Source organism: Hyperolius riggenbachi, chromosome 7 (assembly GCF_040937935.1).
Source record: "Hyperolius riggenbachi isolate aHypRig1 chromosome 7, aHypRig1.pri, whole genome shotgun sequence".
Lineage (NCBI taxonomy): Eukaryota > Metazoa > Chordata > Amphibia > Anura > Hyperoliidae > Hyperolius > Hyperolius riggenbachi.
This window is the reverse complement of record NC_090652.1, coordinates 36,947,673-37,082,995: the sequence shown is the minus strand read 5'-3', so window position 1 is coordinate 37,082,995 and position 135,323 is coordinate 36,947,673. Positions and strand designations below refer to the sequence as shown.

General features: G+C 47.5%; 2 protein-coding genes across 4 annotated transcripts in view; both read right to left on the bottom strand.

The window, feature by feature from the left end:
• Nucleotides 1–6,966, bottom strand: part of LOC137525477 (polyserase-2-like) — a 50,114-nt gene extending 43,148 nt beyond the window's left edge. Inside the window, exon 1 of the mRNA XM_068246588.1 lies at nt 6,915–6,966. Coding sequence (XP_068102689.1) covers nt 6,915–6,948 — 34 coding nt within the window. The 5' untranslated portion in view covers nt 6,949–6,966. The remainder of the gene's footprint in view (nt 1–6,914) is intronic.
• Nucleotides 6,967–70,273: 63,307 nt separating this feature from the next.
• BCKDK (branched chain keto acid dehydrogenase kinase) lies at nt 70,274–127,131 on the bottom strand. 3 transcript variants are annotated; one of them, XM_068243918.1, is made up of 15 exons: nt 126,935–127,131; nt 111,871–111,911; nt 105,348–105,398; nt 103,170–103,217; nt 102,720–102,933; nt 100,282–100,350; nt 94,384–94,494; nt 89,430–89,477; nt 83,398–83,517; nt 82,711–82,809; nt 81,868–81,941; nt 80,133–80,261; nt 79,966–80,055; nt 76,625–76,777; nt 70,274–72,900 (listed from the first exon to the last, which is right to left on the bottom strand). In XM_068243918.1, exons 5-15 carry the CDS (start codon nt 102,909–102,911, stop codon nt 72,756–72,758), a joined length of 1,230 nt encoding a protein of 409 aa, XP_068100019.1. In that variant the 5' UTR covers nt 102,912–102,933; nt 103,170–103,217; nt 105,348–105,398; nt 111,871–111,911; nt 126,935–127,131; the 3' UTR covers nt 70,274–72,755. The 3 variants fall into 3 exon arrangements, with proteins under 3 accessions (XP_068100019.1, XP_068100020.1, XP_068100021.1); XM_068243919.1 differs by lacking the exon at nt 126,935–127,131 and adding an exon at nt 112,001–112,025; XM_068243920.1 differs by lacking the exon at nt 111,871–111,911.
• Between the last annotated feature and the right edge of the window lie 8,192 nt (nt 127,132–135,323).

Below are 135,323 nucleotides of genomic sequence, written 5' to 3'. Positions count from 1 at the left end.
ATTGTGTGTTAACAAGAAGCAGTCGTTTATTCAAATTAGCTATTGACTCCTGCATAAGCCCTTGACTAGTGTTAATCTGGCACATTTTGTCTGCTGCTTTAGCTGAGCTGCTTTTGTTATATAACTTTTGTTTGGTTTTTATGTGTATGAAACAAACGTACAGGTACGGTAATTGGTAATAATTATCTGGCATTTGAGGCAGGATATTCTCACATACGTAATCCGGGCTACTCACGCTAAACTTAACGATGTTTACAGTAATACGCTGCACAATCATCCGGTAATAACAGTGACTGATGCCCTAATGTGTGTGTAAAACACAGTGTAAACAGGGAGTAATTAGGAGGATTACCGAGATCGTGCGTGCGCACAGTGTGCAGGCGGAACAAATTAACTTCACCCACAGCGCTGCATGTGGAAGGCTGTCCAGCACAAGCCGACTGGTGGGTGTGCATTGAACCAGGGGCGTAACTAGAAATCACTGGGCCCCCCTGTGAAACTTTGGATGCCCCCCCCCCCCCCCTCACCCACTAGAATGTGTTTTCCTCATGCAGATAAAAAGACAACAGGGAAGCACTGCAGGCATTTTCTATATCAATTACATTAGCTCCTATGATAAGCATACATGTTTTAACACATACAGACACACTTGGTGTGCAGAAAACACATTCAGAAAACCGCGCTCCCAGTCACAGCTTCTTATTATACTCACTCTGTCCAACTCTCATGGAGCAGAACTGGCTCTGTAGACTCCTCCAGCATAATTACAGTTCAGAGAACTTGGGGAGGGATAGAAAGGTTGGGGCAAGGTGCTGTACACAAGAGCCTGCTGCACACTGGATAGGGACAGTCTACAAATTATCTGCAAAACTTTGTATGATTCTTTATCAGCAGCTGAGCAGATGCAGTCATTAGAACAATTGTGCAGAAAGCTTTTTCTCTCCGTGCCCTTAGCTGTCAGTCTCTCAGGACAGGGGGAAAAAAACGTCTCCTCCCACGGGGCCCCCTGCAACTTCTGACCCGCTACAGCTGCATCCCTTGTAGGGTCTATTGTTACACCCCTGCATTGAACGCTATCAGTCAGCAACATTACATAATTACATATGGCCATATAGGAGATGACAGTTGCCTGAATTCCCAATCTGTTGTCCTCCAGTCAAAAAACAACAACAATCCGTTATTTAGCTACTTCAGCACCAGCAGTCTCTGGCCCTTTAAGGACCAGAGACTGCTGGTACAAAAATGGGGCTCACCGACATCACGCCGAATTGACCCATCACTCTTGCCGTTCACGTCGGTCACCCATTGCTGAAGCCAACTTGCTATGCTGACGCTATGACAGCAGCAGGGGCGTAGCAATAGGGGTTGCAGAGGTTGCAACCGCATCGGGGCCCTTGGGCCAGAGGGGCCCAAAAGGGCCTTCCCTCAACTGCAGTATTAGCTCTCTATTGGTCCTGTGCTCATAATAATCACTTCTATAGATACTTTGAATAGTGGTAATCATTAACTAGCTGTTCTCCATCCCCTTCTTGCACCTCTGACACTGTAGTTACCATTGGCAGGTTTTGGTGCGTCGTATCAATTGTTATTTATAGAATGCTTGGGGGGGGGGCCCATTGTAAAACTTGCATCGGGGCCCACAGCTCCTTATCTACGCCACTGGACAGCAGAATTCCGTGAGGCGGTCAGGAGTTAATTTCATTGGCTTCTGACCCTGTGATCATTGTGAGCCAATCACAGCAGAGCTCCGTGAGCTGGTCAGGAGGAGCCTCACTGTAAGCAAATGTGATTGGCTCACAGTGATCACAGGGTCAGGGCCTGCAGTGACCGGAGAGTGGCGTGAACAGTGGTAGAATGTGGGAGCGTCTGGCACGGAAATTTGAATTTACACCCTGGCAGGGATAACAGGTCCCAAACAGGGCGTATATTTCAATTTCAATGAATGTGGTCCACGAGTCCACTGTTTCCCAACAACAAACTTTGGTTCAATAACAAGCTATGCCTGCTACGTAGAGCATAGGAGGCATCCAAGAACGCTACAAAAGCCCAAAATACCCCCAACAGGCAACTGAGAGCTGAAAAAAGGAAGTTATCTGATAAACTGCAGCAGATCCTCATCTCAAACAACTTGTGCGAAGACTGGAAAGGACTCAAAACAGGCACACATTTTAAGAGCTCTCTCTCCCCCCCCCCCCCCCCCCCCCCCTCCAATGTTCAACTCTGAGCAATGTTCAACTCCGAGCATCGAGCTAGCTGAAGATTGGAATGGGTTCTACTGTAGGTTTGAGGACAACCAAGCAAAGTCACCCGAAGACAGTGCACACCACACCACCAGCCCATTGGCCTGCCTGTCCTATCCAGGCCAGACTCCCCAGTCAGGCCTCTTTTCCATGGGCAGATGATAGGCAGTGAAATGACTCTCACAACTGCTTGCTGCAGCCTGGTAACTGCTCACTGCTGCCTGGTAACGGATCACAGCTGCCTGGTAACTGCTTGCTGAGCAGACAGTTCAACTGCCCATGGAAAAGAGGCCTCACACTGACAGCTGAAGAAGCAGAGGTACTTCATCACCTAAGAACACTCAACCCCAGGAAAGCTTCAGGCCCGGATGGTGTGTCAAACCTCTGCCTGAAAACCTGTGCAGCCCAGTCGGCCCTAGACAGTCCTCGCCACCCTTTTCATACACTCTCTAAAAGTACACAGGCTTCCTTCATGCCTTTCGATTATGATTGGACCGTCACAGACCAATTTTACCACCGCCACGTAGTATGAGGGCTTACCTTCACAATCTGCATCTGCTGACCCACATACTAGATAGATGGAGGTGGTAAAATTGGTCAGGGATTGGCCAATTATAATTGAAAATTTGTACCAGGCTTAAACAGCTTAAACAGGAACTGTAAGGAAAAAAGTAATGACAGTGATTAATATAAAAACAGTGTAATTTGGTGTCTAGCAAGACCCGGAAGCTGAATTACGTATTTCCCCAGAATCCACAGTGGCCTGGAGAGGGAATAGTAATTAACGCAGCTGGGACTTTTTCAGGAGCAGGGTGAGCCATTTTTTGAATTTGCCCTGCGCCCAAATTTCCTGATGCCTTAATTACATGAATGCGTTAGGGGAATCTTGGCTTCCGTTTGAATAGGAACATACCTCAATCAGTTCAGTGTGTGGGTGGGACAGAGACCCAGCTCACTGTGCTGACACTGCTCAGGTGACACCCGGGGTCACCCGCACAGGAAGTGCAGATAGAGGGGCCTCACCACCAGAGACGCTTATAATACCGGTGCCTTGCCTGCAGATATAATGAAAATCGTCCGCGGCTTGCAATTAGGCCAGTTGCAGTCGTCAGGACGTGTATCTGATTGGCCTAGTTCCACGATGCCTATAATTTGCATGGAGTATGCACGCAAGCCTATTTAAAACTGATGCCTGGAGATCTGCTGTCATTTCCCCGCCCAGTTCAGGAATGCGTCCAGTCGCTCAGAGCAGCTGTCGTAGCAAACGCTTGTTGTGATAGCGGATCAGCAGCTCAGCAGGAAAGCTGCATATCGTGAGCCTAATGGGGAGATACTGACAGGGACAATGAGGCCACCCCCTCCCCGTGAGTATGGATATGGCAGGTGCACTTACCTGTAAGGTACAACACAGGGCACAGGGATGTATACAGGTATCCCCTGATCAGAAGGATTAGGATAAAATGGGGTCCTAGCTGAGCAGGGTCATTCACCAGGCAACCTAGGCAAGTGCCTGGGGCCTAGTGGGTGTCAAGGGGCCCACATTTTACCTTCCCTGACCACACTCCACTTCAGCTTACCAAGAGCACACAAGGGGGCGTCAAAAGTACGACCATGCCTAGGACCCAGTTACATCTTAATCCATCTCAGGGCCACAGGCAAGATAGCAGTTTGTGCCTACCACTGATGAGCACCGGGCTTTTTTTTTCGGTAAGATTTGGTGGGGGCTAGCATCCACCGGGCCCCTTGTCTCTCCCCAGGCCCTAGGCAATCGCCTAGGTTTGCCTTGGGGACAATAGGCTCTGCCTCTGATTCTGGATTTGAGTATATCCTGATATTTTCCCATCCCCCATACAGTGCATGCATATTATATCCCACCCCCCTATCCCCACTCCATGGTTATTGACATACAAGTCCCCTTCCCCCCCCCCCCCCCCCCCCCCCCCCCCCCAGAAATCGCTATGGCTATAGATGTGCCTCTGTACTGGAGGTTATTACCATCAGCACCGATAACAAGTACATTTTTGGGGGTTTTGTACTCCGCTCATCGCTTTTTGGCTTCCTGCTGCGGAGGTAAATTGACAAGGACCAAACCATGTGCAAGAGGTGAGTGTTCCTTTATTTGTACTCCTAGAAGGGTGCTGAGCTGCTGTGTACTCCCTCTGTGGTACCTGATCTCAGAGCATCTCAGCAACTAGGGCTTCTTCACACTAAGAGCCTTTTCCCTTTTTTTTAAAAGCGCTGGCGATTTCAAAAGTCGCCTTTAAAGTGCTTCTGCAATGTTGCTGTATGTGAGTGTTCTCACATGAGTGATGAGCTTTCTATCCAATCACAAACACGGCTCCTGCACCACGTCCAGAGTGTTTGCGATTCAGTAGAATTGATAGGAAAATCACTAAGCGACTGAAAAAGCGCTTTGAAAATCGATTTCCCGAGCACTTTTGATGAGTAAATACATTGTATTTATTCATTTCCGGGGCAAAGAGTTCACTTCCTGACTGACATCAGGAAGTGAAAAAAACATTGCTACACAAAAGCGCTTTTCTAAGCGGAAATCGCTCTGAAAACACTTACAAAAGCGCTTTCAAAATTGCTCAATAAATCCCTCAGCGCTTGCGATAGCGCTTGCGATTTATAATGGGAACAAGGCCTTAGAGAGCAAAATCTAAAGCCTGGTACAGACTTATGATTGGCCAATCAATGACCAATTTTCCCTGTGTGCTACCGCTGTGGTGGGACTATACAGTGAGGCATACTGTACAATAAAAATATGCTTCACTGCCACTGTAAATGCAGGCATTACCCCAACAATGCTGTGCATTGTAGTGTCGGAACCCTGCCACTCTCTCGCATTCGATATGTAAAGCCCCATAGGAATATCATTGCATCGTGTTGCAATATAGTGGTATTGTCTGATGCGATGCAACACAATCAACTTAGTGTGGAAGGGCCCTTTAAGGGAACCTGAAGCGAGAAGTATTTGGAAGCTGCCATATTTATTTCCTTTTAAACAATACCAGTTGTCAATACCAGTATTCAATATCAGTTGGCCCTTATTTACATGGAGGTGATAAAATTGTTCAGTGATTGGCCAATCAGAATTGTATGTGTGTAGCCGGCTTAAGAACCTCAGCACACTGTGACCAGAACTCCTCTTTCGGACATGGTGTACTCCCAGTCACTTTCCCTCTACTACAGGAGGCATGCAAATGCAGTTTCATAGAAAGATCAGGAGTTTCTGGGCAGTATGTACTGGAAGGAGAATGCCATTGCCATGGTTTCAGAGAAGAGCAGTTTGAGATTATTGTCAGTTTTGGAAAAGCTTAGCAGGAATGCAATCCAAGTAATCAAAACACTTATGATAATCGCACTGGAGAGACCTAATTTTGACCACAAATACATATATATATAGTACAGATGTTTATGCAATCTTCTTAAAATATCGATTTTAAAACAAGTACAGAAGAACATTTGTTTAAAAATTTTAAAAACTATCAATTCATTTTGATCATTTTTTTTTTCATAACACAGTAACATACGATTAATAATTTATTTTTTCTTAAAGCCCAATTCAAGGAATATTTAAGGTTTGATGGCATGGCAAGAAGTTAGAATTTTTTTTTGAGATTTTATTGCTGTCACGTGCCCCCATTTATGAGAATTTATGTCAGGTGAATTTATGTCCTAACCAGACACAGTGCGGCAATCTCTCCAAAACAGACAGCAATAAGGCCCCTCCCCCACATTCGCAGGGCGTGCAACATAGGTGGCTGTCCCCACGCACGCCACTTGCGATGCTACGTGACTCTCTTTGATGCTGTTGTGATTCCATTCATTACAATAAAAGGAAATCGCAATGCGTTTGTGTGAATTTGGCGGCAAGCATGTGTTGCGATTGTGTGGCGAACTGCAACTCACGGACGGAAAAATCGGACAGCGCAGTTTATGCACTTCTGATGTCCTAGTGGATCGCAGGCATAACTATGCATTTCTGCAGATGAGATCAGCAATACACAAGTCCGCCAGGAGAAACGCGCGTTATAAGTGTTCTGTGTTTGTTTGTTGTTTGTTTTTTGTTTGTTAGTTTTTTAAATATCTGTCACTTCCTCTCTGTGGGACCTCCACTTAATATATTAAAACCAGAAAGCCCCATGGAGGTCTCACAGACAGGAAGGGATGTCAATTCTTTCCAATAAGGAGAAATTTATTTTATTTTTTTAAATTGGGCTTTAGGACACTTTTCCACTATGAATCTCGCTCCTAATTGTGATTGTTTTTCTTTCTAATTACCACTATCGTGATTCCGCCGCAATTCATCAGGGGTATGGGGCAATCGCAGTGCAATGGCGATTTGCGACAGGTGGGGGAAAAACATTCAGGAAAGAAATTTCTAATTGCCAAATTACGAGAAAAAAAAATCACATAACTTTGAGGCAAAACGCACAAAAAATGCAGCAGGACGACGATTGCGATTGGGGGAAAATCGACCTTGCAAGTGCAGCGCACGAATTAAAAAATTCCCAGCTGTATCCACGAGTTTACTTAGTACCTATCGTTTTGGTCTGCAATTGTGTAGATGCAATCGTTTTGTCAAATAGAATGCGCGTCGGTTGTACGCAGTTGCACCGTGTTTGTGAATCAGGCGATATATGAGCCCTTTCGGGATCTGTCACTTACCTGCAGCGCAGAAGGTGAGTATTAGCAGGAGCATGGTGGCGTCGTGTGGCTGCATCTCTGTACCTGTATGTATATATATATATTGATGTGTGTGTGACAAATATATAGATGCCGCCAGCTAGCGCACACCTATACAGGCACACCCACCACTCCCCCTCCTGACACATCTCCTCTCTGCCATGACATGTGCCTCCCCCTCCCGTACTTTCCCTGCAATCCCTGCTATCCCAGTCCCAGCACAGCCTGGCAGCCTGTCGCTGCTGCCACACGTGAAATGTCAGCCTGATGCCATGTGTGTGTCATCTGTCAGCTATGTCTTCCTGTCACTCACAGGCCTATCATTGTCATTTTACAAGATGTCTTTTGTCGGTTTCCTATCATGGCTTCAGTCGTTACGGGCAGCTAATCGGCTCAGAATGCGGCTAATCTGTATTTCTGGCGCATATCGTCTCGTCTCGCCAGATTCGTGCGCCTTGCCTGGGCATTCCTATTACATCTGTTTACATTCTGTTTATTCCTTACATTTCCCAGCTATAGAAAGCTTGTGTTCAGCTTCAGGCCGCTGCCATTCATTTAATTGTACTGGGCAAGATGAAACATTCAGCCTGGTACACATTTTCAATTATGATTGGCCAATCACTGACCGATTTTACCACCGCCATGTAGTTATGAGGGTTTACCTTCACAATCTGCTCATAGTATTCATTTTCTGTTGACCCTATTTCTACATGGATTACAATTGGTCAGTGATTGGCCAATCATAATAGAGAGTGTGTACTTGGGCTAATGATGTGTACACACATCCAATTTTGAATTGTCAATCAATGGCCAAGTTTACCACTTCATATTATGTAGGTAACCCTCAATAATACATAGAATGGGCAAGATTGGCCAATTACTGTCCAATCCATTGGCCACTAACAGTGCAATTCTCAGCGAACAATCACTCAATTAATGTGATTGGAAATATAATCTCACAATACATGGGTTCTTTCACCTTCAATGAACCAATCTGTTCTTACTATACATCGCAACAGATTATAAAAACGTTCTGACCGACTTAATTTTAGTCAATTATTAACTTTAGAATCGTTTGCAGTCAATTTGGGACACCAACAAGGTTTATTTTCTACCACTCCAATTGCATTTATCTGATCGATTGTGATCATTTAAAGAGGAACTTCAGTGAAAATCTACATATATAAAATCGGAGTGTGTGTGTGTGTGTGTGTGTGTGTGTGTGTGTGTGTGTGTGTGTGTGTGTGTGTGTGTGTGTGTGTGTGTGTGTGTGTGTGTGTGTGTGTGTGTGTGTGTGTGTGTGTGTGTGTGTGTGTGTGTGTGTGTGTGTGTGTGTGTGTGTGTGTGTGTGTGTGTGTGTGTGTGTGTGTGTGTGTGTGTGTGTGTGTGTGTGTGTGTGTGTGTGTGTGTGTGTGAGCGTGTGTGTGTATGTGTGTGCGTGCGTGCGTGCGTGCGTGGCGATCACTCAAAACCGCCTTGACCGATTTGAACGAAACTTGGTACACAGATCCTTTACTACCTGGGATGATATGTTCTGGGGGTCTCGCGCCCCCCCTGCACACCTGGGCGGAGCTACAAACAGCCAATCAATTCCACCCATTCATGTCAATGGAAAAAATGTAAAAGGCTGCCATTCTCATAGTAATCAAGCCAGAGTCCCCACACTTGGCACAGGTGGTCACTTGGTGACCGAGGTTACAAATGCAAGAAAAGTGGGCGGAGCTTAAAACAGCCAATCAAATTTCAGCCATTCATTTTAAATGGGGAAATGTACACTGCAGCCATTCTAAAACTGTTAATTGCAGGGTTCTTAAACTTTGCACACTTGGTCACTGGGTGACTGGGATTAATATTCAGGAAAGTAGGTGGAGCTTACAACAGTCAATCAAAATTCACCTATTAATTTTCAAGGGGAATAGTTAAACTGCTGCCATTCTTACACTGTTAAAGGCAGAGACTTCAAACTTGCTACAGTCGGTCATTCGGTGACTGGGGTTCCAATTCACTAAAGGGGCGGGGCTACAAACAGCCAATGAGATTTCCTTGGCGGAAAAACTGCTTCCATTTACACATTTTTGATGCCAGGAACCTGAAAGCTTACAAACTTGGTCATTTAGGCTGCTATCACATCAGGATGTTAAGTCGCACGTTACAGCAGCCCCTAACGCAGGACAACTCACAGTGATGAAAAATCAATGGGCTGTTCACAGTGCCCACGTTGCGTTGGAGTATAACACTGCACGTTAAATGAAAGTGCAGCATGCTGTGCGTTATACTCGTATTTAGCTGCGTTACAATGTTTGCACATGCTCAGTTGTGTTTTCGTTTTTTTTTTAATGTGACGCGTACGCCATTTTCATTCTATCAGTATGCGTCAAAAGTACGCATCAAGAGACGCATAACGCAGTTCAATATAACGTCTAACCAAAACTAACATGCGTTGCGTTAGGGGCACGTTATGCGACCTTAACATCGCATCAAACGCAACGTCTTAGTGTGAAAGAGCCTTTAGTGAATGTGTGTCAAGGTTATAAAAAGTGGGTGGAGCCTAACACAAATTTCCCTGGGAAAATATAAACTGCAGCCATTCTTACACTGTTAAAGAGAAACTCAGACCAAGAATTGAACTTTATCCCAATCAGTAGCTGATACCCCCTTTTACATGAGAAATCTGTTCCTTTTCACAAACAGACCATCAGGGGGCGCTGTATGGCTGATATTGTGGTGAAACCCCTCCCACAAGAAACAAGAAAAGTATGTACCCTTGGCAGTTTCCTGTCTGTGAACCTTGCTGCATAGCTGTTTACAGCTGTTTCCAACTGCCAAAAAAGCATGCAGCAGCTACATCACCTGCCAACAGTAAAAATGTCACAATGTAATAAATGTCAGAATGTAAATCAGGGATTTAAAAGATTTTACAATGGGCAAACACTTAACAAATCATTTATACATAATTTTTGTAAAAATGTAGCACTTTTTTTATTACATTATTTTTACTGGAGTTCCTCTTTTATGGCAGGGTTCTCAAACTTGACACAGTTGGTCACTGGGTGACTGGGATTAATATTCAGAAAATTAGGTGGAGCCTACAACAGTCAATCAAAATTCACCTATTGATTTTCAAGGGGAATATTGAAACTACTGCCATTCTTAGGGCCCGTTCTCACCTGAGCGGGAATCGCTAGCGGTTCTGCAAGAAGCGCTACGCAATGTAGTGAGTGGCAGTGTTCTCACTGCTGCGGTTGCGGTTAGCGATAACCGCAACCGCGCTGCATGCAGTGGTTTGCCGGCGACGAGCGTTCCGCGATTTGCGATCGTGATTAGCGTGCATAGCACGCTAATCGCGATTGCTCCAAAACCACCGCAGTGTCCAGTGATTTTTCCGCGCTAATCGCGGGAAAATCACTGCCACAAAACTACCGCCGGCTTTCTGCGATTTTAAGTGTGAACGGGCCCTAACACTGTTAATGGCTGAGGCCTCAAACCTGCTACAGTCTGTCATTAAGTGACTGGGGATTTAAATTTACTAAAGGGCGGAGCCAATCAGATTTCTTTGCTGGATAAACTGCTTCCATTCACACAATTTTGATGCCAGGAGCCCGAAAGCTCAAACCGTAGTCATTGAGTGATTGTGTGTCAAGGTTACAAAAAGTAGGTGGAGTCAAAAACAGATTTTCCTGGAAAAATGTAAACTGCAGCCATTCTTCACTGTTAGGGCCGTTTCACACGAGCAGTTGGTAGGCAGTGAAAGCCTGTCGAACTCTCATAACTGCTTGCTGCTGCCTGGTAACTGCTTGCTGAACACAGAGTTCAACTGCCCCTGTGAAAGGGCCCTTAATGGTTAATCAAAATTCACCTGTTGATTTTCAAGGGGAATATTAACATTGCTGCCATTCTTGCACTGTTAATGGTACAAGCTTCAAACCTGGTACAGTTGGTCATGGGGTTCAAATTCAGAAAAGGGGTGGAGCCACAAACAGCCAATCAGATTTGTTTAATTTCACTGGGAAAATTATTTATGCCAAGGACCCCAAAGTTCATAAACTTGGTCATTAAATGACTGTATGGCAAGGTTACAAAAAAGTGGGCGGAGCCCAAAACACATTTCACTGGGAAAATATAAACTGCAGCCATTCTTACATTGTTAATGGTAGGGTTCTCAAACTTTGCCCAGATGGTCACTGGGTGACTGAGATTAATATTCAAGGAAGTGGATGGAGCCTATATTAGCAAATCAAAATTAACCTATTGATTTTCAAGGGGAAAGTGCTGCCATTTTTACACTGTTAATAGCAGATGCCTTAAACCTGCTACAGTTGGTCACTGGATGACAGGGGCTCAAATGCTGGAGAGGGGCGGAGCCACAAACAGCCAATCTGATGTGTTTAATTTCTATGGGAATATACAAATTATTGATGCCAAAGACCCCAAAGCTCACAAACTTGGTCATTGAGTGTTTGTGTGTTAGGATTAGCAAAAGTGGGTGGAGTCAACACCAGCCAAATACATACCCGGTCAACACCGGGTTATCAGCTAGTAATGTAATAAAAAAGTGCTTCATTTTTACAATAATTATGTATAATTGATTTAGTCAGTGTTTCCCCATTGTAAAATCTTACCTCTCCCCGATCTACATTCTGACATTTATCACAAGGTGGCATTTTTACTGCTGGCAGGTGATGTCACTGGAAGTAGCTGCTGCTTGCTTTTTTGGCAGTTGGACCCAACTGTAAACTGCTGTTATTCACCACAACGCAATGAGGTTCACAGACGGGAAACAGTCAGAACCATAGTCCTGTCATCACACTGTTGGAGGGGTTTCACCACAATATCTGTCATACAGACCCCCTAATGATCCGTTTGAGAAAAGGAAAAGATTTCTCATAGGAAAGGGGGTATCAGCCACTGATGGGGATGAAGTTCAATTCTTGGTTACGGTTTCTATTTAAGCCTGGTACACAGGAAGGGAAGGGATGGGGAGAGGGGGGGGGGGGGGACCCACCTGCCGAATTTTGCTGGTGGGTCCGGGCTGTGCAAGTTACGCCCCTGTGTCCTTGGCAGGTTTTGTTGCCCCATATGAATTATGTTTAGAATGTTTTGGGGGGCTTGCACCAGGGCCCAAAGCTCCTTAAGAGGAACTACAGTGAAAATAGAAATACAGTGAAATAGAAAAAAATGATTTAGTCAGAGTTTTCCCGTTGTAAAAACTTTCCTCTCTCTGATTTACATTCTGACATTTACCACATGGTGACATTTTTACTGCTGGCAGGTGAGTCTGTGGAAGGAGATGCTGCTTTTTTGGGCAGTTGAAAACACCTGTTATTTCCCACAATGCAACAAGGCTCCCACAGTGTGATGTCAGTACCTAGGTGTTGACATCACACTGTGGGAGGGGTTTCACCACAATATCAGCCATACAGAGCCCCCTGATGATCTATTTGAGAAAAGGAATAGATTTCTCATGGGAAAGGGGGTATCAGCTACTGATTGGGATGAAGTTCAGAGCCGGGACAAGTTCCTCCAGCACCCAAGGCTGAGACACCAAAGTGCGCCCCTCCATCCCTCCACCCCAGCCATCACACACTGATTGCTATTAGACTAAGAGGCCCCTCCCCATCCCTCCCACCCCAGCTGTCACACACTGATTGCTATTAGACTAAGAGGCACCCCAGGGCCCACAACCTCCCCAACACCTTAATCTCTAGTTATCTGGCTTGCAGTCACTGCCATGTATCTCCTTTCTTATTTCTTTCTGCTTCAAACACAATTAGGAATGACAGCTGAATGAATTGTGCGCCCCCTCCTACACTGCGCCCTGAGGCTGGAGCCTCTCCAGCCTATGCCTCGGCCCGGCCCTGAGTTCAACCCTTGGTTACAGTTCCTCCTTAGCTACACTACTGCACATTGCCAAATGCCCTCCCGGGATAGTAGGGAGCCTGCTGCCTTTTTTTTTTCCTTCTTTTTCTCTTCTAATTACAATTTACTTTTTTTCACCTCTGCTGAATCCAGTGGACCCGGGTTCATTACGGTTGTATTTCATTAGCACGATAAATAGTTTTAATATGACATAATAATACTCCTTCCTCACTAGCGTAGTGCCGGTCTGCTCCAGATTTGGTGCACCACGCCCGGCATAGTCATTTGTAGGTTGCTCTGTCACCAATGCCAGGAAATCATGCTCTTTATGCTGTAGACACCGGACAAGCAGACAGGCCTGGTGTGTTCCTCACATGGATCTCACATATACTACCTGGTGGCTTAGTAATCCGAGAGCCCACCATATTTTTATACTGAAGTCCTCGTCTGCAGCTAAAAATCCTGGGTTCAATAACCTAAAGAGTGGATAGAAGGGGGAGCCTGTACCCGTGACCTGACAGCAAGTACGTGGTCATGTAACGCACGTGCCAATGCGTCATCAGGGTCAGTGCTTCTATGCGGCAAACTGGACAATTGCCCCAGGCCCCCCGAGCATTGCCACTGCTGACCCCTAGGTCTCCCCTGCCTTGACTTTAGTCCATGGGGACCCAATTGAGTTTTCGTCAGCGTAGCTACTAGTGATGTAACTACAGTTCATAAGGGCCCCGCAGTGAAAGTTTGATGGCAGGCCCAGATTTACCTCACAGGAACCTATCGGCATTCGGCACAGATGTCCTGACAACTTAGACTTCGCCCTCCATGAACCTCTAAATCCCTGACCTACATCTCTGACCTGGTCAGCAGATACACACCTGACCGCCCACTTCGCTCCTCCAACAACCTCCTCCTTTCCACCCCACGCATCTCGCACTCCCATGCATGACTAGAGGACTTTACTAGAGCTGCCCCCATCCTGTAGAATTCTCTCTCACTGCTCATCAGGCTTGTCCCCTCCTTCCACACCTTCAAACAAGCCCTCAAAACTCACCTCCCCAAGGTTAATTTTCCCCAGAGGTCACATTGTAACTAGATGCGGGCCTGTGCATCACAGGATTCAAGCGCCTGACGGTAATGGAGTGAAGACACAGGAGGAGGTGCACCAGCGGAGAGGTGAGCTTACGCTTCACTGCAACACTCATCACCACCTATATAGATGGGGGAGACTTGGAGGTCTGGCAGGTGGAGACAACGGCCACAGATTTCAATTTTATTAGTCCAATTCCAAGCTGCGTACAAAGTGTCTCTAATGGAGACAGAGGTGTTGAGCCAGCATAGGTGTTTGAAGTGAACCCGAGGTGAAAATAAATGAATGAGATAAACAATTATATTTATCCTCCTACTCCTAAAAATGACTTTTTTAAGTATCCCAGGGTTTTCTTTTACATTTAAACAAGAGTTAGAAAAAGGTCAATAGCTCATGTATTTTATCTCTGCCTGCCCTCAGAAGTTGTGTTCTGCCAGGAAACCTTTTATGGCTGTAATTTGCTTATCAACAGCAACACAACAGAAGCTGTCACTTCCATGCCTATAAATTAACTCTTTCAGGCAGCAAAATAAAGCTAGAAAAACATAATGGTTATTAATATGTTTGGTACTGTACATACACATGTTTATCTCATCATGTAATACGTCACCTCGGGTACACTTCATAAGAAAAAAAAACATAAGAGCGTTGCAAGAAAAAAAAAAAGAAAAAGTTTTATCAATAAAAATATTTGACAATGTTTTGTGGTTTAACACCACTTCCTCGGGTTGGAGCCAGCTAGTAGAATTTTCAGATAATAGTCAGCGCTCCACTCCAACAGTGATAAATATAGGAATCTGGATGCCCCCTAAGGGACCGCACTCACCCGTCCACAATGACCACTATGAGACTGGTCAAAGTATGCTCTGCTGTGGTCCTAATTCGAACTGCTGCCGGGTGCCAGATGTCCCTTGCTCCAGATGGAAAATCCTTTTTCACACTTTGTTCTCTGCAGGCTGTGGCTTCTCGATACACCTCATGCAGGCCGTGGCTTCTCAAACACCTCATGAATAAAAAGATCCCATAGCATAATTCCGTAAAAGGTAACAAGTTTATTGTATAAAAGCTACTCACAAGCGTACAAGTTCATATGGCGTTTAGAGTTATTAACGGGCTCTCCCCCGTGCCTCCCGGGTAGGCCTGAAGATTGCACCGTTCCTCCGCCGTCTATCAGTCCGTCCTAGCGTGCTTCCTGGTTGTCCTCCGGCTCCACCCTACGCGTTTCGTCACTACGCGTGACTCGTCAGGGGCGTGGCTAGCCATTGGACACCAGGGTTATTTGAGAGGTTGCGTCTAGCGTAAATTACGTCGCATACGCCCCACTAAGGGAACCGCATGCACCTACGTCGTATCCGCCCTTCCAAGTCTGGATATGCGGGGGGTTATGTCCCATCGCAGCTTTTGCGGTATGATGCCCTTATTTATATATATATTTATTTATATATTTAGTTAATGTAGTGACATCCCACCATGTAGCTTGTTCTTTCAATAATGTGTGTTCTAAATTTCTAAATTTATCCTCAATATCTTTCTTAATGTCATCATGGCTTTCATCCTCAACTTTAAAAATGACCTCTAGATCGACATTATGTTTAGAACGATACTCAAATACATCTAAAATGCTTGCTGCCATTTGTTTGCTATGGTTTACACGTATGTCTGTTTAAAACGGCGCTGCTGATAAACTGTCACTATAGTCCAGTTCCCTTCAATGGGAAACGTTAAAACAAGATGACTCTAAAGTTCTTATGTGTCTGCGCTTCTAAATGGGTATAGCCAATCCCTTCTTCAAAACAGTTTTCAGATAATAGTCAGCGCTCCACTCCAACAGTGATAAATATAGGAATCTGGATGCCCCCTAAGGGACCGCACTCACCCGTCCACAATGACCACTATGAGACTGGTCAAAGTATGCTCTGCTGTGGTCCTAATTCGAACTGCTGCCGGGTGCCAGATGTCCCTTGCTCCAGATGGAAAATCCTTTTTCACACTTTGTTCTCTGCAGGCTGTGGCTTCTCGATACACCTCATGCAGGCCGTGGCTTCTCAATACACCTCATGAATAAAAAGATCCCATAGCATAATTCCGTAAAAGGTAACAAGTGGAAATAGGGAGAATAGAAAGAAGGGCTTTATTAGAACAAGGCCCAAGGAATGTGAAGGAATCTCAACAGATGGAGTGTATACCATTTATCACGGATTATTCTACTCAATATAGACAGGTAGAACATATAATTAGAAAACACTGGCCGATATTAAAGGAAGACACAGCACTCAAAAGAATCCTGCCAAAGGATCCAAGATTTATCTACAGAAGGGCAAAGAACCTGAAGAGTTATGTGGCCCCAAGTTGTGTGAATCCGCCAAAGGTGGTACACCCCTTCTGGCAAAAAGAGGGTTTCTTTCCATGCAGGGATTGTGTGGGATGCAGGGAAGCAACGCCAATAAAAAACAAAGAAGTGGTCTCGACATCTAGAGGAGTGACATATAAAATAAGACAAAACATAACCTGTAATACAAAGGGAGTCGTGTACATGGTATGGTGCCCCTGCAATGTACAATACATCGGAAGAACAACCAGACAACTGAAAACAAGGATTGGAGAACACATAGGAAATATAAGAAGGGAATTCACTGGGCATAGCGTCTCTGATCATTACAGAACACATCACAACTCTGATCCTAAAACCCTAAAATTTTGTGGACTGGAAAAAGCAAACTATTCATGGAGGGGATGCAACAAAACAAGGGACATCTCCAAACGTGAAACAAAATGGATATACAATATGGGAACCCTTAAGCCAAATGGACACAATATTGAGCTGGATCTCAATTGCTTTATAGCAAACAGTTAGGAGAAGTAATATACTATACTGAGATGGTCTCATAGTGGAACCACCTCCCCCATCATTAAAAATTATTGGATTATACTATATATAACTATGCACCTGATGCCATTGCTGCTGGGTAGGAGCTGCATTTTATATTCAATAGAACTAATGAAGTATATTATACACAAAGGTCTATATTATGCAGCAGACGCTGATTCCGCTGGGCAGGAAGTGTGTTCTATTTTATTTTTACTTTTATTCCATTTTTATATTCTTTTATTTTTAAACCTGTATCTGTATTAGGAACTTTTAGTGAATGTGCAATATTTATTATAACCACAAGATGGCACAATATATAGGATTAGTGATATATGATAAAGAACTATGAAATCTACTAACTTCTAAAGTTACTATATGCTGGTACATTCTTTTAGTAATTGTCTCATGTTATTTTATGGATGTAAATGTATTTTATGTGAAACGGGCTCTCAACTAAAACTCCAGGGCTGCAGCAGTACGCTGCACATAGCGGAGTGACATCAGTGAGGCGGAACCTCTCCGCTCACTTTATGACGCTCACGCATATCCAGACTTGGAAGGGCGGATACGACGTAGGTGCATGCGGTTCCCTTAGTGGGGCGTATGCGACGTAATTTACGCTAGACGCAACCTCTCAAATAACCCTGGTGTCCAATGGCTAGCCACGCCCCTGACGAGTCACGCGTAGTGACGAAACGCGTAGGGTGGAGCCGGAGGACAACCAGGAAGCACGCTAGGACGCGAGGACGGACTGATAGACGGCGGAGGAACGGTGCAATCTTCAGGCCTACCCGGGAGGCACGGGGGAGAGCCCGTTAATAACTCTAAACGCCATATGAACTTGTACGCTTGTGAGTAGCTTTTATACAATAAACTTGTTACCTTTTACGGAATTATGCTATGGGATCTTTTTATTCATGAGGTGTATTGAGAAGCCACGGCCTGCATGAGGTGTATCGAGAAGCCACAGCCTGCAGAGAACAAAGTGTGAAAAAGGATTTTCCATCTGGAGCAAGGGACATCTGGCACCCGGCAGCAGTTCGAATTAGGACCACAGCAGAGCATACTTTGACCAGTCTCATAGTGGTCATTGTGGACGGGTGAGTGCGGTCCCTTAGGGGGCATCCAGATTCCTATATTTATCACTGTTGGAGTGGAGCGCTGACTATTATCTGAAAACTGTTTTGAAGAAGGGATTGGCTATACCCATTTAGAAGCGCAGACACATAAGAACTTTAGAGTCATCTTGTTTTAACGTTTCCCATTGAAGGGAACTGGACTATAGTGACAGTTTATCAGCAGCGCCGTTTTAAACAGACATACAAGCTAGTAGAATTTGCAGACTAAATTAAATGGGCCTGGTGGGGCAAAGAGCAGGGGCGTCGCTAGCCCCAAAGATCAGTGGCACGTGCCCCCGATCTAATCTGAGATGCCCCAAATCTCCACCAGGCAGAGTCAGCTGTGGTGCCTCAAAGACTGCATTATTGTTTTTTTTTTTTATTAATGGAGAGGGGGTTTCCTCCAACATTTTGCTGGGCAGGCTTATTTAGATTTGTCTCCACCCATGACCACACCCACATCCTGGTGCATGAACACACCCATTTTCCAGCTGGAGTGCCCAAAAGCACCACGAATCTCTTAGGATCCTAGCGACGCCCCCTGGCAAAGAGAAATCACAGCCTGATGCTCTGGATTGCCCTATAGCTGGTAAAGGGGGTCCTGGCCAAGTACATTACAAGCGATCTGACCTCTGCTGATCGAGGAGCTCCTACTACAGGGTTCGGAATCTTAAAGAGGAACTTTAACCAAGGTCATACCAGTCAGTAACGGATACCCGGGTAGCATGGTGGCGTAGTGGTTAGTGCTCTTGCCTCGCACCGCTGGGTCCCAGCCAGGTCAACATCTGCCAAGGAGATTGTATGTTCTCCCTATATCTGAGTGGGTTTCCTCTGAGTACTCTATTTTCCTCCCACGTCCCAAAAACCTACAGATAAGTTAATTGACTTCCAACTAATTTGACCCTAGACCACGATACATACACTACATGGTATATAACATAGACATGTAACTGTGGTAGGGATTGGATTGTGAGCTCCTCTGAGGGACAGCTAGTGACTAGACTATATTATTATTATTATTTAATATTATTTATTGTGTTTATAAAGTGCCAACATATTACGCAGCGCTGGACATTAGTTTAGGTTACAGACAATATTTAGGGGTGACATACAGCAATATGACAATACAGGAATACAAGAAAACCAGATCACACACCACAGTATGAGTACCAGGTAATGTTTAGTCAGTCACTGGATGGAGCATGGAGATTGGGCAAGTTAGGTTCACTCAGATGCATAGCATGGGTTCACAGTAATGGAGGTGCATGATCAGGTAGGACGCAAAAGGAGGAGGACCCTGCCCAAAGGCTTACAATCTAGAGGGAGAGGTAGGGGACCAGAGTTAAGCTGTGGGTTTAGAGCACTTGTGAGGGGTGGTTGGCCAGAGTGAAAAGGTGAGTTTTGAAGGCCTTCTTGAAGGTGTTGAAGGAGGGGGCTGCCCTAATGGGTGGAGGTAGGGAGTTTCATAGTGTTGGAGCGGCTCTTGAGAAGTCTTGGAGGCGTGCATGGGACTGGGTGATGCGGGGGACGGTCAGGCGAAGTTCATTGGAGGAGCGGAGTGAGCGGCTTGGTGTGTATCTCTGAGTAAGATCAGAAATGTAGGTTGGACAGGTTTTGTGGACGCATTTGTAGGTCAGACACAATGGCCTCAATTCACTAAGCTTTATCGAACACTTTATCGAACGTTTGATAATTTACCTCATGAGTAAAATCTAATTTTAAATTCACTAAAGTATTATACATTTATCGAATGTTTTATCGATAAAACGTTCAGTAAATCTATAACACCTTAGTGGATTCAAAATTAGATTTTATCCCTGAGGTAAATTATCAAACGTTCAATGAACTGTTTGATAAAGGTTAGTGAATTGAGGCCAATATCTTGAATCTGATTCTGGACGGGATTTGAAGCTAGTGGAGGGATTCATGGAGGGTAGCCGCCCTGGTGGAGCGATGGGAGGAGTGGATAATTCTGGCTGCCGCATTCATGATGGACTGCAGTGGGGCTATTTAGGTCATAGGGAGACCAGACACAAGGGCATTGCAGTAGTCAAGGCGGGAAATTATGAGGGCATGGATGAGGAGTTTGGTGGTGGCAGAGGTCAGGAAAGGGCGAATCTTACAGATGTTACGAAGGTGGAAGTTGCAGGACTTTGTGAGGTTTTGGATGTGGGGAGTGAAGGAGAGTGTGGAGTCCAGGGTGACACCCAGACAGCGGGCTTGAGAGGTAGGGTGAATGGTAGTGTGGTTAACAGTGATCTGCACATCTGGGAGGTCCTGGGATGACCGGGGTGGGAAGATCATAAATTCCGTTTTGTCTAGATTTAGTTTCAGGAACCTAGCGGACATCCAGGAGGAGATGGCAGATAGGCAGGATGAGACCTTGTCCATGGTAGTGGTGGATATGTCAGGAGTGTGGAGGTAGAGCTGAGTGTCATCTGCATACAGATGATAGTTAAAACCCATGGAGGAGATAACCTTGCCAATGGAGAATGTGTATAGGGAGAACAGTAGGGGGCCAAGGATCGAGCCTTGGGGGACTCCCACTGAGAGGTGGTTGGGGGTGGACGAGGACTCATTGAAGGAGGTCGTGAAGGAGCGGTTGGAGAGGTAGGATGAAAGCCAGGTCAGGGCGAGATCGTGAATGCCCATGGACTGGAGGGACTGGAGGAGTAGGGGATGATCTACTGTGTCAAAAGCTGCTGAAAGGTCAAGGAGGAGGAGAATGGAGTATTTACCTTCAACTTTAGCTAAGGCAAGGTCATTGACCACTTTGGTGAGAGCAGTTTCGGTTGAGTGGGCAGGCCGAAATCCAGATTGCAGTGGGTCTAGTAGTGAGTTGGCATTGAGGTACAGGGTCAGGTGTTTGTGAACCAGACGCTCAAGGAGTTTTGAGGCGAAGGGGAGGAGGGAGATCGGGCGGTAGTTGGAGGGTAGCGAGGGGTCGAGGGAGGGTTTCTTGAGCAGGGGCAGTACTGTGGCCTGCTTGAAGTCTGAGGGGAAGGTGCCTGTGGATAGGGAGAGGTTAAACAGGGTAGTGAGGACTGGGGCCAGATCCGTGAAGTGAGGCTGAAGTAGATCAGAAGGGACGGGGTCAAGGGGGGGAGGTAGTGGTATGGGAAGTCTGCACTCTGCAGTAGGTGGAGGACTTCCTCAGTGGTCGTAGGAGTGAAGGAGGTGAGGGGAGGATAGGGTGGAGGAGAAGTAGGTTGTGAGCGGGTGTACGATGTTGGCACTATATAAATACTAAATAATAAATACTAAATAATAATAATATCCCCTTCCCCACAAGAAACCTTTACCTTTTCTCAAATAGCTCATCAGGGGGCTCTGTATGTCTGATATTGTGGTGAAACCCCTCCCACAGTGTGATGTCATGACTATGGTCCTGACAGTTTGCTGTTTGTGAACCTTGTTGCATTGTGGAAAATAAAATAATGCCAAGCAAGCAGCGTCTCCCTCTGTGCATAGAACACTCAGTAACGAACATTCCGTACAGATCACCTGGCAGAACTAGGAGTTTGAGGTTGGGCTTACAGGAATGCGGGGCTAATGTCCCTTTTCTGGGCTCTCCAGACACCCTGGACTGTTGAGCTCAGCTGGTTACACTAGGAGGGTTGGACCTCCCTAGCTGAATCTACCCAGTAGTCCGTCATGACTTCAGTAACTGCATTGTGCTGTGGTTTCCACGTGAAGCTAATCAATTTTATTATGTTTTTTTCACTGCAGTTCCTCTTTAATACAATTCGACATCAAGTACCAATAAAGCATTGTACAGAAGCTAGAGAAAAAAGTGAGGTAGAGCCAATCGTTCTGCAGTGTGCCGGCTGAGAAAGTAGCGTGTGTAGGCATCCCACGACTTGGTTTGGTGATCTGACAGCGAACAAGTGCATTACTTTGCGTTTTCAGCATCATAGCTCGCCATTTGATCATGTGCCACCCACAGTACCTCCTCCACCCTCTATAAAACAGCATACACTGCTCGTCTGCAGCCATACATCATGTCTGTACAACACTCGTACCCCGGAAATGTCACCCTATAGGCCCATACACACGTCGGATTTCCGTGAACGACGGGTCGTTTGAACATCCCGTCGTTTAGTCATTCAGACTGAACGACGGGACGTTCAAACGACCCGTCGTTCACGGAAATCCGACGTGTGTATGAGCCTATATGGTCACTTTATGCTTTTTTAGACCATTTTACCTCCTCTGCATCCCTCTGTCTGACGTCTGCTATGAGAATGAGTCATAGATAAGTAATGAAATATGCGACCTTCTGTACAGTAGTTGGAGCTGTATCTTCTGTCTTTGGGAGGAGGGACCCCCACGCAGCGATGGCTGGGGGGGCGCAGGGAGTTCTGGTGACGCCCCGCCTGGCTGGGAATGTATCTATCATTGATAAGAGCTCCCAGGATGCGGATGAGAACATTGCTGACATTCCTGGCATTCTCCCTTTTATAGCAGCATGTCCTTCCTCCTACGTCGCGTTTCCCATAAATCTGTCATATCGCAGATGATGCAAGGAGTTTTGAATGATGTAACCGCGCAGCATGTGGCCTTGTTACAGCCAAGCAACAGCGCATACGCCACTGCGGCAATGAGTGACACGGCTGCAGAGTCCGAAGAAGGCTTATTAGCCCAACGCCTACTCCTATCATCCTACACGCAATCTCCGCTCTACTACTGTATTTCCCCTAAAGTAAGACATCCCCTGAGAATAAGCATGCTTGAAATATAAGACATCCCCTGAATGTAAGCCCTACCTGGCTGCAGCCTACATGACACCAGCAAGTCACACTCAATACAAAGCCTGGATACAGAAGAGCAGCAGTATAATGTGAGTTCTACAGTCCTGTATATGTGTCAGGCAATTTGTGTTTTTGTTGGAGCCAGCCCTCCTGATCTGTCCTGATAAGCATCAGCAGCACTTCACCTCTTCCCAGGACACACAGCTTATCCTGTCATAGCTCTGGGGAGCCTGACAGAGTTCTCTACCTGCAAGAAATAGACTCTTTCCCACATGATCAGCAGAATCAATTTCTTGTAGGTGAAAGCCAATATCTGCAAACCACAAGCTCTGTGCATGCTGTTTATGTTTCAGCATGGCATGCAGTCAGGGGCATAGCAATAGGGGGTGCAGAGGTTGCGACCGCATCGGGGCCCTTGGGCCAGAGGGGCCCCGAAGGGCCCCCTCTCAACTTTAGTATTAGCTCTCTATTGGTCATAATAATCACTTCTATACATACTTTGAATAGTGGTAATCATTAACAAACTGCTCCCCATTCCCTTCTTGCCCCTCAAACACTTTATTTGCTATTGGCAGGTTTTGGTGTGCTGTATAAATTGTTATGTATAGAGTGCTTGGGGAGCCCCAATGTAAAACTTGCATCGGGGCCCACAACTCCTTAGCTACGCCACTGCATGCAGTATATACATTTTGTATAGGAAAACTACCAGTGTTTCCTCCAAAAATAGGACATCCTCTGAAAATAAGCCCTAGCACATCTTTTGGAGCAAAAATTATTATAAGACAGTGTCTTATTTTCAGGGAAACACGGTAACAATATCCTTCTGTCTTTTTCCCTGATCACCTCTTCCCACTCCCGCCTACAAGACTTCTCTGGATCCTCTCCCCTCCTCTGGAACACTCTCCCTCAACACATCCGCCACTCACCCACACTTACTATTTTCAGGCGCAATTAAAGACTCACCTCTTCAGGCAAGCATACTCCCCTACCTCGGACACTGCCCACTAACCACCATTTCTACCACCCCACACACAGCTTCCTTTACCTACTGTCCTATACCTTAAACCTTTATGCTGGAAATACACGGCTCGATTCTGAACCATTTAGATGGCTCCATAGATAATTTCCGACATGTCCGATCTCCAGCCCGATCGTTTCCACGCTCGATTCCGCATTGAAGTGAATGGAAAAAGATATATAAAACGAGCTGATAAGAGAATCGCCTGTGGAATCAAGCGGGAAATCGAATACACGAGTCGATTCTGGCGCTCGATTCTGCGCCCGATCGTTTTGCCTGCTTGAGTCTCTTATCTTCCTCTCGTTTTTCTTATGTTTTTTCAATTCACTTCAATGACTAATCGACAGCGGCAGAGTGATCGAACGGTGATCGGATATGTCGGAAATTATCTATCTAACCATCTAATCAGCTCAGAATCCAGCCATGTATTCCCAGCATTAGATTTTCTGTTAACCTGCCTGGCGTTCTGATTCCCACGTTTTTTGCACATATTTTTTTTTTCTTTTTCATGTAGCTAGCCTAGCGCTAGCTACATGATTCCCCCCTCCCTGCGGCGTCCCTCCCACCCCTCCGATCGCCGCCCGCGCAATGGCCCATCCGGAAATCCCGTTCTGAACGGGATTTCCTGGAGGGCTTCCCCCGTCGCCATGGCGACGCACGTCGTGACGTCATCGACGTCGTGACATCACAGGGAGACCCGATCCACCCCTCAGCGCTGCCTAGCACTGATTGGCCAGGCAGCGCACGGGGTCTCGGCTGGGGGGGTGCTCTTTCGCGGCGGCGATCGGGTAAGGCACGCAGCAAGAAACGTGCTTGCTGCGTGTTTTAAAAAAAAATTATTCAAATCGGCCCAGCAGGGCCTGAGCGGTGACCTCCGGCGTCTCTGGACGAGCCTAGCTTGTCCAGAACGCTAGGGAGGTTAAGTTAGCCATACACTTATAGATTTGCAGCAGATTACACCATCAGATAGATTTCTGGCAGGTGCCTGTCAAGTCGAATCTGACAGGAATCTATCTGATGTGTGCCACACACTAGGAACAGATTTCCAATAGATTTCAGAATGAAATCTGTTGGAAATCGATCTAAATGCATTATTGGACCATTAGATCCACTGCAACTCAATGGGCCATCAGTCTGCTGCCAGCAGCCAAGCAACCTAGATTTTCTATCCTGTCAGATAGATCTACTCAATGAAAATCGATCAAAATCGGCCAGAAATCGATCGAATGGATAGAATTGATAGATTGATTGATGGCTGAAATCAACCAGTGTATGGGTCCCTTTAGATTTACCTGTCAGATAGATAATTTACAACATGTTGGAAATTATCTATCTAACCATCTATCTGCCAAGCAATTAGGCATTGTGCTGCTCAGCAGGAGATAACCAGAAGACAATGAACCAGAGATAATAACCAGTCTCTACCAGTACTTGGTGTGTACTAGGCATAACGGGGCCCATACACTCAGCCGATTTTTGGCAAAATCGATCGATCAATTGGTCGATTTCAAACGATTTAGATCTATTTCAATCGATCTGGCAGGATGGAAAATCTAGGTCGATCTGATGAGATTGCTTATCATTTTGCATTGGCCCTAATGGAAATCTGATGGCAAAAAAATGCCATCAGATCGATTTTCAATAGATTTCAAACTGAAATCTATTGGATATCTGTTCCTAGTAAAAAATGTTCTTAAACACATCAGATAGATCAGAAATCTATCTAATGATCTATCTGCTGATAATCTAACAAGTGTATGGCCACCTTAAAGTGAACCTCCGGACTAAAAATCTACTCAGCAGAACTGAAAAGGCTTGGTTTTTCTTTAAGGCCCGGTTCACACTTGCGGTTGTCTGCCAAACGGACCGGATGACCTGACCGGATCCGGACCGGATCCGGATTGGAACCGTACGGTTCTGATCCGGATCCGATCCGGATCCGGTCAGGTTGCATCAGGTGTTCATCAGGATGCGATCCGGATCCGTTTGGCAAAAGTAACGTAAAAAACAAAAAAAATGTTGGGGTCTGGGAGGTCAGCAGAAGGGGGACCTGTGGAATCAGGCCCTCTGCTGTTTAGCACTCACCTCCACCTGCGACATGCTGCCAACATCTCCGGATCCGGATCCAGCTGTGCTGCTCCACTCCAAAATGCTTGCCCATGTGTCCCCATCCAATATCGCCGCAACAATCCGCATAGGAAGTGGGGTAGAACATCCGGATTTCTCAGCCAGTGTGTTGTGCGCTCTCCGGTTCCCATTGGTTTGTATTGGCCGGATGGTGCAGTCCGGCTCCGCCCCGGATACGGCTGCCGGAGGAGCCGGATCAAAAAATAGCGCATGTTGGAACGGAGGCCGGAGTCCGGATCCGGCCCGGATCCGGTCCGGCTCCGGTCCGGCAGAACGGACGCATGTGAACGGATGCATAGGCTTTCATTGCTATGCCGTGCGTCCGTTCCGTCCGTTCTGCAAGCGGTGCGGCTCCGGCACGGCGATTCCGGACGGCCACCGCTAATGTGAACCGGGCCTAACAGTTTCACAGCATCAGAACTTTGTTTTTCTTACCAAAGCATCATTTTTAGCTGCATTTTTAGCTAAGCTCCACCCATCAAAGAAAAAAGCCCAGGCTTTTTTTCCCTGATGCTGTGCAGAGCATGATGGGATTTCCTATGTTGTTATTTACGTTGCCTAGCAACTGAGAGAGGTGCTCAGGACACAGGACAGTTGGAACTGTGTCTCATGCTCCCTGTCACCTCCTTTCAACCAAAAAGATGGCTGCCCTTATGAAATCACAAACATTTGCCTGTTCAGTTCTTTTCAAACAGTGTGGGTAAGAGATTATATTACCTATCTATTTTAATTAACATAGCTAATGTAACTTAGTGACAGTATGTTTGTTTAGGCTGGAGTTCCTCTTTAAGACTGTAAATGGGCTCATACACTGGTCGATTTCAGCCATCGATCAGAAATTGATTCTATCAAATTCCCCACTCGATGGATTTGGGACCGATTTCGATGGACTTGATCTATCTGACGGGATGGAAAAACTAGGTCGATCTGCTGCTGGCAGCAGAACGATGGCCCATAGAATTGCATTGGATCTAGTGGTCCAATAATGCATTTAGATCGATTTCCAATAAATTTCATTCTGAAATCTATTGGAAATCTGTTCCTAGTGTGTGGCACACATCAGATTCGACTTGTCAGGCATCTGCCAGAAATCTATCTGATGGTCGAATCTACTGCAAATCTATAAGTGTATGGCCACCTAAGGCCTTTTGGCCAGGGCTCTTTTCCCCTTTTGTCTCACAATGCTGTGTAATGGGTGTACATACCTCCCACCCTTGTGAATAAATATGTAGTTAACCATTTCAGCCCGCAGGGATTTTTCACCTTATGCATCAGAGCAATTTTCACCTCCCATTCATTCGCTAATAACTTTATCACTACTTATCACAATTTATTTATCTATATCTTGTTTTTTCCACCACTAATTAGGCTTTCTTTGGGTGGTATATTTTGCTAAGAATTATTTTTTATAAATGCATTTTAACAGGATTATTAAGAAAAAAATTGAAAAAATTCATTATTTCTCAGTTTTCGTCCATTATAGCTTAAAAATAATCCGCGATACCATAATTAAAACCTATGTAATTTATTTGCCCGTTTGTCTCGGTTATGACACCATTTAAATTTTGTCCCTATCACAATGTATGGCGCCAATATTTTATTTGGAAATAAAGGTGCATTTTTTCTGTTTTGCGTCCATCACTATTTACAAGCTTATAATTTAAAAAATGTTCGTAGTATACCCCCTTTACATGCATATTTACAAAGTTCAGACCCTTAGGTAACTATTTATGTTTTTTTTTTTTTATTGTAACCGCAGCAGAGCAGCCGCCTGGACGTGAGGAACACGTCCGGGCGGCAGAAATGGTTCATTTGTTCACTGCATCAGCTGTTATCCACTCTTGTATTGTATTAACTGCTGTATTGTTTATTTTGTATTGTTATACACTGTATGCTGTTGTTACAGCGCCACAGAAGATGCTAGCGCTTTATAAATCAATAATAGTAATAATACTCTTTTTCTTTTAAAGGACACCTGACGCGAGAGAGCTATGGAGGCTGCCATATTGATTTTCCTGTTAAACACTACCAGTTGCCTGGCTATCCTGCTGATCCTCTCTAATACTTTCAGTCTTAGGGCTTGATTCACGGAACCGTGCCAACCCACAGCACGGGTGCGCTAGCGTTTTTCGCATTAGCATTTGCGCGCAGAAATTTGCGATTGTGTGCGGAAACGCGAAACCACGCACCAAATCGCTAGCGTGGCCGTGCTATGAGTTATCAAGCCCATAGATCCTGAACAAACATGCAGATTATTATTATTGATTTATAAACCGCCAACATATTCCGTGGCGTTGTACAAATTAAGAATCAAACATGGGGTACATACTACAGACAATGATCTCCACCAATATACATAATACAGAATTGGTCATTACAGTGACAAAAGTAACATGATGAATAAAATGTATTACACATTCCAAGACACAAAAGGGGGAGAGAGCCTTGCCCTTGTGAGCTTACAATCTAAAGGAATAGAAGGTGGAAGAGGTGGGGTAGTATACAATGTTCATCCCTAGAGACAAATATGGTTTTAGGTTATCTAGTGAGGAGGACAACTTGGCCAGAGGTCAAAGGAGGAATGGCCAAAGGTAGAGTGTATGCTTGTCGGAAAAAGTGAGTTTTGAGGGAGTGTTTCAAGATCTCAAAGGTTAGAAAATGACAGATGTGTTGTGGAAGGGCATTCCAGAGGAGGGGTGAAGCACGTGAGAAATCTTGTATACGTGAATGCGAGGAGGTGATTCTAGAGGAGGACAATAGAAGGTCATGTGCAGATCTGAGATTACAGTTGGGTTGGTATCTGGAAGCTAGTGAGGAGATGTACAGGGAAGAGAGATTGTGGAGAGCTTTGTAGGTTAGGGTGAAGAGTTTGCACTGGATCCTCTGGTTGATTGGCAGCCAGTGAAGAGCTTGACAGAGAGGAGCAGGAGAGGAGGAATGAGAAGAAAGATGAATGAGACGAGCAGCTGAGTTCAGTACAGATCGGAGCGGTGATCAGAAAGACTGAAAGGCAACTGGCATTGTTTAAGAGCTGGTCCACACTAGGTCCGGAAACGTATCCGTGGCTGCGTTTTTCAAACCTGATGAAAAACGGAGTCCCGGATACTAATGTTTAAAATAGCAGCCAGCCTCACCTAAGTAAAAAACGGATCCGTCTGCGTTTGCGGGGACCCGTTTTCAAAACCTGAACGGAAGGTCCGGACCTGCTGCATTTTCACGCAACGGATCAGGACCACGGATACACGCAGGGGTAGTGAAAAGCAATGAGAAAACGCATCTCCAGCTCCACAGGCAAAAAACGGATGTGAAAACGGATAGCCTGAGCTTTCTGATTGGCCCAAAAAAATCCTCCCACTCCTTCCTAATGATAGAGACGTTTTCTGTCAGGGAAAAACTGAACGGAAACTGATGCAAAACTGATGCACTTTCATCAGTTTGCAGTACGGTGGGTACTTCCCCTAATCTTCCCCGGATCCGGACTGCAGTGTCCGTCCTGCAACTGTGTCTAGTGTGGACAGGAAATAAATATGTCCCTCTTAGTTCAGGTGTGCTTTAAGTTAGCCAAAATAGTATCATCCTGATTCAGAACCCCATGGGTTACCTTCTTCGGGAAGCCTGGACTGCCCATATCATTCCACCCAAACAACGCTGCTATCCACAGACCTTGCAATCTGATTGTACAACCACTACATCTGGGTAGTATGAGAGTCTACCTAAACCTCTGGGCAGTCTTACCCCATCTATGGTATATGGGAGATTATGGGCTCGATTCACAAAGCGGTGATAACCCAGTTAAAGACTTTAGGCGTGATAACCATTTTTATCATGCCTAAACTCAGTTTAGGCATGATAAGTTTAGGCATGATAAGTTTAGGCAAGTTTAGATAAGTTTATATCGCGCGCAAAGTCCCGCACGCCAAGCAGCGCCATTAAACTCTATGCGAAGTGCACCAGACTTTGCTAGCGCAAAACTTTTGATCAGCTGTGCACTGCGGTGCTAACCCAGTTGGTGCTTAAACTTATCACGCCTAAAAACTTATCATGCCTAAACTTATCATGCCTAAACTTATCACACCTAAACTTATCACACCTAAACTTATCACACCTAAATGTATCATGCCTAAACAGAGTTAAGGCGTGATAAAGGGCTTTTCACTAGCGTGCTAACTGTTAGCACCGCTTTGTGAATCAGGCCCTATGACTTGATTCACTAAGACAAATAGCATGCCTTATCAAAGTTAACACTCCTTATCAGAGCAGCATAGCGAGCGATACGAACCCGCAGGGGCTCAGGGCAGGATTCTCGTCATTGCCAATTAGCGGGCATAAGTTTGTAGCGCTCGCTATGCTACTCTGATAAGGCGTGCTAACTTTGATAAGGCGTGCTAACTTTGATAAGGCGTGCTAACTTTGATAAGGAATGTTAACTTTAATAAGGCATGCTATTTGTCTTAAGGCTCGTACACACGCCTGACTGCAGCCAACGACGGGTCCGTCGGCACCTCCCGCTGGGCGGGTTTTCAGCAGACAGTACAGAGTGTGTACAGTCTGTCGGCGGACTGATAAGGCTGCTTCTGAACGATCCGCCCAGAAAATGGAGATGGGGTCCCCTTCACTGAGGACACTCCCACACAGAAGCTGGCAGAGCTCTGATGAGATTGGGTAACAGTGATTCTAGCCTGCAGAAAGTGGTATCCAGACCTGTGTATTCTCAGATAATGCCTGTAACGTATTCAAGAAGGTGAGTATGGAATAACTGGTTCACGATTGGCAAAGAAGTGCAGCCAACGACTTTGCATACTGTCTCGTTATTTATAAAACGTATATGCCAAATATGTAATGCGGAAAGCTGGTTTGGATGATTCACATGCTGGAATTAAAATAGCTGGCACTGGCAGGAATATTAACAATCTGAGATATGCCGATGATACCACTCTGATGGCTGAAACCGAAGAAGAGCTGAAGAGCCTAGACACAAATGTCAAACAGGAAAGTGCCAAAGCTGGTCTACTGCGTAAAGGACCACTACAGCGAAAAAGTAAGCAGTTAAAATCTGACAGGCAGGTTTTGGACTAGTCCATCTCCTCGAGGGGGATTCTTAGGGTTTTCTTTGTTTTCAAAAGCATTTCCTGAACGGCACTGTAGTTGTCCTTGGCAGGATTTGGTGCGCCGTTATCAATTGTTATGTATAGAGTGCTTTGGGATGCAAACATAAAACTTGCACTGGGGCCCAAAGCTCCTTAGCTACGCCACTGGACAGAACCACCGGGTTTTGGACTAGTCCATCTCCACATGGGGGATTCTCAGGGTTTTCTTTGTTTTCGAAAGCATTTCCTGAACGACAGTTGCTAGGTCTAACTGCCAAAATAGTAAGATACTGGCCAGCTTCCCTATTCACTTGCACACTATTTTGGCAGTTAGACTTAGCAACTGTCATTCAGAAAATGCTTTTGAAAACCTTGAGAATCCCCCATGTGGAGATGGACTAGTCCAAAACCCGGTGGTTCTGTATGCCCTGGTAGGGATAAAGGGCATAGATTTCAATCATTGCAGTCCAGATCCGGTTAACCACTTCATTCTATCTGGACGATTATAGTCGTCCAGATAGAGCATGCTCAGGTCTAATTGGACGTGTATACGTGTCCAGTGTTGCCACAGAGGGTGAGCACGCCCACTGCTCGTTCCTGGTGGTGATTGGTGAAGGGGAACTAGTGTTCCCTGAGCCAATCCCAGTGCCTGGAATGAATGGACATGACCCCTATCAGGGGCCATGTCAATTCATAATAGTGAAAGTAAAATTAAGTAAAAAAAAATATTGAACACTCACTTCCTGGTAACCCAGGATAGTGTTTGTAGCGCCATCTAGTGGCAAAAAGTAAAAATATGGTCAGGGTACAGATTAACTAAAAATTTATAAAGTTAATCCCCTCTAAATCTCTCCCATCCCTCCCCCATATATCAACCAGTTACCAAACACTGTAAAAAACATATATATTATAATATATTGTCACCATACATTTTATTAGCAACATAATTTAAATGTTATGATAACCAGGACTAATGGGCAAACAAAATGGGTGGGTTTTATTTATAATAGCATTGCTTATTTTAAAACTATGGGGGGTGGAATTGGAGAAATTGTGTATTTAAAAAAAAAAAATCCTGTATTTCCCTGTAAAATGCATAGAAAACAAAGTAAATGAAAACCAGTATCAACCCCCAAAAGCCTAATTAGTGACCAAAAAAACAAAATATAGATCAGTGATGGCTAACCTTGGCACTTCAGCTGCCTGTGACAAAACTACAAATCCCATCATGCCTCTGTCTCCCCGAGTTATGCTTGGAGCTGTCAGAGTATTGCAATGCCTCATGGGACTTGTAGTTCCCTCACAGCTGGAGTGCCAAGGTTAGCCATCACTGATATAGATCATTCAGGTGTGCTAAGTAGTGATAACGTTATTGGCGAATGAATGGGAGGAGCGATGACAGGGGAAAATTGCTTCCGTCCTTGAAGTGAAAACACCCGAGGGCTGAAGTGGTTAAATAAAACAAAACAAACAAAATATACTAGTCTACGGCCTGTTTTGTGCCAATACCTGTGAGGTCTCATCTAATTTAGTTATAAGTAATTTAGAGTGTATTATTACATGCAATCCTATGACCACCCAGGCCCGCCATCAGGGGGGGACATCCGTGACTCCCGTCACGGGCCCGGCCCTGCAGGGGGGCCCCATCCCCGCCGCGGCCCTGGCGGGTGCCGCCCGGCCGCCGCTCAACCCCCAATGACCGCTGCTCCCTCCCTCCCTCCATCCCTCTAACCGCCGCCGCCTCCACCTAGTCAGACCCCGATCAGACGGCGACAATAGTGCGGGCGCTAGGACCCAGCGCCCGCACTGATATGCGGAAGTGACGTCACTTCCGCATATAGAGCGGGTGCGTCCAGCGCCCGCTCTGGTCGGGTCGCCGCTGATCTTGAGGTCTGACGCTGGGCAGCACTCACTGGCAAGGTAGGGGAGGCAGCGGAGGCGGCTGGGGGGGGCGGCTCCCTGTCACTCGCTCACTAGCTAAAGGGCCTCCCTGTCATTCACTCACTACTTAAAGGGCCTCCCTGTCACTCACTCACTGCCTAAAGGGCCTCCCTGTCACTCACTCACTACTTAAAGGGCCTCCCTGTCACTCACTCACTACTTAAAGGGCCTCCCTGTCACTCACTAGCTAAAGGGCCTCCCTGTCACTCACTCACTACTTAAAGGGCCTCCCTGTCACTCACTCACTAGCTAAAGGGCCTCCCTGCCACTCACTCACTACTTAAAGGGCCTCCCTGTCACTCACTCACTACTTAAAGGGCCTCCCTGTCACTCACTAGCTAAAGGGCCTCCCTGTCACTCACTCACTACTTAAAGGGCCTCCCTGTCACTCACTAGCTAAAGGGCCTCCCTGTCACTCACTCACTACTTAAAGGGCCTCCCTGTCACTCACTAGCTAAAGGGCCTCCCTGTCACTCACTCACTACTTAAAGGGCCTCCCTGTCACTCACTCACTACTTAAAGGGCCTCCCTGTCACTCACTCACTACCTAAAGGGCCTCCCTGTCACTCACTCACTACTTAAAGGGCCTCCCTGTCACTCACTCCCTACTTAAAGGGCCTCCCTGTCACTCACTCCCTAAAGGGCCTCCCTGTCACTCACTCACTACCTAAAGGGCCTCCCTGTCACTCACTCACTATTAAAAGGGCCTCCCTGTCACTCACTCCCTAAAGGGCCTCCCTGTCACTCACTCACTAGCTAAAGGGCCTCCCTGTCACTCACTCACTACTTAAAGGGCCTCCCTGTCACTCACTCACTACTTAAAGGGCCTCCCTGTCACTCACTCACTACTTAAAGGGACTCCCTGTCACTCACTCCCTAAAGGGCCTCCCTGTCACTCACTCACTAGCTAAAGGGCCTCCCTGTCACTCACTCACTACTTAAAGGGCCTCCCTGTCACTCACTCACTACCTAAAGGGCCTCCCTGTCACTCACTCACTACCTAAAGGGCCTCCCTGTCACTCACTCACTACCTAAAGGGCCTCCCTGTCACTCACTCACTAGCTAAAGGGCCTCCCTGTCACTCACTCACTAGCTAAAGGGCCTCCCTGTCACTCACTCATTAGCTAAAGGGCCTCCCTGTCACTTACTCACTAGCTAAAGGGGCTCCCTGTCACTCACTCACTTGCTAAAGGGGCTCCCTGTCACTCACTCACTACCTAAAGGGGCTCCCTGTCACTCACTCACTACCTAAAGGGGCTCCCTGTCACTCACTCACTACCTAAAAGGGCTCCCTGTCACTCACTGCCTAAAGGGCTCCATGTCACTCACTGCCTAACCTCACGGTCCCTGTCAGAATCCAGGTGAGAGGTGTCTACCATAATAAGGGGGCATTCTGCCTATTTATGTGAAATGCTGTCTATTTATGTGCCTCATGACTGCTGAATTTGTCTTGTTGGGGGCCTAATGATTGAATTTTTACTTGTTGGGGGCCTCATGATTTGTTGGGAGCCTCAAGATTGCTGAATTTGTCTTGTTGGGGGCCTCATGATTTGTTGGGGGTCTCACGATTGCTGAATTTGTCTTGTTGGGGGCCTCATGATTGCTGAATTTGTCTTGTTGGGGGCTTCATGATTGCTGAATTTGTCTTGTTGGGGGCCTCATGATTGCTGAATTTGTCTTGTTGGGGGCCTCATGGTTTGTTGGGGGCCTCATGATTGCTAACTGCGAGACTATGGGAAAAGCTGAATCATTACCATATGAGACAATAGCATTAAACCTACTTTTTTAGCTTTTTTAAACAGAAAATAAAACTGGGAGGTTCTAAAAAAATGATGGAGCACTTCCTCCTTCCGGCTTGAAGGAGGAAGTGCTCGATATCGAGGCTTGCAACGCGTCCATTCGGACACTTGCACCTCGTTGAAACGCTGGGTGGAGAACGGCGTTCTGGGTAATTAACCCCGCCGCATCTAGCCACTCAGCTGTGGCAATTAGAGCTAACTTGAATCACGAGTATCCACCGTGGTTATTCGTGATTAATTTGTGGACAGCAAGCCTCCAACTAGCTCTGCCAACATGTAATGGCTACGCACATTTCTCAGTTTGTGTGGGGGGGGGGGGGGGGGCCCGGACTGATGATTTGTGAGGGGCCCCAAAATTTCTGATGGCGGCCCTGTGACCACCACAATGGTTGCTACTATGGATGAACTTGGTGCGGCAGGCTCTGCGGGCTGACAGGGATCTGTGAATGGACTGACAGGAAGGTGACAGTGACATGCCAGTAAGAGAACGTGAGTCAGCAGTAACACACAGGACTGCTTCTCCAGTCTGTATATGTGAGCTGCCCTGAAGTCTCCCTGTCACCTCCGCTCCTCATACACAGACATTGAGTAATCGCTGGCCACACAACACACAGCCCTCTGGAAATAGAACGCTGTGTCGCTACTATAAATAGCCAATTACATAATGGGGAATCCATTACACTGTGACACACAGCACACCCACTCACATACACACGCTTCCCCCTTCCCTGGGTCATGTGACTCATCCACCGCGCTACCACAGTCACAGGACCATCATTGCTGTCATTGTGTCCGAGAGAACTACTGAGCTGTCTCATGTCTATCGGATACAGATGTGTAAGAGATCACTTTCAGCGCCAATCCTTTCATCTGTGTTAGCGTAGCTGTACCGGCTGGATTGCACCACATGTGCATCTCGGCTGCTCGTGTCTACTTGCAGGAAAACTGAAGTGAGAAGACTATGGAGGCTGCCATATTTATTTCTTTTTAAACAATACCAGTTGCCTGGCAGCCCTGCTGATCTATTTAGCTGCAGCAGTGTCTAAATCACACCAGAAACAAGCATGCAGCTAATCTTATCAGATCTGACAATAATGTCAGAAACATCTGATCTGCTGCATGCTTGTTCAGGGGCTAATGGCTAAAAGTATTAGAGGCAGAGGGGTCAGCAGGATAGCCAGGCAATTGGTATTGCTTGAGGAAGGGAACACACTTGACTATTTTCGTGCACGTTTTCTGCACAGAAAAACTGAGAACTCAGGTCAATCAATGTGCTAGTTCACACTTGCTATGTTTTTCGTGCGCAGAATAAAAACTGACATTCTGCATGATGACTCTGCACATTCTGTCAGTTTTCTCTATCAATTACATCAGCTGCTGTGAAAAAAACACGTGCGTTTTCCTGCATAGAAACACACTTGGTGTGCAGGAAAAGTATGCAGAAAAACGCACACAGGAAACTGAAAGACAAGTGTGTTCCCTGCCTGAAAGGAAATAAGTATGGCAGCCTCCATATCCTTCTCGCTTCATTTGTCCCTGAGGGATCACCCCCATACCCCTGCCATAGACTCACTTGCGGGCTGATAGAGCTGAGCCAATCAGGAAAGAGCTGCGCACACCTGTGTGTTTACACTCGTAAGAGCGTCTGTGTGTGACCACGTTACATAATACTGGAATTACACTGAGCAGGAAGCTCAGCTGGAGAGATGGGACGCAGCCCGCTACCCCCCAGCTGCTGGCGGACTATAAGTGCTAGCATGCCACCCCATAGCTCTCATAGATTACTCCCAGGAGTGTACAAGGGTGCAGGATACCTTAGGGAATATGGCGACCAACCTGCAGCAAATTGGGAGTTTGAAAAAAAGACCTCTTCCTTATTCCGTTTTTCTCAACGGTGCGCTCCCGTATCAAAGTGGCAAACGCTGTTTGGTCATCTATAACCTGTTGATCAGGTAGATATTGCTTTATAAATAGGATTTCATGCCCATTAAATTAAGTTGTAACTTTATTATTATTGATTGATAAAGCACCAACATATTCAATGGTGCTGTACAAAGTAAGAAACAAATATGGTGTACATAATGATACAGACAATGGTGTACATCAAATATGGACACTGGTAGAAAATACAGAACTGGTGGTCACAATGACAAATGTAACATGATGAATAAAATGTATAACAGAGTGGATCCATCTGAAAACGGCGCCTGCAAAAAATGGCGCACGGTGTTGCCGCTAATCCGTTTGCCGCTTATCGCTATTTAACGTTAAAGCCTTATTGTTATTTAACGTTAAAGCCTTATTGTTATTTACCGTTAACACACAGAACCCTCTCTGTACCTATCCCTAACCCCTAACCCCCCCTGGTGGGGCCTAACCCTAAGACCCCCCTGGTGGGGCCTAACCCTAAGACCACCCTGGTGGTGCCTAACCCTAAGACCCCCCTGGTGGTGCCTAACCCTAAGACCCCCCTGGTGGTGCCTAACCCTAAGACCCCCCTGGTGGTGCCCAACCCTAAGAACCCGCTGGTGGTGCCTAATCCTAAGACCCCCCTGGTGGTGCCTAATCCTAACCACCCCCCTGGTGGTGCCTAACCCTAACCACCCCCCTGGTGGTGCCTAACCCTAACCACCCCCTGGTGGTGTATATTGTACTGTATACCTAACCCTACTCTCACACAGAACCCTCCCTGTACCTATCCCTAACCCTAAGACCCCCCTGGTGGTGCCTAACCCTAACCACCCCTGGTGGTGCCTAACCCTAACCACCCCCCTGGTGGTGCCTAACCCTAAGACCCCCCCTGGTGGTGCCTAACCCTAAGACCCCCCCTGGTGGTGCCTAACCCTAAGACCCCCCCTGGTGGTGCCTAACCCTAAGACCCCCCAGTGCCTAACCCTAACCTTGACAGTGTTACATTAAATCCATTCACCGTTTTGCAGTTAAATAACGTCTGCAGTTTGGCTTATGTAGGGCGCTATTGATAAATAACGTTAGTGTGTGCCACTATTGATAAATAATGTTAGTGTGTGCCACTATTGATAAATAACGTTAGTGTGTGCTGTTTTTCTTCTTTTTTCCCTGTGCGCCATTATTATGCAGTACTAACGATAAATAGCGATAAGCGTATCTTTTTAATGCGGCGCCATTTTTATGCATAGGCGCTGTGCGCCATTATTCACTGATCCCAACAGGGTACAAGCTATGAAATGAATACCGAATTCCAAGACACAAAAGGGTGGGAGAGCCCTGCCCTTGCAAGCTTACAACCTAAAGGAATGGGGGGAACAAGAGGTGGGGAAGTATGTGGTATACATACAGGCAGTGCATGTTTAGGTTATCTAGTAAGGAGTACAACTTGGCGAGAGGTCGAAGGAGGAATGGCATAAGGTAGAGCTTATGCTTGTTGGAAAAAGTGAGTTTTGAAGGAGCGTTTACAGATAACAAAGGTTGGAGAGTGACAGAGGAGGGGCATTCCAGAGGAGGGGTGAAGCGCGTGAGAAATCTTGTAAACGTGAATGCGATGATGGGATTCTCCTTGCAAACTTTATAAACATGGTTCCATTGTTTCTGCAGTGTGGATGACGCCGATGGCCATATTTGTAGACAGCTACGTAATTGTAATTTTATGGCAATTTTCGCGCTTCTTATAGCGGTCATGGCACAGTAACCCAGAGCTGTGGCCTGATGTCACTGTCCTAACGGCAGGCGTGTCCAGCATACCACACAGCTTTTTATAGACAAAAAATGCCACTGAGCACTTACAGCTGTAACGACAGGCAATAAAGGGAAAGCTTAGCATAATATCGATCATTATATGTGCAGTGAAGTAATCTGACACACATACCTGTAATCCGGACGTAGAGGCAACCAGAGAGGTCAGGTCAGGAACATTAGCCTTATGTAATCACAAGGTACAGCATATATCAGTATCAATAATTAATTTAATTGGGATTGAGATTGGAAGATTAGCAGGTGGAGCCGTGAACGCTGCATTCTGCATACCGGCTGGGTGTTGGAATTCGTAGCCCAATTCCAGAACAATAAAGAAAAAAACCTATATAGAAAACATGGAGGTAAAGAATAGGGCACTGGGTCACCTTACAGTTGATCTTTACGGGGCATCTAGCATGACAAACAACCTAGTGTAAGATACAGTAGACAGTGGAGGATTAGGAGAAGCCTGCTCTATTTCATACATAGACTGCACTTTCCTTAGGCAAGCATTTCTCCCAAATAACATAATTAGGCAGCATGTCCTACAGTCCTAGCGAGTCCTAGTGAGTCAAGTCCCAGTAACAGACAGCACCTCAGTGACAGGGCATCTGCAGTGTCCTCATGGTGGAGATACAGAATGTACAGCACTGTAAAAAACTGCGCTGGAGATTTCGGTGCCACAATATGCCGTAATAAGAAGTACGGCTATAGCGGCGCTCAGACAGTAATTTCCCAAATTACTTTAAAAACAGCGTAATTCGTCCACCAGCAACAGCTGGCAGGCAAATTACATCCACGGTGACCTGGAGGGGGAATAGTAATTACCGCCGCCGGGACTTGTGCAGGCGCAGGGTAAGCCGGTTTTCCATTAAAAACCAAAATGACGTCAGTGCTATATAAATACATAATAATAATATGGTAGGACATTAGACTATGACTATGGCAGGATTAGATTGTGAGCTCCTCTGACTAAAGTCAGTGACATGACTATGTTCTCTGTAAAGTGCTGCAGAAGATGTCAGTGCTATTATTATTATTTATTATTTATATAGCACCAACATCTTACGCAGCGCTGTACAGTATATATATATATATATATATATTGTCTTGTCATTAAAGCTGGCCATACACTGGCCCGATTTGCGCCCGTTTCGACAGCAGATTCGATCACTGGGATCGAATCTGCTGCCAATCGTTCACGCTACACGCCAAATTTCGATCCATTTCGTCCGATCCCGTCGATCGCTCTGTGCGGAAAATTACCGTCGATCGCCCGCGGGTAGGGAGCGCGTCGCTAGCGCGTTCGATTGCCCGATACATTACCTGCTCCGCCGGCGCGACTACCCCCGGTCACCGCTGCTCCGTGTCCGCGCTGGTCTCCGGCATGCTTCAGTTCCTCCTGCCCGGCAGGAAGTTTAAACAGTAGAGGGCGCTCTACTGTTTAAACTTCCTGCCGGGCAGGAAGAAGCAAAGCATGCTGGACCTGGAGACCAGCGCGGACACGGAGCAGCGGAGACCTGGGGACTGGAGTCGCGCCGGCGGAGCAGGTAATGTATGCGGGCGGGCGGAGCGGCGGCAGCACCACCACCACAACAGATTGTGATCGGTTTCAGGCTGAAATCGGTTCACAATCTGTTTGCAGTAAAGGCAGCCATACGATCCCTCTCTGATCAGATTCTGTTGGTCGATCTGATGGCAAATCGACCAGTGTATGGCCACCTTAAGGAGTTCGAGGCAAGAATCCCTAAGGGCCTGTTTCCACTACACACAGATTGGACGCAGGAAAAACTGACTCCAATGAATGCCTATGGGCCTGTTTCCACTAAACGCGATTTTACTGATGCAGATTTTACCATAGGCATTCATTGGAGTCAGTTTTTCTGCACCCAATCTGTGTGTAGTGAAAATAGGCCCTAAGGCCCAGTGCACACCAAAAACCTCTAGCAGATCCGCAAAACGCTAGAGGTTTTTGAAGCAGATTTCAGAGCGGTTCTAGGCATGTTTTCTAAACATGCCTAGTGTTTTTTGGAGTGTTTTTGTGTAGCAGATTACAAATATTGTTACAGTAAACAGCTTCTGTAACAAAAACTCCTGGAAAAGCGCTCTGATCTAGTGTTTTTCAGGCATCCATCTGAAAATGGCGCCTGTGAATAATGGCGTGAATAATGGCGCACAGTGTTGCCGCTAATCCGTTTGCCGCTTATCGCTATTTAATGTTAAAGCCTTATTGTTATTTAGCGTTAAAGCCTTATCGTTATTTAGCGTTAACACACAGAACCCTCTCTGCACCTATCCCTAACCCCTAAACCCCCCCCCCCCCCCCCCCGGTGGTGCCTAACCCTAACCACCCCCCTGGTGGTGCCTAACCCTAACCACCCCCTGGTGGTGTATATTGTACTGTAACTATACCTAACCCTACTCTCCCACAGAACCCTCCCTGTACCTAACCCTAACCACCCCCTTGGTGGTGCCTAACCCTAACCTTGACAGTGTTACATTAAATCCATTCACCATTTTGCAGTTAAATAACGTCTGCAGTTTGGCTTATGTAGGGCGCTATTGATAAATAACGTTAGTGTGTGCCGTTTTTCTTCTTTTTTCCCTGTGCGCCATTATTATGTAGTACTAACGATAAATAGCGATAAGCGTATCTTTTTAATGCAGCGCCATTTTTATGCATAGGCGCTGTGCTCCATTATTCACTGATCCGGTTTTTCAGAGCTGGTTTCCACTTTCCTATACTTTAACATTGAGGCAGAAACGCCTTTAGAAATCTCAAAAATGCTGCAGCCCCCGAGTTTGCGTTTGTGGAAAAAGCGAGCCGCTCTGGTGTGCACCATCCCATTCACTTTCATTAGCCAAGCGGTTTCCCCCCTGCAAGCATTATAAAAAACGCTTCAGAAGCGCTCTGGTGTGCACCAGCCCTATCACTGCAGGGTGGTCTCTTGAGCATGTCCCAGTGGCTGCAGCTCTTGAGCGCTTTGAGTCCGACAGGAGAACAAATGTTTTGAATTATTATATTATTAGAGACTGGGGCCCAAATGCAATGAACTTTTTCTCCTGAGTTATCTTCTATGAGATAATTTTAATGTTTTAAAAATAACTTTTCAGTATTTTACAATTGAAAAAGAGGCAAATATTATAGGTAGTGAGCGATGCAGATTAGGTACAAGCAAGCAGGATTCTGTATTCGCTAGTATTTGCTGCTGTCAGAGTGCATCTCGGCATACGTGTGTAGAAGCTCTGTACTGCTCTGTAATCTGACCTGTTACTCAGCTCTTAGAAAAACAATTACCACCATAGCTTATAACCAAAACAAAATCTTCCTTTTGTTTACCTATGCAAACAGTATGGCCGGGTCTGGATAGCAAGTGAATTAATGAGCTGATAACAGAGGAATTCAGTTCTGTGACTGCATAAGAAAAGCTCATCATTTGAGTACCTCAGTGTGGAATTCCTGAACTCCTTAGCTGCTTTTCCTGTTCAGTGCACACTGCCTGGAAACAGTTAAATGTATGTTACTCAGCAGGAGAGCGGGAAGGGGACCCCCAATCACTGCAAGCCCCTCACAGAGCTACTGGTTGTGATGCCCTGATGGTGGGGCTCTGTCTCCGATGCCCAAAAGCACCAATTGCATTGTTCTTACTACACCCCACCATTCATGGGAAGCTGCTGCACCCCCCATTCATGGGAAGTGAACCGTTCACATGCCACTGCCAGGCTCCACCCACCAAAAGTGACATAATGTAAAGAAGGTCCCCACCATCAAGACACTGCAGATGCTCTTTTACTGGGTCAATTCTTAGGACATGCTGCCTAATTATGTTATGTGGGAGAAATTCTTGTCTAATATTGTTACTGTGAGGACATGCTGCCTAGATGTTATCTGGAAGATATGATGTTGCCTTTTTTTTTGTAGGGGACATGCCGACTCTGACCTATTTACAGATTACTCTGACATATCGCCTCAATTTATTCTTACAGCCAGGGCATGTTTCACATCAAGTTGGACTCACCCACTTCAAAGGCTCTCCGGATGTGCAGTATCAAGGTGCTATGCTCCCTAGCTACACCACTGCTGTCTCATGCTGTTTGGGGAGACGTGCTGCCTCATTATGTTATTTGGGGAGACCTCTGCCTAATTACACGGTTTGTTGTAGATAATCACTAGGTACAGAATATATCAGTAATTGGGATTAAGATAGGAAGATTAGCAGATGGAGCTGCCAACCTTTGCTCTGCATACCAGCTGGGCGTAGGAATTTGAAGCCCAATTCTAGGACACAGAAATCATACAATAAAATATGGAGGTAAATATCAGGGCAGTGGGTCAGCTAGCATTGCAGTCAATGTATGTTGAGTATCCATTGTGACAAACAAGCTAATGCAAAATGCAACAGGCAGAGGAGGAGCCCAGTCTAAAGCTAAGTACACACATACAAAATTTGTCCCCCGATGGAAATCGGGAAATGTTCCCTCAGGTAACAATTCGGGGGCCGATGCTATACATACACGTCGCCAGTCTTCAGGCTAAAGATGTGTTCTGTTGTTATGGAGGGGTGGAGGGAAGACTATCTGCACGCAACCCTGAATTACAACATGAATTTCTTGCAGTATTTTTCAAAGTATAAGACGCTCCGGAATATAAGATGCACCCAGGTTTAAAGAACATCCGAGGTGAAAATAAACTGATGAGAAAAACAATTGTATCTGTCCTCCTCCTACAAATGACTTTTTGAGATATCCCACAGTTTTATTTTATATTTAAATCTAGTTTTTTAAGTTTTTACTGTTTCATTGTCTCTGCTCAATGTCACCTTCATTGAAGGATGTCGGAGCTCAAATCTATGAATTATTGACCCTTTTTATCTCTTCCCTGCTCTCAGAAGCCATTTACTGACAGTAACGTGTTTTATGGCTGTAATTACTTATCAGTGAGGGTTATGCTGTAGTCTGACCCAGTCCTGACCCGGACAGAAACTGTCACTTACATACCTGATGTTTAACTCTTTCAGGCAGAGAAAGAAAGAAAGGAACACAGCCTAGTTATTTGTGTGCTTGGCACTGTACATACCCATGTCTATCTCATCATGTCACATGTCACTTCAGTTGTCCTTTAACCACTTGAGGACCAGAGGTTTATACCCCTCTAGTGACCAGGCCATTTTTTACAGTTTGGCACTTCACAACAACGCACCAAACAAGGCACCCAAATTAATTTTACCTCCTTTTCTTCTCACAAATAGAGCTGTCTTTTGGTGGTATTTGATTGCTGCTATATTTTTTTTTAATGAATCAAAAAAGCATTTTTTTATGACCTTCTGTCCCCAGTGTGCCCCCTTTTGTCCCCATGTGTTCCCTTCTTTCCTGTGTGCCCCCCTCTGCCCCCAGTGTGTCCCCCTCCCTCCACAGTGTCCCCCTCCCTCTATCCCCAGTGTGTCCCCTTTTGTCCCCAGTGTGTCCCCCTCTGTCCCCAGTGTGTCATCACCTGTCCCCATGTGTCCTGCATCCCTCCCCCCCCCCATGTCCTGGAGGGGGGAAGGGGAGTGCAGGCCAACCAGGGGGAGGAAGTGGGAAACACAGGCGGGGAGTGCAGGAAAAATTGGGGACAATACAGGGAGTCCCTGTTGTTGCAGAGGGTCGGCGGTTCGTATCGACGGGCGTTCGTAAGTTGGGGACACCTTGTATTCGGTGTATAAGACTCAGGGACTTTTTTCCGCATTTTTGGGGGGAGAATCTTATATGTTGAAAAATACAGTATTTCATTTTGAAATCTTTCTGGGGGAGGGGTCTTTTTTGAGTGAGATTCTTTTGGGGGTGTTTTCTTTCATCGGTGAATGGGTCTATGTTTCCTGTTGCATATTACTTTGTTGCCAATTGATTGTAATGTACAGGCAAACAGAGGCGCCAAAAGGATAAAAGTTGATAAAAAGTTCAAGATTCAGGGGAGGCCGAGGTGGATTTCCCTCCTCCAAGTAGACACAACAAACTGTTGATAGAGTTTAACCAAATATTTATTCACATTCTCCATAAAGTGCAACGCGTTTCGCAGGCATATCACACTTCCTCAGGCTACGAACGGAGCATAAAACACATGTAGGTCTAGTACAAAGCAAGTCTAGTACATAGCAAAGCGCCTCTGTCACAGAGGCTATGCTCCGTTCACAGCCTGAGGAAGCATGATATGCCTGCGAAACGCGTTGCACTTTATGGAGAATGTGAATAAATATTTGGTTAAACTCTATCAACAGTTTGTTGTGTCTATTTGGAGGAGGGGAGTCCATCTCGGCCTCCCCCGAATTTTAAACGTTTTATCGACTTTTATCCTTTTGGCGCCTCTGTTTGCCTGTAAATGTTCTAAGTCCCGCCCTTGGGGAGGGGTGTTGCCCCCTTTTCTCCGATCTACAGAGAGCGACTTCTTAATCCTGAGTGGGGACAGGTCTAATCTCCCCACCTGCCTGTACAGTGGTTGCTTGGAAGGAAACCCTGGTTTGTGAGTATTAATATCATATACTTACTTCGTCACACCCATATTACCAATACATACTACACTATATTGGGCTCTCGGTGTCTCTTTCTGTATTCCAATTGACTGTAATGCTTTACTGCTTATTACGTGTATTTGTTGTCGGTCACCCTTACTATCATCAACTGTAATCGTATTTATTGTACAGCGCTGCGTTATATGTTGGCGGTAAATAAATCCAATAAATGATAATAATACATGTCCACCATAGCTGCCTGGACACCATTTTCATTGACTTTATGAACTGTCACTAGGGCTTTATTATCTGAGTAGGGCTTATATTTTGAGCATCCGCAAAGAATCCTAAAACAATCATGCCAGTGCTGATTGCAGGGAGAAAGAAAGAGAGAATATAGATTTATTTTACTTATTGTGCCAGAAGTGACTAAAGTGTGAGATGGAATAGATCATACATGTCAAACTCCGGCCCGCGGGGTAAATCTGGCCCTCAGAGCCATTACATTTGGCCATCAAGGGGTTTCCCCCCTTTGCATTATGTTTGGCCCACTCTGGATCACCAGGGAAGCTATATTGTAGGTGAAGCCCTAGAACACCAGGGAAGCCATATGGGGGAGGGAGGGGAAAGCACTAACCACTAGGGAACTGTAAAAGGGGAGGGGTCTCTAGACACCAGGGAACTGTATAGGGGTTGGAGGGGGGGGGGCATTGGACATCAGGGAACTGTATAGGGGAGGGAGGTGGCCACTGGACATTGAGGTTGGCCTTTGACTTGGTCCCAGTGTACAATTTCGGCCCACTTTGTATTTGGGTTGGTCCCCCCTGGAATAGATTGAGGCTGGGTTCACACCGGGACGTTGCAGTGCTGCGTTATAAAATTTTATAATGCAGCTTACCACATTGCAATTAAGTCTATGCGACGTTAGCATTGCATGGTAACATGTAGTGTTATGGTAACACTGCTGCAGTGCGTTACCTTTAAACGCACACGTTACCAGGTACAGGGAAGCATACTTTTCATGGACTGTATGCTTTACTGTACTGTACCTACTTTATGCGATAGTAACACAGCGTTTATCTGTGTTACCACTTCCTTGCCACGTAGCAATTTCACAATGCAACGTCCTACTGTGAACCTAGCCTTAGGGTCCTTTCACACTGGGGATGGGCGTAACTAGAAATCACTGGGCCCCCCTGCGAAACTTTGGATGGGCCCCCTCAGCTGTCTTTGCTGGAGGGGAGCACTGATAGTAGCCCGAGGTAAGAGAGGGGGGAGTCGGGCCCCCCTCCCCGCTGCTCCCCCCTTCCTGTGCTGTGCCCCCTCCTGCCCTTAAATATGGCCCTGGAGGGCCCCAGAGCCAGGGTCCCTCCCTCAGGCTTCTCCCCCAAGGGCCCCCCTGCAGCTGCATCCCTCGTTGCCACATCATGGCTTCTGCGGCGACTTGCAGTGATCTACGTCGGCCCAGAAGCCATGTTAGTCTGTGGGGACGCGGGGACTTATAAAAACTTTCCACTGCGGCGCGCATGCGCGAAAGCATATCTTTACACTACGCTTTTGCACACCCCGAAGCAGGAAGTGACCGCAAGCGCGCGTCACTTCCTGCTGGTCACTTCCTGCTGGTCACTTCCTGCTTGTCCAGAAGTCAGATGAGGAATACCACATAGTAACGCGGTATTCCCCGAAGGCCCGTTTTTGGCAGTGCGGTGGGTGCTCCGCACCGCCGGTTTGCAGTTTGAAACCGGCCTTAGACTCAAGGCGTGATACAGTTCCTACATTTGAAGGGAAATAGAACCCCACCGAAAACCCCCTCTGTTTGTGGCGACATGACGCACCACTGTGAACGTGGCCTCAGGGGCTGCGATCCTGACATGAGGGTGATACTGTACTGGTCACATGTGGTATTTCACATTTGTATTTATACATGCACGCTGTAATCAGGCTTCGCGATGATTAAAGAACTTTAATGAAGGTGAATTTTGCTTCTGTTACTGCATAAGTGAGTGGAGATAAGGATTGCCGGCAGTGCTTGCATTGTGCAGAGCTGTACAGAATGGACAGCACAGGCGGAGTCGCTCTTTACCAGGAAAGCTGCTATAGATAGTACAATAGTGTAAATCACCAGACTTCCTATAAAGTCATATAAATCCACGCAGTGCTATCTATATCCAGCGTGGCATAATTATATCATATTACAGCTCTCCCATTATCTAGTGACATGTGGGGCAGACAGGCTGGGAGAAAGCTGCCGCCACATTATAAACCACATTCACACCTGTCTGTGTATAACAAGGCCTGAGTCACACCGATCCATGTTCCCAAACACATCTGCACACAAACTCCCAGCCACTATCTGCACAGAGTTTGTATGTTCTCCGTGTGTCTGTGTGGGTTTCCCCCGGGCTATCCAGTTTCCCCCCACATCCCAAAAACATACAGATAGGTTAATTGGCATCCCCTTAAATTGGCCCTAGACTACAATACATACACTACACGATACATACATAGACATATGACTATGATAGTGATTAGATTGTGAGCTCCTCTGAGGGACGGACAATATACTCTGTACAGCGCTGCAGAAGATGTTGGTGCTATATAAATACTAAATAATAATAATTATATAGCACCAACATCTTCCGCAGCGCTGTACAGAGTATATATGGTCGTGTCACTTAAAGGAGAAATGTAGTGAGAGGTATACGGTGGCTGCCATATTGATTTTCTTTTAAGCAATACCAGTTACCTGGCTATCCTGCTGTTCCCCTGCCTCTAATACTTTTAGACATAGCCCCTGAACAAGCATGCAGCAGATCAAGTGTTTCTGACATTTTTGTCAGATCTGACAAGATTAGCTGCATGCCTGTTTCTGGTGCGATTCTGCAGGCAGATAGCTCAGCAGGGCTGCCAGGTAACTGGTATTGCTTAAAAGGAAACCAGTATGGCAACCCCCATATACCTCTCACTACAGTTCTCCTTTAAAGAGGAACTGTAGTGAAAATATGGATGGAGCTAACTGTTATGAAACTCTGTACTCTATACAGTACTGCAGAAGATGTCAGTGCTATATACTGTAAATGCACAATTATAATATGGCAGGACATTAGACTATGACTATGGTGTGATTAGATTGTGAGCTCCTCTGAGGACAGTTAGAAAAGGGGGACGTACGAAAGAGGGGGATGCATAGGAAGGGGGGAGGGGGGGAGAGAAATGACAGGAAGACCTCTCACCAGGACTGCAGACATACACATCCTGCCACCTCTCCCTGCTATTGTCCTAGCTGCAGCACAGCAATCATTCTCTCTACTCACCCTGCTGCTCTGCACATTCACTCACTGCAGGCCGTGTGTAGAGAGCAAGGAGACACATTGGCCACAAGACAGGAAGTGGGAGGGGTGCTACATCTAGTGCAGGAAGTAGTACAGTCCCATGCACTGCCTGCTGCTATTTTCCAGAACGTTGCCCAAACTATGAAAAAGTCCCAGGTGAAAGAACACAGTGACTGAGCACCACAGCGGCACCACTAGCCATGGCTACACCCGGTGCTGTGACCACCTGTAGCCTTATGGTAGGTACGCCACTGATCAGGATGATACCATTTATTGGCTAATTTAAAAGAAGAAGAGTAAGCTTTCGGCTATTCCGCCTTCATCAGACTCAAATCCTGAATGTTGACAAGCTGTTAAAGCTCAGCTCACAGCTATACTGTATACCTGCAACATCAAAATGGGGTACATGGATCTATTTGGATGTTTTGTTTCAATTAAGGCAGCAAAATAACATGTATTTGTGTTTCCCCCCCAAAAAATTTTAAACAGGCTTCTGCTCTGTGCAAGTAATTACTTATGCAGCAGGGTGGGACATTCTGGGTGGGCGTGACTATAGAGTACAGTTACCATGGTTGCACACAAGGGGAAAAAAGAAACAGCTGTCATATGAACTGTCTTTGATGCACTTGTTAAAGGGAACCTGAAGTGAGAGGGATATGGGGGCTGACATGTTTATTTCCTTTTAAATAATACACATTGCCTGGCTGTCCTGCTGATCCTATGCCTCTAATACTTTAAGCCATAGCCCCTGAACAAGCATGCAGATCAGATGTCTATGACAAATCTGACAAGATTAGATGCATGCCTGTTTCAGGTGTATAATTAAAGGTACCCCATACACTATGTTTATTTCCCGTCGAAATACAGCAGATTCGATTACTGTGATCGAATCAGCTGTAAAATCGTTAACGCAGATGTTGAGCGATCGACCGATTTCCATCAGAAATCGATCAATTCAGTCGATCTGTCCAGGCGGAAAATTTTGCTCGATCCCCAGCAGGTCGGGAGCACATCGTTAGCAGCGCTCGATACAGCGATGACTGACGCAGCAGTAATATCACCTGTCCACCGGCGCAAGTCCTCGGGTCCCCACAGTCTCTCTCTTCTTCCTGCGTCTTCTCCATCTTCTCTTCACTTCCTGTCCTCTCCTGTGAGAAACCGAAGTTCATACAGTAGAGCACCCTCTACTGTTTTAACTTACACTTCACAGGACAGGAAGTGATGGGGAAAACGGAAGAGGACGCTGGAAGAAGTGAGAGACTTCAGGGACCTGGGGACTTGCGTCGGCGGACAGGTAATATCATTGGGGAGGCGAGGCAGGTGGCAGCGGCAGCTCCACAGGTTATGAGTCAATTTCATGCTGAAATCCATTTAAAATCTGTGTGCAGTGTATGGGCAGCCAATAGATCCGTTTCTGATCAGATTTAATCAGTGAGGGATCTATCTGTTGGTCGATCTGGTGGCAATCGACCAGTGTGTGGCTGCCTTTAGACCGGCGGTAGGGAACCTATGGCTCGGGAGCCAGATGTGGCTTTTTTGATGGCTGCATCTGGCTCACATGCAAATCAGTAGGGGTTGATTCACTAAGCTACACTGCTCAAGCAGCGCAGCTTAGTGTGGCAGCGCAAGTAACATTACTGCTGTAGCATGCACTAATAACTTACTTGCGCTACACCAAAATTAACATCTGCTCCAATTGTCTCACCCAGGACACTGTCAGGTCTCGTGACTTGGTAGGACGAGATCAAGTGACAGGCAGCCTATTGGGCCGATCAAAGTGCGGGATCTCGTCCTACAAAGTGAATCAACCCTCAAGTCAGCTAATTGTACAAGCTGTTAGTCGGTATCTCTCCTGTCTGGCTCTCTGGGAAATTGCTGATGTTGCTGTAACCCAAGAAAAGCTGAAGAGGTGTATGATGACACTTCCGCTGCCTGGCGGATCAAGGGTATACACATCACCATGGCAACAGGAACGTGAGCCCTACTGTCCCAGTTTGAAACATATTTCATGGCTCTCACGGAATTTTAAAATATGTGGCGTTTATGGCTCTCTCAGACAAAAAGGTTCCTGACCCCTGCTTTAAACACTACTGACCAGAAAGGTCAGCAGGACTGCCAGGCAACTGGTATTGTTTAAAAGGAAATAAAGATAGCAGCTTCCATAGGTCTCAGGGATCCTTGTAAAACACCCTGGAGAAAGTTGCCATGTTCCCTGTGCCCTTGGACACTCCTGGGAGTAATCTATGAGAGCTATGGGGTGGCATGCTGGCACTTGTAGTCCGCCAGCAGCTGGGGGTAGCGGGCTGCGTCCCATCTCTCCAGCTGAGCTTCCTGCTCAGTGTAATTCCAGTATTATGTAACGTGGTCACACACAGACGCTCTTACGAGTGTAAACACACAGGTGTGCGCAGCTCTCTTTCCTGATTGGCTCAGCTCCATCAGACCGCAACTAAAAATACCAAAACCGCATCTAAAAATAGAAACTGTACGCAAGGCGTGCGCCGCTGCGGGAGTCAATGAGACGGATAACTAGGAATTGGGATTAGTTCACGGCTCACACCCGTGAGTCACATGACCCCTGGCAGGGGGCGCTGGCAGCGTTTCCCCACAAGTAGCGGTTAGCAATCACATCTTGCATTGCTAGAGTCCCAGGTTCAGATCCCAGCCAAGACACGTGCATAGACATTGTATGTGTGGCTTGTGTGCATTGCCTCTGGAAGCTCTCGTTTCCACCCCATTCCAAGAACATGCCGGTACACTATCCCCAGAACATGCCGGTACACTATCCCCAGAATATGCCGGTACACTATCCCCAGAATATGCCGGTACACGGCGCAGTCAGGTCACTCGTCTGTGTTCCAGGACGGGCTTGTGTCAATCACACTTCAGATACATTAACCCCCTTAGGGACCAGAGCATTTTACATGCTGGGGGGGCGCATTTAGATAGCCAGGCAGCGGTATCCCCAGTATAGATAGCCAGGCATGGGTGTCCCCAGTATAGCTAGCAGCCATCACTCACCTCCCAGGGTCCAGTGATGAGTTGCTCTACCCCCCTCCGCTCTGTCCGGAATCCCCGCTTGCATTGATGCTAAGTTCCGGGTCTCGGCTTGATGACGTCATCAAGCTAGGACCTGACGTTTGAGGCAGAGTGAGCAGGGATGCTACGCAGAGCAGAGGGGAGCGACGATCGCCGAGGGAACGTCAGGAAGGAGAGTACCACCCTCTTCTTCCCCTCCTACCACCGCTGTTTTCAGTAATCACTATGAACGGCCACCGATCATAGTGATCACGTGACCAGGAGCTGATCACTGAGGGGAGATGTCAGCTGTCACATGACAGCTTAATCTCCCCTCTCGAGTGCGCATGATCGTGGTGAGAGCGGAAAGAGCAGGTGGTGTAAATCCTATGCCGCATCAGGCAGGCTTAGACAGATCCCCTGTAAAGCCCGGGCCCCACAGGAGTGATGTCAGCTGTGCTTCCGGATTGCCGACAATTTCAGAAAGAGCTACACTAATGAAAGTGCACGGAGGTGAAAGAGGCACCCAATGGTAGATAAAACGGTTTTAAAAACAGCTAAAATAATAAAGGGAGAGGTGGCTTACCTCAATAACTACACATATGAAGTTTAAATATGTACAGGCAACGCGTTTTTGTTGGTCTACACCCACTTCCTCAGGCCAAATACAGTGCCAGAGATGTATCTATAGCCAACAATGGATAAATTGGGCGTAGACCCACCAAATGCATTGCCTGTGCATAATTAAAGAGAACCTGAGCTGAAGCTCGGGTTCAAAACAAGTTCTTACCCTGAAGAGAAGGAAGCCTCAGGATCCTATTGAGGCTTCCCTCTCATGTCCACAGCCCCACCCAAACCATTGATGAGCGTGGCCCCCCTCTGAATCAGAGCCGCACAGCTCCACGTATTTTGTAGCTGCATGAACCCACTCGCTCATGCGCAGTAGCACGGAGCCCACGGCTCCTCCAGCTTACTGCGCATGCATGGGCGGGCTCAGTCGGCTATTGCGCGTCCATGAATAAGGAAGAGGAGCTGTGCGACCCCGATCTGATTAGTGTCAATCAATGCATTGGAATTTAAAAAAAAAAAAATTGCTGGACACTTAGCTAAGGAGAGGGAAGGCTCTGGGTTCTATAGAGCCTTCTCGCTCCTCTCACAGTCCCCTTATTGCAGCGGCAGCAGCTGCCACGTTTGAACCACCTGTGGCGGGGGACTTTGGAAGTCTTCGGGAGCCGAGTTCTCCTGAAGACGGGCAGCTCTGTACTGCCCCTGCGTGAGCGTACGACAGAGCGTGCTAACGCAGGCGCAGAACAAAGCCGCCAGTCTTTGGGAGCACTCAGGCTCCTGAAGACTTCCGAAACCTCCTTTGGTGGCAGATAGATCAGTATTTGACCAAACTGGTCAATGACTGCTACCGAAAGCCAGTGCTGGAACCGTGAGAAAGCACTATAGGATCCAGGAGGGTCTCTCTCCTTTGGTAAGTATCTGGCTGATTATATTTTTTATGTTCCCATTCATTTTAACAGTTAAATCCAAAGGCCAATAACCCTCCTTCTTGACCTGTCCTCTACATTTGATTTATCAAATCGCTTGACCACCCTTTACGCCTCCAAATACTTTTATTGGGGGCCTTGCTCTTTCATGTATATCTTGGTAACTCTCTAGGTCTTTCGCTGTCCCTTATTCAAATCATTTCTTCACTCCATACCCATTGTCTGTGGGAGTACCTTAGGGCTCTGTCTTTGGTCCCCTGCTTCTTGCTGAACATAAAATGTAAACACACAACCCCTCTGGATCCACATTTCACATATCACACCACCTCTTGCTTCTTCTCTATCCCTAGGGCAGAGTTTTCTACCTTTTCTTTCTTGAAAGTTTCTAGATGTTTAATTACAGTATATTTATCACTGTAACAACTGTGTTTTATGTACCCATATTTGTTTCTTCCTCTCTACAGCACCACAAAGTGATGTTATATAAATCAAGAATAATAATAATAATTTATAACTGTGGCATTTAGGCTTTTACAAGTGTAAAAGTAAGTAGGTCCATAAGACTCTAATTACAGTAAATCCACCACACAATATTTTGCATCCAGAACACCAACACAACATTTGTAAAGCGCTTTTCTCCTGTAGGACTCAAAGCGCATATGCATGGCTCAGACAAGTTGGTAAATTTTGGTACAGCAGAAGAATTCTATAAGTCCGGAAATGCCAGGCTTAGGGTTGGTTCACATTAGCGTTCCAGGTCCGGCTACCCCGGAACCGGAACGCTCCGTACAGAGCGGATGGTGAACGGATACATTGCTAATCAATGTATCCATTCACACTCGTGCGCCGTCCGGATCCGATCCGGGAACGCAGCTCCAGGACGGTCCGGCTTTTTTTTCCAACATGCGCTATTTTTCAGTCCGTCCCGGTGCGGCTGCGGACCCGGGCCGGATCCTGACCCGAACATGCGGCCATGCTGTGCAATGGGAAACGGATGTTTCTCATCACACTGGCAATAGGACAGGATGCTTCCAGCACCGGTTCTATGCCACTTGGGGGGCCCAGACTACACGCCGGTATCCCCCATGCTTGCGGTGCCTTTCCGGCACTGCAATGTATCTAGTTCCGGCTACTTTATTGTAGCTGGAACTGATACATTCCGGATCCGCAACTTGTGCCACCTTGTGGCCACCGCAGAGACCCGTACGGTCTCTTTGTGGCCCCCGGACCCGGACACTTGCGGACTCGAACCGCAAGTGTGAATGGGGCCTAAACAGGTGGTTTTTCAGTCTAGATTTGAATAACTCCAGGGATAGGGCTGTTTTTTTTCTGGGTATGGAAGGGAATTCAAAAGAGTAGGGGCAGCATTACAGAAAGCTCTGGCTCCAAAGGTTTTGAGGTTCTGGGAGTGACTAATTTTATGGATCCTGCTGATCTGAGGTTGTGATAGGTGTGTTGCAGTTTAAGCAAATCCTTCATGTCCAGGGCCCAAATTGTGCTGGGATTTGAATGTCAGCATTCCAATCTTGAAAATTATTCTCCATTTTACTGGTAGGCAGTGCAGTGAGCGAAGAATCGGTGTAATGTGACAGTGGCAAGGCTGGTTTCTTAGCAATCTGGCAGCAGCATTCTGTACTAGTTGCAGGCGGTACAGGCCCTTGTTTGGTAGGCCTGCATAGAGGGCATTGCAGTAGTACAGCCATGATGTGAAGGGTGATGAAGGGAACAGATAAAGAAAACTGTACTATACTGACAGCTTGCACTGGGGAATAGGTTTAGCTCACCAATATGAACAATCACTACAGCCCTAACAACCTCCATACACACACAGCATGCTGCTGCCCTCTTGTGGTCACTGGGGGTATTTCATCTCCTCCAGGATAGAGGCCGGATCTCAAGCTCTGGTTACACCTCGGATCTGGCAATGATATTTTTAGTGATAGGTAATGATGAGCAATGATATGTAAAGAATTCCAATTTGCATGAATATTTCATGCAAGCTGTACGCAGTTTGCAACTGAGCCAGTTAAAATCAGCAGGAAATGCTGGCCCAATTTCATACTGCACACAATTCGCAGGGCAAGCCAGAATGATTAAAAAGTGGCAATTTAAACTCAAAAATTGTACAATATGTTTTTAATTGATTGGCTTGAAACTTCTTTACAAAAAGACAGATGCACTGGCAAATTCTGTGACACATGGGAAAGTTATTGAGTCCTTCAAATTTACCTGGAAAGGATGGTGGTTAAAGTGAGTGTTTACCAATTTAAAAATAAAAAAGTCGGATACTCACCTAAGGAGAGGGAAGGCTCGGTCCTAATGAGCCTTCCCTCTCCTCTCCCGGCCCCGCACAGGATCCCTCTTTGCAGTATTCGACCAGTTCGGTCAAATACTGCCACTTCCGCATGCCGAAGGGAGCTTTCGGAAGCCTTCGGGAGCACTCGGGCTCCCGAAGACGGGCCGCTCCTTACTACGCATGCGCGAGCGCCCTCTATGACGCACTCACGCGTGCGTAGTATGGAGCGGCCCATCTTCGGAAGCCCGAGTGCTCCCGAAGACCTCCGAAGTCCCTGCGGCGGCGGACGCGAATGGAGGAGCCAGCGCAGCACCAAGGGCACCGGGAGAGGAGAGGGAAGGCTCATTAGGACCGAGCCTTCCCTCTCCTTAGGTGAGTATCCGACTTTTTTATTTTTAAACTAGTACCCATTGGCTTTAATGATGCACCTATAATTGTACATTAACTACTTAAAGAGAAACTCCGACCAAGAATTGAACTTTATCCCAATCAGTAGCTGATATCCCCCTTTTACATGAGAAATCTATTCCTTTTCACAAACAGACCATCAGGGGGCGCTGTATGACTGCTATTGTGGTGGAACCCCTCTCACAGGAAACTCTGAGGACTGTGGTACTCCTGGCAGTTTCCTGTCTGTGAACCTCGTTGCATTGTGGGAAATAGCTGTTTACGGACGACTCTCGGGGACACGCGTGTCCCCCGGCTGCCAGTGTTCTATTGGAGAGACGCAGGGGGAGGAGAGGAGGCAGAGCCGAAGCCGGCGGCTTCATCTGTTACTTTGCCCTATTAAAGTTGCAGGCAGCTAATGGGCTCACAGAACACATTACTTTGCCCTGTTCAACTTGCACCCGCCTAATGGAAAAGTACCGTTTATTGTTGTTCTGATTGCTTGCCGTGGACACCTTGGATTCCGTCTTATCGCCTATATTCTGACTTTGTCTGTCTCCCTGTCTGCATACCTGACAATCCGTACATTGACTATACAGTTCTTCGTTGTTTCACTAGTTGACCTAAGCCCGTTTAAAAACAGGCTCTAGGTCTCTGTGACACCTCCGCCACATGTTAGTGCGCATGTTCACACACCTGTCCACCGCGCACGCATACATCTGCCACGCCCACCCGTCTCCATACAGCTGTCCCAACGCTATGCGTGCTGCACATGTGCAGTAGTGCAAACGCACGGACACAGTGACAGGATGACGCAGGGACAGTTAGGCTTTATTATATCGGATTGTGTGATTGTATTTGTCTTTATTGTATCTCTTCTTTTTCCACAAAAAAAAAAAAAGTTTAAAAAAAAGTGGCTGCTCATGTGGAGTAATCAGCAAACTGCCACACCTGCTAGGCAAGGTGCAGTAACTGCTCCTGAGGCAGAGCTGTGGTTGTCTGTGCAGATACCATCAAACTATCAATGTAAGACATGTTTAAATGTATGCAAAATCCTTTGCAATCTCCAAATGTATCTGAAGGTACAAAAAATAATAATAATTTAGTATTTATATAGTGATGACATCTTCTGCAACACTGCACAGACGATTGTCTTGTCCCACAGAGGAGCTTACAATCTAATCCCTTATCATAGTCATGCATCCACAGGCGTACATTTGAAATCAGCGCCGGTAGACTTGGGCGCAGGATACAGCGGTATAACACTACTTTCAAATCCTAATTATGGGTGCGCAGGTGCTGAATAATATGGATGGAGAATTAATCGATAATAAATGGATCAATATTTTATTATAAAAGTCAAAATTACATGCATAATGCACATGCATTACCCTCAATCACACTGTATCCACACATGCATGGGAGTCATATGGTGTCCATTAAAAAATGTGTAAATTACATATATACTCTTAAAGACTCCGCAGGGTTTTTCTTTAAAAATACTAAAAGACTGAAAGAGTATCTCTAATCAATCCCACAGTTCCGTGGCTGTTATCAGCTTTCCCTGTATATGTTTATGTCCCAAACAAATTGTTGTCCACAAATATGCACTATATATACTGTTTGGTGGGTTTTGAAAAAAAAGGTTGATGTCACCTGACACTGTGGTATTCCTGATGCTTAGTTCGTTTTGAACTCCCGACCTGGGTAGCGGCGAGCTACGCTTTGATCTCCGTGGCTCCACGTAGGTACTGGACGGTGTCACCGGCCGAGTTCTCCTATAGTCTCGCGGGAACTCGCCGGACTCTCCAGTCATACAACTCAGAGCGCTCCTGCGCGGTGACGTCACGTCTTTTCCCAGTGGTATGGAGCTGCGTATTGGTCCGCTCTATTTTGTGTTAAGCTCCGGGTTTTCACCTTGCTGTTTTGCGTTCCACGGCGCTTCCTGGATTGGATGCGTTCCACAGCGCTTCCTGGATTGCAAGAGTTGAAATAAACAGCAGATTTTTGATTGACTTTGATTGACATGTTTCGACAATAACTATTGTCTTCCTCAGAATCAGTGTGGTACTGATTCTGAGGAAGACAATAGTTATTGTCGAAACATGTCAATCAAAGTCAGTCTGTAGGGGCGCCCCATTGACTGCTGAAGTACCGAGCACTAGGAGGTTTGACTGACATCTGAAGTTGATGCTAAAAAATCTGCTGTTTATTTCAACTCTTGCAATCCAGGAAGCGCTGTGGAACGCATCCAATCCAGGAAGCGCCGTGGAACGCAAAACAGCAAGGTGAAAACCCGGAGCTTAACACAAAATAGAGCGGACCAATACGCAGCTCCATACCACTGGGAAAAGACGTGACGTCACCGCGCAGGAGCGCTCTGAGTTGTATGACTGGAGAGTCCGGCGAGTTCCCGCGAGACTATAGGAGAACTCGGCCGGTGACACCGTCCAGTACCTACGTGGAGCCACGGAGATCAAAGCGTAGCTCGCCGCTACCCAGGTCGGGAGTTCAAAACGAACTAAGCATCAGGAATACCACAGTGTCAGGTGACATCAACCTTTTTTTTCAAAACCCACCAAACAGTATATATAGTGCATATTTGTGGACAACAATTTGTTTGGGACATAAACATATACAGGGAAAGCTGATAACAGCCACGGAACTGTGGGATTGATTAGAGATACTCTTTCAGTCTTTTAGTATTTTTAAAGAAAAACCCTGCGGAGTCTTTAAGAGTATATATGTAATTTACACATTTTTTAATGGACACCATATGACTCCCATGCATGTGTGGATACAGTGTGATTGAGGGTAATGCATGTGCATTATGCATGTAATTTTGACTTTTATAATAAAATATTGATCCATTTATTATCGATTAATTCTCCATCCATATTATTCAGCACCTGCGCACCCATAATTAGGATTTGAAAGTAGTGTTTTTTAAGGTGGGAGGAGGGGGATACCCACCTCATCTGGGAAGCAGCAGGTGGGCAGTATCAGGATCTTTTTAGCTTTATTCAGGCAGCGCCATCTAACTTTTGTTGTGTGTACAGCGGTATAAGGCTGATCCTGCTTCTGCACAACTCCGGGCCGATTTAATTACTATTCCCCCTCCAGGCCGCCATGGATAGTGGGGGAATGAAATAATTCGGCTTCCAACGATTGCTGGAGGCCGAATTATTATGTTTTTAAGCAACTTCAGCTCCGTCTTCTGAATTAGCCGACGTTACTCACTGAGCGCCGCTATAGACTGATATAGACAGTCTATGGTGGTGCTGGCTGCACCCAAATCTAGCAGCACTGAAAAGCACTGCTCCGATCCACAGGGCCCTTTTCAAGCAGACGTTCCAGGCCATTGCGTGGAGTGCCATAGTTCTTGGAGGGGACGCCATGCTCCTGATTAAGCCCTGCTCCTGAACTAAGCCTCGTACTCTGCATAAAGCCACACCCCACAGGTGTTTATGCCTCCTCCTGTCCCCCCTTTGCGCTTCCTTCTACCCCCATTGTGCCTCCTCTTCCCCCTAAGCATTCCTCTGTGACTCCTTCAGTCCCTCCTTGTGTACCCTGTGTGCGGCTCCTGTTGCCCCCCTTTCATAGGCAGCACTACGCTGGGGCTTGTTGGTGCTACCTTTTGCCCCCCTGTAGACCATTCTGTCCCCCTGTGCCTCCATCTGTCCCCGCCCCCCTAGCACAGTGTGTAATTGCAGATTATAGTTTAGCAGAAGCTGTGCTCTCACCTCCCCACCAGAGTCCAGCACTGTGCAATCATCCTGTCTCTGGCGCCCTCTTGTGCTGGCACCTCATGCTACACGTGTATTCACATTCCATGCAGTAGGATATGCTGGGCGCAAGGGTGAGTGGTGAGCAGACGGGCAGAAGCACAGCACTGGACTCCAGCAGAGAGGTGAGAGCAGAGCTTCTGTTGTGCTATATTCTGCAATTACACACTAAGCTGGGAAAGTGTAGAATAGGGGTGTACAAAGAAATGCGACAGGATCGGCAGTTCGTTTATATCTCAGGGACTCCCTGTATTTTGCATACACTCTATACAGCACATGGTTTATATTCTCTCTAGGGGGGGGGGGGGGGGGGGGGTGTGTGTGTGTGTGTGTGTGTGTGTGTGTGTGTGTGTGTGTGTGTGTGTGTGTGTGTGTGTGTGTGTGTGTGTGTGTGTGTGTGTGTGTGTGTGTGTGTGTGTGTGTGTGTGTGTGTGTGTGTGTGTGTGTGTGTGTGTGTGTGTGTGTGTGTGTGTGTGTGTGTGTGTGTGTGTGTGTGTGTGTGTGTTTTTTGTCATTTTGTTTATTGTTATTTTCACTACAGACCTTATTTAATTCTACTCATCCAAGAATGCCTTTACACAAAAGGGCAAAAGGGGCACAGCAAAGTCTAGCAGACAATTAGCACTGTCCACATTCACAGCTTTTCAGTAGAAAAAGCGCATTATCTCTTGAAAACAGCTGGAGAAGTATGCAAAAAGTTATGCGTGGAATTGGCCTTGTGAGGAACTTTGGCCACGTCGTTACCAAGAAATCTGTTCCTGTGTTCAGGTACATTTCATTCCAAGTAACTGGGGCTGGGTTCAAATAGTTGTCTGAGATTAGCGCAGTGTGTGTACGCACCCTAAGGGTGGCACACAATATGCAATGAACAGCCGACCCAGGAAACAGATAACATACTCACCACTGATTCAGTGATTATTGAATTAAAGGTTTTGAAGTAAAATTGAACGTTATAACAAAATGGCCACCTGTAAGCCACTTTGCCACAATCCCTCTGTAGTATTCATTTCTATAGATTTACTCTTATAAGACTGGTTCTCTTCTTTTATGTTTTCATGGCTTTTGGAAAGTGCTGATGGGAATGATTTGTGCCGTCTTATATACTGAGTGGCCCAAAAAATTAGAGACACCCTCTAATAACGAGTTGGTCCACCTTTAGGTCTGATCACAGCCGATATTCTTCTTGGCATGGACCCCACAAGATGCGGATACCGTTGCGGAGGAATGTTGGCCCATGCTGATATAATGGCAGCTCCAAGTTGGGTCAGATTGGATGGTGGCGTTTATAAGCTTTAAAGTGGCCTTTGGACTTTGTCCCACAATTGTCCAATAGGATAGAGGTCAGGGGGCTGAGGTGGCCATGGAAGCAGGTTAAACGCTGATGTTCCTCAAACCAATATGAGACTGATTGAGCACGGTGGCAAAACCACAACAGGCAGGCCTAGATTAACCTCACAGGAGCCTATAGGCACAGATGTCCTGGCACCTTAGACTTCACCCTCCATGAACCTACAAAGCCCCACCTAACCGCACCGCAACTGTCAATTCTCTTACTTCCTTTGCCGGCCATAGGTAGCTACAATGGCCCCATAGTATTAAGTAGCCAGAGGAACCCTCAGTATTAAGTTGCCACTGACTGAAGGGAGATCTTGTCAGTGGAATGTCTAGAGCTGGGTAAGTAACCTCTCATTTACACTCTGCTCAGCACTCTGCATTGGGAAGGAGGGAGGGAGGCGCTCAAGGAGCAAAGTAAGCCGTCTTTCCACCACCAGGCGCCTGTAGACACATGCCTACAGTGCCTTATGGTAAACCTGGCCCTATCAATAGGTTGCTTTTTCTATTTTTTTGGTGATACCAAAAGCACTCTTGATGGGGGCCAGTCTACGCAGAAGTAGCGCGCCCTCTACATATCTCTCTGACAGTTGCTGGAGAGATACGTAAATAGCGCACTTCACTTGCGTCAGACTGGCAGCGACTGGAGGAAGTAATGGGATCTGGTACAGAAGACGGATGGCGGCGTGAGAGCGATCAGAGCGGATTGGGCTGGAGGAACCCCCAGGTATGTATAAAACCTTTACTTTATTACATCTCTGGTACACTTTAAAGAGACTCAGAGAGGTCTTCCTACCTTTTTTTTATTTTTACTTACCCAGGTCTGCCTCCAGCCCCATAAGCATGGATGTGTCCCTCACCATCCTGCGATCTCCTGTTCAGACGCAATCTTCCCGACTCAGTGACATCAGTGGCAGACCTTCCTCCCCCCCCCCCCCCCCCCGGCTGACGTCACTCAGACACACTGAGTCTGACTGAGCCGCGTACCGGGAAAGGACATCGTCTGAATGGGAGATCGCAGAAGGACGGTGAGGGACACATCCATGCTTATGGGGCTGGAGGAAGCCCCGGGTAAGTAAAAAAAAAAAGTAGGAAGACTCATTACTGAGTCTCTTTAAACAAGTATCTCTGATAATAGTTAACAACTAACTGACCTCATCTACTCATAGGCATTTATCCAATAGTTAGCTTAGATATCTGTGAGCAGTGCCGGCGCTACCATAGAGGCAAAGAGGGAAATTGCCCTAGGGCCCCCCAAGATGTCTCCCCCAACTATTGTCCCGCGGTGCCCCTGCAGGCTTCGGCTGAGCCAGGTGGCGTCAGTCCCTGCCTCAGGGTCCTTGGGTGAATATTCGGTTACAACAGAGGGTCCCTACTACAGTTTTTTGATTGGAGGGGTGTCTATTGGGGGGCCCTGGGGGTAATTTTGCCCGGGAGCCACATTGTTACTAGAATCGGACCTGTCTGTAAGGATCCTATTAGGGTCAAAGTAGTAGAAATAATATGTAATTTGGAATATATAGCTACTATTCTGAGCCTTCGTCAGCAGACATATCCTATTATCTCCTGTACAGTGAATAAACCTTCCAGAAAACTGAGTTGTAAAATTTCACAACAGTTTGATCAATTTAAAATAAAAAAATCCACATTTATGGTTTGTTTAAAGGAGTTATCAACAAATATTGCATCCTCCCTTTACCCAGGTCACTTCCTCCAGCTCCTTGCAGCCAACATGTCCCACGCAGCATCTCCGCTCGTAGCCACCGACCCGGAGTCCCCACCGGTACAGAGGTTGACCTCGGGGTCGTCCTCTACTGCGCCTGCGCCCCTGTCAACTGATTGACAGCGGTGCTCATGCAGGCACAGTAGAGGAGGTCACTCAATGTACCGGCCAAAACCCCAGGCATCTGGTAATTTTGGTGTCTGAGGAAGCCGATAAGAAAACGTTCTGATCTCACCTTTGGGATAAATAGGAATAGATTGAACACATCCTCTACTATCTATCCTGCATTCAAATTCTGCCATCTAGTGGGGGAAAACAGTATTACACCGCTCCTACAACTAGGGGTTTTTATTTTTGCGTAACATTTTTAACAACAACTAATACCTTTTGTAAAGCGCACATAAGCCTGTCTCAGACCAATAATTGTTGATTGGTAAATCGTGGTACAGAGGAAGAATTCTATAAGTCTGGAAATGCCAGGCTAAACAGGTGGCTTCTTAGTCTGGACTTGAATAACTCCAGGGATGGTGCTGTCTTTACTGGGTGTGGTAGGAAGTTTCTAAAGAGTAGGGGCAGCATGACAGAAAGCTCTGGCTCCAAAGGTTTTGAGGTGCACTCTGGGGGTGACCAGGTTTATGGATCCTGCTGATTTCAGGTGTGGTGCAGCTTCAGCAAGTCCTTTATGTATCCAGGGCCCAAATTGTGCAGGGATTTAAATGTCAACAGTCCAATATTAAAGTATATTCTCCATTTTACTGGTAGCCAGTGCAGTAAGCGAAGAATTGGTGTAATGTGACAGTAGCGAGGCTGATTTGTTAGCAGTCTGGCATAAGCATTATGTACTAATTGCAGGCAAATTTGGTTTCTAAACTAATTTTTCCGTGCAGTTTTTTTTTTAATTCTGCTAAGCTGCAGTAGAAGTAGCAAGTGTGTTGGATGCCAAGGGTGGAGGTGAAGCAGAAAGTTGTTGCGAAGTAGATCCCAAAAGCAATTAGTAGATGAACAGGCTTGTATCGTAGCTGAAACAACCTGTCAACCCAGGAGAACACTATCAGTTCGCAGAGCTTCAGTTTGGTGCCAGTGTGGGTTGCTTAGTAACAGCTCCATTCGATAACATTAGTGGTAACTGTGTTCTGCTTGGTACGCACAATGCAATTTCCCATCTGACTGAAAGTCAAAATCAATTATTTACAACACGTCCAATCTGATACCCGATTGTTTTTTCTGATCAATTTTATAATAACTTCTAAAAAAAAAAAGTCTGAAAAACAATCGGGAATCAGATTGGACCTTCCAGAATTAATTGATTCAACCGTCTATCTGATGGAAAATTGCATCGTGCGTACTAAGTATTAAGGATTTATCGGTGAGGTGTCCCAGCCAGGGATGGGCTCAAATTCGGGTGAATCCGGATTTCACCCAGTTACCTGGGCGGGGAGGTCAAGCTTACCTATCTAACATCTTCTTCAGTCCGTTCCTCGGCACCTCCCACGATGCGGGCCACACGGCGGTCATGTGATTACAAACACTTCCTCCTTCCGGGTTGAAGGAGGAAGTGTTGGTAATTACATGACCGCCGCTTGGACCGCATTGTGGGAGGTGCCGTGGGACAGACCGAAGAAGACCCCACCCACCCCGCACAGGTAACTGGGTGAAATCCGGATTCACCCGAATTCGAGCCCATCCCTTGTGCCAGCTACTAACCTCTCTCTATAGCCCATATATAGTTCACTTTATCTCCTGAGCCATCTCATAGCAGATCATTTTTATCTTCTGTTTAAAATATAATTTTTAACCTCCCTAGCGTTCAATTTCTCCAGGATTTCTGTGCAAAAAGTGATCTAATTTATTTTCATAACTTTTTTTCCCCTGTATCTTACCAATATGTGTCAAGCAAGGGTCTAGTACAGAGGTCCCCAAACTTTTTCCATCAAGGGCCGGGTCAAAATACTTCAGACTGCCGGGGGGACGGAGTATACATAAAATGATGTAGAAAAACATTACATTGAACCTAAGTATTCCACACAGCGCCTACTAACAAGTGCAGCGTCATGTCTCATGTCAGCATGTTCAGATAGTATGCCCCCCCAACTCAGCAAGTGCAGCGTCATGTCTCATGTCAGCATGTTCAGATAGTATGCCTCCCCAACTCAGCAAGTGCAGCGTCATGTCTCATGTCAGCATGTTCAGATAGTATGCCCCCCCAACTCAGCAAGTGCAGCGTCATGTCTCATGTCAGCATGTTCAGATAGTATGCCCCCCCAACTCAGCAAGTGCAGCGTCATGTCTCATGTCAGCATGTTCAGATAGTATGCCCCCCCAACTCAGCAAGTGCAGCGTCATGTCTCATGTCAGCATGTTCAGATAGTATGCCCCCCCAACTCAGCAAGTGCAGCGTCATGTCTCATGTCAGCATGTTCAGATAGTATGCCCCCCCAACTCAGCAAGTGCAGCGTCATGTCTCATGTCAGCATGTTCAGATAGTATGCCCCCCCAACTCAGCAAGTGCAGCGTCATGTCTCATGTCAGCATGTTCAGATAGTATGCCCCCCCCCCCCCCCCCCCCAACTCAGCAAGTGCAGCGTCATGTCTCATGTCAGCATGTTCAGATAGTATGCCCCCCCCCCCCCAACTCAGCAAGTGCAGCGTCATGTCTCATGTCAGCATGTTCAGATAGTATGCCCCCCCAACTCAGCAAGTGCAGCGTCATGTCTCATGTCAGCATGTTCAGATAGTATGCCTCCCCAACTCAGCAAGTGCAGCGTCATGTCTCATGTCAGCATGTTCAGATAGTATGCCCCCCCAACTCAGCAAGTGCAGCGTCATGTCTCATGTCAGCATGTTCAGATAGTATGCCCCCCCAACTCAGCAAGTGCAGCGTCATGTCTCATGTCAGCATGTTCAGATAGTATGCCCCCCCAACTCAGCAAGTGCAGCGTCATGTCTCATGTCAGCATGTTCAGATAGTATGCCCCCCCCCCAACTCAGCAAGTGCAGCGTCATGTCTCATGTCAGCATGTTCAGATAGTATGCCCCCCCCAACTCAGCAAGTGCAGCGTCATGTCTCATGTCAGCATGTTCAGATAGTATGCCCCCCCCAACTCAGCAAGTGCAGCGTCATGTCTCATGTCAGCATGTTCAGATAGTATGCCCCCCCCCCCCCCCCAACTCAGCAAGTGCAGCGTCATGTCTCATGTCAGCATGTTCAGATAGTATGCCCCCCCAACTCAGCAAGTGCAGCGTCATGTCTCATGTCAGCATGTTCAGATAGTATGCCCCCCCAACTCAGCAAGTGCAGCGTCATGTCTCATGTCAGCATGTTCAGATAGTATGCCCCCCCAACTCAGCAAGTGCAGCGTCATGTCTCATGTCAGCATGTTCAGATAGTATGCCCCCCCAACTCAGCAAGTGCAGCGTCATGTCTCATGTCAGCATGTTCAGATAGTATGCCCCCCCCCCCCCAACTCAGCAAGTGCAGCGTCATGTCTCATGTCAGCATGTTCAGATAGTATGCCTCCGCCCCCAACTCAGCAAGTGCAGCGTCATGTCTCATGTCAGCATGTTCAGATAGTATGCCCCCCCAACTCAGCAAGTGCAGCGTCATGTCTCATGTCAGCATGTTCAGATAGTATGCCCCCCCAACTCAGCAAGTGCAGCGTCATGTCTCATGTCAGCATGTTCAGATAGTATGCCTCCCCAACTCAGCAAGTGCAGCGTCATGTCTCATGTCAGCATGTTCAGATAGTATGCCCCCCCAACTCAGCAAGTGCAGCGTCATGTCTCATGTCAGCATGTTCAGATAGTATGCCCCCCCAACTCAGCAAGTGCAGCGTCATGTCTCATGTCAGCATGTTCAGATAGTATGCCCCCCCCCCCCCCCCAACTCAGCAAGTGCAGCGTCATGTCTCATGTCAGCATGTTCAGATAGTATGCCCCCCCAACTCAGCAAGTGCAGCGTCATGTCTCATGTCAGCATGTTCAGATAGTATGCCCCCCCAACTCAGCAAGTGCAGCGTCATGTCTCATGTCAGCATGTTCAGATAGTATGCCCCCCCAACTCAGCAAGTGCAGCGTCATGTCTCATGTCAGCATGTTCAGATAGTATGCCCCCCCCCCCCCCCAACTCAGCAAGTGCAGCGTCATGTCTCATGTCAGCATGTTCAGATAGTATGCCTCCGCCCCCAACTCAGCAAGTGCAGCGTCATGTCTCATGTCAGCATGTTCAGATAGTATGCCCCCCCCCCCCCAACTCAGCAAGTGCAGCGTCATGTCTCATGTCAGCATGTTCAGATAGTATGCCCCCCCCCCCCAACTCAGCAAGTGCAGCGTCATGTCTCATGTCAGCATGTTCAGATAGTATGCCTCCGCCCCCAACTCAGCAAGTGCAGCGTCATGTCTCATGTCAGCATGTTCAGATAGTATGCCTCCGCCCCCAACTCAGCAAGTGCAGCGTCATGTCTCATGTCAGCATGTTCAGATAGTATGCCCCCCCAACTCAGCAAGTGCAGCGTCATGTCTCATGTCAGCATGTTCAGATAGTATGCCTCCCCAACTCAGCAAGTGCAGCGTCATGTCTCATGTCAGCATGTTCAGATAGTATGCCTCCGCCCCCAACTCAGCAAGTGCAGCGTCATGTCTCATGTCAGCATGTTCAGATAGTATGCCTCCGCCCCCAACTCAGCAAGTGCAGCGTCATGTCTCATGTCAGCATGTTCAGATAGTATGCCTCCGCCCCCAACTCAGCAAGTGCAGCGTCATGTCTCATGTCAGCATGTTCAGATAGTATGCCCCCCCCAACTCAGCAAGTGCAGCGTCATGTCTCATGTCAGCATGTTCAGATAGTATGCCCCCCCAACTCAGCAAGTGCAGCGTCATGTCTCATGTCAGCATGTTCAGATAGTATGCCTCCCCAACTCAGCAAGTGCAGCGTCATGTCTCATGTCAGCATGTTCAGATAGTATGCCCCCCCAACTCAGCAAGTGCAGCGTCATGTCTCATGTCAGCATGTTCAGATAGTATGCCCCCCCCCCCCCAACTCAGCAAGTGCAGCGTCATGTCTCATGTCAGCATGTTCAGATAGTATGCCTCCGCCCCCAACTCAGCAAGTGCAGCGTCATGTCTCATGTCAGCATGTTCAGATAGTATGCCCCCCCAACTCAGCAAGTGCAGCGTCATGTCTCATGTCAGCATGTTCAGATAGTATGCCCCCCCAACTCAGCAAGTGCAGCGTCATGTCTCATGTCAGCATGTTCAGATAGTATGCCTCCCCAACTCAGCAAGTGCAGCGTCATGTCTCATGTCAGCATGTTCAGATAGTATGCCCCCCCAACTCAGCAAGTGCAGCGTCATGTCTCATGTCAGCATGTTCAGATAGTATGCCCCCCCAACTCAGCAAGTGCAGCGTCATGTCTCATGTCAGCATGTTCAGATAGTATGCCCCCCCCCCCCAACTCAGCAAGTGCAGCGTCATGTCTCATGTCAGCATGTTCAGATAGTATGCCCCCCCAACTCAGCAAGTGCAGCGTCATGTCTCATGTCAGCATGTTCAGATAGTATGCCCCCCCAACTCAGCAAGTGCAGCGTCATGTCTCATGTCAGCATGTTCAGATAGTATGCCCCCCCAACTCAGCAAGTGCAGCGTCATGTCTCATGTCAGCATGTTCAGATAGTATGCCCCCCCAACTCAGCAAGTGCAGCGTCATGTCTCATGTCAGCATGTTCAGATAGTATGCCCCCCCCCCCCCCTGAACTCAGCAAGTGCAGTTATGTCACCAAAACAGCAAGAGCAGATATTGTGATCCTAACATAGCAAATCATATGTAAGCCATAAAGTCACCCCTCCTCCCAAAACTTCCCCGTCTACGGTAATTGTATAAACTGCAAATTATCCGCCCCTACACATTGGCACACACATTCATGCGGTACCCCAAAGAAGTTTTTGTGCACTAGACAGTGAAGCATACCTAGAATTGGAAGCCAGCGAATGACTGCTTTCTGGCTTCCATGTGGAAGGGTAGTGCCAGCTCTATTATTCTGTATGCAGCCACCAATATTTCAAGATGCAACGAGCCACGTCTATATGTAATACATTTTGTGTGTGGAGGGCCAGTAAAGAAGCCTCAGGGGGCCGCATTTGGCCCGCAAGCCTAAGTTTGAGGGCCACTGATCTAGTATACAGGAGAGTATGGACATGTATGCACATCAATACCGGTCACAGCATATTTTGTATTGACGTGTATATCCATCAATGTCGCCAGGGAGGTTGAGTACCCAAAAGTTAGTGAAAAAGTACCAACAAACAACGCTTGCTGGTGGTCTAAAGGGCATTTTATGACCAGATGCAAAAAATATCACCTAGGAGAAGACTCAGGAGGAAAAGTGAATTGTATATCAGCCATATGTGTGAAATAAATCATATAAAACCACTGGCCTGTGTGTAAGCCCACTTTTGTTAAGAGAAACTCTCGCATTTTCAGTCTGGAACTCAATACTGCGAAGATTGAAGTCCTAGTTTTTTTTCCTACTGCAGGTCTGTACAATTTGCAATAACTTTACTTAAAATCCCTGATGGCTGGCTCCTGTAGTTCCCTCTCGCCAGAAGGAGTGGGGGAGCCACTCTGCGGCTGCCGACCTGCATTAGGCGGTCGCAGAGTAGTTACATTAAATTTTTGAGCGAAAATGACATCGTAAAGTTGTTTTTTGCATTTATCACAGTAAAAATATTGATTATTCATGGTAATATGTCAGTTTCACGCTATTTGCAGTAAAATATAGATTTTTTTTTTTGTTGCAAAAAAAACCTTGAAAATACAAGCAATTTTTGTGAATTTTTTCTCAAAATCTAAAAGTGTATGGGGCCTAGTACACTAACCACATCATGTTGGAAGTATCTGATTCGCTGCTGTTCTGCCGTAAATAGAGTGTTACCGGACTTCCGCTGTGACCGAATAAACGCAAGTCAATGGGCAACGCAGAAACTTGAAATATTACAAAAGCAGAGGGGATGTCAAGTGCCTGACAGCTGTTTCGCTGGTTACACCAGCTTCATCAGAGGCAGGATGTAGGTAAATTCTGCCTCTGAAGAAGCTGGTATAACCAGCGAAACAGCTGTCAGGCACTTGACATCCCCACTGTTTTTGCACCTGCTTATGCCCAACTGGAAAACAAATGGATTTTATGAGGCAGTGGTGCCCCGCTTTTCTCCTTTCTGCCGAATGTGACAAGTGTTGTGGATGAGCACGCTCCGTGCGGCGGACTGTTGGCGGCAGCGGTGTGGCGCACATGCACGGAACAATGCTAATACAACAGGTTAGCCATCGCCCAGTGACATACTCACTTCTGGACAGGATGTATGCCATTAGGTGAGGGGTGGCCACTGGCAACGCTATTCATATGACTGTCAGCACACTCATAAATCGTTTTTTAGGTGTTACTCCACAACGCTTGCCACAAGTATAAAACCATCCTGAAATTAAACCACAGATTTGCTGCACTGAATATCTCTTCATTGATTGTAATAAACAGAGTATTAAAGAGCCAGCCATACTACCTCAGAAAAAATAAACCACATACATAAGTAGATAAATACTTGCTCTACTTACATAAAATATGTATTGCACTGTCCACGTTTTGATTAGTGATTTTTCTACAGTAAAAAGAAAAAGAAAATCCTTCTTAGCATTTCCCATTTTAACTATTTTGAAGCCAATCCTGAAGTCATTTCCTCCCTTAATCTCCTCTGCCTGATTGTGTATACATTGCCCTCCCTCCACTATAGAAAGTGCATTGTCTCAGCATGAGAAATATTGGCCAATCAGAAAGGAACAGAGGTGTGGGAGGGAAAACAGGAGGGAAAGAGGCTTTAGCCAATCAGGCTGCATTAGTTAAGCCTGAGGGGAAAGTAGAGAAGCAAAAACGGACAACCCAGCATTCCTTGTAACTTCGTGTGTACCAAATAAGAGTCCAGTAAACTGGGGAATGATAATTTATCAACAAGAAAAGTGATAATGATTTTAACTTTTGGATTGCCTGGTTAGCATCCTTATTACTTGTTTACCAGATAAAAATAAAGAATTGATTGTTGATTTTTTTTACAGTTACACTTTAAAAAAGAAAAGCAACAAGAAGTGTTCACAAATATCCACTTTATAAAATCCATCATCACCTCATCAAGGCGGCTCCTATAATGCTCATCATGAGTACAGCATACATTGTTTCAGCTTATCCGATGCTATAAACATAGGGCGGGAACCAGTTCATGCTGCCACACGCGGGAGCTAACTGCCGTGCTGCACGTTACATCACAGGAAACAGGACACGCCCGCCCCCTACAGCCTAGCAGGGGGAAACATGCTGCAACTTCCTGTGAAGAATGTCTGCCGTATATCATTCATCTGGTCTAATGCTGGCCATACACAGGTACGCTATAGTATGATCACATTATTAACATTGAATCAAAAACAGTTATTGACCAACTTCAGGCTTAACAGGTTCAGAATTTCCCACGTGATAAGCTTAAAACATGATCAGTCATCAATCGTTCCCCAGATTGGGTTTTGATTTTGTATTTGTGGTCATTCCTATCGAATCAAATAGGTCATCAAAAGATTACATCTCAAATCGCATGGCCAGCATTATTCTTAACACAGAACAACAGTCCCCACATTTCAAAAACGTGTGTCCTGCACTCCCCCTGTGGCATAAAAAAACACCACATTGCAAAGAGATTTTTTTGTTTTTACTTTAAAGCCTGCCTGTATTTTTCCCTGGGTGGTGGTCACATGATTATGCCTACAGGAAGCTGCTGCCCTTCTTGCATGCTGGGAAAGACATTCAGTACTTCTAGATGGTAAAGTTCTCTCTCAGCATGCGCCCGCTTCCTGTAGGCCTCCTCCTTGGGATGAGGTATTTGATGCTACAGGGAGTGCAGGGTGTTCAATTCATCTTTAGTGTGTCATTCTACATTATAATACAAGTCTAGGAAGGCAAAAAAACAAGCAGTTTCAGCCAGTGAACTGGTTGCTTACGTTTTAGCATAGACTCTGTATCGAAAAAAACCAAAATGGTACATAGACAATAATGCGACAAGTGAAGGCCAGAACAACATTTATGGGTGACAGGAAGGTCCTGAGACAACTGCAAGTAACTTTGGATGTGACAGAATATTGCACGACTTCCTTTATGTACACAGCTGTGGGATCTGGAATATGGACCTCTTTGACACCGTTACAGCCCACACACGTCCACCATAGCGACAGGCATGGCTGCCATGGATACGCAACTCAAAGAGGCCCTGTGAGAAGCACTTAACAAAAACAATAGTGGCCACAATGGATGACTTTACGCTTTGGATCACAAAATAGTAAAATAGACTATCATCCATAAATCCTTACACCTAAACCCCCCTCCCCCCGCCAAAAAAAAAAAATATGAATAAGCAGTGGCACCGCTCAGCAGCTAGTCCTCGCCGAGTCGCAGCACCACGTGTGCGCAGAACGAGCCAAACTAAAAACGACTCTGAAGAAAGGCTCCAATATTGGGACGTCCGGAGACCTGCTTAAAGAGGGCTTATCAGGATCTGTAACACTTCAAACCCTTCTTGATACTCCACATCCTTTCCCATTCCTGAGATTCTGAACTCTGTCCTTTTCTGCAGGTCCCAAACTAGTGAGAGCATCAACAGTCACCGCTGAGGTACTCTCAGTAGCCTAGACGACAAGAGGCAAGACAGAGCTCTACCTCAGATAAGGCCTGTACTCCGTGAGTGCCCGATATTGAAAGGGCTCTCAGGAAGAAAAAAAACATGGGGTATAACAATGCAAGGTTTCAGTACCAACACACATCAGTCTACACGTGTTGTAAATCCTGACAGGTCCACTTGAAGAAGGAATCTAAGTGCTATTAGTTGATCTACCACAATAAGCTCTCGTTTATAGAGCAGACATGTGGCACCTCCAGGAACCAGGAGGAATTGTCCATTTTCTCCTGCTCCAAGTTCAGAAGGAGAGTAGCCTGGGACAGTACAACAATCAGAGTAGAAGTTTGAGAATCTCAGGGTGCAAAGTTACGTTTTCCAACAAGAATGCTCATAAAATGAGTGAAGAATAGTCAAATCCAACCCAATGGAAACCTCTTCAGATAAACCAACGTATACAAACATAATCCAGGTAACTGCAGAAGGTGAGAACTTTCTTCTAGTAACATCTCCACTGGACAAATACTGGCAATCTGTTTAAACCTCAAACACTGGCATGAAACTGCAAAACCCTCAGAGGCTGCATTCCCCCTCAACTCAAAGTCTCCATATACCAGTTTGGGTTCTCTAATCTCAAGAACGGGCGTTCCACAGATTGTCACACAGGAAGTCAGTTGGGTTTGGAAATCGGGAAATTGCCATGGTCACTGTCATGCTTAATCCGGAGGATGGAGAACTTTCAACCAAATTGTGAAGGACATAGGGGATCCGCTTTCCTCACAGGCTCTGGTGGAAGACACTGGCCGAGGGGGAGGAAGCTGTGGGTGAAGACAACCAATAAGCCAGTGAGGCAGGAAACTGCACAACCAGGAAAATCTTTTGTGGTGAGAAGCTGTGGAAATGCCGGGGAACGCTCCTTAAATGCGGAAACTCTCCTCCTTGCCGTCAATATGCTTGATGCGCAGGTAGACATCTGTCCCAATGCCCTGAAGAGACTGGATGGTGAGGGAACCACCTAGGTACTCTGCGTAGGCCTGGGAGGTGGGCAGACCAAAGCCAAACCTGGAAAAGAATGGAAAACACCAAAATAAACATAGCAACTAAAAAAATATATCTAGTCCTGAGCAGCGCTCAGCTGTAAAGCTCTTTCACAAGTTCGTACAAAATCCCTGGCTAGGATCTCATACACTGACCACTTCCTGAACAACAGATGGTCAATGTGCAGATTGCAATTTTCTCAAGTGTTTAGTCTGTGCTCCACCCACCCTGCAATCCCCATTGCAAGATGATGGAATCCAAGGGACAGCAACCGTATCTCCCACAGATCCTGAAAAAAAAAGTCCCTCGACTATTTCTGGTCACATTTCGAGACAGGACTTTTAGCTGCTAGAGCTTCCTGTCTCACATGAAATGTCTGCAACCCACAAAGATTACAGATACCAGGCTCGCAAATCTATCGTTTTTGAAATCCAAAACTGTCTGCAAACTGAAAAAGGAAGGTACTGAAGTGAGAAGGATTTGTAGGCTGCCATATTTATTTCATTTAAAGCAATACCAGTCGCCTGGCAGCCCTGCTAATCCTCTGCCTCTAACACTTTTAGCCATAAACCCTGAACAAGCATGCAGCAGATAAGGCGTTTCTGACATCATTGTCAGATCTGACGAGATTAGCTGCATGCTTGTTTCTGGTGTTTTCCAGACAATACTGCAGCCAAATAGATCAGCAGGACTGCCAGAAAAGTGGTATTGTTTAACCTCTAAATCCACCACTAAAGTATATCTACTTCCTCTGACTTCTTCTAAACCACGAGGACATAGATATAAATCTTGTAGCAAAGGCAGTGCTGTGCAGGATTGGGCTTGCTCCTGTGCACATTTCTGGCACACTCTGATGCAGCACTTATTGGTGAAAGGGAATATATGTTCCCTGAGCGAATGAGACTAATTTTTGCGATTAAAAATAGTGTTATTTTCTCAGTTCATAGTAAAAAATACAAACTGTAGCATTATTTCAGAATCAAATATCTTCACCATAAACTGTGACAGGAACACAATCTAAGTTTTGTGATAAGCCGTAATAGCCAAACAAAATTTGAGTTTTTAATCTACAGTAGCGCTTTTTATTTTTAAACTGGAATTAGTAAAACTGAGACGTGTTTTTTTCAGGTTTTTTTCCCGATTTGCCCCATTAAAATGCATCGAAAACAAAATTGTTTTAGGGAAAAAAATACCATACAATGAAAGCCTAGTTTGTCTTGAAAAAAAACACAATATATATTTCATCTATGTGTCATAAGTAGGGATAAAGTTATTGCTGATTAAATAGGGACATAGCTAAACTGTCAAAACTGCTCTGGTCCATAAGTGGGAAACAAGGTCTGGATGCGAAGTGGTTAAAAGGAAATATGGCAGCCTTCATATTCTTCTCACTTCAGCTGTCCGTTACAGCAGAGTTCCACAACCCTGTCCTCAAAGCCACTAACAGTGCATTTTTTGCATAAAACAGCAAACATGCACAGGTTAGGCAATTAGTGGCTCAGCAGAGCTGATTAACTACCTCTGTGGATTTCCACAAAACATGCACTGTTGGTGGGCCTTGAGGGCAGTGTTAGGGAACACTGCGTTTAAAGGATACCCAAAGTGACCTGTGACCTGATGAGATAGACATGTGTATGTACAGTGCCTACCACACAAATAACTATGCTGTGTTCCTTTTTTTCTTTCTCTGCCTTAAAGAGTTAAATATTAGGTATGTAAGTGGCTGACTTAGTCCTGACTGAATTCCCCTTTTTACCTCTTTCTTGCTCTCAGAAGCCATTTTCTGCTAGGTGTTTTATAGTTGGAATTTCTTATCAGTGAGGGTCACACTGTAGTCACTTCCTGTCTGAGTCAGCCACTTACATACCTGATATTTAACTCTTTCAGGCAGAGAAAGAAAAAAAGGAACACAGCATAGTTATTTGTGTGGTAGACACTGTACATACACATGTCTATCTCATCATGTCACATGTCACTTCGGGTAGCCTTTAAGAGGTGAAAGCTGCATATAAAGCATTAAGTCACTTCCTCCAGGGTCCCGCTGTCAGTCCCGTAGTGATCGCCGGCCTGCCGGTTGGATGGCTTCTGCATAGGCAAGCTCGCCTCTTTCGATCGCTCTCCTGTGTGCAGAACGCTCCCAGCTACGCGAGCACAATTGCAAGATGCACGCATGCCCACGCAGAAGCCGCAGACCTGCCAGGTCGGCAATCACTACGGACCTGACAGCAGGACCCTGGAGGGAGATGGATCTGCAGTGAGGGACCAGAGAGTTTTGTAGGGGCTGGAGGAAGCCCCAGGTAAGTAAAGCTTAATACATTTAGTTCACCTCCTATATCAGTGATGGCTAACCTTGGCACTCCATCTGTGGCGGAACTACAAGTCCCATGAGGCATTGCAATACTCTGAAAGCTCTAAGCATAACTCGGGGAGGCAGAGGCATGATGGGATTTGTAGTTTTGTCACAGCTGGAGTGCCAAGGTTAGCCATCACTGTCCTATATCCTTTAAGACGCTAGCGCCACGATTCGGAATCCATTTATTGAATTAGGACAAGCCTCATGCAGCGGATGTGTGGTGTGTAGCAGGGACAAGCTTCCAAGGCCTCGAGTAACCTCCCTGGCGGTAAGCCCATGCCGAGCACGGGCTATGCCGCGCAGGAGGATCTCTCAGGCCCTGCTGGGCCGATTTACATACTTTGTTTTTGCAACACGCAGCTAGCACTTTGCTAGCTGCGTGTGCACTCTGATCGCCGCCGCTCCGCGCTGATTAGCCACCGCTTGATGCACCCCCGTCCAGACCCCGTGCGCTGCCTGGCCAATCAGTGCCAGGCAGCGCTGGGGGGTAGATCGGGACTCCCAATGACGTCGATGACGTCATGCCGCACGTCGCCATGGCGATGGGGGAAGCCCTTGAGGAAATCCCGTTCTTTAGAGAGAACAGAGGCTCCAACAGGATAAAAAAAAAAAAAAAAAATCTAAAAACTTTAAAACTGCTTGGGAGGCAGCAGTGGATTTACCTCCAAGAAGCGGAAACAATAACTGTCAATTAAGATAAACAATTTTATTGTATATTCCCCCAAAAAAGATGCAACGCATTTTGCAGGTGTAACCCGCTTCATCAGGCAATAGGTATGGATACAGCTCTGTCTCTGTCCACAGTCTATATCGATACCTATTGCCTGATGAAGCGTGTTACACCTGCGAAACGCATTGCATCTTTTTTGGGGAACAATAAAATTGTTATCGTGTCTGCTTCTTGGAGGCAAGTCCACTGCTGCCTCCCAAGCATTTTTGAAATTTTTAGATTTTTTTTTATCCTGCTGGCGCCTCTGTTCTCTAGTTCATACATAAAACTGACTTTCAGAATATACAAATGAGTTTGTATATTCTCCCCATGTCTGTGTGGGTATCCTCTGGGCACTCTGGTTTCCTCCCACACCCCAAAAACATACAGATAAGTTAATTGGCTTCCCCCTACAAATTGGAACTAGATTACAACACATACACTACACAATACATACACAGACATAGGGCTATGGTAGAGATTAGATTGTGAGCTTCTCTGAGGACAGTTAGTGACAAGACAAACTCTGTACAGTGCTGCAGAAGATGTTGGCGCTATATAAACAATAATATGAAACTTGGATAGAGCTCTTGGAAGTTCATCCCTGGTGTATAGGAAAATTCTGGGAGAGCGTAGTGTTACTTTAGTAAGCCAGGAATAGCGGATGACCAGAGCCTGCCCCTCACCCGTGCATTGGTGATGAATGTCCGCAGTCCACGATGTTGCCGAAGAAAGGGTTGATACGCGGGTCCTGTGTGCTGGTCTCTGCTGTGGTGAAGTGGTAATTCATGACTCTCTCCAGGTGCTCGTGTGGAATCCCGCCTCCTCTGTCAGAGATTCTGTACAGGGGACACAAGAGGCGCTCTGTCACTGCTCGTCTGCAATGCATGGCTAAACATTCATCTCACACAATTACCGTGCCTGTCCGCTAACAGAGGGCCTAATATAGGACAATGCTTAACCTCCCTAGCAGTAATCCCGTGCCCGAGTGAGTTATATGCAGGGGCTGCTGCAGATCTCTGTGGTACGTTTTTCTTGTTTTTAGGGTCTAAAAGCTTGTGAAAAAAATGTCACGGATTTTAGACCCTAAATTTGGAAATAATCATAAAACGCAAGGGAGGTTAAAGTGTACCTGTGACAGGAGGATTTTTAAAAATCATACACCCTTGGTGCTCCAGGCGGATCACTCCCTTGCTGTCTTCCTGCGCCGCCTGGATTGCCCGCAATTTCGTTGGTGCAGGAGCAGTCCGGCCGCACAAGCTCCTCGGGGGCGTGGGCTGGGCATGCGCAGGACACCCCAGACCAGAGGACTTTCAGGATCATTAGATCCAGGCGGCAGACTGTGAGGGAGCTATCAGTCTGGAAAGGGCTGGAGGAAGCCCCAGGTATGAACTTTTTACAAATCCCCAGTCTCAGACTTTCAGCTTTGATTCATAGTCTCAAAAACCAAACAAACAAGCGCACAATGTGTATAATAAAAATACAATGAATTTTATTAAGGATCTATCCACTGCAATATTAATTTGTACCACATGATGGCACTCTATACAATGTTTACATGTAGTTTTGGTTTGCATTCCTGTTTCCCAGTATTATGTTACTGTAATCCTTTATTATGTATATCTAATGTTAATAAGCACAAGTGCATAATTATATTATTTATTCAGTTTTTTGCTGCCTACTCTCTGCACTAGCCTTACGCGCATTACTTTCAGGCTAGCGCCACTCAGATCATGCGTCATTACGTTAGCGTGACGGAGCGATGCGTAGGGGGCGCGGCCACGCCTCCTGTTTTGCGGCGGCAACGCGGAAATATTTAAGACTCCCCTTTTTTCAGCAGTTATCTCCAAAAAAGCACCGGGAGGTGCGATACATGTGAGGTTGGTCTGCCGGCGTGGCTGAGAGGGCAAAGTGCATTTGAGAGGTGAGATGGCTTTTCTTACAATCATACTAATAACTTTTTTCTGCATTGTGTTTTTGGCCTAGTGTTTTGGCACCCCAGTGACTTGTTGGCTTGCCTCCTTAGCTCTTTCCATTTATTTATGGACTGTGTATTATCTTGTATACTCTCTCTCAGCGTCGCTGGCAGTTCATTTGTTTTTATAATTTGGGATACGTCCTTAATAAAATTCATTGTATTTTTATTATACACATTGTGCGCTTGTTTGGCTTTTGAGACCATGGATTTCTTTATTACTATGTAGTTCAGGTCTTCTTCCATGGTCATGGATATTATCAAGTTGCTCTGTTTTTTGTTACACAGTATATTTCAGCTTTGATTCAGCGAGGTGAACAAAACAATTGGATAAAAATGTGAGGCAACTAAAGATTTTTTTATTATTTTTTTTTTTTTAACACAATCCCCTCATAATAATGCCGGTTTAGATGAAACCGTAACACAAATTACATGCAGCTTAGAACTGGCCCAACTAAACTCACTGACTCAAGTCAGAATTGGCAGGTCACTAACAAACTCAGGCATCAAACTGACAGCCAATCGATGATGAGCGACTGTTTGCAGTTTACAGTCTGTATGCACTGCTATAAAATGAAATTATTGACACAGAGGAAGACTATACAGGACACGGAAAGACCTCAACCGCAGACTCTCACAGGGTTAATCAGATTAGTACTACCCTCGCATGACTCATCATCCTTCTTACCAAAGAGAATTTGCTCTTTGGGGACTCGGCCAATTTTCCATCCTGGAATGCCATTTCTGGTACTCCCTGCCGGTCTCCAATCACTCAGCAGGCTTACCCCAGACACTAGCCATACACTACGCTGGGACATTGTAAGGGCATAGGAGGGATCGTTGGTAACACAATCTATTGGTGCTCTGTAAAGTGCTGCAGAATATGACAGGGCTGTATAAATACATAATAATATGGTAGGACATTAGATAATGACTATGGTAGGATATTTTGAGCTCCTCTAAGAACAGCCAGTGACATGACTATGTACTCTGCTAAGTACTGCAGAAGATGTCACTTCTATATAATTATACATTATAATAATAATAATAATAATAATAATAATATGGTAGTACATTAGACTATGACTATGGTAGGGTTAGATAGTGAGCTCCTCTAAGAACAGCCAGTGACATGACTATGTACTCTGCTAAGTACTGCAGAAGATGTCAGTGCTATATACATAATAATAATAATAATAATAATAATATGGTAGGACATTATACTATGACTATGGTAGGATTAGATTGTGAGCTCTTCTGAGGAGAGTCAGTGACATGACTATGTACTCTGTAAAGTGCTGCAGAAGGTGTCAGTGCTATATAAAAACGTAATAATAATATGGCAGAACTAATAGACTGTGACTATGGTAGGATTAGATTGTGAGCTCCTCTGAGGACAGTCAGTGACATGACTATGTACTCTGTAATGTGCTGCAGAAGAGGTCACTGCTATATAAATACATAAAAATAATAATATGGTAGGACATTAGGCTATGACTATGGTAGGATTAGATTGTGAGCTCTTCTGAGGAGAGTCAGTGACATGACTATGTACTCTGTAATGTGCTACAGAAGAGGTCAGTGCTATATAAATGCATAATAATAATATGGCAGGACATTAGACTATGACTATATTAGGGATTAGATTGTGAACCCCTCTGAGGACAGTCAGTGACATGACTATGTACTCTGTAAAGCACTGCAGAGGATGTCAGTGCTATATAAATACATAATATTAATATGGTAGGACATTAGACTATGATGGGATTAGATTGTGAGCATTCCCCATAAGTATATAGGAAACCTGATGAGGAAAGTGGAAGGTATCTTTGTGGATAATGCTTCTCTGGTTGTTGTGCTGATCCGCTGCCCCCAATAATCTGACACAATGAACCAGTATTTAGACACTGCTGAAGCCAATAGAGAAGCCCGGCAACCGAAGGGGAGGGGTGATGGGGGGATCTGGCATTCTCTTAAATTAAAAACAGATGGCTGCCTCCATATTGCCATCACTTCATGTTTACGCTGAACCCTTAACTCCAGCCAGCTTACCGGATTATCAGATCGATGTCGTTGTTGGCAATGGTGATGGCGATTTCCGGGACGTTGTAGGGCGTGTCCAAATGACTCTCCATGGTGGCCCTGAATAAACAAAGGTAAGAAGAGTATGAGCCGCCCGTATCCCATGATTCCCGGCTCACAGCGCAAGCCGCACGTACCGCATGGCGTTCTTCAGCAGCTCAGGGAGGATGTAATCCAGCGGCATAGGGATGAAGGGGAACCGCGCCGCCACGTGACCATTAATCCTGACGCGGGGGGCGTTCCCGTACTTGTGCTCACACAGGCGCCTGCAGGACAAACCATTACACATTATATACCATTGCATCAATTTACTGCCAATAAAAAGGAGTCATTTCCTAAACAGGTCAGTTGGGGAGAACCAGGACCACAAGAGAGTTTTGTAATGGACTAAAGTGAACTAAATGCCCCCCACCACCAGGGGAGTTACCTGCACAACCTGAGCCCCCCAGCAAAATTCAGCAGGGGATCCCCCCCCACCCCAATAAGCGCCCCCTAAACACATCCTCTTCTCCAAATACTCCCCCCCCCCCCCAATACCTATTCCCCCCCATGACTGAGCAGAGCAAAGGCATCTGCAACGGACTAAATACTTTACCACATTCCGGCAGGACAGGTCCTCTTCACTACTCCGTGTAGCCGCGGCATGCAGCTCATTAGCTTGTGGCTCTTTTCCTGGCACTGCATGTCATGTGATAGGAGGCCGCTAGCCAATAGGCTGCATGGTGTGGCAACACAGAGTAATTAAGAGGACCTGTCCCACTGGAATTAGGTACAGTTTACACCCCACAGTGCACAGGGGGGAGAAGTGGTGTGAGGCGCACACACCTGCCGCTATACAAATGTTCGGATTATACAAAGGTTCGAAACTGCGGGGCTCATAAGCTTAAGGCCCCGTTCACATCACAAACGCGTACGGGCACGCACGCGGAACGCAACGCGTACGAACGCACGCCATCCGCGTTTGTGTGCGTTGCGTGGCTGATCCCATCACTGAAAAGTGAATGGGACAGCCATGCGTTTTTACAAAAAATGCGTGCAGCATGCGTTCCCGGACCGCACAGGTCCGGAACGCATGCAGTGTGAACATCAGACATTGCACTCTATGCAATGTTTGATGTCGTGCGTGTCGGCCACCTGCACGCGTTTCCAAAACGCGGCTGGAAGCGCTTGCAGTGTGAACGGGCTTAAAGCTCACCTGAAGTGAAAGGTATATGGAGGCTGCCATATTTATGTCCTTTTAAGCAATGCATTTTGCCTGGCTTCCCTGCTGATCCTTTGCTAATACTTTTAGCCACAGACCCTGAACAAGCATGCAGGTGTTTCTGAATGGATTAGGTGCATGTTTATTTCTGGTGTGAGTCACACACTACTGCAGCCAAAGACATCAGCAAGACTGCCAGGCAACGTGTATGGTTTAAACTGGAACCCAACTCAGAACTTCCTACCTGCTCTAAAAGATAAGCAACAGCATAAGCTTTAAAGAAAAAATATTTCTTTGTTACAGCCTGCAATAATTTGTTCAAATCCTGCAATAAATCTGCAGTGCGTCTACTTCCTGCTTTCATTGGACACACACATAGGGTTATCATCCTGTGTTTACAAATTAGCTGCTCTGCCAATGCAGCCAGCTGACACAGCTGAGAGATAAAATTACACTTGTGATTTGTCACAGGTAAGTGGGTAATTAAACAGGCTAAACACACAATGTTTTCCTTCTGTCTTGTGGCTTTAGGTCCACTTTGAAAGGAAATTAATATGGCAGCCTCCATACCCCTTTCAATACATATTACCACTCCTACAATAGAAACCTGAACCAGTGCATTATGGTATGAGAAGTGGGCGGGGCAGAGATTCTAGACCGACGGTTCTTACCGTGCAAAGTCCACCCACTTCTCGATGATCTTCTTGGGAGACAGCCGGGTACAAATGATGCCTACAAAGTCCGGCTGTGGAAACAACACAGATCATGTGACCTATCAGGGCAGCTGTAGTAAAACTGTGACAGGCGACAGTGCAAATAGCATTAGACTATTCCAATCGTACATTTATTACATTCAATGACATTTTACACATCTCTGGTACAGGTTTATCATCTGTGACCAGCAGGTGGCGCCCATAGGCAATCTCATGTCATGGACTGTTGAGAGAACCTATGAGGCTGCAAACTTAAAGAGGGATTCCGCCAGAGAGGTTAGCAGAATTCTATCCATTGACGTATTGACGCAAGCAAGCAAGCTGCCTGTATGCGCTCAGCTACTCCCGTGGACTAGCAGTGGTTAGGAGTTGCAGGTAAATATGGACTACTTGGTTTGAGCAATAAAACAAAAAAACCAAACAAACAAAAAAAAAAAACATCAGAAAGCGAGTTTGAGTGGCCCGATTCCAAACTGCTCTGCTCTGTGTGTCTCATCACCTCCACAACACAAGCTTTCAGGACCCGTCTGGCTTTACTAGTCAAGGTATTGTCACAGGGGATTTGGTGTGCCTGATCACATGACTGATCACGTGACCACAGTGGGGACACCCCTGACAATTAGCCCACACATATAGTCACTGTAAATCTTCAGACTTGGCATTTCCTGCACAGAAGCAAGAATCTGAAGTAACGTATAAGAGGTTTTTCCAGGGAAAGAAATGTCACATGACGGCCAGATAGAGTGAAGCTGAGAAAGGTTCTGTGGCCGGTCACACAGAGGGAGGGGAGTGTACAATTACCCGCTCCTCGTGCAGAGACAAGTGGTGCGTCGCCAGCATCCGCATACCCAGGCGGGACGTCAGCGTTTTATCCAGGAAGGATCGGATCACCTTTTCATCCTAAGAGGGGAGGGAACAGGTTAAAGGGAATCTTAAGTGAAAAACAAAAAACAAAACTGATGACAATTGTATGTGCAGTACAGATAGGAAATAAAGCATTGGCACAGATAGGAGTCTCATATTGTTTACAGTACAGGAAGAGTTAAGAAACTTCACTTGTTATCTGTGCAAAAGAGCATCTCTGAGCTCTCCTAAACTTAGTTGGCTACAGTCCTATTTTCTGAAGCACTTCTGCATAATAGAAAACAGTGAAAGACAACTTCAGGTAAGATTTTACTGCAGAGAAGTTCAGAGGGCCATTAAGCTCTGCTCCGTTTCATAGTTTAAAATTCAGAGTGTGGTTTGTATATTACATATATGACAGAATGATGGAATCCTTAAAAAAAAAAAAAAAAAAAAAAAAAAAAAAGCTATTCAACTGAAAATAAAAAATGAGACTTTTCTTTGCTACTAATGTTCTTTCTATTCATTATCTGTAATACACATACAACTCATTAAATTTTATTTTTTTTTGCTTCAGTGTCACTTTCATTGTACCAGGACGTGACAGGTTCTCTTCACAGCACCATTAGGGTGATGTCACCTCACCTGGATGTGTTTTCGACTCTCCCTCATCCCCTCGGCCAGCTGGGTTACCACATCCTTGAGGTTGTCGAGAAGCTCTTTGAGGAGAATGCAGTACTGGCTCTCCACCTCATGATCTTTGATCTGTGTGGGAAGAAAGAGGTCACCGATTGTGGCCACACACGTCGAGATCTGTGATCAAACCATTCATCTGAAGAGTCCATCAATAGATCACACAGCCCCACTCCACTTTTTTCCACTACAGATGGTCAATGACATTCAATCAACTGCGGCTTTCATGCAAATTGTATTCAGCTTTCATTTGTGCCAATCAAAAACTTCCGGAAGCAAATAGGATTTGTAGAATCCTTAAAGGAATTCTATCAAACTTTCACTATTTCTGTAAGCATTATAAATCATTTTGCCAACAACAGTAAGAATGATCAAAGCATATATTTTTGCTGTGCAGCTTCTTCTGTCTTTCTTTAACTTACTGCCTGTGTCCCCTGAGAAAACTGACGGCGACGGGGTTTTGGGGCAGTTCATTATTCAATAGGGGGATCCTCTTGCTGCATACAGCCATGCTTTATTTTATTGTGATGCTCCTCACACAGCAGAGCGACTTATGCAGCACATGATCGTCTCAGCCCTCTCTCGCTGCTAGACTGAAGTAGACTTCTCTGTTCTGAGCTCCGTAATTAGTTGTATCTACACAAAGGTAAACACATGAGCTGGAGGAAGGCGCGTCATTGCTCTGAAGAGAGCCATAGAGAAAGATTTATTATGATAATAAATCTTCCTCTACGCCTCCTCTTCAGAGCAATGACGCGCCCTCCTCCAGCTCATGTGTTTACCTTTGTGTAGATACAACTAATTACGGAGCTCAGAACAGAGAAGTCTACTTCAGTCTAGCAGCGAGAGAGGGCTGAGACGATCATGTGCTGCATAAGTCGCTCTGCTGTGTGAGGAGCATCACAATAAAATAAAGCATGGCTGTATGCAGCAAGAGGATCCCCCTATTGAATAATGAACTGCCCCAAAACCCCGTCGCCGTCAGTTTTCTCAGGGGACACAGGCAGTAAGTTAAAGAAAGACAGAAGAAGCTGCACAGCAAAAATATATGCTTTGATCATTCTTACTGTTGTTGGCAAAATGATTTATAATGCTTACAGAAATAGTGAAAGTTTGATAGAATTCCTTTAAGCTACGTACACACATGCGACAACGATCGTTCGTCGTCAACGACGAACAAACTTAATTGACGAAAGAACGACCTACGTAAAGTTAGTTTTAAAAGGTGTGTAACGATCACATCGTTAGAAGGAACGTTACATCACGTAAATAAACTATTGCACTTGCGCATAAAAATGAAAAGTTCCATGGAGAAATAGTGAAATGCGCATGTCAAGCCTAGTACGAACGACCGTTTCCAACGATGTACTACTTTTGCAAACGATCGTCGTTGGGAAAAATCCGCCAAGATAGATAGTTCGTTTTTAACGCTCTAGCTCGTCCGTCGTTAGACTTAATGGTCCTTGGCTGCTTTTTTTAAAACGATCGTCGTTTGAAACGATCGGGGAACGATCGTTTCAAACGACTATAGTCGCATGTGTGTACGCACCTTAAGCCACATACAATCTGCATTAAAGCACACCTCAGGTGAGAAGGATAATAAACAATGCATATTGCCTGGCTGTCCCGCTATCACAGAATGGTGGCAGTGGGGCTGGTGGGCTCTTGGCTATCACAGAATGGTGGAAGTGGGGCTGGTGGGCTCTTGGCTATCACAGAATGGTGGCAGTGGGGCTGGTGGGCTCCTGGCTATCACAGAATGGTGGCAGTGGGGCTGGTGGGCTCCTGGCTATCACAGAATGGTGGCAGTGGGGCTGGTGGGCTCTTGGCTATCACAGAATGGTGGCAGTGGGGTTGGTGGGCTCCTGGCTATCACAGAATGGTGGCAGTGGGGCTGGTGGGCTCCTGGCTATCACAGAATGGTGGCAGTGGGGCTGGTGGGCTCCCTGCTATCACAGAATGGTGGCAGTGGGGTTGGTGGGCTCCTGGCTATCACAGAATGGTGGCAGTGGGGCTGGTAGGCTCCTGGCTATCACAGAATGGTGGAAGTGGGGCTGGTGGGCTCCTGGCTATCACAGAATGGTGGCAGTGGGGTTGGTGGGCTCCCTGCTATCACAGAATGGTGGCAGTGGGGTTGGTGGGCTCCTGGCCATCACAGAATGGTGGCAGTGGGGTTGGTGGGCTCTTGGCTATCACAGAACATTGGCAGTGGGGCTGGTGGGCTCTTGGCTATCACAGAATGGTGGCAGTGGGGCTGGTGGGCTCCTGGTTATCACAGAATGGTGGCAGTGGGCTCCTGGCTATCACAGAATGGTGGCAGTGGGGCTGGTGGGCTCTTGGCTATCACAGAATGGTGGCAGTGGGGCTGGTGGGCTCCTGGCTATCACAGAATGGTGGCAGTGGGGCTGGTGGGCTCCTGGCTATCACAGAATGGTGGCAGTGGGGGTGGTGGGCTCCTGGCCATCACAGAATGGTGGAAGTGGGGCTGGTGGGCTCCTGGCTATCACAGAATGGTGGCAGTGGGGCTGGTGGGCTCCTGGCTATCACAGAATGGTGGCAGTGGGGCTGGTGGGCTCCTGGCCATCACAGAATGGTGGCAGTGGGGCTGGTGGGCTCTTGGCTATCACAGAATGGTGGCAGTGGGGCTGGTGGGCTCCTGGCCATCACAGAATGGTGGAAGTGGGGCTGGTGGGCTCCTGGCCATCACAGAATGGTGGAAGTGGGGCTGGTGGGCTCCTGGCTATCACAGAATGGTGGCAGTGGGGCTGGTGGGCTCCTGGCCATCACAGAATGGTGGAAGTGGGGCTGGTGGGCTCCTGGCTATCACAGAATGGTGGCAGTGGGGCTGGTGGGCTCCTGGTTATCACAGAATGGTGGCAGTGGGCTCCTGGCTATCACAGAATGGTGGCAGTGGGGCTGGTGGGCTCCTGGTTATCACAGAATGGTGGCAGTGGGCTCCTGGCTATCACAGAATGGTGGCAGTGGGGCTGGTGGGCTCTTGGCTATCACAGAATGGTGGCAGTGGGCTCTTGGCTATCACAGAATGGTGGCAGTGGGCTCTTGGCTATCACAGAATGGTGGCAGTGGGCTCTTGGCTATCACAGAATGGTGGCAGTGGGCTCTTGGCTATCACAGAATGGTGGCAGTGGGCTCTTGGCTATCACAGAATGGTGGCAGTGGGGCTGGTGGGCTCTTGGCTATCACAGAATGGTGGCAGTGGGGCTGGTGGGCTCTTGGCTATCACAGAATGGTGGCAGTGGGGCTGGTGGGCTCTTGGCTATCACAGAATGGTGGCAGTGGGGTTGGCGGGCTCCTGGCTATCACAGAATGGTGGCCGTGGGGCTGGTAGGCTCCTGGCTATCACAGAATGGTGGCAGTGGGGCTGGTGGGCTCTTGGCTATCACAGAATGGTGGCAGTGGGGCTGGTGGGCTCTTGGCTATCACAGAATGGTGGCAGTGGGGCTGGTGGGCTCTTGGCTATCACAGAATGGTGGCAGTGGGGTTGGTGGGCTCCTGGCTATCACAGAATGGTGGCCGTGGGGCTGGTAGGCTCCTGGCTATCACAGAATGGTGGCAGTGGGGTTGGTGGGCTCTTGGCTGTCACAGAATGGTGGCAGTGGGATTGGTGGGCTCCTGGCTATCACAGAATGGTGGCCGTGGGGCTGGTAGGCTCCTGGCCATCACAGAATGGTGGCAGTGGGGTTGGTGGGCTCTTGGCCGTCACAGAATGGTGGCAGTGGGGTTGGTGGGCTCTTGGCTATCACAGAATGGTGGCAGTGGGGCTGGTGGGCTCTTGGCTATCACAGAATGGTGGCAGTGGGGCTGGTGGGCTCCTGGCTATCACAGAATGGTGGCAGTGGGGCTGGTGGGCTCCTGGCTATCACAGAATGGTGGCAGTGGGGGTGGTGGGCTCCTGGCCATCACAGAATGGTGGAAGTGGGGCTGGTGGGCTCCTGGCTATCACAGAATGGTGGCAGTGGGGCTGGTGGGCTCCTGGCTATCACAGAATGGTGGCAGTGGGGCTGGTGGGCTCCTGGCCATCACAGAATGGTGGCAGTGGGGCTGGTGGGCTCTTGGCTATCACAGAATGGTGGCAGTGGGGCTGGTGGGCTCCTGGCCATCACAGAATGGTGGAAGTGGGGCTGGTGGGCTCCTGGCCATCACAGAATGGTGGAAGTGGGGCTGGTGGGCTCCTGGCTATCACAGAATGGTGGCAGTGGGGCTGGTGGGCTCCTGGCCATCACAGAATGGTGGAAGTGGGGCTGGTGGGCTCCTGGCTATCACAGAATGGTGGCAGTGGGGCTGGTGGGCTCCTGGTTATCACAGAATGGTGGCAGTGGGCTCCTGGCTATCACAGAATGGTGGCAGTGGGGCTGGTGGGCTCCTGGTTATCACAGAATGGTGGCAGTGGGCTCCTGGCTATCACAGAATGGTGGCAGTGGGGCTGGTGGGCTCTTGGCTATCACAGAATGGTGGCAGTGGGCTCTTGGCTATCACAGAATGGTGGCAGTGGGCTCTTGGCTATCACAGAATGGTGGCAGTGGGCTCTTGGCTATCACAGAATGGTGGCAGTGGGCTCTTGGCTATCACAGAATGGTGGCAGTGGGCTCTTGGCTATCACAGAATGGTGGCAGTGGGGCTGGTGGGCTCTTGGCTATCACAGAATGGTGGCAGTGGGGCTGGTGGGCTCTTGGCTATCACAGAATGGTGGCAGTGGGGCTGGTGGGCTCTTGGCTATCACAGAATGGTGGCAGTGGGGTTGGTGGGCTCCTGGCTATCACAGAATGGTGGCCGTGGGGCTGGTAGGCTCCTGGCTATCACAGAATGGTGGCAGTGGGGCTGGTGGGCTCTTGGCTACCACAGAATGGTGGCAGTGGGGCTGGTGGGCTCTTGGCTATCACAGAATGGTGGCAGTGGGGCTGGTGGGCTCTTGGCTATCACAGAATGGTGGCAGTGGGGTTGGTGGGCTCCTGGCTATCACAGAATGGTGGCCGTGGGGCTGGTAGGCTCCTGGCTATCACAGAATGGTGGCAGTGGGGTTGGTGGGCTCTTGGCTGTCACAGAATGGTGGCAGTGGGATTGGTGGGCTCCTGGCTATCACAGAATGGTGGCCGTGGGGCTGGTAGGCTCCTGGCCATCACAGAATGGTGGCAGTGGGGTTGGTGGGCTCTTGGCCGTCACAGAATGGTGGCAGTGGGGTTGGTGGGCTCTTGGCTATCACAGAATGGTGGCAGTGGGGTTGGTGGGCTCTTGGCTGTCACAGAATGGTGGCAGTGGGGTTGGTGGGCTCCTGGCTATCACAGAATGGTGGCCGTGGGGCTGGTGGGCTCCTGGCTATCACAGAATGGTGGCCGTGGGGTTGGTGGGCTCTTGGCTGTCACAGAATGGTGGCAGTGGGGTTGGTGGGCTCCTGGCTATCACAGAATGGTGGCAGTGGGGCTGGTGGGCTCCTGGCTATCACAGAATGGTGGCAGTGGGGTTGGTGGGCTCTTGGTTACCACAGAATGGTGGCAGTGGGGCTGGTGGGCTCTTGGCTATCACAGAATGGTGGCAGTGGGGCTGGTGGGCTCTTGGCTATCACAGAATGGTGGCAGTGGGGTTGGTGGGCTCTTGGCTATCACAGAATGGTGGCAGTGGGGCTGGTAGGCTCCTGGCTATCACAGAATAGTGGCAGTGGGGTTAGTGGGCTCTTGACTATCACAGAATGGTGGCAGTGGGGCTGGTAGGCTCCTGGCTATCACAGAATGGTGGCAGTGGGGTTGGTGGGCTCCTGGCTATCACAGAATGGTGGCCGTGGGGTTGGTGGGCTCTTGGCTATCACAGAATAGTGGCAGTGGGGTTGGTGGGCTCTTGGTTACCACAGAATGGTGGCAGTGGGGCTGGTGGGCTCTTGGCTATCACAGAATGGTGGCAGTGGGGCTGGTGGGCTCTTGGCTATCACAGAATGGTGGCAGTGGGGGTGGTGGGTGGAGCACAATACTCACCGCTGGGAACTCGCTCAGCTTCTGGAAGGCTTGGATATAAAGCTCATGCTGTCAGGAACAAGGTGAGAAAACACAATTAGCTGAGCACAACAGAGCAGAAGTGCAGATATAACACAATTCGCTTAATTTCGTCTCAATCTGCCCTGCCCATTCTTGTTTGTTTTTGCACAATTTTTTTAAATTTCTTATTTGATACATTTCCTTGCTACTAATTAGTACTGCTGTAATGTGTATTTATAGCCACTTGTCACTAGGGGGCAGTGTGAGACTTCTGCTTTCAGTTTATATATATATACTCTGCTAGCAAGGAGACATCAAAGCATTCCAACAATTTACAGCACGAGTTCTCCCGGCTGAGGTCACAAGCAGAGCACTCATCTCAAACTAAAAACTCTACTGAAGCTGCTAATGGGTTAAAGAGGAACTGTAGTGAAAATAAGGTAATGAATAAAATTGCTTTTTTTATATAATATTCATTTATACATTTTTTAGTCAGTATTTGCCAATTGTAGAATCTTTCCTCTCCCCGATTCACTTTACTCTGAAATTTATTGTAGATGGCAACATCTTTCGTACAGGCAGGTGATGTCGGCAGAATGTTTATTTAGAGTTCTGAAACCAGTAAAGAAGATCTCTGGTTTCCAAGAATGGGGAGAATTCCACATAATAAACAGCCTAGGCTAAGGGTACATACACACATCAGACCATAGTCTTTGGAAAATGAAAGATCACAGACCAATTTTACCCCCTTCCATGTAGTATGAGAGCCATACCTTCACAGTCTATTCTATTGAGCTGAACTCCCCATCAGACAGAAATCTTTGCAAGATGCTGCACACAAACCAATGTTAGTTACCTGGTAACATCCTTTTTAGTAACCTCCAGGACAGGTCCACCATGAGAACGACAGGCTCCTCCCAGGAACAGGAAACGTCCAGATAGAGTACTCTATAAATCTTTGTCCAACCCCTTGATCCTCAGTCAATTCCAAGTACTGTTCCTAAAAACAAAGGGGTTTTAATATTCATACTGCATATACATATACTTTTCTTGTACTTATATACACATATAAATCCTTTACTCGGGTGGGTTACGGACCTGTCCTGGAGGTTACTAAAAAGGATGTTACCAGGTAACTAACATTGGTTTTTCCATTAACCTCCAGGACAGGTCCACCATGAGAAGATGAGCAAGAATCTTACCCAATTAGGGTGGGCCGACTGCCTGCAGGACTTTTCTCCCAAATGATTGCTGTCCTGCAGACATCAGGTTCACTCTATAGTGTCTAGAGAAGGTACTTAGACTTGACCACGTAGCTGCTCTGCAGATCTCTTCCGGCGTAGCACTCGCTCTGTAAGCCCATGAAGTGGCCGCTGCTCTAGCTGAATGAGCTCTAACTGTATATAATACCGTATCCCCTGTAATCTTATAGGATTCCTCTATACACCGTTTTATCCACTTAGCGATTGTTCTTTTTTGGCATTTTCCCGCCTTTAGTAGCCCTGAAGTGTTGATTAAAAGGGCTCTAGAACTCCTAAACTCCGCTATCCTTTCTAAATAGCATCTAAGACATCTTCTGAAATCTAAACCCGGCTTGTATTATTTTCTTTAATCTTTTTATCTTTTCGCTTGTTAAGTACATTCTTTCTGTTTCTGAATTTATTATGACTCCTAGAAACTGAATCTTTGACGTTGGTTGTAGGACCAACTTGTCTCAGTTTACTATCCATCCGAGGGTCTGTAACTGATCTAGTACTTTTTCTTGTATTTCTCTCTGTTTTTTGGTATGACTCCGCCACTACAAGGAGATCGTCTGGATATGGAATTATGAGAATTCCCTCTGCATGTAAATACTTTATCACTTCCGCCATTACTTTTGAGAAGATCCTCGGTGCTGATGATATTCCGAAGGGCAGGACAGTAAACTAAAAATGTTGAATCGTCTTCTTTTCCCTTACCGCAAATCTCAGGAACTTCTGAGACAACGCTCTTATTGGAATGTGCCAATATGCGTCCCTCAAATCTATGTTTATCATCATGCAGTTTGTGGTTAACAAGTTTCTCACAGAGAATATGGATTCCATCCTGAATCTTTGATAAGACACAAAAGGTGTTTAAGCTTTTAAGATTAGAATTAACCTGAATTTTCTCGTCAGCTTTCTTACCAGAAAACCGTCGAATAAAATCCCTGATTGCCAGTGATCTGACTGCCCGGAACCGGTCCGACCATGTTCTCGTCTAACATTGATTTTATGATGCTGGCTTTTCTCTCTGTCCTTTTGGAAGAGGAGTGGCAATACATTTTCTTGCTGGAAGGGACTGAAACTGAATTTTGTACCCCTGGTTTATAAGATTGAGGATGAAATAGTTTTTGCTTATTTTCGTCCACTGGGAATAGAATTCCGATAGACGACCCCCAACTCTTTCTCTGGCGTCAATTCTTTTCTTGACTATTTTGGTTTCGAAAAAGAAAACTCTTTTTCGTTCCCTCTCTATTAATAGCCCCAGGTCTCCCCTTGCTACGTATGTTGTGGCTGCTGCTGGTCGAAAATTTGCCCCTGCTGCAGTCCAGGCCTTCTTAAGGGCAAACTCCACCTTCTTATCTTGTGGATCCTTCAGGTATCCCGGATCCTCAAAGGCTAATTCATTGTCTATATTAACCTGTGAGATGTTGTAGATCTATGTATAGGGAAAGTCAAAGATTCTTTTGGTTCCATTCCCTGATACAATCTATTGTGCATCGATAATTCTGATTTCTTAGATTCAATATTTAGAGTTTTATTAATAGCCCAGATAAGCTGCTCAGTCTCATCAGCTGGAATCTAAACCTGGAGATTTTCTGATTTCAGTCTGGCTGTCCATACTTTTAGAAGAAGAGTCTGACTCATTATCCTCCTCTTCACCCTCTGTATTTGGTATATCTACGGCCGGCCTGGTCGTACTAGTACCAGGGATTACTGCTTCTGTTGCTGGTATGATAGCAGAAGCAAATACTTCCCTTAATGACTTAATTGTCTCAGCCCTCTCCATTTTTACGGCTGACATTAATTCTTCCTTTAAGTCCCCTGAATGTTCCTGCATTAACTTTACTTAAACCGGTTTGACAAAACTGCTTATTATAAGTATGGGCCATTTTTGTATCACAGAGCGGGCACCACCTTCTTGGCCTTGCTGGGTCAGTAGACTCTGTGCCCTATAACAATACAAACAAAAAATATAGTGTCATTTTTCTTTCTAAACCTAAAGAAAGAACACCCTGGTGCGCATATGTCAAAGAGTGATAAGTAACCCTGAGCCCAGATGGATATGAACATGTATAGAAATATCATATACATATGATTTATTTGAGGCCATCTATATAATCCCCCTATATATATTAGACAGGGGATGATACCACATAAACTGCCAACAGGGTTATATACACTTATATTGCCTGTACACTGATCCTATGTTGGCCCCTATAGATATATAAATATATATATATATATATATATATATATATATATATATATATATATATATATATATATATATATATATATATATATATATACACATACACACACACACAACATAATATGACCCAGCAATATCACAACTGAAATATCTGCAAAACATATATCTCCAGCTATATGCATAAGTTTATACAGACCTCAGATCAGACGCTAAGCCGGCTTTATATTATACTGCACAGTCAGATAATAAGTAACAGACCTCAGTACAGACGCGGCCTAAGGCGTACGGCTCATACCATATAGGTCCCCAAGCCTCCGCCACTCTCACCTTTCCTGGCTCCTGCTTAGCGTCCCTCCCGCTCCGTTCGTGACACGAAATGCCGAACCATGCGGGCTTCCGGCGTCTCTTCCCCGCGCCACCGGAAGTGACGCCGCGTAAGGGCGGAAGTACGTCACAAGGACGCCGCCATTGAGGGCAATCAGCCACCTTCCCTCCGGAGGCCTGCTAGACTTCCCACGTCACTTCCGGTGCGCCATTAGCCTCCGCTCTAGGGGAATCATGGACACCGCGCGTGTCCTCCAGATCCACCTGCAACTCGGGCAGCCAGGACAGCCACAGGAGAAGGTACACCTCGCTTCTCCTTACTAGACCCAAATACCTCTCTAGGTAGGTCCACCATTCGCCGCCAACCGGGTCCCAAACACACCTGGTCTGACGGACCGGCGAGCGACTAGAGCACTCCTTGTTCCTTGGAACAGGAAACGTCAACTGAGGATCAAGGGGTTGGACAAAGATTTATAGAGTACTCTATCTGGACGTTTCCTGTTCCTGGGAGGAGCCTGTCGTTCTCATGGTGGACCTGTCCTGGAGGTTAATGGAAAAAGATGCTGTACACATGCAACAGATCAGTATCTGCAAAAGGTCTGTTCCTGCAAAAGATCTGTTTCTGCAAACTGCATTCATAGTCTATGAGATCTGCAGATCATCATACACACCTTGTTTAACAGACATTCATCTGTAGATCAGACAATCATCTGCAGATCTGAAGATCCATCCTGGTGGATCTGATCTGCAGATGAATGTCTGTTAAACAAGGTGTGTATGAGATCTGCAGATATCATAGACTACGAATGCATTTTGCAGGAACGGGGTCTTTGTGTGCAGCATCTTGCAAAGATTTTATCTGATGGGGAGTTCAGCTCAATAGAATAGACTGTGTAGGTATGGCTCTCATACTACATCGAAGGGGGTAAAATTGGTCTGTGATCTTTCATTTTCCAAAGACTATGGTCTGATGTGTGTATGTACATTTAGACACCCCCTCCGTCTCAGTGGGAGGGCGGGGCTACATGCCAATATACAGCTATAGGAAGTGTTTCTGATGCTGAAAAAAATGAGTATCCTGAATAATTTAATGCATTCTACTATATGTCACTAAAGGGCCTCTTCAAGAGTGCATCAAAACAACAAATACCACAAGGATGGCATGTGTACCCACCACATGGAGGATGGTGGGATTGCAGCCGATGATAAACGGCAGACTGCGGAATCCTTTGATCCGGTGAGCAATGCGGACAGGAAGCTCCTTGTGCAAATATCTGGCACTTTTCTAAAGGAAAGAAAGACAGACATGGAAGATCGGAAACATTCAGATTAGCAGCATCAGCGCACCAAACACAGACGCCATCTTCTTTCAGCGGCTCTTTGGTTTGTTTTTGTTACCGTTCCGAACACGATAATAGTACTGCTGATCCTTGAGCATGCCAATAACCACAGCTGAGAAAGGCGCCTAGACCAGGCACTGGAGCAAACTAAATAATCCAGGGCGCCCCCAGCTGGCTGAAACCGTCCCAGTCTCTAATTGACATTAAAAGCACAGTTATTAAACAGAGTGAAGCCACACGCAAGCAAACACACACACCTTGGAATGATGGGAACAAGAGAATACAGGGAAGGTTCTATAGGATACAGAGCCTTCCCTGTCCCTAGGTAAGTATTTTTTTAGCTTTACATTCACTTTAATGTGGATCCGAGTCAAACTTTTGCTGGCCTCATTTTTCTGCCCCTTACATATAGTATATTGGGCATTCTTCCCCCCAATGCTTTTTTTTAAATTTTATTACCTACTTGCATGTAAATTAATGTATCCACGCCCCCAGCGCCTAGGCATTCTGAGTCCCATGCTGCAAGTGCTCATGGGAGCTCAGCCTGGGGAGTTGGAAGCTTTTGCTGAAGCATGCACGAGATTTCAGAAGCAAGGGGCGGAGAGGGGAGTGGCGTTTTCACAGGCTGAGGGGTGGGGATGCAGAGCAGCTTGCCTGTGTAATGATCACAAGCAGAATATGGCTGCGCTCATTGTATCACAGGAAGACATAATCATATACTGTTGAAGCTGTTTGCAACTAGATTTACTGTGTGAACCATCTAAACTTTAGATAAGATATATAGACAAGTTACTTGTTATAGTTAGTTTTTCATCTTGGATCTGCTTTAAAGTGGACCTGAACTCAGAACATTCTCTCTGCACTAAAAGATAAGCAACAACATAGTAAAGTAAAAAAAAACATTTCCTTGTTAAAGCTTATAGAACTCCTACTGAGATTTTATTCTACAGAGTGGTTACTTCCTGGGAGCACAGAAGGGTTAACCTCCTGTGTTTACATATTCGCTCACAACTCGGCAGACAGCTTCCGCTCAAATTACTCTTGTGGAGAAGAGAGATTCAGCCAGGCTGTTCTCTATAAAACACACGCAGGGTGGATCTCTCTGTTTCCTTGTGTCCCGTGCAAGAGTTCAGGTCCGCTAAGCATACATGCATCAATTTTTCCCATTGGATTACCATCAGATTTGATACTCCGATCCAATCTGCCAGAAATCTCTGGACCCCAAAATTTCAGTTTGATCGAATGTGAATCAAGTTTGACCTGAAACCTGTGGAAAGTATTGATTGGACATAACGGAAATGTTCTGTCAGTTGGGGAAGAGGCACATCGGCTGATAATAGAGCTGTGTATGGCAACCTTTAGGCACATACAACTGTAATTCCACCTTTATAGCCATGGGTGTAAGCCATCTGCGTTACCCATAGTTACAAGCATCAAGAAGACAACACAAGGATTTATATGGGGAATAAAGCTTCAGGAATCAAATCTCAGCTGTTGTAAAACATTCCTTCTTTCACCCAAGGAATATTGCAAACATTAAGCACCTCATTCCTTCTGAGGATCTTCCAACCCTAGTCCATGCATTCATCACATCACGGCTGGACTACTGTTCTCTATACAGGCCTACAAAACAAAGACCTGCACTGCCTGCAATTAGTACAGTATACAACGGCAAGGCTGTTAACCAGCCAACCCCGCCATTCCCACATAGCACTGAACTTTCGCTCACTCCACTGGCTACCAATAAAATGGAGAACCCCGTTTAAGATTGGCTTATAAATTCAAATCCTTGCACAATCCGGGCCCTGGATAACTAAAGCATTTGTTGCAAATGCGTCACACCCCCCACAATCTTAGCTCAAAAGAATTAACTTTTTCAGCCCCAGAGTCCATCTAAAAACCTTTGGAGACAGAGCCTTCTGTCATGCTGCCGCTACACTTTGGAACTCCCTGCCACACCCAATCAGGACAGCTCCATCCCTGGAAGCATGTATGAGCACATGACTATTTCCTCTGTAACACCATCCAGCCTGCAACCCTGTATTGATCTGAGACAGATCTATGCGCTTTGTGTCCCATGGGAGAAAAGCGCTTTACAAAGGTTATTGTATTGATCAGAATAAATGCAGAGGAATGAGGTGCAAACATGGAGCCACTGCCCCAGAACCACCAATCACAATGCTTGTTTCATTCCACAGGTGATATGTAATAAACTGCTCTTGAGTCTACTTTAGCCGCCCCCCCCCCCTCCCCCCGGGAGGTGTACAAGAACACCAGGGCCAGCAGGAGGAGAGCTTAGGATCTGTTCTCTGGATTGTATAGACTGGTATAGTGTGAGTTATACTGCAGGAGCAGTACAGCTACAGGAGCAGAACATACTCTCCCACATACAATAGACAATAGGCCTAGAAGGATTTAATCCAAGCAGTCTGAGCGGGACAGAACTTGTTAGAGGGAGGTGACGTCACACAGCACAGTGCCAAGTACATGAAATGTACACGAGGTAATAATACACACTGACAGCTGGAGATCAGGGGAGAGGACGTCACATAGCCAGAGCAGGATCATCCACCAGGCAACCTAGGCAGGTGCTTGGAGCCTAGTGGGTATCAAGGGGCCAACCAGACACCTTCTTTGACCTCTTTCCACTTCAGCTTACCAAAAGGACCACAAGGAGGGGGCCCAAATCTACTACCTTGCCTAGAGTTCCATTAAATCTGAATCTATCTGCACACAGCACATCGCTGGAGACATCAGATGTACACGGGGTAATAGACACCATAAATACCGCCGACAGCTGGAGGAAACAACATTAAAGTGGATCAGAGATGAACTTTTACTCATTGCATAATTGGGTTCCTTTCCTATTGTTTATAAGGCATTCCTCAAGCCAAATACTTTTTTTGTTTTAATACTCTTAAGGTAGCCATACACTGGTCGATTTGCCATCAGATTCGACCAACAGATAGATCCCTCTGATAGAATCTGATCAGAGAGGGATCGTATGGCTGCCTTTACTGCAAACAGATTGTGAACCGATTTCAGCCTGAAACCGATCACAATCTGTGGTAGTGGTGGTGGTGCTGCCGCCGCTCCCTCCCCCCCCGCATACATTACCTGCTCCGCCGGCACGACTGCCCCCGGTCACCGCTGCTCCGTCTACGACCTGGTCTCCAGGTCCGGCATGCTTTACTTCTTCCTGCCCGGGCAGGAAGTTTAAACAGAGCGCCCTCTACTGTTTAAACTTCCTGCCGGGCTAGAAGAAGTGAAGCATGCCGGAGACCAGACCAGCGCGGAGATGGAGCAGCGGTGACCGGGGGCAGTCGTGCTGACGGAGCAGGTAATGTATGCGGGCTCTATTGCGTCCGTCGTCGGGTACTCGAACGCCGCTAGCGACGCACTCCATACCCGCGGGCGATCGACGGTAATTTTCCGCACGGAGCGATCGGACAACATGGATCAAAATTCGGCGTGTTGCGGGAACGATGTGACAGCAGATTCGATCCCAGTGATCGGCCTAGTGTATGGCCAGCTTAATTCCCTATAAACTAAAAAAAAGTCACGCCCACAGGTTTTCAGAGAGCCAAGACAGTAGCAAGGGCTCATGGGAGCCCAGTCTGGGCAGGAGGAGGTGTTACTAGCCATTGATTTCAGAGGCAGAGGAAGAGAGGGGATTAGGCTGATGGCTCAAGATACAGATAAGAAAAAGTGTGTGTGGGGGGGGGGGGGGGCTGCGCATCCCTAGACACATGCTGCAATTGAATGGTTAATCGCATAGGCATACACCACCTCTATTAGACTGAAAAATGCATGCCCTGCATCCAAGGTTTCCTGTTTGCATAATAAGTAGTAGCAGATTTGCATATGATTTGCATCTAAATTGAATGTGAAGTGTGCAGAGAGTCTATATAGGTGCTGCACACTGAGCTGGTGGTCATTTCAGATGCAGCCTTAGTGGTATGCGCTGGCGTTCTTTTCGCTCTCCAAGATACAGTTAAGCCTGCCTCTGTGTAATGTTTACAAACAACATGGCTGCTGTCATATCACAGGAAGAAATAATCATATTCTATTAAAGCTGTGTGCAGCTAGATTTGCTGTGTAAAGGCCCATACACACGTCGGATTTCCGCCGTTCGTCCGCTAAATCGGGCGTGTGTACAGACTATTGTTCGCTTGATAAGAGTTGGATCGCTCAAACTCACTCTTATCAAGCGAACGATAGTCTGTACACACGCCCGATGTAGCGGAGCGAACGACGGGACGTTCAAACGACCCGTCGTTCGCGGAAATCCGACGTGTGTATGGGCCTTTAACCATCTAAACTTTAGAAAAGATATATAGACAAGTTACTTGTTATAGTTCGTTTTTCATCTCGGATCCACTTTAACAAAGAACTTTAAAATGGATTGTACACTGATTTATTTTATCCCATATAATCAATCAGAAATGTAAACAACTGCTAAGGAAAGTGCTATAATACACATTCAGTGTCCTTTCAGGTCTGGGGACTTGGCTTTTTTCATGATAGAAACAACTTTACGACAACAAAGGTCAGAGATGTAATGAGCAGAGATGGTCCTTCAGATTCAGCAGAAAAGAGATGTCCGCATTTCCCATTGCAACTCGGAAGTCGGATTTCTAAAGAAAATCCACATTACCGAAACTCAGTCATTTTAGCCCAATCACAGAACTCGGAAGCAGCATTGGACCAATCAGAGAATGTAAAAAATGCAACGCGGGAAGTCTACGGAATCTGTGAATCGACATTGGTGGAATTTGTAATTTCCAAAGAATAGGAAATCATCATTTCCGACCACCCCTACTAATGAGTCCAGCTTAAAGGACAACTGAAGAGAGAGGTATATGGAGGCTGCCATGTTTATTTCCTTTTAGGCAATACCAGCTGCCTGGCAGTCCTGCTGATCCTCTGCATCTAATACTATTAGCCATATCCCCTGAACAAGCATGCAGCAGATCAGGCGTTTCTGACATTGTCAGATCTGACAAGATTAGCTACATGCTTGTTTCTGGTGTGATTCAGACACTACTGCAGCCAAATAAATCAGCAGGGCTGCCGGGCAACTGGTATTGCTTAAAGGGACTCTGAAATCTCAAAAATCATCTTTTTATTTCAAAAATGACTAACATGACGGCCCTAACTAAAACGCAGCATCCCCGCGGCTGTAATCTAACTAAATCCCCCCAAATACCCCGGGGGAAGGAAATCTGGGCAGCGCTTCCGTGAGATGCAGAGCTTCACAGAGGGGCGGGGGAGAGGCGGAGATCAGCCGCAGATAGATGCGAATGGAGGCGGAGCTGCAGCTGAAAGCTCTGCCTCCTCCAGCAGCAAAATCGACGCCCAAGAAAGTCATGGATTTTGCGGGGGAGAGGGAGGGGGGAGTTAGGGGGGAGTTAGTTAGATTACAGCCGCGGGGATGCAGCGTTTTAGTTAGGGCTGTCATGTTAAAGACATTTTTGAAATAAAATTATGATTTATATGAGACTTCAGTGTCTCTTTAACAGAAAATAAATATGGCAGCCTCCATATCACTCGCACTACAGTTGTCCCTTAAAGCTGAAAGTCTGAACTTCAACTGCATCAATCAAAATTAGAACAAAAGCCCTTTAAAGCAAAAACATGGCAGAGCTCAGGATAACAGCATGAGGCCCCTCTGTACAAACGGCCACCTGTAACCAGCAGACCTTCATGCAGGCCTGTAGAGATTTGCTTACCAGGATGTGGCTGCCATCTTGGGACCGGCCCGAGTACAGCATGGTGGTTGGGGTGAGACGCACTGAGGGCTAAACCAGGAGAGAGAGAACAGAACAAATAATATACCTACATGTGAGTACTGCAGCGGGACTACAACACCTTCCCACCTCTCCTCTCTTATAATGCCCAAGCTGGAGAGTAGCTGCACTAGTGACGTTAGCTACGAATACGTAGCTACTAGTAATCAAAATTTAAATTAGATGGCGCTAACCAGGGCAGAGGGGGGTTAACTTACTAGGCTGCCACCTACAGCCGATGCATTCTACCTGCGTTCCACCTAACGCCACTACTTCCTCCTTCCAGGTCTGAAGGAGGAAGCAGTGGAGTTATGCGGACTGCATAGGCTGTAGGTGGCGGCATAGGAAAGTTGACCCCCCTCTGCAGCGGGCAATGATATCTAATCTAAAATTTCAATTACAAGTAGCTAACATCACTGGCTGCCACTACCTGGACTAAAGCTGCCCATACACTATACAATATTTTTCCAATCAAACAAACACATCTAATTAGGCAAAAATTGTGGTTTCCCATTGTCCCGCATATGACATCACGTGATCAGGAATGACAGCCCGATGGTGAGTGTAATGTTGGCCGTAACGTAGATTGTGAGTTGATCCCGGGCCAGTCGGCAGTACTGTTGTATAAAAGTGTATGGTTAGCTTAAAGAGGCCCTGTAGTGACATAGGGTAGCCTGTAGCAAATTATTCTGGATATCCACTTTTCCATCAATTATCCAGAAACACTTCCTATAGCTGCATATTGGTATGTAGCTCCGCCCACCCAGTAATGTTTAGCCTAGGCTGTTTGGCTATTCGGAATTCTCCTCCCAACCCAGAGCATTCTGGGGAGACCAGATATTTTCACAGGCTCTGGAACTCTCAGAAAGAAACATTCTGCAGTGATGCACCAGAAAGCACTAAAAATGTCACCACCCATGATAAATTCCAGAATGTAAATTAGGGTGAGGAAAGAAGGGCAAACACAAACTGTAAGAAAAATTAGCAATTTTATTCATAGATATAGGAAGTGTTTCTGATGCTGAAATCAGGATGATTATTTACTGCATTCATCTATATGTCACTACAGGGACTCTTTAAAGGGAACCTAAACTGAGAAGGATATGGATTTTTCCTTTTAAAATAACACCAGTTGCCTAAATCCTCCTGATCCTGTGTCTCTAATACTTTTAGCCACAGCCCCTCAACAAGCATGCAGATCAGGTGCTCTGACTGAAGTCGGACTGGATTAGCTGCATGCTTGCTTCAGGGGTGTGATTCAGCCACTACTGCAGCCATAGAGATCAGCAGGACTGACAGGCAACTGGTATTGTTTAAAAGGAAACATCCATATCCCTCTCAGTTAAGGCTCCCTTTAATCACTTCTTCAAGATCACGGTAATTAAAATCTACGTATTGAGGACCTGTTATTCCTCTCAGAGCATAGATTTAAATTACTGCACTCTCCAGACGCTGTAGGCCACTCGCCTTGCCGTCGGCATGACAGCAGAGCTCATTCAGCTGGTCAGGAGCAGATTTCATTGGCTCCCGCCTGACCCTGTGATCGCCGTGATAGGCTGTGATTGGCTCACAGTGATTACAGAGTCAGAAGCCAAAGAAATCAGCTCCAGACCAGCTCACTGAGCTCTGCTGTCAAACCGACGGCAGGGCGAGTGGGCTGCAGCTTCGGGAGAGCGGAGCGAACATCGAGATAGACAGGCCCATGCGGCGTGATGTCGGTGAGCCCTGGTTTTTGCTTTTTTTTTACTAAGAAGTCTCTGGTCCTTAAAGGACAACTGAAGTAAGGAGAATATGGAGGGTGCCATATTTATTTATTTTCAACCAACACCAGTTGCCTGGCAACACCAAAAATCATGCATGTGGCTGGTGAGATCTGACAAGAATGACAGAAACACCTGATCTGCTGCATGCTTGTTCAGGGTCTGTGGCTGAAAGTATTGTAGGCAGAGGATCAGCAGGACAGCCAGGCCTTTAGTATTGTTTAAAAGGAAATAAATATGGCAGCCTCCGTATCCCTCTTGTAACAGTTGTCCTTTAAGGGGCCAAAGACTTCTGGTATGTAAGTGGTTAACAGTAAACACTTCGGATACACAAAAACCACGTTCTACATCACAAAACAAGGAAAACTGCAGCTGGAATGTTCCATTTACAAGCACGAGAGGGGAGCTCAGGACCTTGAGGAATCTGTCTTTACACACATATAAAAGCCTCGGCATGGTACAGGAACAGGGACCCAGCCTATCCCTGCGACCAACCAGTGGACTCTGCACCCGCTGTGACCCTTTATGTACAAATAAATACGCAAGGACAGCTTTAAACATTTTAATGATGCCATAATGACTGAGGAATGCACACAGAGCGATGTTGTGGGGGGACTCTACCTTCTCTGCTGCCGTGTCGATGCTGGACTGATTGTAGAAGGAGGTGACAGTCTTGGACCGCTCTCTGGCCAGCTCGGCATGGTGGTGGTCTGTGGCTGAGGTGGAGCGGGCTCTCACCAATACGCAGGACAGCCGGGGAGGAGGAACCAAGATCCCTCGAGCCAGGAGCTCCAACAAGCTCTTCCGCAACATCTTTCAGCACTGCAGGGTGAACCTGAGGAGACACGACTGGTGAGCCGGGCAGCCAGAGGGGAGAGCAGGGCCAGGCAGCCAGAGGGGAGAGCAGGGCCAGGCAGCCAGAGGGGAGAGCAGGGCCAGGCAGCCAGAGGGGAGAGCAGGGCCAGGCAGCCAGAGGGGAGAGCAGGGCCAGGCAGCCAGAGGGGAGAGAAGGGCCAGACAGCCAGAGGGGAGAGAAGGGACAGCGCATAGAGTACAGTAATAAATACGTACTCTGATCCCAGGAAGAGGCTCGCCAAACTCGACTCAGGACTTCCAAAACTGGAGTAAAAAATATAGAGGAAAGTTTAAGCATTGTAGATCACAAACTGAAACAAAGAAAATAAGTAGGTAAAGAGGATAAGATTATGAATATTAAATTTGAATCCATTTTTTCTCCTGTGTGCTCTAAGGCAGAGCTCCCCAACCCTGTCCTCAGGGCCCACCAACAGTACATGTTTTGCAGAAAACCACAAACATTCACAGGTGAGGTAATTCGTGTCTCAGCAGAGCTTATTACCTACCTCTGTGGATTTCCACAAAATATGCACTGTTGGTGGGCCTTGAGAACAGGGTTGGGGAACACTGCTCTAAGGAACTATCCCAGGCACAGCAGAAGAGAGGCAAATAAAGCAGTCAGATCAGAGAGGAAGCCTAGCAGTGCCTCTCTCTGACCTGATCTTTCCTAAAGGAGCAAAGGCAATAATTCTAATAGGCGTGACAGGAGCGCAGGGATGGGAACTCATATGTACCATCCATGTCAAGCTGCCCCCTTGTGTAGCAGTCGCCCTAGGGCTAGGCCTCTGCGGCCTTTGCAACGATTGGTCCCTGAGTAAAGGACCTTTTGCGCACTAGACTTCTCAGACGCATAACCATTTTTCATAGATCAGAATTGCAAATAACAATTGAGCCAATACCAATCAGCAGGAGGTGCCTTTTATTGGCTGCATACAATTTGCATTAAATCTGCATGCAAGCCAGATTTGCATCTCATTGACCATTTATTGTCATGACCATTTCAGCTGATGGTAACCAGAAGACAGTCACACACTAAATGTAATTGCCTTTTGCCCACGTAAGACACTGGATGCCGATACAGACAGCAGACGCACACCTGAAATAATCAAAAATCAACGGTTATGGCCTTTAACCCCCCTGGCGGTATGATTCTTTCCAGATTTTAGGATCTAAATGCGGTGCAATTTTTTTTCTTTGCTTATTTTCAGACCCTAAAATCGGGGGGGGGGGGGGGGGGGGGGGGAAATAATACCCTCAAAGAGCCTGCGGGAGACACTGTCCTGACTCTCACCTCCCTGAGATCCAGCACTGCAGTTCTCCCTCCATCCTGTGGGTGGCGCTGTAACATTGTAGTGAGATTGCCGTCTGTCGTCATGACGACAAGCGGCGATCTCTCTAGGGGGATGCAGAGCCTCTGAAGACAGGAAGGAGAATGGCTGCCGGCGTCTGGATCCCGGGGCAGGCGAGTTGAAACACCTGCTGCGTGCTATGCTCTGCATATGCCTTCCGGTGACTACCACGAGTCAGGCTCGGGGTTATCACTCTGAGCTGCTGTTTTCCACCCCAGGCCTGACTCGGGGTTACCGCCAGGGAGGTTAAAGCACACCCGAAGCAAGAGGGATACGGAGGCTGACAGATTTATTTCCTTTTAAACAATACCAGTTGCCTGGCTATCCTGCTGATCCTCTGGCTCTAATACATTTAGCCATAGCCCCTGAACAAGCATACAGCAGATCAGGTGATCTGACTGAAGTATGACTGGATTAGCGGCACCCTTTTTTTTGTGTGTGATTCAGACACTACTGCAGCCATAGGTCAGCAAGACTGCCAGGCAACTGGTACTGTTTAAAGGGGAACTGAGGCTGCCATATTTATTTCCTTTTAATCAATACCAGTTGCCTGGCAGCCCTGCTGGTCTATTTCTCTGCAGTAGTATTTGAATAACATCAGAAACAAGCATGAAGCTAGTCTTGTCAGATCTGACTTTAAAGTCAGAAACACCTGATCTGCTGCATGCTTGTTCAGGGGCTATGGTTAATAGTATTAGAGGCAGAGAGATCAGCAGGGATGCCAGGCAACTGGCATTGCTTAGATGGAAATAAATATGGCAGCCTCCATATACCTCACACTTCAGGTGTCCTTTAAATGCCTGCTGCCTCACATGGATGTGATAACCGATAACAGCATGTGTGACAGGTTCTCTGTTCACACGTCCCCCAGACAGACTATATCCCACAGCAGCAGCTGCTGCCTGGCCCTCATCAGTACACTGCCAAGTCTGGGTCACATTTATAATGAAGGAGATCAGATCTGTGAGGCTGCTGATATAAATACCACAGGCTGTAAGGAGAAGACCCCACAATGCCCGACACCCCCTTCCCCTGTTCACATTACCTTGCCGTCACCTCAGATCACAGGGAGACAGGAGAAAGGGGCTCCAGCCATCTGCAGAGAGAGAAGAAACACAGGGTCACTATGTCCGGCCACTGCACAGCAAACACAAGCAGGACAGAGGTCAGAGAAACCGGGGGAGGAGCCAGAGGACTACAGGAAAATGGCTGCTGCAGGGCACTGCTAATACACTGAGAAACAAGAGTGGTACAAGACCAAGTGCCAATCCCAGCCTCTCCACATTACTTCTCTATATCAGAGATTCTACGGAATACAAATCCCAGGTTCTACACAAGTACTTAGCAAGGTCATTAAGAAAAATCCTTTCATCCCTTTGTATGCTTAGATTTGCTAGAATCAGCTGCTGGGAACCTGCAGGCAAAGGTGGCCAAAATCTATCCTCCCGATTTATACAGCTAATTAATGTACATATCTGGGCAGTATGTATTCCAAACAGTACAATTTGAATTTTAACCACTTCACCCCAAATCGGTTTTTACCCTAACAGACGCGCAATTTTCATCTTTCAGTGCTCATCCCTTTCATTTGCCAATAGCTTAAAGCTAATGGGTACCGTTTAAAAAAAAAAAAAAAAAAAAAAAAAAAAAAAAAAGGAGTCAGATACTCACCTAAGGAGAGGGAAGGCTCGGTCCTAATGAGCCTTCCATCTCCTCTCCCAGTGCCCTCGGTCCCGCGCAGGATCCCCCGTAGCAGTATTCGACCAGTTCGGTCAAATACTGCCACTTCCGCCGCCGAAGGGAGGTTTCGGAAGTCTTCGGGAGCACTCGGGCTCCCGAAGACGGGCCGCTCCATAGTACGCATGTGTGAGCGCCCTCTATGACGCACTCGTGAGTGCATGGTATGGAGCGGCCCGTCTTCGGGAGCCCGAGTGCTTCCGAAGTCCCCACAGCGGCGGATTTGAACAGAGGATCCACCGGGCACCCGGAGAGGAGAGGCTCATTAGGACCGAGCCTTACCTCTCCGTGAGTATCTGACCTTTTTTTTTTTTTTTTTTAAACCGGGGTTACATTAGCTTTAACCATTTCAGCCCACGGGGATTTTTCACCTTATATATCAGAGCAATTTTCACCTCCCATTCATTCGCTAATAACTTTATCACTTCTTAACAAAATTTATTGATCTATATCTTGTTTTTTCCACCACTAATTAGGCTTTCTTTGGGTGGTTCATTTTGCTAAGAATTATTTTTTTATAAATGCATTTTAACAGGATTAATAAGAGAAAAAATTCATTATTTCTTAGTTTTCGTCCATTATAGCTTTAAAATAATCCACGTTACCATAATTAAAACCTATGTAATTTATTTGCCCGTTTGTCTCGGTTATGACACCATTTAAATTTTGTCCCTATCACAATGTATGGCGCCAATATTTTATTTGGAAATAAAGGTGCATTTTATCCGTTTTGCGTCCATCACTATTTACAAGCTTATAATTTAAAAAAAAAAAAATGGTCGTCGTATACCCCCTTCAAATGCATATTTAAAAATTTATGTCCCTTACGTAACTATTTATGTCTTTTTTTTCCTTTTTTTTTTTATTGTAATTTTTTTTTTTTTCCATTAAAAAATTTATTTGGGTAATATTTTGGTATGGGAAATAAACAGTTAATTTTGAATGTTATTCTATGTGTAAATTGTAACGTAAAAAAATATGTAGATGTAGTTTTACTATTTGGCCATAAGAGGGCCAGCTTGTGTTTTTTTTTTCTCCTTGTGCTTCTCGCTAACCGGAAGCACAAGGAGGACGCGGAAAATGTTATTTGCAGAAAGACTGAAGCCTCTAGTAAGAGCGCTTCGGTTTTTCTGCTGGGGACACGGATCGGTGATCGGGAACCATGTTCCCGTTCACTGACCCCAGGGCTACTGGGGGACAGCACGGGGGCGTGCCCACGATCGCGCGCCGAAGCGCGGCACCGCAGCAGAGCAGCCGCCTGGACGTGAGCATCACGTCCGGGCGGCTGAAATGGTTTATCACTACTAATCACAATGAAATGATCTACATCTTGTTTTTTTCACCAACAATTGGGCTTTTTGGGGTTGATGTTTGTTTTCAGTAATTACTTTATTTTCTATGCATTTTAAAGGGAAAAACAAGGAGAAAAATGAAAAAATACAGTATGGTGACAATATAATATTTGGAAATAAAGGTGCATTTTTCCTATGGATTTTCCCCCCCCACTAATTTCACGCGCACAGCAGCAGCAGCACTGTCTGACTTATAAGAACGTCCTGGAGCCGTTAAAGAGACACTGAAGCGAAAAAAATATATGATATAGTGAATTGGTTGTGTACTATGAATAATTACTAGAAGATTAGCAGCAAAGAAAATATTCTCATACTTTTATTTTCAGGTATATAGTGTGTTTTCTAACATTGCATCATTCTATAATATGTGCAGATTACACAACACTCAGCATTCAAAATGATTCTTTCAGAGCAGTCTGTGAAGTAATGACCTCTCCTCTAGCAGAGGAAAAGTAAATAGTCCAGGAACAGTTGAGATAATAAAAGTCAGATAGCAGCCCTCTCCACGACTAACTTAGTCGTAGAGCTTAATGGCTTGTTTACATAGAGATAACAACTGGAGTTTCTCAACTCTTCCTGTACTGGAAACAATTACACTGATGTATCTGATCTTAATGTTTTATTTCTTAGCTGTGCTACACATACAAATCATAATATCATAATTTTTTTTCGCTTCAGTGTCTCTTTAAGAGGTTCTAGCAGGATGTTTTTTTTTTTTTGTTTTTTTTTAACCTCCCTGGCGGTAACCCCGTGTGTGACACGGGGTAAGCCGCCGGAGGGTGCCGCTCAGGCCCTGCTGGGCCGATTTTCATAATTTTTTTTTTGCTGGACGCAGCTAGCACTTTGCTAGCTGCGCCAGCACTCTGATCGCCGCCGGCCCCCGCCCGATCGCCGCTATTTGCTGCGGCGCGCGGCCCCCCCCCCCCCAGACCCCAGCGCTGCCTGGCCAATCAGTGCCAGGCAGCGCCGAGGGGTGGCCCGGGACTCCCAATGACGTCCCGACGTCAGTGACGTCGGTGACGTCATCCCGCCCCGTCGCCATGGCGACGGGGGAAGCCCTCCAGGAAATCCCGTTCTATGAACGGGATTTCCTGATCGGAGATCGCCGAAGGCGATCGAAGCGGGCGGGGGGATGCCGCTCAGCAGCGGCTATCATGTAGCAAGCCCTCGGCTCGCTACATGATTAAAAAAAAAAAATTTTTTTTAAAAAACTGCTGCGCTCCCTCCTGGCGGTATTTTTCATACCGCCAAGGAGGTTAAGTCTGCTTGTCATCAAGTGGTTAAACTTGTGATTTGTTTTCAAAGTTGGCAGCAAACTATTTTGCAAAGGTCACTTGGGAAGGGATACTGTGGGAAGCTGCCATATTTATTTCCTTTTAAACAATACCAGTTGCCTGGCAGTCCTGCTGATCTCTATGGCTGCAGTAGTGGCTGAAATCACACACCTGAAACAAGCATGTGGCTAATCCAGCCTGACTTCAGTCAGATCACCAGATCTGCTGCATGCTTGTTCAGGGTCTATGGCTAAAAGTATTAGAGGCAGCGGATCAGCAGGATAACCAGGCAATGTGCATTGTTTACAAGGAAAGAAATATGGCAGCCTCCATATCACTCTCACCTCGGGTTAACTTCAAAGTAAACCAGAGCTGTTGAAAAAAGAATTGATACTCACCACGGCTTCCTCCAGCAGCATAAACCCATGAGTCCCTCGCCGGTCTGCCGTACAGCCTCAGTAACAGGCTCAGTCAGGCTCAGTGTGGGTCTGCTGGGCATGCGTGGAACGCCCACTCATGCGCAGAAGACCCAGACTGAGACCGTTACTGAGGCCGATAGGTAGACCGCGGGAGGACGGCGAGGGACTCATGGGTTTATGCTGCTGGAGGAAGCCCCGGTTGAGTATCTTTTTTCAACAGCTCTGGTACAGTTTGTGTCAGTGATTTCTCTGTGCTGGCAGATGCCCCCTGGTGCAGCTGGCCGGGCACAGCCGTCTGATAGCTCCTCTCTGTGTGATCTCACAGACAGCAATTATCCGATATAAAAATAACTGACTGGCCGGAGGAGGAAGGGGAGGGGGGGGGTACGGCTGCCCAGCTTCTGCCATCTGCTACCACACGCTGCTTCCCCTAACAGCCTGAGCTCAAGGTTACACACGGCGCTAGCTGCAAACCCACCCGACTGGTTCCTGCCTGAGGAAGGCCGTGTTTATCCTGGCTCAGCTGCACGCTGATAAAGGGCAGAGAAACACTGCACAACAACGGCACTGCTACAGGGGAACTCCGCCCACAACCGACACCTCACTACCTGCCGGGTCCTAACAATGGCACTGCTACAGGGGCACACCACCCCCACAACCGGCACCTCACTACCTCCCGGGCACTAACAATGGCACTGCTACAGGGGAACTCCGCCCACAACCGACACCTCACTACCTGCCGGGTCCTAATAACGGCACTGCTACAGGGGCACTCCGCCCACAACCAAAACCTCACTACCTGCCGGATCCTGACAACGCCACTGCTACAGGGGCACTCCGCCCACAACCGACACCTCACTACCTCCCGGGCACTAACAACGGCACTGCTACAGGGGCACTCCGCCCACAACTGACACCTCACTACCTGCCGGGTCCTAACAACGGCACTGCCACAGGGGCACTCCGCCCACAACTGACACCTCACTACCTCCCGGGTACTAACAACGGCACTCTGCCCACAACCGACGCCTTACTACCTGCCGTATCCTAACAACGGCACTGCTATAGGGACACTCCGCCCACAACTGACACCTCACTACCTGCTGGATCCCAACAATGGCACTGCTACAGGGGCACTCCACCCACAACCGACACCTCACTATCTGCCAGACCCTAACAGATTACCACAGACAGAATGGGGGGGTGGGGGGTGGGGGGGACATACCTGTCGCACACAAGTGAAGTTAAAGAGAAACTCTTATCAAGAATTGAACTTAATCCCAATCAGTAGCTGATACCCCCTTTTACATGAGAAATTTATTTCATTTCACAAACAGACCATCAGGGGGCGCTGTATGGCTGATATTGTGGTGAAACCCCTCCCACAAGAAACTCTGAGTACCGAGGTACTTCTGGCAGTTTCCTGTCTGTGAACCCTGTTACATTGTGGGAAATAGCTGTTTACAGCTGTTTCCAACTGCCAAAACAGCATACAGCAGCTACATCACCTGCCAGCAGTAAAAATGTCACCATGTGATAAATGTCAGAATATAAATTAGGGATTTAAAAGATTTTACAATGAGCAAACACTGACTAAATCATTTATACATAATTATTGTAAAAATGAAGCACTTTTTTTTTTATTACATTATTTTCACTGGAGTTCCTCTTTAAATGAGAATATTGTATTGTTGCATTTCTGTTATCTCTAATATTTGTCCGCACAAGTGGCTGAAAATTATCAGTATGGAAGCACTTCCTGTGTTGCCATGACAACAGGACTTAGTTACAGCAAGTGGTTATTTTTCCACAGAGAAAAGGGCCAATTTGTAATATATGGGATTGTTCATGAGATCCATCCCCCCCCCCCCCCCCCCCCCCCGCTTCCTCCATCCCAAAACAGAGATATAAAATTGAAATCGACCCCCACCCAAAGATTCAAATATCTTGAGACTATGGTGGGGACGTATTACTATGGTAGGGATTAGATTATAAGGACAGTCAGTGACATGACTATGTACAGGCCTGTAGGGGGTGAAAGAGCTATACAAATACAGAATACTAATAATAATATGGTGGGACATTACACTAGGACTGTGGTAGGATTAGATTGTGAGCTCCTCTGAGGACAGTCAGTGACATGACTGTATACTCTGTAATGTGCTGCAGAAGATGTCAGTGTTATATAAATACATAATAATAATATGGTAGGACAGTAGACTATAACTATGGTAGGATTAGAGTGTGAGCCCCTCTGAGGACAGCCAGTGACATGACTATGTACTCTGTATAGTGCTGCAGGAGATGTCAGTTCTATATAAATACATGATAATAATATGGTAGAACATTATACTATGACTATGGTAGGATTAGAGTGTGAGCTCCTCTGAGGACAGTCAGTGACATGACTATGTACTCTGTAATGTGCTGCAGAAGATGTCAGTGTTATATAAATACATAATAATAATATGGTAGGACAGTAGACTATAACTATGGTAGGATTAGAGTGTGAGCTCCTCTGAGGACAGTCAGTGACATGACTATGTAATGTGCTGCAGGAGATGTCAGTTCTATATAAATACATGATAATAACATGGTAGGACAGTAGACTAGGACTGTGGTAGGATTAGAGTGTGAGCTCCTCTGGGGACACTCAGTGACATGACTATGTACTGTGCTGCAGGAGATGTATCATCTATAAACGCATAATTCAAAGTACAAACATCTAGCACACAAACAATAGGACACACACCACAGTGAGAAGGAAAGCTACAGAGCGCACTCACCACGCCACCGTCTCCCATACGCCTCACCAGATCTCCGGGACCTGCAAGAGTGACAAAGCGTCAGGAAGTCAGAGCCAAAACAAACTGACAGGCAGCCAAATCTGTGCGGCAGGAGCAGAGCCCGATATACCTGGAACCGGCTGTGAATTATTGACAGACAGATGTGAGGAGGAGGAGGTGGCAGATCAGGTTCAGCAGAGCAGACCCCCCCCCCCCCCTCCTCTTTCTGTACAGTACAGAGCGGGAGGCTTGCATGTGTGGCATCTGGAACACACTGTCCCCACACGCTTTCTAGGAGGAGGGAGGGGTGAACAGTACAAAATATTAACAGAATCACAAAACGTAATGTACAGCCATTCACAAGATCTCGCTCCCTCTGCCGCAGTCATGTGACCACAGAGCACGCCTCAATCTGGACCAATCCAAACACACCAAAGGATCAAGCAGGACTTTGCATTTGTTTTATTTAGTAAGTATGGACAGCCACACACAAGTATGGGCAGACTCGACCAAGAGACAAATCACTCTCTAATCGAATCTGATTAGAGAGGGATCTGTCCGCTGTCCATACTCTGCAGGCCGATTCCGGATAGATTTCTTGCTGTAATCGATCAGGAATTGGCCTTGTGATGCTGCATCCGTTGCCTCGCCGACCTAACACTGTCGGCCCTAATGTCCAATGTGCCCCCCGGTGGCCAGTGCACTCTTTACATTACTTGTCCGCGGCGTCCGCTTGCTCCGGGCTTCCTCCGCTGTCCATACATGTGAACCCCACACGGTTGCCTAGTGACGTCGCACACACGCCCACGTAACTAGGCAACCACGCGGCACACATGTATAGACAGCTGAGGAAGTGCGGAGCAAGCGGACGCCATGGACAGGTAATGTATAGAGTGCACTGGGCACATTAAACATTAGGGGGGGGACAGGGTCGGGGGTTTTGTCGCATTTGTCACTTGTCATTTCTGCTTCGCTCCCGATCGAGCAAGCCGGCCCTACATCTAGCTGCATGTCCAACCGATTCATGTGACCAATTTTGGCCCACAATCGATTGCATTGTCAGTTGGGCATGCACTTGATTTTCATCGGATTATAATAATCAAATCGAATGGTCGATAAGCCGCCAAGTCGCCTGATGTATGGCCACTCCCGATGTATGGAACTTCGGTGAAAATAATGTCATAAAAAAGTGCTTCATTTTTACAATAATTATGTATAAATTATTTAGTCAGTTTTTGCCCATTGTAAAAGCTTTTAAATCCCTGATTTACATTCTGACATTTATCACATGGTGACATTTTTACTGCTGGTAGGTGATTTAGCTGCTGCTTGCTTTTTTTGGCAGTTGGAAACAGCTGTAAACCGCTATTTCCCACAATGCAACAAGGTTCACAGACAGGAAACTGCCAGGACCATGGTCCTCCGAGTTTCTTGTGGGAGGGGTTTCACCACAATATCAGCCATACAGCGCCCCCTGATGATCAGTTTGTGAAAAGGAATAGATTTCTCATGTAAAAGGGGGAATCAGCTACTGATTGGGATGAAGTTCAATTCTTGATCACGGTTTCTCTTTAAATTTAAAAGGGAAACTAGCATGATGAGAAAATGTGTCTGAATTATACAAACCCCAATTAGGGCTCTCCTCAGTTCCCATATTATTATTTTGGTTTCAGAGGGTAAAAAAGTACAGTAGTTCTATGATTAAGGTTTGGCCCTTCCTGGCCAAGCTAATCATATCAGCAAAAAGTCATCAACTATGGCAAGGAATAACAGATCTATACATGGTAAGGCAATTGTACTTTTCATTTAAAAGGACAACTAAAGTGAGAGGGATATGGAGGATGCCATATTTGTTTCCTTGTAAACAATACCAGTTGCCTGGCAGCCCTACTGGTCTATTTGGTTGCAGTAGTGTCTGAATCACCCCAGAAACAAGCATGCAGCTAATCTTGTCAGATCTGACAATAATGTCAGAAACGCCTGATCTGCTGCATGCTTGTTCAGGGTCCAATGCCAAAAGGTTTGAAGGACTACCAAGCAATGGAAATAAATATGTCAGCCTCCTTAGGTCTCTCACCAGTGTACCTGCTGACCCATTTCCAGTGCTGGAAAGCTCCTGCGAGTGTAAGAACTGGAGTGTGGAAGACTGGGGCCCGGTCTAATGAATCAAATCATTTCGGGACTTCAAATTTCCCAGATCCCAATCTGATGGTGAATCTGTGGGTTGTGCTGGGGAAAAAAAAAGTCCCGTCCAGAGCCAGGTTTCTAGAAAGGCCACCGAGGCCCGGGCAGTGGGCGGCAGCCGGCCAAGGGGCGGCTGAACAAGGAAGAGGGATTGCTGCACATGGAAGAAGAGGTTAAAAAAAGAATACAAAGGTTGCAAATAAGGAGCAACCCATGGAAATAGGGAACTGCTACCCAAGGGATCTGTATAGAACTGAAGGCAGCTGTTGTACATGAATGTTAGACATGGAAGAGGGGGCTGCACAAGGAACAGGGGTGCTGTACATGGAAGGAAAGCTGCAAGAAAGTAGGCCCAGGAGCCAAAAAGTATAAATCTGCCCTTGGTCCTATCCCTAAAGGCCTCACCTCACAGGACTTATTCTGAGGTTTTGTGGGGTAGGGAGGGGGTGCTGAGGTCTTGTGGGGCAGGGAGGGGTGCTGAGGTCTTGTGGGACAGGGAGGGGACCCTGAGGTCTTGTGGGGCAGGGAGGGGTGCTGAGGTCTTGTGGGGCGGGCGCTGAGGGGATGTACACAATCTCAGGCTCCAATACTGGAATAACTATCATTCTGCAGACAGAAGCTATTGCACAATCCCAGAAGCTGTACACAACACCCTGATCACAGCATACGGTACAGAATGTATTTATAGGAAGCGTAGAGGTGAGAGAGGTCACAGTACTCAGACTGAGGAAACAACAAGCCCTCTATAGACTGTAGTCACTCTGATCTAAAGGAACATAGAAAAATCACATGTTTGAAGGCTAAAATGATGTTTGATGATTGTTTCAGCTGTGAGTTTGAAGTCTGTAAAGGAATCCCGAATTCTTAAAAGGGAATCTGAAATGAAAATACTTATGGTATAATGAAATAGTATGTGTAGTACAGCTAAGAAATAGAACATTAGCAGCACAGATATGAGTCTCATATTGTTTCCAGTACAGGAAGAGTTCAGAAACTTCACTTGTTATCTATGCAAAAGAGCTTCTTTGAGCTCTCCGACTTATTCATCAAAGAAACATTGAAAAACAGTTTCAGATACGGTTTTATTGCAGGGGAGTTGAAAAGGTCATCAGCTCTGCTCTGTTTCATAGTTTAAAATACACAGTGCGGCTTGTAATTGCTAACATGGTAGAATGATGCAATATTATGGGGGTAAAAGCCCTATAACTGAAAATAAAAATAGGAGACTTTCCTTGCAACTAATGTTCTATTAATTATCCGTACTACACATCCAATTCATTATATGATAAGTTGTTTATTCGCTTCAGTGTCACTTTAAAACCAACCAAAACATGAGCAAGAAGCAACTGCTGCAGCAGAATTGGCCACAAACGATACAATTTTACAAACAATTCTTCGTATGAACGATCAGAAATGATCGTTGGACCATTCATGGACAAAAATCTCCTAACCAATTCGATCAGATGAATGAAATCTGTGATTTTCGCATTGATCCTGCAATCTGATCGGATTGGTTAGGAGATTTTTGTTCATTAGTGGTCCTAAACGATCATTTCCAATTGTTTTAGACCTTAGGGTGGGTTTGCACTTGAGCTGAGAATGGACAATTTTTGTCTGCTCTCTGCTCATTGCAAAACTGACAGTGAACGGCTCCTATTTTATATATAGTAGCCGTTCACACTTGTTACTCAGCATTGGTTCCATGAGATGCATAACGATAAGCGGACAGGGCAATAATCCCGGGCAGGGAGTTACATTCCCTCATAGCCTATGGGGGAGCGCAGCTGCCCCGGGCTACAGCGACCACACTTGTTCTATAGCCCATGCTGAAAGGGGCCCCGGACTGTGAGGGCCACCAAGGGAAGGCAAGGGAGGAGTTATGAACATTAAGGAGGCCCCATCCAAGTCTTGTGGAGGGAGGGGGGCAGATTTGCAGTTTGGCCCTGAGTCTGCCTGTTAACAAAACCAGCTCTATAACAGTGTTAGGCTGCCAAAAAAGCATTTTGTTCCAGTAACCGAAAATAGCGGCTGGGCACATCCGGGGTAAAGCTCCAATTTTATTGAATCACATTAAAAACAAGTTCCCCAACTGCAAAGGCAGCATGGAGAGAGAGGGAAGGATAAGCATGTACTGTCGGCAGCTGTTTCACACCCTCACACGGGGCGCTTCATCAGGTCCTGGAGATGGTGCTCTCCCCATGCTGCCCTTGCAGTTGTGGAACTTGGTTTCAATGTGATTCAATATAAGTGGAGTTTTCCCCTGTATGTGCCCAGGCGCTATTTTCCATTACTGGAAGTGGATGGACTGTTTTTGGCTTTGAGCACTCCGGAGAGTCTGCATAGCCGGGGCCTGCGCACCTTTTCTACTGTATTACTGCCACCCAGCATTTTGCAGTTCCCTCCTGTGTTACCAGCCAGCCTGTAGGTTTGGACTGGTGCAGAGAGACCCCGGCTGTGAATTGGGTTGGTGCTGGCCAGGCTGGGGTTAATCTCCAGGGAATGCTGCGTATGTCTACGCGTCTGCCATGTGACCCCCTGCGCACCAGAGAGAGGCCAGGAGAGGACACCACACTTGTAGGAAACCAGTGACCCAGCTACAAGGCCAAGCCTGCCAGCTACAAGGAGGGGCTACAAGTCCCAGCAAGCAGAGATCAGGACACCAGACTGTAGTAGCACTTTACTATCCTCTATATCAAGCTTGGGTGGTTAGAAAGCATCAAACACCCCAATGGGACCACTCTACACTGCGTGCATTTGTTTAAATGAAAGCACATGCTTTCTGCCAATCACAAGGGCACCGTGATACTCACAGCAATCGCAGAGACCTATCCAGAGCAGTGCGATCCGTTTTACAATCAGTCACAAGTGTATAGGGGGCGGAACTAGAGGGGAGCAGACCCTACGATCGCAGGGGGCCCAGAGCTGTGGGGGGCCCAAACTACTACCCTTACCTCCCTCTGATACAGGGCAGAGGACTGTACTTCAGATCAGGTGTTTTTGTGGCTACACTTGTTATGGGTGGGAAGATCCTGATGTCCACCTTGCAAGATGGGCCCCCAGGCTGTGAGGGTCCCCTAGGGAAGGCAGGGGAAAGGGTCTGAATATTGGGGGCCACCATCAAAGTTTCGCCATGATTTGTAATCACGCCATTGTTTGTGCCTGCTGCATTTTTTCTGCAATTGCAACTGAGTTACATCAATGCGAGAGCGTCTCCCTGTCTATGGACCAGTGCACTCCAAAAACCGCTAGTGTATCCGCAAACGCTCAGCGTTTTTTGAAGAGGTTTTTCAGAGCGATTCTAGGAATGCACAAAGCGATTTTCTAGGTATGCCTAGTGATTTCTGGAGCGTTTTGGTGTAGCAGTTTTTATTTTTTGTTACCGTAGAGCTGGAACTGAACAGCTTCTGTAACAAAAACTCTTGCTTTTCAGAAGGATTTTCCACTTTCCTATACTCAACATTGAGGCTGCATCGCCTCAGAAATCAGCAGAAATGCTGCAGGACCCGTGTTTGGGGAAAAAACTAACCGCTCTGGTGTGCTCCATGCCATTCAAATACATTAGCCAAGCGGTTTTTTTTAAAAACGCTCAGAACCGCTCTTGGTGTGCACCAGCCCTATCTCTACCGCTGTGTAATTGCGGTTCCCAACAGAACTGCTTCTAAATAAAATTCCTACTGGCCCTGGGATTGGGCAGACTGACTTCTGCATTTCATACTCAACGTGTCCATCCCTGCACTACAAATCCCAGCATGGAGGAACAGCGAACCCATTGCAGGCAGGCCGCTAGCACTGGACACACTACAAGTCCCAGCATTCAAACACCGCCAGCTAAATGTCGGCAGACAGCAAGGTCCAGGCGAACTACAAATCCCAGCATGCAGTTAAAGCCACCACAGCCTGTTGGGTCTAGCAGCCCTACAAATCCCAGCATTATTATTTATTGTGTTTAAAAAGCGGCAACATATTACGCAGCGCTGGACAATAAATATATACAATGATACAAGGATGACAGATGTAACAAGGTTATACAACATATGGCAAAGCTATACAAGGCAAACAGGGTACAAGACACCTGATCATGTGATTATGGGCTGGTTAGGAAATAAATATGGCAGCCTCCATATCCCTCTGAATTCAGGTAATCGTGATCACATTTCTAGGTTGGGAGACACTATCACACTTTAGTGACTTAAAGAACAACTGTAGCGAGGGGTATATGGAGGCTGCCATATTTATTTCCTTTTTTGCCTCTAATACTTTGAGCCATAGACCCTGAACAAGCATGCAGCAGATCAGGTGTTTCTGACATTATTGTCAGATCTGACAAGATTAGCTGCATGCTGGTTTCTGGTCAGATTCAGACACTACTGCAGCCAAATAGCTTCGCAAGGCTGCCGGGCAACTAGTTTTGTTTAAAAGGAAACAAATATGGCAGCCTCCATATTCTTCTCACTCCAGCTGTCCAAGAACAGCCTCTGACCAGGAAACAAAAAGTCAAGTATACAAAGATATAACAACACAGCAGCTGTCAGAAAGTTACAAGTCTCAGCACATCATAAAAAGTGAGCAATTCCATTAGGAAGGACTTAATTGCTGGATGCCACCACCACCTCTATCTATTCTGTGTAGAAGTACTACAAGTCCCAGCATGCGCAAGCTATTGTCGCCAGTATGACTTATTACTCAGCAGGCCCACAATGCTTGGGTGACTGGTTTGGTTTATGTGGCTGTAGAACTGCAGGTCTCCACTTGTCTAACTCCCACACTGCTATTCTGGTGTCATTCTGTGCTGGCCAATCAGAAAGCTGCTTCTCAACACTCAAAATCCCTGCCAAATTACTATTCAGATCTCTTACAACACATGCTCTAAAGCTGCCTATTACAAGCATTTATACTTACCTGGGGCTGTCTCCAGCCTCCCCAGCCACGCTGTTCTTCTGCAGTCTTCTCCGGTAAGCCTTGACTGGGCCAGTCAGGGACTACCGCACATGCGCAACCATGCCCTTGCACATCCTTGGTCGCGTTCCCGGGGCTGGGAGTGTTATGTGCCCTCACAGTTACAAGCCTTAGCTAACCGTGCAGGATGCGACCCAAAGATGCACGGGGCCACGGCCGCACATATGCAGTAGTCAGTATCTACGGGAGAGCCAAGCCACCCAGGAGGAAGGCGAGGGAGCCCACAGGGAGCTGGAGAAAGACTTAGGTGAGTATACAGTTTTCTCCAGAGGCTCTTTTAGCCGGGTGCTCCACCCTGCCAGTTTTGGTGAGCACCCGGCTTTCATCTGCTAACTTCCTTCTCTGCTGTAAGCAGAGAAGTGCCAGCCCTGCATTCTCTCATCTCGCCCCACCCAGCTACTTTTTCATGCCACCAGGCTGGAAAAAAATTCTAGGGAGAACACTGGTATACATGCTTGTACTTCTATGATCCCAGGTTTCCTTTAACCACCTTGCCGGTTATCCCGAACTCAGTTCGGGGTAACCTGCGCAGGAGGATTTCTCAGGCCCCGCTGGGCCGATATGCATAAATTTTTTTTTTGTTACAAGCAGCTAGCAGCGCTGAGGGGTGGCCCGGGATTCCCTATGACGTCGGGGTGGCCTGGGATTCCCACCAACGTCGATGACGTCAGTGACGTCATCCCGCCCCGTCACCATGGCGACCGGGGAAGCCCAGCAGAAAATCCCGTTCTGAACGGGATTTCCTGCTTACTCCGATCGCCGGAAGCGATCAGAGTGGCTGCAGAGCTGCCGCTGAGCAGCGGCTATCATGTAGCAAGCCCTGGGCTCGCTACATGATTTAAAAAAAAAAATTAAAAAAAAAAAAAGTGCTGCGCTGCCCCCTTGCTGGGGGAATTAGACCGGCAAGGAGGTTAACGGTACAATATATTCCCCCTATGTGATCTTCGAATTGTACAGAAAGCCACGCTGTACGAGAGGGGGTGGGGGGAATATGACGCAAAATTATTCTATAGTGGGTTGGAATAGAAAATGTCATTGTATCTGAATAGAGAAGGTGCCGTAATCGTCCTGCTTATGCGTGGAATCTATAATTACCTTCTGATTACTTTCGATCCTGCAAATCTAATTGAATGATTGAATCTGATGACTATTGTACCGTTAATGGGCACCTTTAAAGAGGACCTGTAGTGAAAATGACGTAATGAATAAAAAACTGTACTGTTTACAAAATTCATTTATAGGATTAGTCAGTGTTTGGCCATTGTAAAATCTTTCCTCTCCCTGATTTACATTCTGAAATGTATCACTGGTGGTGACATCTTCAGTTCTGCCAGGTGATCTGTACAGAATGCACGTTACTGAGAGTTCTGTGCACAGAGGGAGATACTGCTTGCTTGCAGTTGGAAGAAGCCGTTATTTCCCACAATGCAACGAGGTTCACAGACAGGAAACTGTCAGGGACATGGTCATGACATCACACTGTGGGAGGGGTTTCACCACAATATCAGCCATGCAGACACACCCCCTCACCATGATCTATTAGAGAAAAGGTAAAGATTTCTTGTGGGAAAGGGGGTATCAGCTACTGATTGGGATGAAGTTCAACCCTTCCTCTTAAAGGCTGGGAAAAACATGCAATTTTGACTTCGGATCTAATTTGAGCTAGTGATCAGATCGATACTCAGATCTGACATTGATCGGCATTAGACGTTTGCTAGCATGCACACATTCTTTCAAATTCCAATCAGATTTCTGATTGGATGTTGAATGGAAATTGATCGATCATTTCCAGCATGTCTCAATCGAGAGAGATGGATTTTGAGCTTGGGATCGGCGATGGCAATCAGTAGGCTGTACATTCCTTTGCCTGATTCGATCTTTTTCTCAAATCGGAAACAGAATCTGAAATAAAAATTGCATGGTCTATACCAGCCTTTAGAGAGCATTACGGTGCTGTTACTAGTTGAATGACTGTGGAGGCTGCATATTATTTAAATAATTGATTCAGTGCTTTTAGGTTCCTTTTATACTTTACTTGCAAAGCTGCATTACATTACCTTGTTTTCCCGCAGGGTAACGTAATGACAATGCAAGGCAATGAGAACTAGCACACTTGGGTCGCAAATTACCGATCAGCCACTGCAAAGTGAGCAGCGCGTTACCGTCGGACTTCAGTGACAGAAGTAATGAGAGACAATGGGTGACCGAAAAATAAAATAGGTCGACAACGGCGAAGCTGCGCACAACGACGAGAATAAGATGGAAAAACCGGGAATCCCAGTGACTTACTTCCTGTCCAGCAGGAAGTACGTCACTGGGCGAGGGGCGGAGCTATGCATATGACTGTCGGTGCACTCTGCCACGGGGACACCCAGTGACGTACTTCCTGTCCAGCAGGAATAAAAACAAGGAACACCAAGGGACCCAATAGTGTAATATGTACTGGTAAATGGTTACTAGATCGAGTAAATATTAATACTCACAAACCAAGACAGAGGTGCCTGGCTCTTCTACTGACCACATATGCTATTGCTCTGTTATTGCCTGATGAAGCGGGATCAAACCTGCGAAACGCGTTGCATATTTGGAGTTCATAAACAAAATATATTGACTGTCTCTACTACAGTCGTTGTGTGTCTACTTGGAGGAGGTAAGTCCACCACTACTTCCTCTATTTACCAAGAATTTGGTTTTTAAGCTCAATTAGCTTCCTTTTATCCTTTTGGCGCCTCTGTTCTCCTGCATAATACTGTCTAGCAGGAAGTATGTCACTGGGCGAGGGGCGGAGCTATGCATATGACCCTGTCGGTGCACTCTGCCACAGGGACACCCAGTGACTTACTTCCTGTCCAGCAAGAAGTAGGTCACTGGGCGTGGGGCGGAGCTATGCATATGACCCTGTCGGTGCACTCTGCCACAGGGACACCCAGTGACTTACTTCCTGTCCAGCAGGAAGTATGTCACTGGGCGCGGGGCGGAGCTGTGCATATGACCTTGTCGGCGCACTCTGCCACAGGGACACATGAATGATGTTTTCTGCGGTGCAATGGGGGCGAAGCATCACAGCACAATGCCCAGGCATAAAACCAGCTTTTTGCTATACTCTTGCCACCCAAAATGATCATTGCGGATTCAGAGACTACTCAGTGACAGTAGTAGTGGCGGGACTTCTCCTGCTTGTCCTTCCCTCTCCGCAGAACAGAACAGGCTTCTCAGTAGAAAGCACTACAGTTCACCTTTAACCCCCTTGCCGTTACAATTCTGGTGGCAAGGGGGCAGCGCAACACTTTTTATTTATTTATTTTTTTTAAATCATGTAGCGAGCCCAGGGCTCGCTACATGATAGCCGCTGACAAGCGGCATCCCCCTATCCACTCTAATAGTCTTCGGCAATCAGAGTAAGCAGGAAATCCTGTTCAGAACGGGATTTCCTGCTGGGCTTCCCGGGTCGCCATGGCGACCGGGCAAGATGACGTCGGGACGTCAGAGGGAATCCCGATCCACCCCTCAGCGCTGCCTGGCACTGATTGGCCAGGCTGCGCAAGGGGTCTGGGGGGGGGGGGGGGGGCGGCGCGGCGGGTAGCGGCGAATCGGAAACTGCACGCAGCTAGCAAAGTGCTAGCTGCGTGCAGGAAAGAAAAAAATTTTGAAAATCGGCCCAGCAGGGCCTGAGAAATCCTTCTACGCAGGTTACCCCGAGCTGAGCTCCGGATAACCGGCAAGGAGGTTAAAGTGAACCAGAGACGAAGCACCATCCTGTATTTACCATATACAGGATCTTCTCAAACAATTTGCATATTGTGATAAAGTTCATTATTTTCTGTAATGTACTGATAAACATTAGACTTTCATTTATTTTAGATTCATTACACACAACTGAAGTAGTTCAAGCCTTTTATTGTTTTGAAGTACAAAAAGGATCCGCAAGCCAGAACAGGATGAGGTAAAAAAAAGGGCTGAAATGTTTATTAGAAAAATCCACAGACAAGGCAATAAAATCACAGGATCAACTAACGCGTATCGGGCCTACCATCTGCCCTTAGTCGTAGTTAAAAGTGAACCTGAACATGAGGAGAATTTATGTGAAGCCAGGGAAGAGAAAACTCCACCCCCGGGAACACACAAACCGCCTGTTTAAAGAGACATACATCCCCAATGGATACAATATAAAAGTACAATAATAACATTGAAATTGAAATATAAAAGATGTAAAAGTGTATTATCACTGACAAACTGTAAGACTGTATATGAATAGGAGAGGAGAGAGGACAACAGGTGCCAGGTCATGCTGAAAAATGAAATCTTCATCTCCATAAAGCTTTTCATTTTTCAGCACGACCTGGCACCTGCTCTCAGTGCCAAAACCACTGGTAAATGGTTTACTGACCATGGTATTACTGTGCTCAATTGGCCTGCCAACTCTCCTGACCTGAACCCCATAGAGAATCTGTGGGATATTGTGAAGAGAAGGTTGAGAGAAGCAAGACCCAACACTCTGGATGAGCTTAAGGCCGCTATCGAAGCATCCTGAGCCTCCATAACACCTGAGCAGTGCCACAGGCTGATTGCCTCCATGCCACGCCGCATTGAAGCAGTCATTTCTGCAAAAGGATTCCCGATTCCCGACGAAGTATTGAGTGCATAACTGAACATAATTATTTGAAGGTTGACTTTTTTGTTTTAAAAACACTTTTCTTTTATTGGTCGGATGAAATATGCAAATTTTTTGAGATAGGCATTTTGGGTTTTCATGAGCTGTATGCCAAAATCATCAATAAGAAAAACAATAAAAGGCTTGAACCACTTCACAATATGCTAATTTTTTTTAGAAGATCCAGTATATTAGTGGGAACATTAGAGAAAACACCTACCTTGCTTTCTGTTTCATCCTTCACTGCTCAGCCTGCTTGTTATAAGCCCTGATAAAATCCCCCACTGAGCATTCAGTCTGGCTTTGCCCAAAAATCATTATAGCCGAATCTGTCTTTTCTGATGTCTTTTCAAGCCCAAGCCTGCCCCCTTCTGGCTCTGCTATAATGACTCAGCTTATAATGATTCCTGAGCAAAGCCAGACTTAGGCCCAGTGCACACCAAAACCGCTAGCAGATCCTCAAAACGCTAGAGGTTTTTGGAGCTGATTTCAGAGCGATTCTAGGCATGTTTAGAGATGTTTTCTAAACATGCCTAGCGTTTTTGGGAGCGTTTTTGTGTAGAAGATTACAAATATTGTTACAGTAAAAGCTGTTACTGAACAGCTTCTGTAACAAAAACGCCTGGAAAACTGCTCTGATGTAGCCTTTTCCAGCGCGGTTTGCGGTTTTCCTATACTTTACATTGAGGCAGAAACGCTTCTGCAAACCGCAAACGTGCAGCAGGAGGCACGTTGGCGGTTTGCTAAAAACCTCAAACCGCTGGTGTGCACCATCCCATTGAAATACATTAGCCAAGCGTTTTCACAGGCAGATGCGGGTGGCGGATCGCTCCTAAAACCGCTCGGTGTGCACTGGGCCTGAATGCTCAGTCAGGGATTTTATCAGGGCTGATAACAAGTAGGCTAAGCAGTGAAGGATGAAAGAGAGCAGGGTAGAGGTTTTCTCTAATGTTCCCACTGATATATATGGTAAAATACCTGAGGGTGCTTCATCTCTGGTTCACTTTAAAAAGGGTTCCGTGGTTCTTTTTAGAAACAAAAACTGACACATACCTGGGGCTTCTATCAGCCCCCTGCAGTTGTCCTGTCCAGCGCCGTCCTCTACAATCCCCCGTTCCCCCGCCGCAGGTCACCGTCCAATTATTCATCTAACTAAACGAATGAGTGTCCTAGCTCCCGCCTCCGGGGGCTTCCTGCGCAGGTGCAGTTTCTCGTATTGCGCCTGCACAGGAAGCTCCCTGAGACACCAGCAGGAGCAAGGACACGCACGGCCGTGCAATTGCATTTGTCTACTTAGACGAATAATTGGACAGAAGATCGTAGAGGACAGAGCGGGACAGGACAACTGCAGGGGGCCGGTGGAAGCCCCAGGTATGTGTCAGTTTTTGTTTTTAAAAAGAACCACAGACCCCCATTTGAAGTAATCAGAGGTATGGTATCACCCAAAGCGATCGCCTGAGACTTCTACACTCCATGAATATGCAAGTTCACACTACAGCAATCTCAGCAGAAACCACCAACCCCAGAAATGTTTTAAGAGTTAGTACAGATCAAGACAAGGATATAAATCAGTAAGGAAAGGAACAGACAAAGCCCCAGGCTACCTGCACTGGAGACAAGGTGTGCCCCTCTCACACCAGCCCAGCTTATAAGGAGATCACATAAAAAAACACACCTGTACAACATGTTATCACACAGATTTTGAGTGAACCTGAGATGAGAGGGATATGGAAGCGGCCATATTTATTTTCTTATATACAATACCAGTTGCCTGGCTGTCCTGCTGATCTCTTTAGCTGCAGTAGTGCTTGAATCACACACCCAAAATAAGCATGCAGCTAATATACACTGAAGCTTTGTTCACATCTAAAATCGCAATCGCTGAGGGCAGCGTTTTGCGATTTTGTGAGTGATTTTTTTTCCGCCTCCCGGGACTTACCTGCGTGCTTCGATTTTGTATAAAGCGCTTTTCTAAGCGCTTTAGGAGAGTGATTCTGTTTTTTCACTTCCTGAAGTCAGTCAGGAAGTGAACTCTTTCACTCGGAGACGAATAAATACAACAAATTTATTTATGAACGCAATGGCTGCATAAATAGATCTTGTGAGCGTTATGTGCTTTTCCTATACCTTCCATTATAGCAAAATCACCCCAAAACTGGTGCAGACAGCGCTTTGGTCAGCAAAAAGCAGACAAAACGTGCAGATATTACCAGTCCCATAAGGAATCATTGCAGAAGCACTTTTAGGCTCCCTGCACACTGCATGCAATTCCGATTCCGCTTTTGAATCGGTTTTTACATCCGATTCCGATTTTTAATCTTTACTGCATGCTGCATTTTTTTTTATCCGCTTTTCTGTTGAATGTATTCGGGGAAAATCAGAATTGAAAATCGGAAACGGAATCAGAATCGCAAAACGGATTTGCAGTGTGCAGGGAGGTGGCCGTGCTGCTCCCTCTGCGGGAGGAAGGTGGCCGTGCTGCGCCCTCTGCGGAAGGACAACTTTAAAAATCTAGGAAGATTTTTAAAGTTGTCGGCACTGAAAAAAAAAAGCAAAATCGCCCCAGGTGTGATCAAGCCCTGAGTGGCCCAAAAAATTAGAGGCACTCCTTATTTGAAAGTAAACTAGTCCAGCAGTGACGCGACAACACAAATGGGTTAGACGAAAGATTTAAGTGACTGAATGATGAATGATTGTCAGTACAAGAGGAGCTGGCATCTCTGAAAAGGCCCGTTCTCACTTGGGCAATTTGCGTTAATTGCCAAACGCAAATTTGTATCATGCACCATTTTCAGGCGATTACCCAGCGATCGCGTTTAGTGCTATAGAAGCGCTAATCGCGATCGTGAAAAAAAAAAAAATCACCATGTGTGAATGGCGATTTTTTTTTCACGTCAATTGCCAAAAATCACCAGAGCAAAACGCTAGCAAAAGCGCTAGCGTTTTGCAAGTGTGACTGGGGCCTAAGAGGGTGTCTCTAATGTTTTTGGCCACTCAGAGTAAATACACTGAAGCACTGTAAATGCCTATTAGTACTCCCCATGTAAGGAATAATAAATGCCCGGCTTCCCATGAGGGGGGGTGCCGCAGCAGCACACACAGGAAGAGTGACAGGCAGGGCTGGCATGTCAGGTAATGCCTCCTCTATAGAGAAGTAAAGAGGCCTCCACATTCCTATCAGCATCCTCCCAGCAGCACAGCGGCGCGAGGCACGCAGCCTGCAGTGACGTCACAATGCCGCGGCTCCAGGAGCTGCACGTGAACAAACGTTACCTGTCCTCCTCTGCAGCCTCCGCTCAGCCGCCAGCCTCCGGATATATCCGCCAAGCGAACGGCACAGGGGAAGGCGGAGCTCGCTGTGCACGCCGGGAGCGCCCCCGATCGCCTCACCCGGAAAGAGGAGGGGTCAGGCGGCCATCATGTTGGAGACCATGGCGTGCTGCGCTCTCTGCTGGAGGACGGAGGCCGTGCTGCTCCCTCTGCTGGAGGAAGGTGGCCGTGCTGCTCCCTCTGCTGGAGGAAGGCGGCCGTGCTGCGCCCTCTGCTGGAGGAAGGCGACCGTGCTGCTCCCTCTGCTGGAGGAAGGTGACCGTGCTGCTCCCTCTGCTGGAGGAAGGTGACCGTGCTGCTCCCTCTGCTGGGGGAAGGTGGCCGTGCTGCGCCCTCTGCTGGAGGAAGGTGGCCGTGCTGCGCCCTCTGCTGGAGGAAGGCGGCCGTGCTGCGCCCTCTGCTGGAGGAAGGCGGCCGTGCTGCGCCCTCTGCTGGAGGAAGGTGGCCGTGCTGCTCCCTCTGCTGGAGGAAGGTGACCGTGCTGCTCCCTCTGCTGGGGGAAGGTGGCCGTGCTGCGCCCTCTGCTGGAGGAAGGTGGCCGTGCTGCGCCCTCTGCTGGAGGAAGCTGGTGGTGCTGCGCCCTCTGCTGGAGGAAGGTGGCCGTGCTGCACCCTCTGCTGGAGGAAGGTGGCCGTGCTGCGCCCTCTGCTGGAGGAAGGTGGCCGTGCTGCGCCTTATGCTGGAGGAAGGTGGCCGTGCTGCGCCCTCTGCTGGAGGAAGGCGGTCGTGCTGCGCCCTCTGCTGGAGGAAGGCGGCCGTGCTGCGCCCTCTGCTGGAGGAAGGTGGCCGTGCTGCTCCCTCTGCTGGAGGAAGGTGGCCGTGCTACGCCCTCTGCTGGGGGAAGGTGGCCGTGCTGCACCCTCTGCTGGAGGAAGGTGGCCGTGCTGCGCCCTCTGCTGGAGGAAGGTGGCTGTGCTGCTCCCTCTGCTGGAGGAAGGTGGCCGTGCTGCGCCTTATGCTGGAGGAAGGTGGCCGTGCTGCGCCTTATGCTGGAGGAAGGTGGCCGTGCTGCGCCCTCTGCTGGAGGAAGGTGGCCGTGCTGCGCCCTCTGCTGGAGGAAGGTGGCCGTGCTGCGCCTTATGCTGGAGGAAGGTGGCCGTGCTGCGCCCTCTGCTGGAGGAAGGTGGCCGTGCTGCGCCCTCTGCTGGAGGAAGGTGGCCGTGCTGCGCCCTCTGCTGGAGGAAGGTGGCCGTGCTGCGCCCTCTGCTGGAGGAAGGTGGCCGTGCTGCGCCCTCTGCTGGAGGAAGGTGGCCGTGCTGCGCCCTCTGCTGGAGGAAGGTGGATGTGCTGCGCCCTCTGCTGGAGGAAGGTGGCCGTGCTGCGCCCTCTGCTGGAGGAAGGTGGCCGTGCTGCGCCCTCTGCTGGAGGAAGGTGGCCGTGCTGCGCCCTCTGCTGGAGGAAGGTGGCTGTGCTGCACCCTCTGCTGGAGGAAGGTGGCCATGCTGCGCCCTCTGCTGGAGGAAGGTCGTCGTGCTGCTCCCTCTGCTGGAGGAAGGTGGCCGTGCTGCGCCCAATGCTGGAGGAAGGTGACCGTGCTGCGCCCTCTGCTGGAGGAAGGTGGCCGTGCTGCGCCCTCTGCTGGAGGAAGGCGGTCGTGCTGCGCCCTCTGCTGGAGGAAGGCGGCCGTGCTGCGCCCTCTGCTGGAGGAAGGTGGCCGTGCTGCTCCCTCTGCTGGAGGAAGGTGGCCGTGCTGCTCCCTCTGCTGGAGGAAGGTGGCCGTGCTACGCCCTCTGCTGGGGGAAGGTGGCCGTGCTGCCCCCTCTGCTGGAGGAAGGCGGCCGTGCTGCGCCCTCTGCTGGAGGAAGGCGGACGTGCTGCGCCCTCTGCTGGAGGAAGGCGGCCGTGCTGCGCCCTCTGCTGGAGGAAGGCGGCCGTGCTGCGCCATCTGCTGGAGGAAGGCGGCCGTGCTGCTCCCTCTGCTGGAGGAAGGCGGCCGTGCTGCGCCCTCTGCTGGAGGAAGGCGGCCGTGCTGCTCCCTCTGCTGGAGGAAGGCGGCCGTGCTGCTCCCTCTGCTGGAGGAAGGCGGCCGTGCTGCGCCCTCTGCTGGAGGAAGGCGGCCGTGCTGCGCCCTCTGCTGGAGGAAGGCGGCCGTGCTGCGCCCTCTGCTGGAGGAAGGCGGCCGTGCTGCGCCCTCTGCTGGAGGAAGGCGGCCGTGCTGCGCCCTCTGCTGGAGGAAGGCGGCCGTGCTGCGCCCTCTGCTGGAGGAAGGCGGCCGTGCTGCGCCCTTTGCTGGAGGAAGGTGGCCGTGCTGTTCCCTCTGCTGGAGGAAGGAGGCCGTGATGCGCCTTATGCTGGAGGAAGGTGGCCGTGCTGCGCCCTCTGCTGGAGGAAGGTGGCCGTGCTGCGCCTTATGCTGGAGGAAGGTGGCCGTGCTGCGCCCTCTGCTGGAGGAAGGTGGCCGTGCTGCGCCCTCTGCTGGAGGAAGGTGGCCGTGCTGCGCCCTCTGCTGGAGGAGGGTGGCCATGCTGCTCCCTCTGCTGGAGGAAGCTGGCCGTGCTGCGCCCTCTGCTGGAGGAAGCTGGCGGTGCTGCGCCCTCTGCTGGAGGAAGGTGGCCGTGCTGCGCCCTCTGCTGGAGGAAGCTGGTGGTGCTGCGCCCTCTGCTGGAGGAAGGTGGCCGTGCTGCGCCCTCTGCTGGAGGAAGGTGGCCGTGCTGCGCCCTCTGCTGGAGGAAGGTCGTCGTGCTGCTCCCTCTGCTGGAGGAAGGTGGCAGTGCTGCGCCCAATGCTGGAGGAAGGTGGCCGTGCTGCGCCCTCTGCTGGAGGAAGGTGGCCATGCTGCGCCCTCTGCTGGAGGAAGGTCGTCGTGCTGCTCCCTCTGCTGGAGGAAGGTGGCCGTGCTGCGCCCAATGCTGGAGGAAGGTGACCGTGCTGCGCCCTCTGCTGGAGGAAGGTGGCCGTGCTGCGCCCTCTGCTGGAGGAAGGCGGCCGTGCTGCGCCCTCTGCTGGAGGAAGGCGGCCGTGCTGCGCCCTCTGCTGGAGGAAGGCGGCCGTGCTGCGCCCTCTGCTGGAGGAAGGCGGCCGTGCTGCGCCCTCTGCTGGAGGAAGGCGGCCGTGCTGCGCCCTCTGCTGGAGGAAGGCGGCCGTGCTGCGCCCTCTGCTGGAGGAAGGCGGCCGTCCTGCGCCCTCTGCTGGAGGAAGGCGGCCGTGCTGCGCCCTCTGCTGGAGGAAGGCGGCCGTGCTGCGCCCTCTGCTGGAGGAAGGCGGCCGTGCTGCGCCCTCTGCTGGAGGAAGGCGGCCGTGCTGCGCCCTCTGCTGGAGGAAGGTGGCCGTGCTGTTCCCTCTGCTGGAGGAAGGTGGCCGTGCTACGCCCTCTGCTGGAGGAAGGTTGCCGTGCTGCGCCCTCTGCTAGAGGAAGGTGGCCGTGCTGCGCCCTCTGCTGGAGGAAGGAGGCCGTGCTGCGCCTTATGCTGGAGGAAGGTGGCCGTGCTGCGCCCTCTGCTGGAGGAAGGTGGCCGTGCTGCGCCTTATGCTGGAGGAAGGTGGCCGTGCTGCGCCCTCTGCTGGAGGAAGGTGGCCGTGCTGCGCCCTCTGCTGGAGGAAGGTGGCCGTGCTCCGCCCTCTGCTGGAGGAAGGTGGCCGTGCTGCGCCCTCTGCTGGAGGAAGGTGGCCGTGCTGCGCCCTCTGCTGGAGGAAGGTGGCCGCGCTGCGCCCTCTGCTGGAGGAAGGTGGCCGCGCTACTCCCTCTGCTGGAGGAAGGTGGCCGCGCTACGCCCTCAGCTGGAGGAAGGTGGCCGCGCTGCGCCCTCAGCTGGAGGAAGGTGGCCATGCTGCGCCCTTTGCTGGAGGAAGGTGGCCGCGCTGCGCCCTTTGCTGGAGGAAGGTGGCCATGCTGCGCCCTCTGCTGGAGGAAGGTGGTCGCGCTGCGCCCTCTGCTGGAGGAAGGCGCCTGCGCTGCGCCCTCTGCTGGAGGAAGGCGGCCGTGCTGCGCCCTCTGCTGGAGGAAGGCGGCCGTGCTGCGCCCTCTGCTGGAGGAAGGCGGCCGTGCTGCGCCCTCTGCTGGAGGAAGGCGGTCGTGCTGCGCCCTCTGCTGAAGGAAGGTGGCCGTGTTGCGCCCTCTGCTAGAGGAAGGTGGCCGTGCTGCGCCCTCTGCTGGAGGAAGGAGGCCGTGCTGCGCCTTATGCTGGAGGAAGGTGGCCGTGCTGCGCCCTCTGCTGGAGGAAGGTGGCCGTGCTGCGCCCTCTGCTGGAGAAGGTGGCCGTGCTGCGCCCTCTGCTGGAGGAAGGTGGCCGTGCTGCGCCCTCTGCTGGAGGAAGGTGGCCGTACTGCGCCTTATGCTGGAGGAAGGTGGCCGTGCTGCGCCTTATGCTGGAGGAAGGTGGCCGTACTGCGCCCTCAGCTGGAGGAAGGTGGCCGTGCTGCGCCCTCTGCTGGAGGAAGGTGGTCGTGCTGCGCCCTCTGCTGGAGGAAGGTGGCCGTGCTGCGCCCTCTGCTAGAGGAAGGTGGCCGTGCTGCGCCCTCTGCTGGAGGAAGGAGGCCGTGCTGCGCCTTATGCTGGAGGAAGGAGGCCGTGCTGCGCCCTCTGCTGGAGGAAGCTGGCCGTGCTGCGCCCTCTGCTGGAGGAAGGTGGCTGTGCTGCTCCCTCTGCTGGAGGAAGGTGGCCGTACTGCGCCCTCAGCTGGAGGAAGGTGGCCGTGCTGCGCCCTCTGCTGGAGGAAGGCGGCCGTGCTGCGCCCTCTGCTGGAGGAAGGCGGCCGTGCTGCGCCCTCTGCCGGAGGAAGGCGGCCGTGCTGCGCCCTGAGCTGGAGGAAGGCGGCAGTGCTGCTCCCTCTGCCGGAGTAAGGTGGCCGTGCTGCTCCCTCTGCCGGAGGAAAGTGGCCGTGCTGCGCCCTCTGCTGGAGGAAGGTGGCCGTGCTGCTCCCTCTGCTGGAGGAAGGTGGCCGTACTGCGCCCTCAGCTGGAGGAAGGTGGCCGTGCTGCTCCCTCTGCTGGAGGAAGGCGGCCGTGCTGCGCCCTCTACTGGAGGAAGGCGGCCGTGCTGCGCCCTCAGCTGGAGGAAGGTGGCCGTGCTGCTCCCTCTGCTGGAGGAAGGCGGCCGTGCTGCGCCCTCTGCTGGAGGAAGGTGGCCGTGCTGCGCCCTCTACTGGAGGAAGGTGGCCGCACTGCGCCCTCTGCTGGAGGAAGATGGCCGTGCTGCGCCCTCTGCTGGAGGAAGGTGGCCGTGCTGCGCCCTCTGATGGAGAGATGAGGCTACAATTAATCCTCTATCTTGTTTCTGACAGATATGAGCGCCCACAGTCCAGAGAACATTTTCTAATATTAGGCCTAGTGCACACCAGAGCGGTTCTGCTGCGGTTTGCGATCCGCTTGCGGGTGCGGTTCCGCTAGGGTAATATATTTCAATGGGCTGGTGCACACCAGAGCGGGAGGCGTTTTGCAGAAACGCATACTCCCGGCTGCTGCAGATTTTGGATTGTGGATGGGTTTCTGCCTCAATGTTAAGTATAGGAAAACCGCAAACCGCTCTGAAAAACGGCACTTCAGAGCGGTTTGCCAGGCGGTTTTTGTTACAGTAGCTGTTCAGTAACAGCTTTACTGTAGCAATACTTGAAATCTACTACACCAAAAACGCTTCACAAAACCACAAAATGCTAGCTGAAACGCTACAGATAAAGAAGAAAAAGCGTTTCAAAATCTGCTAGCATTTTGCGGATCTGCTAGCGGTTTTTGGTGTGGACCAGGCATTACTGCTTGTGATCTACAGCAGTAAAGGCAGCCATATGGTATTAAAGGAAACACCTGAGACATTAGGGAAAAAAATAAATTACTAATTCAGAGTTTCCTCCAGCTCCTGGCATCTGCTGCAGCTCCGCAAGCTTGCAGTCACGCTCCAGTGGCTGGGAGCGTTCTGCACCTGCACTGAACGCTCCAGGCCACCGGAGCGCGCTGTAGAAGATGCCAACTTGGCGAGGTCAGCATCTGCAGCAGAGGGGATCCCGGGACACTGGAGCTGGGGCGAGGGAGGGTAAGTAGATTGGGATCATACTGCGGCATCATGGGCACCCTGACCCATCCAGGAGTCGGCGATCTTAAGAGGCTGCAGCGGGAGATCAGAGCTGCAGCGTGGGACACAGTGACTTGTAGGGGCTGGAAGAATCCCCACTGCACCAGGTAAGTAAAGATAGATTTCATTCATCTTGGATGTCCTTTACGGATGCGATATGTAGATCATTAAAGGAACACTGAATAGACATTAAAAATGCAATACTGAACTTACCTGTGGCTTCCTCCAGCCCGCCATAGCCCACGAGATCCATCAGCACATGAGCAGTTGCACACGACTCCCGGCCAGAATGCGCAGTTAAAGGGAACCAGAGCTGGTGTAAAGGAAACATTTTATACATACTTGGGGTTTCCTCCAGCCCCATCCACACAGATCGCTCCCACGCTGCTGTCCTCAGTCTTACCGCAGCTCCAGTGCCGGGTCTCGTCCCTTCAGCCAGTCGGGGCCAGCTGCGCAGGAGAAGTGCGCCCTCTACATTAGGGTGGCCACTTTCAGAACCCCAAAAAGGAGGAGATCAGACCCTGAAAAGGAGGACATCGTACCGAGTTGTGGACAGTGGTGCACAATAGTTCAATATTACACCACGCAATGCACTAGATTATACAGATACTCATATGAACAGAATGTAAATATTTATTGTATTTATAAATCGTCAACATATTACGCAGCGCTGATATGAATCTATATTACAGTATCAGCTAAATAAACAATATATCAGTAAAAATAGTTGTACTCACCAAACCGACCTTCTACTTTCGATATTTCAATCCTTTCCTCACTGCCTCTAACAGAATGGATCTCATCTTTTTCCTTGCTGGGGAAGGAGGGGGGGGGGGGGGGGGCTCCGGGAGGACTAGGGAAGGGAGCTGCAGCTCAACTGCTTCTGCTTGGGCTGGCCTGGCTATAGTATTGGCTAAGGCCTTTTAGTAGTAAACTTACTGGTCTGCGTCTGCGGCTGGAGTGGACTGACAGTCAGTATATTTTTCGTGGCTGGCCTGGTGCTGGAGTCAGTGTCACAGTGAGAGTGGTGCTGTGTGCACACTAGCTGCCTGTCTTGCTCGGTGGTGGATGTCTGGGTGGCTTGCTGGCTTCGGGGCTGGCTCTGGCTGTGACCACGGGCGGCACTCACACTGCTGACTCGCTCGCAGCGTTGTCGGCTCCTCCCACCATCACCCGGGCCAAGCGTGAGGTGGGGCTGCCCGTTTCCACTTGCACAGCGTTCCACTGCAATCATGGACGCTGCGCGGTGGTGCGCCGACGTGACCTCACGGTTGGGAAAAGATGAGGGAGATTGAGATCACGCCAGGGGACGACGGCAGCCGCTTAAAATAACCAACGGTCCAAAAAGGAGGACTTCTGGCCGTCCGCCCTGGCATTGCGCCGGACGAAGGACCAGAAGTCCAAAAACCGGACTGTTGGGCCGAAATCGGGATGTATGGCCACCCTACTCTACATAACTCTCCAGTGGCTGCTGGAGAGATACGCAAAGAGCACACTTCTCTTACGTCAGACTGGCTCCGACTGACGGAAGTGACAGGTGTGTATAAAACATTTACTTTATACCAGCTCTGGTACACTTTAACGGAGCCACCACCAGGAGAACAGAGGGGACCCAGAGGACTTCACAGGCTACAGGGGGGCTGGAGGAAACCCCAGGTAAGTTCAGTATTGCATTGTTTACGTTTACTCGTTGTCCTTTTAAAGGAAACTAAAAAAAATAAAAAAATTGGCCAGTAACTGGGGCTTCTTCCAGCACCCCAAAGTCTTCCTGCTTTCTTCTCCCAGGGTTTCCCTTTGTACACTGCATGTGCGTCAGTGCCTCATGCCTCCTCCAACGCGCTCCAGTGGACAGGAGTGTTCTGCACTTGCAAAACATGCTACAGCACATGCGCAGAACGCTGCATTCATGGCAGCGTAATCAAGGAGGTGCGCAGCTGCCGCGCATGCGCAGTGGCTGGCAACCAGCCTACAGAGAGGGACACAGTGAGAAGTGAGCAGCGTGGATTCACAGAGAGCGAGCAGGAAGTCTTCAGGAGACCAGAAAAAGCTCCAGGTAAGTGGCCATTTTCTTTCAGTTAATACACCATTAGATTTTGATAGATGGTTTGATAGATAATTTCTGACATGTTCGATCGTTTTCCTGATCAATTTCTCATAGAAGTGAATGGAAATTGATAAGAAAAGACAAGAAAATAGATCGAAAATAAGATCGGACGTTAAATTGACTGATAAATCTCATCGTGTATTCCCAGCAGAACTGAAATTCCATTCCCAGTAGAATCCCTTTAATGCCTGGTACACACAATATTTTCTGGCAGGAATCATTTCCAA

Bases quoted from the DNA above. Each gene is read 5' to 3' on its own strand.
- BCKDK (XM_068243918.1), bottom strand. From the start codon at position 102,911: ATGTTGCGGAAGAGCTTGTTGGAGCTCCTGGCTCGAGGGATCTTGGTT. The intron at 82,810-83,397 runs GTGAGGTGACAT...CTCCCCTCTTAG, and splicing joins AGAGTCGAAAACACATCCAG to GATGAAAAGGTGATCCGATC. The intron at 80,262-81,867 runs GTAAGAACCGTC...TTTGTCCTGCAG, and splicing joins AAGTGGGTGGACTTTGCACG to GCGCCTGTGTGAGCACAAGT.